The 139,403-nt window shown below is 42.5% G+C and overlaps 1 protein-coding gene across 1 annotated transcript; it reads left to right on the top strand.

Moving 5' to 3' along the window:
* The first annotated feature begins 34,380 nt into the window (after positions 1 to 34,380).
* LOC124775656 (4-coumarate--CoA ligase-like 1) lies at positions 34,381 to 137,936 on the top strand. The gene is made up of 11 exons (XM_047250484.1): positions 34,381 to 34,461; positions 56,563 to 56,770; positions 68,462 to 68,759; positions 83,444 to 83,627; positions 94,259 to 94,431; positions 96,962 to 97,035; positions 105,230 to 105,371; positions 112,155 to 112,254; positions 114,726 to 114,953; positions 125,356 to 125,521; positions 137,815 to 137,936. The coding sequence occupies exons 1-11, from the start codon at positions 34,381 to 34,383 to the stop codon at positions 137,934 to 137,936; spliced, it is 1,776 nt and encodes a 591-aa protein (XP_047106440.1).
* The last annotated feature ends 1,467 nt before the right edge of the window (positions 137,937 to 139,403 follow it).

Genomic DNA, 139,403 nt, shown 5'->3' with positions numbered 1-139,403 from the left:
TTCTTGGACCACTCACTGTTTCTATTTTACTTTTTTTCACAGTTCAGTACACCTTCTTTCTGTTTTCATGCTTGATGTGTGTTCAGTTTTTGACGGGAAATCCACTGGGTCATCGTACTATTAAATCTGAGGGGGTTCGGTGGGGAGGTTGCGTTGTGACCAAAACTGACTGTTGGTTGGGCTTGTTGTGCATGTGAACAGTGTCATGAAATAATACTTTAAACATAATGAAATTCAAACTTTGAATGAAAGAAAACGAATGTAATTAAATGTCAAAGAAAGCTAATTGTGTGCTCGATGAACACTATAGTATTAAAACGCAGTAACAAAGTGCATTATGAATGTTGCGCGCCGGCCGGTGTGGCCGTGCGGTTAAAGGCGCTTCAGTCTGGAACCGCGTGACCGCTACGGTCGCAGGTTCGAATCCTGCCTCGGGCATGGATGTGTGTGATGTCCTTAGGTTAGTTAGGTTTAAGTAGTTCTAAGTTCTAGGGGACTGATGACCACAGAAGTTAAGTCCCATAGTGCTCAGAGCCATTTGAATGTTGCGCGATATGCAGTGCCATGTTAGACTTGGAAAACGCACAAAAGAAAGATACTGCTCTACTCGGAAGAAAATGACTATTTGAAACTACCAATACTGTTCACTGAAAATTAATTTGATCACTAGTACAATACCTGACAAACTGGACTACACATCGTTTGCTCAAGAATGCAAGATGACGTCCTCCCTGAAATAAACGTGACTTACCTCATGCTTAGCATGCTGATTTTGTGTCTGGAGTACCAATGTTCTCGAAAGCAAATACAAATCAGCAGCTAAAGAAAAATAACCTACTCTATTTGTTTTTTATTGTCAGAAATAAACTTTAGCTGTGTGTGTGGCATGAGTTCAAAGAACACACGGCAATGATTTAAAACTTCACTTTGAGTCATGGAGGTGGGTGTTACTCTAAAGAAAATCGTACATGAGAAGTCAGACTCCGATTATCGACAAAAAAAAAAAAAAAAAAAAAAAACTGGACCATAGAAGAAGACTGATAAATACAAAATTCTCTCATTACAAAGAAATTACAAACATACTTTTAAAATTCCTCTAAAATCTTCACAATCAGTATAAAAAGTAAGAAAGTATTATATGTAAGTTAATAAAGTAATATCATAAAACTTGTAGTGTTAGTTTTAATTGTAACTTATTGTATACATTTCTTTCTAATTTTTTTGTATAGGTTACAAAATGAAATAAAAAAGAAAAGTCCTGCTTTGAGTTTTACATGTGAATATCGTCTTTCTACAGTTAGGAAGCGCACACAGTCTTCGTTGAGTTCTGTAGAATGTAGATTGTAGGTAAATGTTGCATCACCGAAAAACATCGAAAATTTGTTTTAAAGTTTCATATCATTAATCTTCAGCTTGTATGTGACTACAATTGAAGGTAAAATGTTGCATCACTTAGTACAAACGAAGATACTGATAATGTCTCTTGTTATTAATCATGTGACTAAGAAAAGGAATGCAACTAGCACAGTTTTGACACATTTCTTGAAGCACAGTCGCCGATGAGGTCGCTAATGAAAGTAAAAACTGTTTCAGGTTTGAGGGTAGCAAATAAGGCAATTGAATGTCCATCACCGACTACACTCTGGAGGTTGGCAGTAAATGTAGAATCAAATATGAACAGACTCAGGGAAGTAGTTTTCCACTGGCAGCCGGCCGAAGTGGTCGTGCGGTTAAAGGCGCTGCAGTCTGGAACCGCAAGGCCGCTACGGTCACAGGTTCGAATCCTGCCTCGGGCATGGATGTTTGTGATGTCCTTAGGTTAGTTAGGTTTAACTAGTTCTAAGTTCTAGGGGACTAATGACCTCAGCAGTTGAGTCCCATAGTGCTCAGAGCCATTTGAACCATTTTTCCACTGGCAACTCATACGTCCAGTTGAAATCTCGTGTATAACTTTACTCTCAGTACTACTATTTCCTTTAAGTGCGTGCAAAACTCAGTTAAATCTCTGACGACTTCCTCGAATAACTGGTTTTCACAATACATTACAAAAATCTGAACTGAACATGCAGTAATGTCTTTCTAAGAAATAACCTTATTCCTAGTAAATATGTGAAATGGTACGCCGAGCATTGCATGGAAATGCAAGACCAGCTTTACGTTCAACACATGAATATTTCTAGATTGTAGTAATCATTGTGATCAGTAAACATCATATACGATATTCTGTGCCAGATAGAAATCAGAGTTCACAAGAGAAGCAGCTGACAAAACATCATTATCTAATGGTGACAAATGGCCAACAATATGTACAAGAAAATCTAGCATGCACACAATAATAGATATTATGTTACAGAAAATGTTTACTTACTCAGAAATAACACCTAACACGTATATCGTAGTAACAGTGGTAGTAAAAATACATACATCAAAGAACATTAACACAGCTTAAGTGAAGGAGGTACATAGATCAGAAATAAATGACAAACAAATAAATGTATCACGGATCATGTAAAGGAAAACCAAAGGGAATTAAGTTCATTTTAAAGTCAAAGTCTGACAGTCTGTGTGAAATTTTATCCTAGTGTGACGTACTACTCTAGTGCACTGATCAGATTTCTGACTGCTGTACTGTATACATACTATACTTTCTCTCAGATATCAGACTTTTCTTGTAATAGCCTTTATCTCAATGTACTTGCCAAAAACATAATATTCGTCTAATAATACTTCTCATGTCAGTTTACCTGCGAAAAACACCATGTCAGTTTGCCTGTATTTCATTATTACATCATCATAACCAAATATTTTAGCTATTATTGAGTCTGCCTATATTCATTTACATTTCCACATTGTGTAATTCCTAATCACTTATTTATTATTTCCAGTTCTCTGTACTCATTGCTTTCTTACTTCTGGGTGTACCTGTTATATTCTCGATTTACTGTTTTCCTACACCCATTTTTCATAATTCTGTTGTCATTTACATCATTTACAGCACCTGACAGTATATGCTTATACCAAATGAGCTCTGATAAAACACGTGGACGCTGCGATGTACATACATCCAAAAATAGTTCATCAGAAAAACAATGCAGCCGAATTCATTATCAAACGGGGGTGTAAAAAAAAATCGGAATAATATTGCCATGGGCGGAGCTTGTGTAGTACACATTCTGCCACTATGCATGTATACCGCAACTCATTGCCAGTTCAGTGCCGCCTGTGTTGTCAAAAAAAAAAAAAAAAAAAAAAAAAAAAAATGGTTCAAATGGCTCTGAGCACTATGGGACTTAACATCTTAGGTCATCAGTCCCCTAGAACTTAGACCTACTTAAACCTAACTAACCTAAGGACATCACACACATCCATGCCCGAGGCAGGATTCGAACCTGCGACCGTAGCAGTCCCGCGGTTCCGGACTGCAGCGCCTAGAACCGCAAGACCACCGCGGCCGGCGCCTGTGTTGTCGACCTGGATTTTTCTGTTCAGATGAAGTGTTTGTTTTTGCTAGCGCTGTTTTGTTCTTGTTTCGTTTTTTATGACGGCAAGGTTATGTGAACGACGAGTAGTTGTAAAATTTTGTTTTCTGCTAGGGAAAAATGCTGCTGAAACTGTTTTAATGTTGAAAACAGCTTACCAAGTGGGTTATCTGGGAGCTCGGTTCAGCGATTTTTAACGGAAGATTTGAGAGTGAAAAGAGTTATTGCCAAGTTTGTTTCTCGGGTTCTGACTGATAGTCAAAAGGAACGTTGAGTTGAAACATGTTGTGCTTTGAAACAACTGCCCGAAACTGATCCAGATTTTCTGTCATATATCGTTACTGATTATGAGTCATGGTGCTGTGGTTTCTACCCAGAAACAAAGCAACAGTCAAGGCAGCGGAAGACGTCTCCATCACCCCGTCCAAAAAGTGTCGTCAAGTCAGATGAAAATCAAAACAATGATGATTTGCTTTTTTAATGCCAATGGCGTAGTTCATTCAGACTTTGTTCCCCCAGGTCAGACCGTCAAACAAACCTTTTATATAGAAGTTTTCAGAAGACAGCGCAACATTGTTCGTCAGAAAACATCAGATTTGTGGCAAACAGGAGACTGGTTTTTTCCACCACGACAATGCACCTACACACACAGCCATCTCTGTTAGACAGTTTTTGGCTAAAAATGACATGATTCAACGGACCCACCCACCTTACTCGCCTGACTTGGTTCCTTGCGACTTGTTCTTATATCCACGCATGAAAAGAGGTATGAAGGGACGCTGATTTGACAACGTTGATGAAGTAAAGGAAAAAAAAACAAGGGAGGAGCTGTCAGCCCGGGTATAAAGATGATTACAAAAAATGTTTCGAACAGTGGAAGCACCGGTGGGACAAATGTATTAGTTGTAATGGAGAGTATTTTGAAGGGGATAAGGTTGTTTTGTAAACAATGTCAATAGTTACAACTTTTAAAAACGATTCCGGTTTATTTTGCATACCCCCTCGTACGGTGGGGCGGCGTGTAAATATTCAAACAGCCGATACTTCACAATTAAAATACTCTTAAATTTTCCGTGCGTGCGTTATAACTACCTTCGCGGTTTACAAGACCTGAGAACTGCTTTTGTAATCAGCCAGAAAGCGATGGAGAACAAGCTGACCATAATTTCCAGTCTGCATGTCTACATTATTCCTTGTGCTCACTGAAAGAAAAGAAAATGTTCCTACTTGCTATTTACTCAGCGGGATCAAGAACTGTGATTATAAATACAAGTTTAGAGTTTCAACCAATACAAGTATTCTGTAAAAATTCACGCACACAAAATATAATAACATCCATAATGTTAATGTTGTTGTTGTGGTCTTCAGTCCTGAGACTGGTTTGATGCAGGTCTCCAGGCTACTCTATCCTGTGCAAGCTTCTTCATCTCCCAGTACCTACTGCAACCTACATCCTTCTGAATTTGCTTGGTGTATTCATCTCTTCGTCTTCCTCTACGATTTTTACCCTTCACGCTGCCCTCCAATGCTAAATTGGTGACCCCGTGATGCCTCAGAACATGTCCTACCAATCGATCTCTTCTTGTAGTCAAGTTCTGCCACAAACTTCTCTTCTCCCCAATCCTATTCAACACCACATTAGTTATGTTATCTACCCATCTAATCTTCAGCGTTCTTCTGTAGCACCACATTTCGAAAGCTTCTATTCTCTTCTTGTCCAAACTATTTATCGTCCATGTTTCACTTCCATACATGGCTACACTCCATACAAACACTTTCAGAAATGACTTCCTGACACTTAAATCTATACTCGATGTTAACAGATTTCTCTTCTTCAGAAACGCTTTCCTTGCCATTGCCAGTCTACATTTTATATCCTCTCTACTTCGACCATCATCAGTTATTTTGCCCCTCAAATAGCATAACTCCTTCACTACTTCGAGTGTCTCATCTCCTAATCTAATTCCCTCAGCATCACCCGACTTAATTCGACTACATTCCATTATCCTGGTTTTGCTTTTGTTGATGTTCATCTTATATCCTCCTTTCAAGATGCAATTCATTCCGTTCAACTGCTCTTCCAAGTCCTTTGCTGTCTCTGACAGAATTACAATGTCATCAGCGAACCTCAAAGTTTTTATTTCTTCTCCATGGATACCTACTCCGAATTTTTCTTTTGTTTCCTTCACTGCTTGCTCAATATACAGATTGAATAACATCGGGGAGAGGTTACAACCCTGTCTCACTCCCTTCCCAACCACTGCTTCCCTTTCATGCCCCTCAATTCTTATAACTGCCATTTAGCTTCTGTACAAATTGTAAATAGCCTTTCGTTCCCTGTATTTTACCCCTGCCACCTTCAGAATTTGAAAGAGAGTATTTCAGTCAACACTGTCAAAAGCTTTCTCTAAGTCTACAAATGCTAGAAACGTAGGTTTGCCTTTCCTTAATCTAGCTTCCAAGGTAAGTCGTAGGGTCAGTATTGCCTCACGTGTTCCAATATTTCTACGAAATCCAAACTGATCTTCCCCGAGGTCAGCTTCTACCAGTTTTTCCATTCGTCTGTAGAGAATACGCGTTAGTATTTTGCATCTGTGACTTATTAAACTGATTGGTCGGTAATTTTCACATCTGTCAACACCTGCTTTCTTTGGGATTGGAATTATTATATTCTTCGTGAAGTCTGAGGGTATTTCGCCTGTCTCATATATCTTGCTCACCAGATGGTAGAGTTTTGTCAGGACTGGCTCTACTAAGGCTGGCAGTAGTTCTAATGGAATGTTATCTACTCCCGGGGCCTTGTTTCGACTCAGGTCTTTCAGTGCTCTGTCAAACTCTTCACGCAGTATCATATCTCCCATTTCATCTTCATCTACATCCTCGTCCATTTCCATAATATTGTCCTCAAATACATCGCCCTTGTATAGACCCTCTATATACTCCTTCCACCTTTCTGCTTTCCCTTCTTTGCTTAGAACTGGGTTTCCATCTGAGCTCTTGACATTCATACAAATGGTTCTCTTTTCTCCAAAGGCCTCTTTAATTTTCCTGTAGGCAGTATCTATCTTATCCCTAGTGAGATAAGCCTCTACATCGTTACATTGGTCCTCTAGCCATCCCTGCTTAGCCATTTTGCACTTCCTGTCGATCTCGTTTTTGAGACGTTTGTATTCCTTTTTGCCTGCTTCATTTACTGCATTTTTATATTTTCTCCTTTCATCAGTTAAATTCAGTATTTCTTCTGTTACCCAAGGATTTCTACTAGCCCTCGTCTTTTTACCTACCTGATCCTCTGCTGCCTTCACTACTTCATCCCTCAAAGCTACCCATTCTTCTTCTACTGTATTTATTTCCCCCATCCCTGTCAATTGTTCCCTTATGCTCTCCCTGAAACTCTGTACAACCTCTGGTTCTTTCAGTTTATCCAGGTCCCATTTCCTTAAATTCCCACCTTTTTGCAGTTTCTTCAGTTTTAAGGTACAGTTCATAACCAACAGATTGTGGTCAGAGTCCACATCTGCCCCTGGAAATGTCTTACAATTTAAAACCTGGTTCCTAAATCTCTGTCTTACCATTATATAATCTATCTGAAACCTGTCAGTATCTCCCGGCTTCTTCCATGTATACAACCTTCTTTTATGATTCTTGAACCAAGTGTTAGCTATGATTAAGTTGTGCTCTGTGCAAAATTCTACCAGGGCGGCTTCCTCTTTCATTTCTTACCCCCAATCCATATTCACCTACTACGTTTCCTTCTCTCCCTTTTCCTACTACTGAATTCCAGTCACCCATGACTATTAAATTTTCGTCTCCCTTCACTATCTGAATAATTTCTTTTATTTCTTCATACACATCTTCAATTTCTTCGTCATCTGCAGAGCTAGTTGGCATATAAACTTGTACTACTGTAGTAGGCGTGGGCTTCGTGTCTATCTTGGTCACAATAATGCGTTCACTATGCTGTTTGTAGTAGCTTACCCGCACTCGTATTTTTTATTCATTATTAAACCTACTCCTGCATTACCCCTATTTGACTTTGTATTTATAACCCCGTATTCGCCTGACCAAAAGTCTTGTTCCTCCTGCCACCGAACTTCACCAATTTCCACTATATCTAACTTCAATCTGTCCATTTCCCTTTTAATATTTTCTAACCTGCCTGCCCGATTAAGGGATCTGACATTCCACGCTCCGATCCGTAGAACGCCAGTTTTATTTCTCCTGATAACGACGTCCTCCTGACAAGGGAACCTCCCCATCGCACCCCCCTCAGATTTAGTTATAAGTTGGCACATTGGATAGGCCTTGAAAAACTGAACATTGATCAACTGAGAAAACAGGAAGAAGTTGTGTTGAACTATGAAAAAAATAAGCAAAATATACAAACTTAGTAGTCCATGCGCAAGATAGGCAACATCAAGGAGAGCGTAAGCTCAGGAGCGGCGTGGTCCGGTGCTTAGCGTGAGCAGCTGCGGAATGGGAGGTCCTTGGTTCAAGTCTTCCCCCGAGTGAAAAGTTTACTTTCTTTATTTTCGCAAAGTTATGATCTGTCCGTTCTTTCATTGACGTCTCTGTTCACTATAATAAGTTTAGTGTCTGTGTTTTGCGACCGCACCGAAAAACCGTGCGATTAGTAGACGAAAGGACGTGCCTCTCCAATGGGAACCGAAAACATTTGATCGCAAGGTCATAGGTCATCCCATTCCTCCACAGGAAAACACGTCTGATATAATCTATACGACACTGGTGACGGCATGTGCGTCACATGACAGGAATATGTTGTCGACCAACCTAACTTGTACACTTGGCGAATGGGTAAAAAGCTTTTCTTGTGGAGGTGATAACCACTCCCAAAAAACTGTGTTTCAATGTTTGTTTAGGTGTAGCGTCCCCATACTACGGTGCAGTTATCTCGCATCGGGCAGACGGACGGACAGATAATAATTGTCTGAAAATGAAAAATTAAATTTTTCACTCGAGGGAAGACTTGAACCAAGGACCTCTGGTTCCGTAGCTGCTCACGCTAATCACGGGACCACGGCGCTGCTGAGCTCAGAAGGTCGTTGATATTACCTATGTTGCACATAGACTACTCAGTTTGTATATTTTGCTTATTTTTTTCATAGTTCCACACAACTTCTTCCTGTTTTCTCGATTGATCTGTGTTCAGTTTTTCAAGGCCTATCCACTGTGCCAACTTATAACTAAATCTGAGGGGGGTGCGATGGGGAGGTTCCCTTGTGAGTAGTCCCCGCCCGGAGATCCGAATGGGGGACTATTTTACCTCCGGAATATTTTACCCAAGAGGAAGCCATCATCATTAACCATACAGTAGAGCTGCATGCCCTCGGGAAAACCGTAGTTTCCCCTTGCTTTCAACCGTTCGCAGTACCAGCACAGCAAGGCCGTTTTGGTTAGTGTTACAAGGCCAGATCAGTCAATCATCTAAACTGTTGCCCCTGCAACTACTGAAAAGGCTGCTGCCCCACTTCAGGAACCACACGTTTGTCTGGCCTCTCAACAGATACCCCTCCGTTGTGGTTGCACCTACGGTACGGCTGTCTGTATCTCTGAGGCACGCAAGCCTCCCCACCAACGGCAAGGTCCATGGTTCATGGGGTGGGGGGGCATCCATAATAATAATAATAATAATTATAGTAACGGGAAGTTCCAAGTGAAATAGGTTATCGCCCTACCTCCTAATCACAAAAGTTAATTACACGCCTTAAAAGTGCCACACGGTTTCTTCACCATTGCAGTGGATATAGAGTCAGTGACATCCATGAAAACTGAGGGATCCAGGAGGGTGTAAAAAAAAAAAAAAAAAAAAAAAAAAAAAAAAAAAGGTTCAAATGGCTCTGAGCACTATGCGACTTAACTTCTGAGGTCGCCTAGAACTAATTACACCTAACTAACCTAAGGACATCCCACACATCCATGCCCGAGGCAGGATTCGAACATGCGACCGTACGACGGTGTACAGTCCTCGCTTGTTCACTATCTACTTTTACCGGAAACTCATTCAACTCTGCTCAGCCCTGACGTCATCCGAGGCACAACGCACACTGACTGGCGCGAACAGTCTGATATCTCGGTGCGAAGTATTTCTGCGCAACTATCTCTCTTGCTGCATTTGTATATGGGCACAGCGGACCGCCAAGCGGAACATCTGCTATCAACCGCCCTAGGCACAGGTAGCAGTATCTAAATGGTTTCTTCCTGGGATGCGTATTAAATAATAGCTTTCTCGTTTGACAACTGACAATCTTCTTAATTTGTTTTTAACGGAGTGAAGTTTGCTTTTGTTACTGAAGAAAACTCGACTGCATTTAAACTTTGCCAACTATAATTTCTAGAACGAAACTGACATTAGAACATGATCCTTAAAATGTCTCTTTAAGATTACTTGTAGTCATTGTTATGTACAATAGTCTTGAAACTTAGTACAGCTATATTATTGCCTGAATGTAATAGAGTGCCGTAATTAGAACTTCCTATTACAAATACAAATGATACTTAATCTACCATGATTAAGAACATTTTAGTTCAAAATTTGGTTTTTAGTAAATAACTTGAAAACTAATTGAGGTTACTTATTGGTGTCACATATTTATGTTTTTACATGTAACTGAAGTTACATACGAATTTCTGAGTCTAATATTTAGCAGCTTTAATTTTTCATAAAGATGCCGATTTTATCGAAAACATTGCTCTGAGCATTTTGAAACTTGTAACTTTTAATTGCTACATACATTTGCATATTCTGAATAACTTTTAGTTTTGTGGTTTTGTTATTCAGGGGACATTAATGATCTTCTCGTTGGTGGTTTCCAACTGTGCCTAGCGTCGTAATAAAAACGTGTTCAACGATGTATTCTACGTGCAACTACAGCTCATAAATCTGGAATATATACGTAATAGCCAAATTTGTATATGTCTGTCATAATCAGACTTGCAGACAGAAAGGTGTGTAGTTAGTTCAGCGGGGTAATGCTCTCGTAGGCCAGATGCAGCAAATAAAAAAAAAATGATCTCAAAAGGTAGACCATAAATATGTTAGAAATTTATGCCATACCAGTTGTACCTGGTGACAAAAAAGCTTCATGTAAAAAATAATTGTGTTCTCTTTTATAGGTGTTACTTGCTAATTCAGATCTCTGTTGTGTTACTAACCACATATCTGTTCATCGCCTTCCTTTTATTACATGCAAACTAATGAAATATATCACTGAAAAGAAAAATCAACTTCACCGAAAACAGGATCTCTAGTATATGCCCTAGCCATACCTATACATTCCTCATTTACATCATAATTCCTAACCACTGAATCTTCCTATCATATTATCATCAAAATCCTCATAATTCTCATCATCTGTAATCACTAATACCTTCACGATATTTATCTCTACTGTACCGTCATCATAATAATAACCTCATATTTCATAATATCCTCATACATCGTAAATAATCAGAAGTAAATATACCTGCTTTGTTTATTTAATCAGTCCTTCCACGAGGAATGCTCCAAAGTCACACTTCATAAATAACGCTATTGGGCAAACGAATCTTCATTACCGCACTGCTGACTATGAGAAGAAAATCTCGACAGAAGTACAGGTTACCAAGGACACTCATAATTTCTTCTGGACAACACAACATTATCTTTATCAACATGTAATTATTCCTTGAACTGGTAGAAACCCTTCATATACCTAAATTCATCAATACCACCACTACTTGCAAATTGACTTTCCATTTGGACAACATAATTAAAATCTCAATTATCTTTTATCTCAACACAATTGGTACCAAGTCTTTCATTTTCTTACTCGTGACTGCTGCTGCTATATGAAAAAAAGACGGTATTGAAAGTTGTGTATTGGTTTCGCCAATATCTGGTGCATATCCACAAATTTCGTGTTAGAAAACATTTACTGACAGCACATTTCCTATTTCTGTTTTTTGTGCTGGACTGTTGAACGTCGTACCTGGGACGAGCTGTAAGATATATTTAGCAGAGTTAAGTTTTGTTAGTCACTAAATGCGTGTAATAGAAGTTTTCAGTTTTGTCAGAAGCAAAATTTACTTTGACGGCAATATGAAACATTTTCAATCATAGCTCAAAAGTCATTAGAATTACTTTCAACATATTTGTATTACGATATTAGAAGAAAAATCCTTGTACTTATCGACTAGAAAGGATAGTAGGAGAAGACGAGTGTACCAAGAAACGGCAAAATAGTTAACTTTCATCTCGGGGAGGCATCGTTTCTAATCGATGTATCAAAAAAAGTATAACGGATCCTCTGCTTACATTTGAACTTAGTAAATTGCACGGAATTCAGATTGTCACTTCCTTCGCAATTCTTTTGCTCCAATGCGCGGACTGTTCACTGTCTTTTGTGTAAATACGTTTTTTTTTCCAAGAAAATAATCATGTAAGTTGACTGTATGAAAATGTTTGTAATTGTAACTGGAAGCGTTCTGTATCCACAAAACGTTTCTGGTAAGCTGCCAAGGCTGTTCACTGTTTCGACTGGAAGTGAAATTGTGTTCTCTCGAAAGGTCACCTGAATGGCACGAATACATACAAAAACGGAAACGGCCAAAATATGAACAAGAGTAGCCAAAATCATCGCACTTGCATTTTCTTTCAGTAAGTGTAAGCTGTTATTCTATTGTTCTGACATAATCGTCTTTATGCTGCATCAAAGCTTTGCGTTTCTTTGTATGTGAAGAACAAGCTAGTAAAATGTTATCTGAGTTTCTGCTTAGTGTTACTCGAAATAATAGTAGTTTGTTCGTGTTCTTCACAGATCGGGTTAGAAAGAGGTTGGAGTTATTGTTCTTTCTAAGCCCTAACGGTACAGGAGTTGGTTTGTTTGGATAATTGTTCTACTTTGCCACTGCGCGGATTTGTTTCATTGTTTAAACTAATGTCGGCTAGATTTGTGCTCTCATTTAACGTACAAAGTTGTTCATTTCGTTCGACAGAGTTCAATTTTAATGCGTCTGACTGTTTGTTAATTGTTTCAACAGTGACGTTAAGGTGGTCGTAATGTTCTGTGGATTGTGAGACAACCGTGCTCGGTGCAGTGGTATTTATTTTTGCAAGTAGCTCTTCTTTGTCGTTCTGTCGCATAATTTTCAAATTAAGTCGTTGAGTTTCAAGGCTGCATAGCCTTGCTCAAGCCTCGTAATAATAAGTGGTACGTCATCTCCAACCTATCGTCGGATTTCTGCAGAAACGTTTTGCTATTTTTCTTCAAGTTTACCAATGTGTAATGTGAGATCATTTATCGTACTTTTGATGTCTTTTCACATTTCTTCTTATGATTTCGTGTTTTATTAAATTTTGTCTGTCTTTAGTACCAACTCTAACAAAGTTGGATTATTACGTTCCGTATGGATGTCTACTGGATTTGCAACGGCTGAGTGCATATTGTCAGTAATTGATGTTGGCACGAGTATTGTTTGATTAAAAGAAATGGAAACAAAACCCAAATCGACTGTCTGAGTAAGTGGTTGTTGAGAAATTTCGCATAGCTGAGGTGACTTGCCGCCTGCCGATTCGGCTTTTGAAATTTCTTGTTTACTGTTGGATACATGTTCTATTGTATTTCCAGGTAAAGAACTCATCTGTGTTGGACACTCATTGCGTTCTCTGAAATCGCAAATAAATTATTTTTGTGTAACGACTGTTGTGCTTTTTCTGCTCTATTAATAATGCATCATTACTCTGTGCCGTAGTTTGTGGTCTAGTGGCACGACGAAATACTGTGTTGCGAGCCATAATGTTGTAGTGTAAAAACTGAATTAAAAAATCTGTTTCCAGTTAAATAACCTAAAGTAATAAATTCTTTCACGCAACAGAAATATCTGCAAAACATCTATGTAACACTGGAATGTTTAACATAGTTTGTACTGCTGTCTGCCTATGCAACAAAGATTTTCACACTCATTGTCAATATTATTTCGCAGAAGGAGAAATAAAGAATTCACACAAAATCACACACAAATATGTCAATGGATTTACAATAGCTGAAAGATAAAATACAAATATTAGTACACTTATGCGTAGCGCTAATTTGCTTTCGAGAACCTGTGGTGCAATCCCACTACGTAATCAGCTTCATATAAAATTTATTGTCTGCACGCGAGTCAACTGAACATATTGATTTAATAAAACTTTCTCCATATGTAACGTGTACTTCAGCTACCGTATTCAATTGCTCAGCGAAACTGAATGTTGGCTGGCCCTGTGTTGCAAATGTGAACAGTGTAGTGAAATAAAACTGTAAACTTCATGAAATGCGAAATTTGAAATAAAGAAAATGAATGTAATTAAATGCCAAATGAAACTAATTGTGTGTAACGAACATGAGAAGACTCAAGCAAGTGAACCATGTAGCTATGTAAGTCTCTGGTTTTTATCTGAACCAGGATTCTGATGATGGCTAATGCCAAAACGCGTAAAAATAGATTAATAAATTAACGAATACTGGTTTCTAGTTTTCTCTGCGTTTTCAGCATCTGAGACCAATCCAGCAAATTGCAGACTACACAAATTATTCACCATGGTCATCTCTCTTCTAGGTGCCTTTATTTATGATCCGGCTCTCCTGCCTAACGATGTTCAAAGCTCGCTGATCGTCCAGGTACGACATAATATCTGCTTCTCTTTCTCTACAGTTGCAGAAGATACGGTTGTTAGTGTATAGAGCACTCTCAAATGAATTTTTTCCCTTTGAACTTCTGAAGGGTAACGGGCAACGGGTTTTCATATCAGATCGTATGACATAATATCAATGCTTTCGCCTTCATCATTAAAATTCCCGACTCTTTGTCTTGAAACAGTGTTGTGATCTATTTTCTACCTTGGTCTACGTTACCTGCAAGATGATGCTGAACTCAATTTGTGTTCTTGATGTTGATACGTAGGTAAAAAACAAACCAACACCGTCCAAAGAGGCCTTGAAGGCCCAACGGTACAGACCTGCTGCTGTGTCATCCGCAGCCCTTAGGGGCCACTGGATGCGGATACGGAGGGCCATGTGGTCAGCACACCGCTCTCCCGGTCGTTGTCAGTTTTCGTGACCAGATTCGTAGGTAAACGATTAAATGAAATAATAGATCTACAGCGATTCCCTTTCAGTTATAACTTAATATTTCCGATGTTTTACTACAGAAACTGTTAACATGCAATATTACCATCGACTGCATCGCATTATTTCGCTTTGTTCACCACTTTACTAAAATAAAAGTTGTTCGATAATTTTCTTATTCAATAGTCACGTCCACCTTGTGTCCTTAGTATTCCGTCTGAAGTAGTTACCTCATTATTTCTACAGCACCTTCAAATCATTTGCCATCGTTCACTTTTAACATTCGCCACAATCAGCAACCTATGCCTGTGTTTGTGACGGTTCCTTGGCACACCCTCCAATGGTTTAGCGTCCGTGCATCGCACAGTATGCTTTTCACCGATTGCAGCCCATGGCTTCACATGATTTTCCGATGAGTACAATGTTCTTTCAAACAATTTCCTTTTCTAACTGTTTCTTTTTCTTATCTCACAGTTGCATAAAATGGACCTGAATTCAGGTTGAATTTAAATACAGATTCATCTGTGCAAAAGATCAATTTATTTTTCAATTAATAAAATGTGAGTCGACATCGAAGGTTCCCCAAGATATGATCAAATTACTAGTGACACCTGAAAAAAAAATTCTGTAAAGAACGGTGCCTCCTACGCCTTCCATCTGTATTCTTCTTTCAGGTGTCTTGCCTGAAAATTGCTTCACCGCCTTAGCGGCTCTGTAACATAAGTCCAGACCAAGAAAGGAAACAAATATTTACTAAACATGTAAACAGATTTTGTTGCATTTGCGATGACCCGGTCCACTACACTCTCTAATACGTTTGAAAATGATTAAAAGAAATTGAAGACAGGAATATACAAAAGATTGCTCGGCCCGACCAATTTAGAGTCCAAGAACAGCATTGTGCATTCCCAAGTTCTGAAGTGCCAGGGTTCATAACTCTAGTGGTCTGTGGAGCTTGAGCTTGGTATTCACACCGTGAAAGATAACGACGGGACCTAATTCCATGGTCCTTTAATCTTCTGAGAGTAGTTCTCGACGAGGCCGGGAAATGTGAAGCTTTCCTTAGTTTCAAAGTGAGTGATGGAGCATTCTAAGACCCTCTGACCAATTCTTCATATTGTCTCCGTGTAGAGACTCTTGGTCTTCCTGGCACTGGACTTCTCGCTACCTCTCTAGATCCTCTAATCTGTCTTCTTGCTGTGGAAGCATCAACACCATAACGATGTCCTGCCTCAGATGCACTTAACACCGCTTTCAAACACAGCAATTATTAGACAGCAGTTATTCGTTCGCGAACATTTAATCAGCCATTTTGAAGCACACCTATGACGTATGCCAAGCAGCCAAAATCAGGTGGTGGTCGAAGTAATTACAAATAAATACATCCATGGAATCTTTTGAAGGAATATGGAACCTAGAAAAGACTGCAACAGCACATTTTGTAGCAAATTAAGATTTAAAATGTTACCCGCACAACTCTAAGTAAAAGTGACACTATCATTTTTAGTTATGGAATAGGTTAATAAAAATACAAGAAGACAGGAGAAGAAAATTTCTGTTTCACAACTATCCAGAAGAAGGCTATTTTGGTTCCACTTTAAAAAAAAGTGGTTATGGTGCTGGACTGACAAGCGAGCGAGTTGTCTTCAAACCTCCCTCTTGCCATTTTTTTTTTTTTCGCTGTTCGCTGTATTCAAATTTGTGTCTGTGTCGCGGTGTGACATCTGTTTCCAAAAGTGAGGTGTAAGGAAAGGACCTAAAATGAAAATTGATTCTGCACAAGTACTCTATTACCAGCCGAAAGGAAATGGCTTTCGAATGAGAACCGGAAATGTCTGATGACAAGGCGACAAGTCAACCGGATTCTCCACGGGAAAACACGTCTGGTGTGTCACACACGGCATTGATGATAATATGTGTGTCATATGATAGGAATCTCTTATTGAAGCACCTAATTTGTACGCATGGTGAGTGAGTGCAATTTTCCTCGTTGCCCGGTTTAGATGTTCACATGAATGTGAATATCATCACTCCCAAGGAAATGATGAAAACATAATAGTTTTCACAGAAGCTGCATCAGATGAACGCTAAAGTTTCTCAAACACACCGTTTTCCCTGTACTCTGCCAAAACATATGTTTTCAACTTTTTTAAGGTTTCGTATCGTTTTTGAAGTTACGACTAACGAATTCCTTTTGTTTTAACGTAGTTCATACCCTTTTATGTGTTGTTTTCATTTCTGTGCGACGTATGTGTGATATATCACCTGCTCTCACTATTCATCACATTTACTTGCGACGTTAATGTCTTCTTACCACATGACTCATGTTCTGTAACCACTGTATAGTATGACAACTGCCAAGAATATAGAAAGAGATCAACATGTCAATGACCGGACGTACAGTTTATAATTTTGTGAAAAAAAATTAAAATTGTCACGAGAAAACTTTGGACACAGCTCGTCCGCGTTACAGTCCAAGGCCATATCGTAGCTCTTCCACGGCGTTCGATGTTGCACTTGTTAACCTTGGACCGTTCACTGTTTATGTTTTGCTTTTTTTTCTTGCTTCAGTACATCTTCTTCCTGTTTTTATGCTTGATCTGTGTTCAGTTTTTGACGGGCTAACCTCTGGGCCATCCTACAACTAAAGCTGAGGGGAGTGCGATGGGGAGTTTCCCTTGCGAGGATAGCGATCTCATCAGCGAGTCTTATCATTGGTATCCTTTCACCTTGAATTTTAATCCCACTTGTGAACCTTTCTTTTATTTTCATCACTGCTTCTGCGATGTCGAGATTGAACAGTGGGAGCGAAAGACTACATTCCTGTCTTACACCCTTTCTAATCCGAACACTTCGTTCTTGGTCTTCCACTCTTACTGTTCACTAGGACTTTAAAGTATCTAAACAAGAAGATGCAACTTTCAACAGTGCTTGAGAAAATCGAGTTTGAAACTAATATTCGAGAGTTTGCTGTACGTTTTTTAGGGCCGTTCGTCTTCACGGAATCGGCGACTAAGCACTTAGTTTCATAACCGGTAGGTCTGTGGATCGAGTCTCACTGCCGGTAGTTTATTTTTCAATCCCAAGTAATCCAACAATAGATTTATTACGATCGTGAAAAGTATCAATATCTAATAATACATTTACTTTTTTCTTAATATGTAACATGAAAAAGGAGAAAAAGTTTTATTTTTTTTAAATTTCTGTGTAGTTAATTTATTTACAGTATTGCATCTACATTTGTGACATGCAGCACTGCAAGACTCAGGGTGATACGGATCGTAGAAACATGTAAAACAATAATTATCATGATCTACAACATATTGCAAGGAACGCTGAATTCTTGCATGTCAATGATTTTTTGTTTTCAATGTGTCTATTACAAAACAAACTTCGTTTACATTCATAATCGGTTCTCGGCCGCGTCACAATTTCGCAGAGTGCCACGCTTATCGAAGCATAGCGGCGAATGCTAACCAAAGGAAGCAGCTCCAAGAGCGAAAATGAAGTCAGTGACCTCTCGCTTATGAAACTAAATGGTTACTCGCTCGGCTGCGAGCTTGTTCCGCTTTGCTGACCATACAAAGTTTATAACGACAACTAAAATTTTCAAACTTGTTTTTCTCGAAAATGGTTGAGAAATGCGATTTTCTAATTACAAGTGTTGAAATTCTAGTCGTGCCCTACACACCCAGTCAATTCGTAGCAAATCGGTGACGGTAAGTTCTTACGGTCCCCTTGTCAACGTGGCTTCTCTTGGTCTGCCAACGCGCTGTACAAAACACCGCTGAACATTCATTTGTTAGCTCGAAAACTGCCTGCTCTGTTCATTCTTGTAGTACCTATAGTCCTAGAGAACTTCAAATGCATCTCTTCATTCCTCCGTACTTCAGTATGTCGCATCTCTTCATACCGATTCTTCCAAACGAGTCTCTTAAACTTCAGTCTAAACTAATTTCATTACCAAATTATAAACTGAGTCTATTTCTGATCCTGGGCACGCCTTAAAATACAGTGTCTGATTTCAAAGTCTCTGCCTGGCCATGATGCAATCCAGATGGAATGTTCCCATATCTCCAGGCCATTTCCAAGTCTAATTCTCCTTCTTGAATTTTTGAACCGTGTATTAGCTGTCACTAGCTGACCTTTTCTGCAGAACTCAGTCTTTCTCCTCACTCATTCGTATAATAAAACCCATATTCTCCCATAACTGTCTTTCCATTTACGTACTAAAGTACTTGTTCAGTATTCTCATACATTTTCTCTGTTCTCCATCTCCTGCTTGTGACGTCGGCGTGTGCAGCTGAACTATTTTTGCTGGCGTTGATTTGCTGTCGATTCTGTTGAGAACAACTGTATCGCAGTAACTCACTCTCTGCCCTACATTCCTATTCATGATGACCCTGCTCCCACTATACCATTTTCTGCTGATTTTGGTATTAACCTACAATTGTTTCACCAGAAATAGTTAACGTGCTGATTTTTATTCACTTGACATCTTGGTGTGAGGTTCACTTAAAATGAAGTTCTTCCATAGCAAAAATATTTCTTAGACCTGAAGACGACAGCAAAGTCTGTTGAAACCGGTTGCCTTAAATAAATGTTTTACGCGGTATTGGCTGTTGAAAGGCTTTCGGCCCTACTGCATTTAGATTGAGCTCTTGCACCTCCATTTCTAGATTGTATAGCTTCTCCACCTCCTTCAGACTTCTAGCTTTCCACACACCTCCTTGTAGAATGTTGCCCACTCGTTGGTTATTCAGTCTTTCTATCACAGTCACCTCCCCTCAGCAGTCCCCTTCCGAAGATCCGACTGGGGAATTAATATGGAATCTTTAGCCACTAAAGAGACCGCGACACTTCTTGTAGTACAGGCCACAAGTCCTTTAGGTACTCACTATGTTTCTTTAATGCAGTTGTTTCCATTGCCCTCTGCATCCGCATACTGTTAATCATTGCTGATTCTTCGCCTTTTAAGGCAATTTTCAGCACTTAGTGGGTGAAAAGGTGCCCCTGACATGTGTTCACGTCTTTGACCTTGTAAGTAGGCTGTTTAGGTTTTTTTATTGGTAACGCCACCTCTGTATAAACATCACTGGCTGTGCTGTGTGCAATCTGTGTCTAGTTTGCATTGTTGTCTGCCATTGTAGTGTTGGGCAGCGGCAGCTGGATGTGAACAGCGCGTAGCGTTGCGCAGTTGGAGGTGAGCCGCCAGCAGTGGTGGATGTGGGGAGAGAGATGGCGGAGTTTTGAAATTTGTCATGAACTGCTATATATATATATTATGACTATTGAGGTAAATACATTGGTTGTTCTCTATCAAAATCTCTCATTTGCTAACTATGCCTATCAGTAGTTAGTGCCTTCAGTACTTTGAATCTTTTATTTAGCTGGCAGTAGTGGCGCTCGCTGTATTGCAGTAGCTTGAGTAGCGAAGATTTTTGTGAGGTAAGTGATTTGTGAAAGGTATAGTTTAATGTTAGTCAGGGCCCATTCTTTTGTAGGGATTATTGAAAGTCAGATTGCGTTGCGCTAACAAAATATTGTGTGTCAGTTTAAGGACAGTCCTGTATAATTGTTCAAAGTGGACGTTTCATATGTCGACCCTTAGCCGAGGATACCTCACTGGAATCTTCTGATTTTTTCTTGTAGTTTGTGTAATTAGTGTAGCTTTTGTTTATTGCTAGCACATAATTGTAGAGAAAATCTCCTTTGTAGTTGCAGTTTTTCATTGTTGTACAGTAAAACAGTTGTGGCATGCATGTAGATTTGCACCAAGTATTTCGCAGCTGCGCTTGCAATTAACTACATATTATTTTCAGTGCTATGTTAATGTGTTCTATTATTTTTGCTCTCAAATTGTGCTTTTCTGTGTTATCGTGTGAAATATTGTGACAATAATGGCGTGTGAAAAACGTAATACTAGACTCCAAAGTAAACTGAGAAATGACAGTGAAGACGAAAGCAGTGTGTTAGCGCCGCAGAGTAATGAATTAACTAATGTTCAAAGTAGTAATTTGGTAATTGTGCATAGGGAAATGGAGCGGGCGGCAAATAATGGTGTAGACAGTGAAACAAGTAGTGAACAGGGAAGCATTATCGATCGATCGGTCGGCAACAGCTCGCCTCAGGAATACGAAATGACAGGACACAATCTTGTAAATACTGTAGATTCAGGTTTTGGGTCCTCACCGTTTTCTCAAATAAGTCAAGACACATTTTCTGCTTGTCAAAATGTGAATGTTGCCGGTGCAAATTCACTGCCGAAAAGCATAGAGGAACGGATTCCAGACACTAATACATTATTATTGCAATTAATGCTACAAATGAAACAAAATCAGAGTCAAACAAAGCAAAAGCTACAAAAGTTAGACAGAATGGAACAAAATCTTCAAAAGTTAGACACAATGGAACAAAATCTTAAAAAGTTAGACACAATGGAACAAAATCTTCAAAAGTTAGACACCACGCTTGAACAAACACGTGAAGATTTAACTACTGAGTTACATAACATCGAATCGAAATGTCAAAAAGTCTGTAATGACGTAAAAACACAAATTTGTGAGCATTTCCAACCTATTTTTTCGCGTCATGAAAATGCATTACAGAATCACGAAGCAGCCATAAAAGAACTGCAAACTATTGTTCATGAAAATCACGACACCTTGCAAGCTAAAATTGACTCAGTTGCATCTACCGATTCGGTTACGCAACTTGCAAAAACTCAAGAAAACTTAAAGGACACAGTAGATACGATTTCAACACAAATGGACACTATGAAACTTGGTTCAGAAAAACACACTGAGGAAATAAGGACACTATCGGAGAAAGTAGCCGAACTTTCGGATCAGTTCACTAACTTATCTACGAAGGTAGACGATAATCTGAATGACACAAAACCGGTAGTCTTTAATGACACAGAAGAGAGCGAACAAATTAGGAAACTGAAACAAAATCTGAATCAAATTAATACGCAACACCAAAGAGAAATCTGGGAAGTACAAGATCAGCTGACACAGGTAATACAAGAATTACGTATTTCAGAGGACACTCGCGCTCCAACACGGGAAGAGGGACTTAGAAATACGGAAAAGCCGCAAAATAATAACACAGGGCATTTCGGAAATTATGAAAGAAATTGGCAAGGTGCACCGAATTTTGAGATGGAACCGCCGAAACGACGTAACAATGACCGATATGCGACTCGCCGACATGATGACTTTGACTATAAGCTGTTCATTACTACACGTAAATTCAAAACATTTAAGAATTCTGGCAACGACATTCATCCACAAGCATGGCTCCATCAATTTTCTCATTGTTTTCCTCCCAACTGGTCATTGAAGCACAGGTTAGAATTTATGTGTGGCTACTTAGAGAATGAACCAGCTGTAAGAATGCGAACGGTCATTCACGATTGTCACAGTGAAGGAGAATTTTACCATGCCTTCCTCTCAGCATATTGGTCTCAAGCTACACAAGACCGAGTAAAACATAGCATCATGATGATGAAACACTTTGAACAATCTGAACCAGTCTTGTCAAATATTTTGAAGACATGTTGTATAAGAATCAGTATCTTTCAAACCCATACAGCCCCCTCAGAACTCATCTGCATTTGCTTACTCAAATTGCCTGAACATTTACGACATATTATTTTAGCAGGACGTTGCAAAGACGACATTGAAGCTTTTCAGGGACTGTTACAAGAACTGGAAATTGACACTGACAATCATGGAATGCGAAAACAGGAGTACAACAATTACAGGTCACATCTGTCACAATTCCGCGATGAGAGAAATAAATGGACACGACAAGGCTATTCTTACAACGTAAATCGTGACCAAAACAGACACCACCCGTATGACAACCGTTGGCAGAGTAGTAATCATTACAGGGAAAGATCACCTCTCCGCAGTAATGACTATCACAGAGACAATCAGAGAAACAGACAATACGGGAACCAAAATAATTATTATCAAGGGAGACAGAATAAGTTTAGACGCAATGGTCCAGCGCACAGTTACGACTGAGGGAGAAATTCTCCACCACGTGACCGACAAGAAAGAAACTATGGAATCTACCGACATGACGACAGACGGTATGATCGTAACGACAGACCTGAATTGCATCAGAACTGGCGGGATTCAAACAGAGCAGGGCCCTCTCGAGGAGGTGAATTTGTAGAAGTTAGGTCTCCAAATCCCAATAACGACGCGCGCCAACAAAGAGACAATAGGCAATGACTCACACCACTGGCAGCCATGAAACGTACGTATGAAACTGACGACGCAGCTGCCGTAGCTAGTATTTACGTCAAAATGGAAGACATTAGGGACATCTTACTCCAGGAACACGACGTAAAACATAACAACATTGCATATCCTGTGATTCACATTACAGTAAATGATGAAAAATTTACGGCAGTACTTGACTCTGGCAGTCCCATTTCAGTAATTAGTGAAACAGCCTTTAGCAAATGCAACAAATCGAACGATTGTCCCACACTTCCGTTACGTAAGATTAAATTACAAGGTGCAATCTTTGGAAAAAGTGTAGATGTACGCCAACAAACCAACTTAGAATTCTTTTGTCAAAGCCACAGCTTCTCTATGAGCTTTCTTATTGTTCCATTATTGTCGACGGAAATTATATTGGGAGTAGACTTTTTGAATGAATACAAAGCAATCTTAAACTTTCACGATGCTGAAATAAGTTTAGAGAAAGAAGGTAAGTCAATAGCTTTGAAATTTGAAGATTGGCTCTCAAACCATGACGAGGAAATGAATCGGCTTTACCTTCTGTTAGACTACAGATCGGAGTTTTCTACGACACTAGACACTAACAATCACTCTGCAAGTACTGACAGGGATGATATTTAATACATATTTAATACTAATGAGTTAATTCAGAATAAAATTCGAACAATTGAGAATTGTAATGACACTGATAGGCAAGACCTTTTTGAGATTTTACAAGCACGTTCCACAGTTTTTACTCACAAAACTGGAACAATCAAGGGATTTCAATACCAATTTCGTGTTCGTGGGCATACTAAATTTTGTGTTAGACCATATGTAATTCCAGCACATTATAGGGACCGTGTTAGAACAGAAATACAATGTATGCTTAATGAGGGCCTTATTGAGCCTGCAGTAAGCTCATACAACAATCCATTACATGTTGTTGAGAAGAAAAATGGATCGATCAGACTTGTCTTAGATTCGAGACAAATCAATACTATCATCATTCCTGAAACAGGCAGGCCGCAAACGATGGAAGAACTTCTTCAAAATTTTAATGGCGTAAAAGTGTTGTCTTCCATTGATCTCAGATCCAGCTTTTATCAGATCGAACTTCATCCAGAATGTAGAAAATACACAGCTTTCCTTTGTTTCGGCATTTGTTATCAGTTTCGGAAACTTCCTTTTGGTTTGAACATTTCTTCAGCAGCATTCATTCGCGGGCTAAATTCCATATTACCTGAGTTCTTAAAGCGTCACATCACCTTATATGTGGACGATATTCTAATAGCAGAAGCTTCATGGGAACAACACAATCGCATCCTCAACAGTTTGTTACGTATTTTTGCAGAATCTGGAATTACAGTTAACTTGGAAAAGTCTGAATTCGGTAGGTCAAAGGCGAGGTTTTTGGGACATATTATTTCTTCTGAAGGCATTCAGCCGGATCCTGAAAAGTTAGAAGCAATCAGAGCCATTCCAGTTCCATCCACAAAAAAAACAAGTCTGCAGTTTTCTAGGTCTCGTAAATTTTTACCGTCGTTTTCTGAGTATGCAAATTCTTGTCACATCAAAACTTTGTTCTCTCACTGGAAAAAATACTATTTGGAACTGGGACGAACAAGCACAGTTGGAATTCAATTCTTTGAAAGAATCGCTACTTAACGCACCAATACTAGCTCATCCAGATCTGTCACAAGATTTCTGCCTTAGCACGGATTCTTCTAAAGTCGGTCTTGGTGCCCATTTATTTCAAGAAACCACAGAAAATGACACTACTGTTCAGAAAACCATTGCTTTTGCTAGCCGAGTGCTAACAAAATCTGAAAAAAATTATTCCGTTACTGAATTAGAAGCTTTAGCTATCGTTTGGGCATTTAACAAATTCCGTTTCTTTCTTTCTGGTAAGCACGTAAAAGTATACAGTGATCATCGTGCATTACAATTTCTTATGTCTTCAAAATCAAATCATGACAGGTTAAAACGTTGGGCATTGTTTCTGCAAGAATTCCGCTTTACAATAATCTACATTCCCGGCAAGAAGAACATTGTTGCGGACGCGCTGTCACGCGCACCGGCTGGGCTTGAGAAAAGTAACACAGAAGGCAACATTGAGAAAAATTTCAGTATTCTTTACATTCAGAAAGTCGCCTTTGAAAACTTCATCACCACATCTTTAAAGGACATTGCTCATGAACAAGATAAAGATCCGATTTGGAAAGACATCAAAAGTAAATGGCATGAAAAGACACACACTCAGATTCGGCATTATTACCTGGTTAGAAACAACATACTGTTCAAACGCTACACTGTTGATGACAAGCTATGGGTACTTTGCATTCCAGACGATTTTGTTAGTAAGCTCATTTGGTACATTCATTTCAGCTACGCACATTTTGGCCCACGAAAATGTTATCATATTCTTCGAACGACTTGTTATTTTAACAATATGGAAAAGCGAATTCGAAGAGTCTTGTCTATTTGTAAACTTTGTCAAAAGGCGAAACCATCTACTATCTCACATCGTGCTCCGTTGTTTCCCATTATTTCTTCTAAATTAAAAGAATTTGCTGCTGTTGATCTCTTGGGACCCCTTGTCAGAACATCGAATGGATTTTCGTACGTTCTAGTCGCTGTTGAACTTACTTCAAAATTTGTTTCTTTCACACCGTTACATAAAGCCACTGGACGGTCTGTATCCAACGCCTTTGTTAAAAATTTCTTACGTGAAGTTGGACACGTTAGTAAAGTCATTTCAGATAACGGACCGCAATTCAGATCTGCTGTTTGGTCACGCATGCTTCGCAACCATAAAATCAAACCTGTTTTTATTTCATTGTACTCACCACATTGTAATCCCTCCGAACGGATTATGAAAGAAATCAATAAGCTTTGCAGACTTTATTGTCACAGAAAGCATCAGCATTGGGACAGATATTTACACTTATTTCAAAATGTGCTGAATGAAATGCCTCATGATTCCACTGCTTTACCACCTACTCTTGTACTGAAGAATGAAGAACCACCGAACAGAATCAGAGAGCTTGTACCTTTCCCGAATACACGTAAACTTCGACACAAAGACATAATTGATTTGGCTCTTAAAAATATAAAATCTGCAGCAGACAAAAGGAGAAAACTACACGGTAAAGCAAATGCAAAGAAATTGTATATTGGTCAGAAAGTTCTCATTAAAGCTCATTCATTATCACATAAGAAGAAACACTTGAGTCACAAATTCTTTCTAGTTTACAATGGACTTTACAGAATCCGACGTATACCACATGATAATTGCGTTGAAGTTGAAACTCTGCGTACTAGGAAGAGTAAAGGTTTACACCACATTTCACATGTAAAACCGTTAATTGAAAGATAATCTGCTTTTTAACTTTGTCTTTGCCATATAACTTTTCACTTTACATTACTAGTATGCATTGTCAGACTTAGAAACTGTTACCATGCAACAATGTTTGAAGTTAAATATCCAATCAAGAACCAAGAGAACTTATTTAAACAGAAATTATGAATGCATTGTTATTGTGAACAGACGACACAGTGTTATTGTGTGTGTACATTCTTGCTTGTTAGTTGCTCAATTACATAACGACTATAAGGCTTACATACTTAGAACATGTACTGCTAATGAGATTCTAATGCAACATTTTGGTTTACTTGAAAATACATTCTGGATTTAAAGTACTTTCTGTGAGATACCAGATGAGACAGTGGTTCGTTTATGTGACAGCTACACGATTTTATCACAATGCTACTAATGAGTGACAATTTACAATGTTGCTTTTGGGGTGTATCTGTTTTATATCTGCACAGTTTTTCTGTATTATTCTGGAAAGTAAAACATGTTTTAGTAGTAACTTTTGTGGTATAGCTACAATGAGACAGCCTTTTCCGTAGTACAACAATATGTTACAACACAGTAATTTCTTCATCACAACAATAAGCGTAATAACTAAGATATCTATAAGCAAAGCATTTCACTTTTGTGTATCATGAGGTAAGTACATTGACTTCTGCAGAACTTAGCTTTCGGAGGACGATAACTACGACACTTCCACAGAGATTATGTTGCAACAAGACGCACATTTAGCGCTACAGGACACGTATTTGAGTGATTAATTTTGTACTTAAAATATTTATTTTTAAAAATATTTGGAGTACAATGATACAAAGGTTTTCCGTGATACATTTCATTCCATTGCTGTAATCTGTAACACCTGAGGGTATAATTACATTAATCCTCAGGGGGGTACACGCCTACTTTGTGTACCATGTGTTTGGCAAGCACAAGGAGCCCTAGCTAATATGGTATTTGCTTATACAACTTTACACGTTGGTACCATATTTCTCTAGCACAGAATTACACAGCTATCTGATTATTTGACAGAGAAACAAACATTCTTTTTACTACGTCAGTGACAGATGTTTACGCAATTACACAGTTGGATAACTTCACACTTATGAAACTGTATTTTGTCTGTACTTTAACTGTTCATATTTTTTCGGAACCATTGTGATACTATGAGAGCTTTGAATGATGTATTTGGTATGGGATCATGATTTTTAAAGTGCGTTTGAGGCGGATGACACTTTTGACATGAGCAGAGAATTTTTTTAGGTTTTGAAATTATTGGAGGAAGCTACGACGATTTTGAGAGTGGACTGAGGTGTTATGATGTTATTATTACAATGACTGTGTGTATTATGCTGTTGCGGTATGTTTATGATCAGTAAGCTGATGCCATATGAGTTATTTGATTATGCTACATATCCGTTATGATGAAATATTGAAGCAGTGTCGACGAATAAGGTAAGGAATAATGAGTAGTGGTTAGGGACTCTGGTTTGTGAAAAAGGTTGTTGGAAACCAAGAATCGTATGTTAAGAGTTATGAAATGTGTGTAAATGCGTGAATGTATCACAATGGCAGCGAAAATTTTTTGGACACTGTTATATTCATAAGATTTTGTATCTACACATTTGCAACACAAATTCTCGACCTCTGAAATTTTTTATATGAGACTGCCACTGTAGCGGAAACTGCTGTCGTAAATATTTCCGTAAGAAAGTTAAGTGACCACCTGCACATAATGTGTCGTGGGCACCCAGCTGTGTCAGATGCCTGGAGAAAAAGCCATTAGTGTGTGTGCCATTTCAGAGGCACAGGTAGAAAAGACAAAAAAAAGGGAGGCCATTATCCTCGCTATTGACATTCCTTTGTAGAAAGCACCGCAAATACGACACGCTCATTACTTGGAAAGATACTTACATCTTCACACCTGATTATGACAAGCGTCTTTCTCGAGAATCGAGAGAATTTTTACTGCCTTATGAAATGCCATATGGCTAATGAATGATGTTTCATGCCTTGCTTTGTACATATTTTCATTTTTTTAATATCTAGTTTCTAGCTGCACTGCAGCATTGGTTAAAATAAAATTTTATAGATGTACTAATATAAACATTTTCTGTCTACAGATCGAGTAAATAATAATTTTTTCAAAAAAATGAGGGAGCACAAAAAGACATTTACCTTCACAGGAACTGCATTCATAATTTTCTTTTCAAGTACTTGGTAACTTTTTTGGTAGAGTAACTTCTTGTGGTGCACCACTTTAATTACATAGACATTAAGATGCAATTATACATTACCTTTATCTGCATTGTTGTTTTTAGTGTAATGTTTTTTCTGCTTGAGCTTTGTCATGTTTAGATGCTGCTGTTTGCCAGGCGTAGTGCTAGTAAATTTCACTTTGCATTACTCTGTTAAGCCAGTTTACTACTGATTTATTTTTCTTGTTTGCTGCTCATTGCCTTATATTAGTTGTAATTTATGCTGCTTGCTTTGCAAATCTGCATTTTTTGTCATTCCTGTTTGTGTTAATTGTTTTGTCCTGATGCATTGCCTCGTCCCTTAGTTTAGCATCTGAGCTCAGTAGATTTAAGTTAGCTTAAGAGGGGGTAGACTATATAAGAGAATGAGTTGCGATGAATTGGAAGAAAGGTATTGAGAAGTTATACGAAAAAAGTACAGAAAGCAGGTATAGATAGGACCTTTTGGTAATAATGAAGAACGAAGGGAGATCTCCGAGAAGTAAAGAAAGTGTTTGTGGACACTTGTGTATTTATATTCTTCCTGTCTTAACATGTTCATCTGATAAGACTTATGTTGTAGAATGTTTCTAATACTCAGCTACATGAACTATGATGAGGAATACTGTTATCCTCAAATATAATTTGCATTAATAATATGTTATTTACTTTGTAAAGATGTTAGACATTATTAATTCTGTTCTGTTTTAATGCTCATGTGTGAAGTTGATGTTTTAAAAGTTATTCTGATCTTTTATGTATTTACTTATGTCATAATTCTTGTAACACCGATGTACATGTTTATTTCTATTCTTTTGTAAAGCCCCTATTACTACAAATGTTATCTGTATTATTATGTTTTTAATGATGTATTTTGTACCTTTCTTATTGTATTCTTATGTTATAAAATTGTAATTGACATCAGTTCATCAAATTAAGTACCTTGTGAGTTACATTTCACTGCACACGTTTCTGTTGGTCATGGTATATGGACAATTTGTGATAAGTAGGGACTGTTAGTGTTTGCACGTGTGTTAATAATTCAGCAAGGGACTGGATAACAGCATTGCTGGTTCTAAGGACAATTCCAAAAACTTTGTGAGTGCATAAGTGGTGGTTATGGACTTGCTATATTATCTGCAAGACTCTTCATTGGTGATTGTGCACCTGCACAGTCAGAACAGATGGCTGCTGGCCATCTCTACAAGGACTACAGTGGGTCTACACCTTTGATGACTCGCCAATACCATTATTTCTACAAGGACTACAGTGTGTCTGCACCTCTGGTGGCCCACCAATACCGTACTCTCTACCTGGACTACAGTGCGTCTACTCTGTGATGACCTACCTACCAATAGTCTTCAAAACTTCGACTGACTCTGCTGTGGGTTTGCTCTGTTGTGCCCCATTACCTGTCTGCATGTCAAGAATCAGCACTGTCTTTCCATTGGAAGGACAACACTACTTCTTCAAGACAGCATGGAAATCCACTACTTCTGTGTGCAATTTCTTTTACTAATGAGACTTTGTGAAAAAAAACTGTAATTACTATTATGATGAATGATCAGGACTATCTTTAGGGACTGAGAGAAAATTTTAGCTTTTGACCAGCATTGTATCAATAAGTGTGTACAATTGATATCTTTGTTATTGTAATTATAAAAAAAATTTTATCAAATCATTATTGGCCACTGTCCAAAACAATTTGTAAATTTTTTTGTGGGGAGCATGGGGGCTATGTAAGTAGGCTGTTTAGGTTTTTTTATTGGTAACGCCACCTCTGTATAAAAATCACTGGCTGTGCTGTGTGCAATCTGTGTCTAGTTTGCATTGTTGTCTGCCATTGTAGTGTTGGGCAGCGGCAGCTGGATGTGAACAGCGCGTAGCGTTGCGCAGTTGGAGGTGAGCTGCCAGCAGTGGTGGATTTGGGGAGAGAGATGGCGGAGTTTTGAAATTTGTCATGAACTGCTATATATATATTATGACTATTGAGGTAAATACATTGGTTGTTCTCTATCAAAATCTCTCATTTGCTAACTATGCCTATCAGTAGTTAGTGCCTTCAGTACTTTGAATCTTTTATTTAGCTGGCAGTAGCGGCGCTCGCTGTATTGCAGTAGCTTGAGTAGCGAAGATTTTTGTGAGGTAAGTGATTTGTGAAAGGTATAGTTTAATTGTAGTCAGGGCCCATTCTTTTGTAGGGATTATTGAAAGTCAGATTGCGTTGCGCTAACAAAATACACTCCTGGAAATGGAAAAAAGAACACATTGACACCGGTGTGTCAGACCCACCATACTTGCTCCGGACACTGCGAGAGGGCTGTACAAGCAATGATCACACGCACGGCACAGCGGACACACCAGGAACCGCGGTGTTGGCCGTCGAATGGCGCTAGCTGCGCAGCATTTGTGCACCGCCGCCGTCAGTGTCAGCCAGTTTGCCGTGGCATACGGAGCTCCATCGCAGTCTTTAACACTGGTAGCATGCCGCGACAGCGTGGACGTGAACCGTATGTGCAGTTGACGGACTTTGAGCGAGGGCGTATAGTGGGCATGCGGGAGGCCAGGTGGAGGTACCGCCGAATTGCTCAACACGTGGGGCGTGAGGTCTCCACAGTACATCGATGTTGTCGCCAGTGGTCGGCGGAAGGTGCACGTGCCCGTCGACCTGGGACCGGACCGCAGCGACGCACGGATGCACGCCAAGACTGTAGGATCCTACGCAGAGCCGTAGGGGACCGCACCGCCACTTCCCAGCAAATTAGGGACACTGTTGCTCCTGGGGTATCGGCGAGGACCATTCGCAACCGTCTCCATGAAGCTGGGCTACGGTCCTGCACACCGTTAGGCCGTCTTCCGCTCACGCCCCAACATCGTGCAGCCCGCCTCCAGTGGTGTCGCGACAGGCGTGAATGGAGGGACGAATGTAGACGTGTCGTCTTCAGCGATGAGAGTCGCTTCTGCCTTGGTGCCAATGATGGTCGTATGCGTGTTTGGCGCCGTGCAGGTGAGCGTCACAATCAGGACTGCATACGACCGAGGCACACAGGGCCAACACCCGGCATCATGGTGTGGGGAGCAATCTCCTACACTGGCCGTACACCACTGGTGATCGTTGTGGGGACACTGAATAGTGCACGGTACATCCAAACCGTCATCGAACCCATCGTTCTACCATTCCTAGACCGGCAAGGGAACTTGCTGTTCCAACAGGACAATGACGTCCGCATGTATCCCGTGCCACCCAACGTGCTCTAGAAGGTGTAAGTCAACTACCCTGGCCAGCAAGATCTCCGGATCTGTCCCCCATTGAGCATGTTTGGGACTGGATGAAGCGTCGTCTCACGCGGTCTGCACGTCCAGCACGAACGCTGGTCCAACTGAGGCGCTAGGTGGAAATGGCATGGCAAGCCGTTCCACAGGACTACATCCAGCATCTCTACGATCGTCTCCATGGGAGAATAGCAGCCTGCATTGCTGCGAAAGGTGGATATACACTGTACTAGTGCCGACATTGTGCATGCTCTGTTGCCTGTGTCTATGTGCCTGTGGTTCTGTCAGTGTGATCATGTGATGTATCTGACCCCAGGAATGTGTCAATAAAGTTTCCCCTTCGTGGGACAATGAATTCACGGTGTTCTTATTTCAATTTCCAGGAGTGTATTGTGTGTCAGTTTAAGGACAGTCCTGTATAATTGTTCAAAGGGGACGTTTCAACCTCTGTAAAAAGTCGCTAGAAGAACAGCGGTCACTTCTCATAGGGGACGTGGTTTTCGATCAACACTTCAGCTGTATACAGTTCCGCGCACCTTACGGTTATTCACAGAGAGCAGACGCATATAAACAGACTGAAAGAGGTTTTGCACTGACCTGTCACGTTTCACCATCGAAACTGAATGGCACGCACATTTCTTTTTTAATTGTTACTGCTGTAAATTGCAGATCATCCTTTGTTCTCTGTCTAGGATCTCCTCCTACATCTACATCTATACTCCTAAAGCCACCTTACTGTGTACGGTAGAGAGTACTTTGTATACCGATGTCACTTCCCCCTTTTCCTGTAACAGCAGCGTATGGCTCGCGGGAAGAACGATTGCTGGTAAGCCTCGGTGTGGGCTCGAACCTCTCCAATTTTACCTTCGTCATCTTTTCGCGAGATATACGTATAAGGAAGCAATATCTTGGCTGACTCTTATAGGAACGAACCCTCTCGGAAGTTCAAAAGTACACCATAACGTGATCCAGAACGCCTCTCTTGCATCCTCTGCCACTGAATTTGGCTGATCTACTTGACGCTTTATTTTATTATATTTATTTTTTGATTATTTAATTATTTGATATAAATAATTTTGTTGGATTTTGTCTTAGTATATTTTATAGAATTGATTTTTTAAATTATAGTTTACTGGTAATGTAAATATTTTATGAAATATTATTTTAAATTTTTTAAAGCTTGTAGGAAAACGCGCTGCTCTTCTTTCGATCTTCTCCAGTTTCTCTATCAGTCTTACGTGCTACGGATTCCGTACTGCTGAGCAATATTCAAGTACTGCTCGAACGAGTGTTTTGTAACCTACTTCCATTGTTGGTGAACTACATTTCCTGAGGATCCTTCCAGTGAATCTCATTCTGGCATCTGCGGTACTCCCGATTGGTTTCATGTGGTCATTTCACTTCAAATCGGTCCTTAAGCGTACTCGTACATATTTAGTGGAAGAATTGACTGTTCTGCAGTTTTGTAGTCATCTCCCTGCGTAGTCAAAATACGTTACATTCGTTTATGTTGTGGGTCATTTTCCACTTCCTCCACCAAGTGCCCATCTTCTGCAGGTGTTCCTGCATTTCGCTACAATTCTGTAGCGTCGTGACTTCTCTGTACATCATAGTATCATCTGCGAAAAGCCTCATGAAACTTTCCACATTATCTATTAGGTCACCTATAAATATTGTGAAGCCTCATGGAACTTTCGACATTATCTATTAGGTCACCTATAAATATTGTGAAGCCTCATGAAACTTTCGACATTATCTTTTAGGTCACCTATAAATATTGTGAAGAGTACCGGTCCTACAACACTCCCCTTGATGGTAAAAATGAGTAACATACACTCGGACTGGGGGTGGTGAGAATTCAACTACGTCGAAACTCTTTTTCAGGAAAGCTCCGAATAAGTATCTTTGGTAATATGGCTAACATCCTTGTGATACATGTTACAATGTCGTTCCCAATTACAGAACGGTATGTAAGTATTACGCGTGTGCTGAATTTGTATTGTGGTACCCGAAAATTAAACACTGGAAAGCAGCGAAATTAGGAGTCAGAAAGCAACAGATTTCTTCCGAAATGGACTATATAATTCAGAAGCCTGATGGATATTTATCGTCAACATAATCTTGTTAAAGATCGAAGAACTGGTTTATGTATTAAGGTGTATGCAACACATTTTATTCAGTCAGCATCATCGACCATTATGGAGTCACTCGAGATGAGGGTGATAAGTAAGCTGTACACTTTTTAGTTTGATGTTGTGGAGCAACATTCATACGTTATCAGACTTACATCTGTGGCAGGTGAGTAAGCCATTATGCTCCAAGGTTCGAGTACTTATCTTCCTGTGCTTCAAAGCGAGTAAATGACGTGAGTTGTAGGTGGGAAGGGACCACATAAATTAGCGTCTTAGTCATGTTACGCCACAGCTGTTCAGCAGTCGTTGTTTTATTCGTGATCGCTCATGATTTTCCTCTTAAGCTCTCTTAGACTCGGAGCAGGGCTCGCACGTAGTTCCAAGTGATTTCTTGCCGACAGAGAGGCAGCCGTTCGGTTCTGGAACGGCTTTGTAAGCCGTAAATTCACCCACACTGTGAGTGGGTGTGGTGTTGCTCAGTACCAACATCGCACCAATAGACATGATGGAATCACAGGACAAAATCCTGCGTGGCCCTAGGATGGACCTGCCGCTGCCAGATGTCTCTCTGGGAAAATACGTTTTCAGCAACATGTTGAAACTTGGGGACAAGACCGCACAGGTAAGTGATTGGCAATTCTCATTGTTTAACGACATAATTGTTCACGTCTAGTGCTGGGTATAGCCATCATGGTGGATACATTCCTGGTGTCTCTTCACTTGCCTTTCCCAATTATTATGCGAACTGTGGCTGCCTGCAGGTAGAAGAAACAGAGGAAGTCCTCAGCCGACTATTGCTTGATGTGTGTCACTCCAGGAATCTGGTGCCCATGTACTAGCTGATGACACTCATGCGTTCGCACCTTGACCCATTCTTACTGTGCAATAAGCTCTCGCCGGTATCTCAGAGGGTGGGACGTGTCGGCAAAGTGCGGTTTTAGGCACCCTGTATCAGTCTGGTAGTCTCGTTAGGGAGATGTCCAGCTATAGATACGTACTACACAGAGATTGTGCACTGCCCTTCCAAATAACACAGGGCAAGCGTAAATGTCCTCAGTGTAAGTGGTTAAGCACACTAATGAGCGTTCTTTAGCCTTCTGATGATGCTGATATTAGTCAGTTTCTTATTCATACAATATCGGTTGAAATTCGGCTTACGGACCAAAGTTACTGCCGGACACTGTGGTGCGTAATAATGCTCCTGGTTGGTGACATTCCGTTTTACTAGTGACGTTCTTTCAGTTTCCTGGTTTCACAAATGGTGACCACAAATTTGTGTTGTCTGATAGTAAAGATTTAGTTTGTTCTTCTTTTACAGGGTGTTTCAAAAATACTTTTACAAACTTTGGGGACAGGTTTTTCTCACCAAAACAAGAAAAAAATTCATATATACATATGCCCGTAATCTTTCGTTTTCGAGTTGTTGTTGAAAGCTGACGTTCAAAGGCTTTCCAGGTACAACCAAGCAACTTCACTTATCTATACGACTCATTGTATACTAGAAGGTGTTATGTTGCCATACGGACTGATTTACATTTGCCATTCGTCTGTCTCCAACGTGCCCATTGTATATACGTACTATAGTGAGTTAACTGAGAATGCTCACTTCAAACATGGTAGATATTCATGTCGTGACCTGGTAGACATGAATAACTACCACCTTTGAATGGAGCACTCTCAGTTAACTCACAACCTGTAGTATATGTTTACAATGGGCACGTTGATGACAGATGAATGGCGAATGTAAACAAGTCTGCCTTGCAACACAATGGAGCCCACGCTGGACGGCTTTATCAGATGGCGTCTCCAGACCAAAGACAACCGAGTCATCCAGCCTTTGGTGACGTGTATCGTCGCATTGCCGACACGGAATACGTAGCTCCACAGACTATAGAGATCACGTGTTGCTCGTACCACGTTCTGCGAGCTGGCGAAGAAGAGCCAGGTATCAGTGCAAGACAAGTGGCCGTGGCACGTGGTACATCTTCAAGTTTAACACGGAGGATACTTCACGAACAACTTACAGAACCGTATCATCTTCAACGTGCGCAGGGCCCTACGCCTGCTGATCACCCACCACGAGAGAACTTCTGCCGATAGTTTATTGCAGAAACCCTGCCAAACCGTTGTTTGCATTTTCAGCTTTGTTTACAGACGAGGCAACGTTTGGGAGACGCAGAATAACGAATTTCCACAACCAACACATATGGAACGATCGCAGTCCTCATGTTACAGTGCAGGCCAGACATTAGCATCAGTTTAAGATTAATGTGTGGGCTGGAGTTGTGGGTGACTGTCTGGTAGAGCCATACCTTCTCCCATCACATCTTAGAGCTGCAGTCTACAGGTATTTTATGTAGAATACCCTCCAAAACCCAGTAGGAGAAAACTGTGATTTATGCATGATGGAGCTCCAGCACATTTCGGTCTCAGTGTTCGAAATGCAAGGACTGGTATCTACCATGACAGACGGATATGTAAGAAGGACGAGTTTCGTGGCCTGCACGTTTCGCTAACCGCAGTCGTTTAGCTTGTTATGTATGGGGCCACCTTTAACAACTGGTCTATGCGGATCGTTACGCAGATGCAGAAAATCTTCGTCGAAGTGTCATGGATGCCCGTGAAACCTCTAGAAACTGTCAGGGGTACTTGAAAAGCTGCGACAATCCGTGATTCGACGAGTGCATGCGTGTTTGGAAGCAAGAGAAGAGAATTTAGAGCAATTATTATGAGTTTACGTTTTCATGAGCTACTGGAAATTGAAATAAGAACACCGTGAATTCATTGTCCCAGGAAGGGGAAACTTTATTGACACATTCCTGGGGTCAGATACATCACATGATCACACTGACAGAACCACAGGCACATTGACACAGGCAACAGAGCATGCACAATGTCGGCACTAGTACAGTGTATATCCACCTTTCGCAGCAATGCAGGCTGCTATTCTCCCATGGAGACGATCGTAGAGATGCTGGATGTAGTCCTGTGGAACGGCTTGCCATGCCATTTCCACCTAGCGCCTCAGTTGGACCAGCGTTCGTGCTGGACGTGCAGACCGCGTGAGACGACGCTTCATCCAGTCCCAAACATGCTCCATGGGGGACAGATCCGGAGATCTTGCTGGCCAGGGTAGTTGACTTACACCTTCTAGAGCACGTTGGGTGGCACGGGATACATGCGGACGTGCATTGTCCTGTTGGAACAGCAAGTTCCCTTGCTGGTCTAGGAATGGTAGAACGATGGGTTCGATGACGGTTTGGATGTACCGTGCACTATTCAGTGTCCCCTCGACGATCACCAGTGGTGTACGGCCAGTGTAGGAGATCGCTCCGCACACCATGATGCCGGGTGTTGGCCCTGTGTGCCTCGGTCGTATGCAGTCCTGATTGTGGCGCTCACCTGCACGGCGCCAAGCACGCATACGACCATCATTGGCACCAAGGCAGAAGCGACTCTCATCGCTGAAGACGACACGTCTCCATTCGTCCCTCCATTCACGCCTGTCGCGACACCACTGGAGGCGGGCTGCACGATGTTGGGGCGTGAGCGGAAGACGGCCTAACGGTGTGCGGGACCGCAGCCCAGCTTCATGGAGACGGTTGCGAATGGTCCTCGCCGATACCCCAGGAGCAACAGTGTCCCTAATTTGCTGGGAAGTGGCGGTGCGGTCCCCTACGGCACTGCGTAGGATCCTACGGTCTTGGCGTGCATCCGTGCGTCGCTGCGGTCCGGTCCCAGGTCGACGGACACGTGCACCTTCCGCCGACCACTGGCGACAACATCGATGTACTGTGGAGACCTCACGCCCCACGTGTTGAGCAATTCGGCGGTACGTCCACCCGGCCTCCCGCATGCCCACTATACGCCCTCGCTCAAAGTCCGTCAACTGCACATACGGTTCACGTCCACGCTGTCGCGGCATGCTACCAGTGTTAAAGACTGCGATGGAGCTCCGTATGCCACGGCAAACTGGCTGACACTGACGGCGGCGGTGCACAAATGCTGCGCAGCTAGCGCCATTCGACGGCCAACACCGCGGTTCCTGGTGTGTCCGCTGTGCCGTGCGTGTGATCATTGCTTGTACAGCCCTCTCGCAGTGTCCGGAGCAAGTATGGTGGGTCTGACACACCGGGGTCAATGTGTTCTTTTTTCCATTTCCAGGAGTGTAACTCAGAAACGAAGGATTTTGGGGCATATGTTTACACGAACGTTTGTACTTGTTTTCGTGTAAGAAACCTGTCTTCAAAGATTGTAAAAGAATTTTTGAGCGCGATGTACAATAAATGAGATCCTACGCATTTGTCAGGCTTCTCTCAATGGAACAGAGGACATATAGTTGCGTTGCAGTTACCAGATTGTCACCATAAGAAAACTTGTAGTAGTATTAAACAGATGATGATCTGTGCTATTTACTTTGAAAGAGTGAAAGACGACAAACTGTCCTATGAAAGACCCTTTCTGTGTTGCCATTGGTCCTTTGGGACTTTAAAATCAACAAAATATCTCCGGTCTCTCCGCACTGGAGACATCAGCAAATGATTGTAGTCTTCGAGCAAACCTTCCGTATGGTGACTGTCGAACCATTGATAGAGTAGCAGTTCCTTGATTACATTCTCATTTTCTGGTGTCAATCGACTGGTTGAACGTAGTATACAGGGTGTTACAAAAAGGTACGGCCAAACTTTCAGGAAACATTCCTCACACACAAAGAAAGATAATATGTTATGTGGACATTGTCCGGAAACGCTTACTTTCCATGTTAGAGCTCATTCTATTATTTCTCTTCAAATCACATTAATCACAAAATGGAAACACACAGCAATAGAACGTACCAGCGTGACTTCAAACACTTTGTTACAGGAAATGTTCAAAATGTCCTCCGTTAGCGAGGATACATGCATCCACCCTCCGTCGCATGGAATCGCTGATGCGGCCCTGGAGAATGGCGTATTGTATCACAGCCGTCCACAATACGAGCACAAAGAGTCTCTACATTTGGTACCGGGGTTGCGTAGACAAGAGCTTTCAAATGCCCTCATAAATGAAAGTCAAGAGGGTTGAGTTCAGGAGAGCGTGGAGGCCATTGAATTGTTCCGCCTCTACCAATCCATCGGTCACCGAATCTGTTGTTGAGAAGCGTACGAACACTTCGACTGAAATGTGCAGGAGCTCAATCGTGCATGAACCACATGTTGTGTCGTACTTGTAAAGGCATGTGTTCTAGCAAATGGTTCAAATGGCTCTGAGCACTATGGGACTCAACTGCTGAGGTCATTAGTCCCCTAGAACTTAGAACTAGTTAAACCTAACTAACCTAAGGACATCACAAACATCCATGCCCGAGGCAGGATTCGAACCTGCGACTGTAGCGGTCTTGCGGTTCCAGACTGCAGCGCCTTTAACCGCACGGCCACTTCCGCCGGCCCGTGTTCTAGCAGCACAGGTAGAGTATCCCGTATGAAATCATGATAACGTGCTCCATTTAGCGTAGGTGGAAGAACATGGTGCCCAATCAAGACATCACCAACAATGCCTGCCCAAACGTTCACAGAAAATCTGTGTTGATGACGTGATTGCACAATTGCATGCGGATTCTCGTCAGCCCACACATGTTGATTGTGAAAATTTACAATTTTATCACGTTGGAATGAAGCCTAATCTGTAAAGAGAACTTTTGCACTGAAATGAGGATTGACACATTGTTGGATGAACCATTCGCAGAAGTGTACCCGTGGAGGTCAATCAGCTGCTGATAGTGCCTGCACACGCTGTACATGGTACGGAAACAACTGGTTCTCCCGTAGCACTCTCCATACAGTGACGTGGTCAACGTTATGTTTCGTTGACTGGTTCTCACGCTGACAAAACATTGCACTGACTGCGAAACCACGTTCGTGATGAACACTAACCTGTTGATGCTACGTACTGATGTGCTTGATGATAGTACTGTAGAGCAATGAGTAGCATGTCAACACAAGCACCGAAGTCTACATTACCTTCCTTCAATTGGGCCAACTGGCGGTGAATCGAGGAAGTACAGTACATACTGACGAAACTAAAATGAGCTCTAACATGGAAATTAAGCGTTTCCGGACACATGTCCACATAACATCTTTTCTTTATTTGTGTGTGAGGAATGTTTCCTGAAAGTCTGGCCGTACCTTTTTGTAACACCCTGTATACTCTTCAAGAAATTTTGTAGAAGATATATACGGTCACTTTCTAAATACGGTTTAGGTCGTTGTAGACTTTCATTTGACGATGGTTTGTTTCGACAAATAAACTTCAGATCTGTTTATATCAGGTCTACAAGTAAAAATTCACTAACATTACCATTAATTATAGAGTGTCAAATCAAGGACTCAAAACCAACATTGATCCGACATAGCACGATTTGATGAGTTCTTCATGTCTTTCTCCGTAGACGACAGCCTAATTACGTATAAAGGTACTGATAACAGTCTGTCTCTCGACTTTACTTCCTGTTGTTTTCATGCTCTTTATACTGATAAGAGTGTGCATTTTGAGATTAAATTCTACGTTTACTTGGCACGTGGCGAGACATCACTCACCGAAGATCTAATTACATCATATTGTTGCTTGTGCACAACAATCCAAATGAGAAACTTCCTGGCAGATTTAAACTGTATGCCAGACCGTGACACGAATCTGCGACTTTTGCCTTTTACTAAAGTGCGCGTCATTTCTGACGGCAGCCGAGTTTAGGTTCGTTCTGCGCATCTGACGTCACAAAACACAGTCAGCCAATGAACAGAGAACGACGTTGGCAGAGCTCGACTGCAGTGCAGATTTAACAAGATAATAATAAGTTGTCTCTTCCTCTATGAATAGATGATGAATGCAGCTAGCCGCTAACTTTGTGTAATGTCTTGTCTGTATAGACGTGTATCTGTTGTCTTTAAGACCCTTTCACCTTCACACATAAATCTATACAGTAATGTAAGGGCCTCCCGTGTCTTGGCTGATCCGTGATAAGACAGGCGAAAAGTTACACTAATGGAGGATTATTAGTATTATCTCTATTTTCATTCGCTCTCTCTCTTTCTCTCCTTTATCTATGTACAGTTTTTATTATAATATTTCATTAGGTGAAATCAGCCAAATAGGATCTTTGGTGGAGTCCTTCGTCTTGGTAATCAGCAGCTGGCTTGCTGTAAGAGATCTTTACATTTATTATTACTGTTAAACACTGTATTCAGTCGGGAGAATCAATCGTGTGGACAATTTGTTCCTTTTACGAAAAATTGCGAATTCCAGATGTGTACGAAGCCTTTTTGGACGATTTGACACAGACTCAGTGATTGCAGGCTCTCTTCGACACAGCTAAAACTTCCCCACTAATTACAGGGGCAACGTGATCATCAAATGGTTCAGAAAAAAAACTCATTCGTTCATTCACTCCGGAACAAAAAGCCACAAACCTTACTTATGAAGGAAATTGTGTATTAAATCCATCTCCATTACATGTCCAGATCTCCGGTGATTCCACGTCTTAAGTATTTTCCGTTTACACTCTCTTTCTATTCAAACAAACCGCTAGTGGCACAAAAGTTAATTCGCTCGATTTAGCGAGAAGAAAATCAGAATATGCATCTCTCAGAAATACGTCAATCCCTCAATCCCTACTCCAGAAACTGTCCTAGTTACCACTCTAACAACCATGGAGAATGCATATATGCATCTCTGTTATTTCAAAGAATAAACGCGCTAGAAAATACTTTGGCGTCGTCTAGCTGTTGCCACATATGTTACGAGAAAATCAGATCACATACTTTTCCACAGTGAATGAATGTGGATGGTTTGATTGACAATGATTAATTGGTGCGTGGTAGAGGGTATTTTCTGTGGGGACGTTACACAGAGCACGGACGAGTGTCTTCAGTTTTAGAAATGTTCAGTCATAAATAAAATAATTGAACAAAAGGAATGTCTTGATAGCAGACTTTCTCTTATAGAAAGTTTGGAAAAAGCATTCTTTATACCAGTTGCTTCATATTCTATTAATTAATTACACCAAACAAGCAATGAGCCTCCTAATAGCGATAGCAAGGAAAGGTGTTTGTATCATCTCACTAACCGCTTTTTCGCAATAAAGAACAGCGGTAATTGTTTGTTTCCTATTTTACTTCGACGAAACGTGAGTAATTCATAGTCATACCAACAGTGTTTGTCGGTGTTTTGCGTGATGGTTTAAAGTCCTCCGGAAGATATACTGAACGACAAGCTGCGTTAGCGTAATGGTTAAAGTGTATAGCTACTTAGCGAAAGATTCTGAGTTCAAAGCTTGTTCGATGCTTAATATTTTCTTTATTTAAAAACAATAACGAAGTGTCTTACTTCATGAATTTTATTCGTTTGAATGTAATTTTTTGAAATTTGTAGTGGCAGCTAAAATCGACCATACGGAAAGTATACGCTATGGACTTTTACCTCTGCAAACTCTTCAAAATTTCGTGCAATGGTTTACTACATCTAATGCTGCACAATAACTGCGTTGAACATCGAAACAAAATTAAGTCATTTATAGGGGCAAGGTATCAGTCAAGACGATGGGTAAAAATCAAATTTTTGGGCCAAATAGTTTTTGTGAAATCGAATGATAAAGTGTGTCAAAGCAGTCGAAACACCATGTGTCTGCACAGGCGAGCAGTTCAATGATGACAAAATCAGGCACATCGCGGAATGCAGCGAAAGGATTAATGCGGTCGTGGTGGCTTTACTTCATAAACTGCGCGCTTTCCCCGAAACGAAAGTCTGCGAACTATACTATGGCGCTGCTTCTCTTGGCGCGTACAACTGGCAACGCAGCAATCTCCCGCGTCTGGGCGGGCATGTGCGAACCGCCAAGATAAAAGAATTGAACTATAGGAAGTTTTCTACAGACATACATTTTTTCTCTTTTTCTCTACTGTATTTCGCTCGCTATTGTTCTCATCCTTTGGTGTGGGTGGGACATCACACAGCACACCCTCAAGTTGATCGTTGAATAATTCACTTAGCTATTTTTTATTTTTTATTTATTTTTTGTTACAAAGGTCAGTCGGCGCTCTGACCGACTGAGATACCGAAGCTTGCCTCACTACCCGCCCTTACGGCTCAACTTTCGGCAGTAGCTCGTCTCCTACCTTCCAAACGTCACAGAATTTCTGCTGCATACCTCGCTGGACTAGCACCGCTGGAAGAAAGGATACTGCAGAGACGTGGCTTAGGGGATTCACAGCTCTCGCGCTACAATAATCAGCGTCATAGCCGACGCAAAATGACAGTAGTAGTATGACGATATAAAAGTGTTTTCTAGCCGTCCTTACAGCTGGTGATAAGGAGGAGCTCGATGACCAGAGACAGAGGTCAACAAACTCATGAAACGCAATAAGTTGTCTCGTTTGCTCCTCCATCTGTGACGCATAAGTCACCCATAGAGTATATGGTAGGTCGCACATGGGGTACTGTGACCATTCTACCCTCTTCGAATACAATATCGGATGATGCACAGAATGTACAGTCATCATGTAACCTAGAACGTAGTTAATTTTGCCGTAACGATCCATGAGCCGCATACAAAAAAAGAGTTTTACGTTTCTTGATTCATTATGAAATTTTAAAAGTAAGCTTTTACATTGTGCACAACGTCCCTCCTCCAGTGTCTCCCACCAGAGATATTTGAGCATTTCTCAGATCCTCGTTCTCTGACCTGTCACAGCCGTGACGAATCACCCAGCTCTTTGTTGAATTCTCTGTCTCGTCCGCTATCCAAATTGCAGGACGTCTGAAGCCGTCCTCGCATGGGGCGAGACATCTAACGTTGACGTAGAAGCGGATGGGAAATACGAACTCACGTGAGACAGCTCCGCGTCACGTGGGACCATTTGAAACTGTAGCGGCTGTATCTCGTTCGCAAACTCGCGAAAAATTCTTATGTCAGTTCTATTACAACGTGATCTTCCTCCTCTGTCCATGTGCTGTCCATGTTTCGTGTCTGTAGTACACAGCCACGCGGGGTAGCCTTGCGGTCTGAGGCGTCTTGCCGCGGCTCGCGCGGCTCTCACTGTCGGAGGTTCGAGTCCTCCTTCTGGCATAGTTGTGTGTGTTATCCTTAGCATAAGTTAGTTTCAGTTAGATTAAGTTGTGGTTAAGAATAGGGACCGATGACCTCAGCAGTTTGGTCCCGTACTCCTTACCACAAATATTCAAAGTTATAGTACACATAAATAAAAACTTTAGTATCCTTGAACGTGTTATAACACAAAAAGGAAAGTTCCATCTAGGCAGTATGAACATCAGCCCATAAAACCTGACGAAACCGGACAACTCACTCCTAAGAGAGAACGCACTTATATTTACATAACACAGAATATGGCAGAAAGTCCCAGAAACTTTTTAGATAACGTGATGATTAAAAAAAATTAGTATACAGCAAAACGCGAAGCCACACACACTGTTTGGTAATTCAGGGCCTCTACAAGCAGTGCTGCGCTGAATTCCGACAACAGAGAACTTTGTATTTTATGCAATGATATTCCGAAGGCTTTAATCGTCGTTATATTATGAACTGGGATTTAATTATAATAAATTATATGAAGAACGACTAGTCTTCAATATGCAGTCTCCTTGAAATGGCGTACTTAGATAATACACGAGCTATAATATGAAAATAACTAAATAACACAGGGTGTCCCACTCGAAAGAGGCTCCCCAAACATGTGTAGCAATTCCGCTGATATTTCACCATGTAATCTGTGACATTTGATGCGGCAACACTGCACTCTGCAACATCGTTTACGCAACAGTGTGTTTCCGCGCTTCGCTGTGGCTGGAGCTCAGTGTTTAGTGTTCAAGTGACAATGTATCGCTACTCCGTTGGAGAGCTCGTGTTTCTGGTGAAACAATATTCGATTACTAGTTTCATTAAGATATGTCAGCGAATGTGTTCTGAGCGGTTTGGTGGCCAGCATATACCGCCTAAATGCCGTATACAGAAATTAAAGAAAAAGTTGGAGAGAAGTGGAACGGCGCTGGAGTTTCACGGCGGGGCAGTCGCCAATATCGGAAGAAAGTGACTGACGTGAAACAACGATTGTTGACTTCTACTGCAAAGTCTGTTCGACGTTTAACTCAGGAATGTGGACTCTCACGGAGAACATATCGCGGAATTGCGAAGAAAGCAGACATGTATCCACACAGGTTTACAGTTGTTCAGGAAGTGAACGCCAATGACAAAGACAAATGCATTGCATTTTGTCATCGGTTTCAGAAGTTTATTGCTCAGAGACTGTGAATATTGCAGTACACGTGGTTCAGTGATGAGGCGTGGTTCCACCACTCCCGCTATGTAAACTCTCAGAATACACGTCTGTAGTGTCATGAAAATTCACATGCACTGGCCGAGCAACCCCTGCATTCACAGGAGATTGGCTTGTTCTGTGCAGTATCATATCGTCGCATCATCGGACCAATTTTTTGCGAGTCTACTGTCTCAAGTTCAGGTAACATCGAATGTTTCGGGAATTTCGTGATCTAGTTGGACGATGAAGAACTTACACTCAGCTGGTACCAACATGATGACACAACATACCACACGTCTCGAGTGACCTAACAGCCAAGATCTACAGGAACAAACCAGAAAACTTGAAAGGATTTACGCGAGATCATCATCAGTGAAATCCAGGCAGTGACACATGAGCTTCTGTCAGCAAAATTGGAGAATCTGCCGCGTCGTGTGCAAGTGTGTTTACAAGTCGAGGGCGGTCACTCCCCAAATCTTTCGTGACTCACCTTTATTTCCCCATGAACAAGTTATGAAATGTTCAATTTTTTCATGTTCTGATTGTTATGCAAAGTCTTGATGTGTAATTTAAGCAAATGTTTGTTTGTGGGGTCTCTCTCGAGTGGGACATCCTGTATGTGTAATATATTACGAAAATACAAGACATCCTATGTATAACGACGCAGTTTTGAAAGGTCCTCAATGTACTGATGCTTAGAGACAGTATATATTCTTAGGATGTAAGTTAATATGAAACACACCAAATATGGGCTTCAGCTGAAAACGGCAAATACAATACTGAATACCATAAGTTCTATTTCTGGCGTATCGAGTGATCTTGCCTCTTACTGGTTTAATATTTGGTAACACATTGCCGAAATATCGCAGAACTTATTTTGTGTTTTAAACGAGGCAATGGCTCCTCAGTGTGAAATAACAGGAACTGTCATCACAAAAATCGTAAGGCTCCATGTCGTTAGCTGACTCGTCCCACTTGAGGACGGCGCGTAGAACTACATACTGACTCGTCTGTAATAAGCAGAGATCGTGTGGGAAACAAGAATTTCAGTGTTCCAGGAACAATGAGATAAATGACCAAATATAAGCAGCTTACCCCAGAAATAATTTGTTAGACCGCGAGCCGTTTAGTTATTTTTCATATTCTCGATTATTTTAGAAGGATATGATGACAGCATGTTTCAGCTTGACAGCTTAGCCGATAACAAGAATGAGCACTGGGACCCACAAAATAATCGCAAAGAAATAAAATAATAAAAAATGTAGCTGTAAAACTGTTATTGAAACACGTTTGCTTTTATCCTGGTATTATTTGCTTTTCGCTTTAGCGTCAGCACCTTATGCCATATTTCGGACAGTGGAGTTGTCATTTGTTTTTACACTGGCAGTCTGCCTTTCTTCACTACGCAGTCACCCCTTTATTATCGTGAGAGCCATCTGTCTGCAAATCGTGTAAAGATCGTCCTACATTTTTTCATGTTGTGTTTTTAAAGCGGAGATACGAAATAACCGCGACCTTCATGTACGATGGTGTGCGACTCACGTGATCACTACACCAAGGCCAAAGAGCAGGTGTTGATAAGACACATACAAGATACTGAATAAGAATAAGTCAAAACAAGTATGATACCTGTAACTGGGGATCCATTATTCTATAGCGTACTAAGAAGATTGCAGTTTTGTGTGTAGCCTCAAGGCAATTTTTGACAGCTTTGGTGTGGATGGCGGGTTACTTTCTGTAATTTTGTCTTACGAATAAACAAACATTAACATTACGAGGATATAAATGACACATATGCTTCCGTCTTTTTTGGTTTCTATGCAGAACTAACAGTAACTGACGAATGAGGGAATTAACTGTAGCATAGTCTGAAAAGTATACAGTGACTGTCGCTGTAAAATGGCAGCGATTGTAGTAATAGATCTGTGCGAGCATCGGGAACCGAGGGAGGTGGAGTGGTGTTTAAAATTCTTAACTCGAATTCGACAGAAGCTGTTTCAGGTGTCCTGATTTAAGCTGTCTTTGGTTTACCCAAATACTTGAAGGGATGGCGCATTAATCAGCCAGTGGTAGCCTCCTCACCTACACTTTTCCAACTGAGCTACCCTCCAAAGCTAATCATCTTGACGTCGCAGAAACGCTAATCTCCAACCTAGCTTAACAGATGGCAGATTCAAGGAAATTTATGAAAAATCTATGCTGAGAGACCTTCGAAGAAAGATTCCAACAATATCTAGATAAGATACTTGTAAAAATAAAAGAAAAAACGGAAAATTTCTTGTTCCTATTAGACTGTTCCCTTAAAAGAATTCAAGCAGGCACTCTTTCGACGCTGCATCCATAAACAGAACGGAAAGAGAGCCAAGTACGTGGCAACAGGAATGTGTTACCTGCTACACTTTCTGCAGCGACTAAAATTGTGTCGATGAAGAGCAATGACCAAAAGTTCAACGTGCTATGGAAAAGAGAAAGTTGAACGGGTGAATGATGAGCTAACTGCACAGGAAAGAATTACTTCCTGTTTCGAATAAGTATGTGAGGCAAAGACAACGAAGAAAAATTCACTGGACAGACAATGAACCACGTCCCCCAATTGGTACGAACAGAATGTAGTCTCTCGGCGGTTCACGGCACAACGATGTTATTTATACCCTGTTTAGCGAGGCAGAATTCCCGGACAATGGAAGCACTGTCTGAACCGCGATTTAACATACCAATGTTTTTTACGGAAGTTTTGTGTTACATGAAATGTTGTTCTAGGCCTAAAACAAAACACCATCGACTAAGTGGAATCACTCGGGAACCGGATCGATATATAGACCCAGTTGCGCAGGAAATATAATGGTTCATACAAGACAATTGTCTGCAGTAATGGCGGATGCCACTAGAGAAGTTGTTTCCAGGGGACACAGGAAAAGTTGTTTTCACGCGCGGCGTCCAGCAGGGTACATTCCATGCACGGCAGTGCGTAAGTTGTTCCGTTTATCGATGAGTCATTTACATCGAGGCTAGGTTTTGAAAGAATAGAGGGACCCCTTTTTACTTTGCAGAACGGTTCCCGTTGCACGTTCCCCTGGGTGAAATGTGTTAGCAAGCACAATCAAAGGAACGCCAAAAAATAATGTCCTGGTGTGGAGAAACATCATGCTGGATGGCCGAACAAAACTTTACGTTTCCGTTGATGTTAGAATACCATTGGTCCCCACAAGTAAAGAGTTGAGGTACACGTTTGACTTTTTGTGCATCCTAGTTGCTCCAAACTTCCCCTACACGAAAAATAGTTGCTGCCGGATTCTAGTTGCTCTGATACATCAGTTTTATGTAATGTGATGTGTGTAAATAGACCAAGGGTCAGATAGAGTTTTACTGCACAGCTATTCGACCAGTTCCTGCGCATTTTTCATCGCTCTTAGGCCTTTTCCATGTTGGATAACGAAACAGAAAATGGATTTGTTTAGTCCGCATGAGAGAGTCACTGAAAAGGTCAACCAACGGCAGTAAGGCACCTTCGAAGTAAGGCACTGCATCGCGGATAGGATTATTCACTAAATTACAGGTGTCTTGCTCCAAAATTTTTCCAACATATATCTCGCCTAAGAGAAAGCATCGTTTATATGAAGACAGCGACCACCTTTCTTCCTCAGTAGCCTTCGGTAACTGAACAAGGAAGAGGGAAGGGAATGATAGCTGTACAGTAAGTACGCTCCTCACTTAGTGACTTCCTTCATACACCATCGGGTGCCTTTTAGAGTACAGGCGTATGTATGAATCTCAGTCTCGTTATGGCTTTTCAAATGACAGCGTCGATGTCATAGCACCATATAAACCGTGGACAGCACCACAGTTAGAAATAATATTTTTTCCAGCGTAAATCAGTTCTGCATTAACGCATTGACATATCTACCAAGTTTCGTTGCCGTATGATAATTACAGCCCGAAATGGACGTCCGTGAGTAGCTGCACTTTAATTATAATCACCAGGTGCCCAAAACAGTATTTAATTTGAGAAACAAATTCAAAAAATTACGTCCATTTGCTCATCACTGTATGGAAGTGAATCATGGACAACAGGAAAGATAATCTAAGCATTCAGATGTAGTTCTACGGAAGTATGCCGAAAAATGGATCGATAAGATAAGAAATGAAGAACATCTCCCCAGAATAGGCGAGGAACGGTTGATGTGGAAAACACTGACGAGAAGGAGGTACAGGATGGCAGGAAGTGTGTTATAACATTCGGGAATAACTACCATGGTACTGGAAGCAGCCGTAGTGCAACATTCCTTTCGTCTGTTATTCACAGCTTCTGTGGTGAAATCATACTCGCTGCTGTGGTCGCATCCACGCACAGGGGCATTATGCGACTTAACTGCTGCCTACGTGCAATCATTGGCGGACTCGGATTAACACTCAGCAGTACTATCCTACTATATCAATTTAAATAAGGGCCACATTCCTTACTTTATGACGCGAAACGGGGATAATCTTCTCACTACTCCAAAGTAAATAATTAAAACCCCTGCAGCAGTGCAACTACCCACCTCCATAGAAGAGTTCGCTAACGTACACCTGTGCAGTGGAGCTCAACAAGGAGATAAGCTGGGTCGAATCTTGGGGTGGAAAATTTTCAGAAATTATATTTGGCTATCAAGCGGAGTCTGTGCATTGGTATACGATTTCCAATGATCAGCCTTATCGCCAATATCCTGGATTAAATTCCAAACTTCCTGTGCCACATTTGATGGTGGTCTGTCTGTCAGATGGGGACCTTAAGCTCAGTTGCCCTCTTGGTGCTGTTCGAGAGGAGGAGGAGGCTACATACAAGCGTTACCGGTTTTCACCATCTCCCTTCCCTTCATCCATAATGTTGAGTGGTAATTAAGATAGGTAAATAAATTAGTGAAATCAATGTGAAGTGAAGTAGAAATTAGAAAATAAATGAAAAACTTAGTTTAGTGAGAATAGTTACAAAACTGGCAAACAGCGGGCAGAGCAGCAGTGGCAACGGCCGGCACTTGCAAGTCAGCACTTTCAGGAGAAGCCATCGCCCTTCCCACATAAGCAGAAGCTGTCGATTCAGCCATCAGGACATCGCCCGACCGGCTCACGTGTTTCTCAATTGTCACACGTGATCAAAGGCCATCGCCTACATTCCAAGACCCAATGACTGACATTAAGAAGATTCTTCGAGAAGCTTTTCAACGTGACAGAAGAGGCAATGACCGTGAAGTCGTTCACCTCTAGTGAAGTGAAGTAATTAAATACGTGAGACGCACTGGGTCCGACAGTAGTTTTCAGTTCAGTTTCAGTTCGAGTTCAGTACAGTTCAGTCGGTGCTGAAGACTGTCATATAGGAAGAGACTACATCGTACACAGAAGCACCAAGTCCATCGCTGTGATGGAGTAGCAAGCAGCAGCCTCGCCGCCAGAAGACAGAAGTTAGAAGGTATTTGAAGACTGATTTTACGTACATGGGTGACTCGTGAGGATGGGAAGGAGACGGCCTCACATCAGCAGTCACCTGTGAGATGGTGATGAAGATATGACAGCCGAAGACTATCAAGCTGGAGTCCGTTGTTCGAGTCCGGGACACTGGCCTTCCCACGCCGCACCGCTCCGCTGGCCGACGCACAACACTGACACACACCGGCCACATAGAGACGAGAAACACGGGACGCCACATCCAAGGTATCACCATCCGATTCACGACTTCGTTCTCAATAATTAAACAAGCCACCTCACGATGCACGTCTCCAGTCAACTGGGCGAAACAGCGACACGAGATACACTCCGCCTGGCGTAATCAGACTCCGCCGCTCACACGCCGAAGGCTTCACAAACGACACAGCTGCCACTCTCCCAGCCAGAACTATCCAGTAAGGAAACCTTTGCACAAATCTTTCAATAAAAATTATCTTATGTAAAAATGCTGCTTCATTCTATCTCATACCCGAGAGCCAAGGAAGAACCCACCCTGCCCACATGTTGTTAAGAGAGAAAAAGTAATTTATTTAGTGTTTTTCACCCTGACATAATGCTTTAGAATCAAATGCCCTTTGCAGTAACGCTCATGCTGACAACTGACTAGCATCAAAAGAGGTTACCCAGTTACACTAACACAGAACCAGCACTGCACTATATAAGTAAAAACCAGAGTCATTTATACGAGATAGATACACACTAGAGCCCTCATAACACCTGACACCTCAAACCATCCCCAGTAGGACGCTGTCCAGGCAGGACATTGATGCAGGATTCCTGCCCTGCCCCCCAAAATTCATTCCTGATTATGAGACTCCGTTTTATGTTGACCACTTTCAGAAATATTCCGGAATCCAACCATTGGACTATTTTACAGACCGCTTCCAGCTGGAAGCAGACAAGCTGCAAGCGGGGAAGCATTTGACTCCGAGATGACGAAAATAGCTTATCACAAAACGCAGGAGTGTAGAAGTTGTGCAGAGAGCATGAGAAATGGATAATGGAAAACGGGCCTCGTAATGTGTTGATTATGGAGAGGATGGAAAGAATGGGGAAGAGGAAGCTGAAAGGAAGAGGAGCAGGCTTGAGCATAAATTACATGTTCCTGTAAAACGTCCCACTACCGTTGATGGCCAAGCGGGATTACCCGAGCGGTCTTAGGCGCTGCAGTCATGGACTGTAGGGCTGGTCCCAGCGTAGGTTCGAGTCCTCCTTCAGGTATGGGTGTGTGTGTTTGTCCTTAGGATAATTAAGGTTAAGTAGTGTGTAAGCTTAGGGACTGATGACCTTGGCAGTTAAGTCCCATAAGATTTCACAGACATTTGAACATTTTTGAACTACCGTTGATGTAGTTGAACCTGTCGATTCTGTGAAGAGTAGGACACATTTTTCCAGTTGCTTAGACGATTTTTTTAGTGAAATGTATATGATATCATAATACACGTTCCTGAGAATGTATGTGATGCACAGAGTAATGACATTGCTAGAGTTAAGGAATCTAATGTAGAAGTACCATCTCCAATATCCAATAGCATTGTCGAGTCTGGGTGTGGGCAGTACCGGAGTGACAGCAACATGGATGATGTAAGTGCAGTAGTATTTGCCCCATTGGGTGATGACGTTAATGGGGGAGACCCTGCGCCAGACGCACAGGGAGGTACATATACTGGTGATTTTTGCGTCGTGCGGAGTGGAACTGCAGATAGTTTTGTTGTTTTAGATACTAAGGGGAATGCACAAAATGTTGCTGATGGTTATGTTGCAGCTATTGTGGCGTAAATGGTAAGGGCACATATATTTTCCACAACCAGGATGAACAGAGGAAAACAAAGAGGAGACGAGTTCGTAAAGCGGGTGATCACGTCGACAGGGCTGAATCTGTACTAGAAGGGGAGAGTAACAGTAGCAGGAAACTAGGCTACAGTGAGGGGCCGAGTCTTCTCCGTGCAGGAGGCAGTGCAGCGTTGCTATGCAGTCAACGAGAAAAAGTAAGAAGTCTTTTGAAAACGTAAAAGAAGTAGTGAAACAGTCAACATAGTGCGTTGCATTACCATCTGCAGTGGGTCATGATAGCAGGCATGCAAAGGGATTGCGAGACGAGGATACACGAGCACAGAAGTGACTGCACCGCGCAGTAGGTTGATATCATCACACCAGCGGAAGTCTCTTGTTATGGATGACGTGACTAGGTACTGGGTTTTAGAGAAACAAATGTGGGCCAGAGGCATGTAAATGAATCTTGAGGTAGAGGCACTTCTCGTCACTGGAGACCAGCAGCACCACTACGACGCCGAAGTTAGCTCTGGACAACAAGACGACTGGACACTGCCAGTAGCAGGCTAGGGTTCGAGACCAGGCTGCAGCTGCCACCAGCACTAAGTCCTTCACGGGACTTGGTGCCCCAGCTCCGAAGACCTGCCGTCTGTGGCTGCTACCACTGATGCTGAGACTCGCACCTCTGCAGAAGCCGCCGTCCGATTTTTGCCAGAGGGCAGTCAGTTGAACCCAGCGCACAGCCACGTGCTGCCGTGGAGACGAGTGTAGAGTGAAGGATCATCAGGGCTTCACGCGGCCAAGGGAAGTAGCGCCACTGACGTGAACGGCTGTGGCACCGAAAGGTCGCCGGCCTACGTTCAGCACAGGAGGGCGCCGCCTCAGCATCCAGGGTGGACACCGCCGTTCGTGCGTGACCCCGGCCAAGAAGAACAGACGGAGGCGTGCTTGTCTCGCTGAGCCACAACACGTCATGTATTGAAGTTAAATGAAATCAGTCTTTACTGTCAACGGTGTTTCTATTGGGCCCTCCAGACAACCAGTACCACCTCACACCAGTCTCACTCTTCAACACATATATCGATTTTCTCTTAACATACTTCTATACCTCCCGCCATCTCTCCACATTCAGATGTCTTCTTGTGCATTTAACCTGTTATTAAGTTATTTTACATTAATGGCAATTTACATTAATATCACACAAAAGTAGAACAAGAACTACAATTCCATTATAAGTAAACCGGCCAGAGTGGCCGAGCGGTTCTAGGCGTTACAGTCTGGAACCGCGTGACCTCTACGTTCGCAGGTTCGAATCCTGCCTCGGGCATGAATGTGTGTGATGTCCTTAGGTTAGTTAGGTTTAAGTAGTTCTAAGTTCTAGGCGACTGATGACCTCAGCAGTTAAGTCCCATAGTGCTAACAATTAAATACCCTCCCTCATGCGGTTATAGTTGGTGGGGACTTCAACCTTCCCTCGATATGTTGGCAAAAATACTTGTTCAAAACCGGTGGTAGGCAGAAAACATCTCCCGAGATTGTCCTAAATGCTTTCTCCGAAAATTATCTCGAGCAGTTAGTCCACGAACCCACGCGAACTGTAAATGGTTGCGAAAACACACTTGACCTCTTAGCCACAAAATATCCAGAGCTAACAGAGAGCATCATGACTGATACAGGGATTAGTGATCACAAGGTCGTTGTAGCTAGGCCCAATACCGTTTCTTCCAAATCCACCAGAAACAAACGCAAAATAATTTTATTTAAAAAAGCGGATAAAGTGTCAGTAGAAGCCTTCCTAAGAGACAGTCTCCATTCCTTCCGAACTGACTATGCAAATGTAGACGAGATGTGGCTTAAATTCAAAGATATAGTAGCAACAGCAATTGAGAGATTCATACCTCATAAATTGGTAAGAGATGGAACTGATCCCCCATGGTACACAAAACAGGTCCGAACGCTGTTGCAGAGGCAACGGATAAAGCATGCGAAGTTCAGAAGAACGCGAAATCCCGAAGATTGGCTAAAATTCACAGACGCGCGAAATTTGGCACCGACTTCAATGCGAGATGCCTTTAATAGGTTCCACCACGAAACATTGTCTCGAAATTTGGTAGAAAATCCGAAGAAATTCTGGTCGTATGTAAAGTACACAAGCGGCAAGACGCAGTCAATACCTTCGCTGCGCAGTGCCGATGGTACTGTTACCGACGACTGTGCCGCAAAAGCGGAGTTATTGAACGCAGTTTTCAGAAATTCCTTCACCAGGGAAGACGAATGGAATATTCCAGAATTTGAAACACGAACAGCTGCTAGAATGAGTTTCTTAGAAGTAGATACCTTAGGGGTTGCGAAACAACTCAAATCGCTTGATACGGGCAAGTCTTCAGGTCCAGATTGTATACCGATTACGTTCCTTTCAGATTACGCTGATACAATAGCTCCCTACTTAGCAGTCATATACAACCGCTTGCTCACCGATAGATCTGTACCTACTGATTGGAAAATTGCGCAGGTTGCACCAGTGTTTAAGAAGGGTAGTAGGAGTAATCCATCGAACTACAGACCTATATCACTGACGTCGGTTTGCAGTAGGGTTTTGGAGCATATACTGTATTCAAACATTATGAATCATCTCCAAGGGAACGATCTATTGATACGTAATCAGCATGGTTTCAGAAAACATCGTTCTTGTGCAACGCAGCTAGCTCTTTATTCGCACGAAGTAATGGTCGCGATCGACAGGGGATCACAAGTTGATTCCGTATTTCTAGATTTCCGTAAACTTTTGACACCGTTCCTCATAAGCGACTTCTAATCAAGCTGCGGGCCAGTGGGGTATCGTCTCAGTTGTGCGACTGGATTCGTGATTTCTGTCAGGAACGTCGCAGTTCGTAGTAATAGACGGCAAATCATCGAGTAAAACTGAAGTGCTGTCAGGTGTTCCCCAGGGAGGCGTCCTGGGACCTCTTCTGTTCCTGATCTATATAAATGACCAGGGTGACAATCTGAGCTGTTCTCTTAGGTTGTTCGCAGATGATGCTGTAATTTACCGTCTAGTAAGATGATCCGAAGACCAGTATGAGTTGCAAAGCGATTTAGAAAAGATTGCTGTATAGTGGGCCAGGTGGCAGTTGACGCTAAATAACGAAAAGTGTGAGGTGATCCACACGAGTTCCAAAAGAAATCCGTTGGAATTCGATTACTCGATAAATAGTACAATTCTCAAGGCTGTCAATTCAACTAAGTACCTGGGTGTTAAAATTACGAACAACTTCAGTTGGAAAGACCACATAGATAATATTGTGGGGAAGGCGAGCCAAAGGTTGTGTTTCATTGGCAGGACACTTAGAAGATGCAACAAGTCCAATAAAGAGACAGCTTACACTAAACTCGTTCGTCCTCTGTTAGAATACTGCTGCGCGGTGTGGGATACTTACCAGGGTTGATTGACGGAGGACATAGAAAGGGTGCAAAAAAGGGCAGCTCGTTTTGTATTATCACGTAATAGGGGAGAGAGTGTGGCAGAGTCACCAACTTTCTCTTCTGAATGCGAAAATATTTTTTTGAGCCCAACCTACATAGGTAGGAATTATCAAAATAAAATAAGAGGAATCAAAGCTCGAACAGGAAGGTTTAGGTGTTCGTTTTTCCCGCGCGCTGTTCGGGAGTGGAATGGTAGAGAGATAGTATGATTGTGGTTCGATGAACCCTCTGCCAAGCACTTAAATGTGAATTGCAGAGTAATCATGTAGATGTAGATGTAGATGCTCATAGCCATTTGAACCATTATAAGTACGTACATTCAAATATCCTTATTAAATTTTAGCATTTGTGTTTAAAGAACCAGTAAAAGTGTGAATCGACTCAAAATTAAAAGCGTATATTATGAACAGAGCCAATGGTACTATTGAACCGATGTTAATTATGTGTACCGAAAAAATTTCCGTCACAGTTGCTTAAGGAATGAATCTCAACGCTTCTACATTTTGTAGCTCTATTGTAGGGCGAATGTAGTCATTGAATACTAGTGCTACATAGAATCACGTGAATTGGAGAAATGTTCAATTACTAAGTAAAAAAATGAGACTAAAATGAGAGTTGCGGTCGATTTTACAGGATGTGTGCTCTTGAACTTGAGTTTACCTGTACTTGCTTGTGTGCAGGTGTACCCCGGGGAACAGGATCTGCGGCTATCGTACAGGGAGTTGTCGAGGCGCGCGGCCTGCGTGGCCGAGGAGCTGCGCATGCGCGGCGTGGGCCCCGGGGACGTGGTGGCGCTCGGCTGCCGCGTCGTGTCGCAGTTTCCGCCGCTCCTCATAAGGCACCCTCCTAAGAAACGCCGTGCCGGCGCCCTTCAACCCAGACCTCGACGTGGGTACGTCTTCGCTCTCGTTACTGACAACAGCATTGCCTAAGTGGAAAGTACGGCCAGAGTTCTACTCTGGCGACTCAGCCGGTTAAACGGCTGGTCGACAGGTGGCACTCTCATATGATATTCGATTTATTGGTATCGATTGACAAGCGTGTCTTACTATAGCAGCATACCGTATTTTATCGCATAAGCTTCCCCCTTCCCTACGAGTTCTCATCATTAAAAGATTATTATATTGCCCATTATTCCCTCTCCTGGTTCGTTTCTGCTGGAGCGGCCTTCAAATGTCTTGACAATGGACAACAGTGGATGCAGTGGTACGTGGCATTAAACATTTCCATTGTCACAACAGACCATAAATTTGAAAAGTGAACTTACAGACACATTTCTAGGTCAGTTTGTTGCAATTCATCATAATGTCGAAATATCAAACTACACGGCAAAATTTATCTTACGCTGATACAAATAAAGGAAGACATTTTAATTCAATACGGTATGGCAGAGAAAAAGACAAATTCATGGCTGGACGACAAGCTACAAATTTTTCCGTGAACCTGAAATGGGGAAATATCTCGAAACTGATAATGGTGTAATTGCTAATGTCAATGAACTTCGGAATGGTGGTTGTGCTGTCTCTTATGAAATGATTGCGAACAAAGTCTGCGAGATAGCTGTCACGCTCAACATTGACATAAAGCATTTTAAAGCAAGCATTGGTTGGGTGGTTCGTTTTATGAGACGACAAAATCTGTCTACGGAGGAGAACATCTTTGTGCCTTCACCTCGAGAATGCACGAAATAATAGAGTTCCATCGTTACGTAATATGTACAAGTGCGACAGCAATATGACTATTTGCTCTCCCAGGTTGGAAAGGCTGACTAGACACCAGTGTTTTCTGATATGCCGCATAACACTCCCGTTGTTCTAACTGGCTCAAAAAGTGTCTTGTGAAGCCGGCTCGAGCGAAGAAACTAAGAATACGAGGATGTGCGAGTCGATAATTCGTGTAAGAAAGAATTAGTGTCGATATTGTTAAGAGTTTAAAAAAGAAACTGGAATTTATTGTGCCACTGACGGTTCCGAGCACGACATGTTGTGGAATAGGAGGCACGTGAGCATAAAAGTTGGATTTTTCACTTCCAGCTTAAAAACCTTGACCATATAAATGTACAATATAGTACTTTACAAGGTGAAAGACAACTAGATAAAAGGCCGGTAAACATAGTATATTTATTATGAGTTTGTAATAAAAGAAAAATGTAGGCGCAACTGTTTCTCGTGCTTGGTTAATTATCAGTCGGAAACTATCAACACACTAAACGTTTATCTAGTCAGAAGGTAAGCATGAAAATAAAAAAGGTGCACTAGAACCGTCCGAAAAATGAGCAAAATCTGTGACCGTTGGTCCCATGCTTTCTTGCCAACTCTTGCTCATCGTGTGTCAGTTGCGTAGCCGTGGTAACGTCAGTGGTGTTACGAAGATGTGATTTTCGCGTTATGCATTATGCGAACAGAACAAATTAGAACTAACGTTTCAAGCGCTCAGTGTAAGTTGCGGGACTGGGGAGCTGTGTGCGAGGAGATGGGCTACCTGTATGGGTTAGGCTTCTTCTTAAACCTCCGCACCATAAAGGGCGTACTGAAAAAAGCCAAAGGAGTGATGGTTAGAGCACAGTTGTGATTAGTTTTGGCAAAACTGTATATATTGCTGACAAGTACCCAGTCTCAGGTAGTTAAAACCGAATAAAAATGATTTTAAAAAATTGTCATCGCTCAGCGTCATATACTGGTATCTGACAAACTCTCCATTTGTGTGCAATAGATGTCTAATGACCTCGCCGTCGACGGACCTTAATTCCTAACTTCTTTTTTCAAAACTGGTTGCTTTGTCAGTGAGGAATGATCCAGATCCTTATTTATGGAAAATACACTCATTTTTCTGACTGTTTTATTATGTCCTGCTAACCAGTAAACAGAGTTACATAAATACAGCCAGTTAAACTGTCATATATAGGGGAGACTGTTGTACCTTGGATATTTTAACAGATTTTCGTTCCTACCCGCCAAGTAATATGGTTCAAATGGCTCTGAGCACTATGGGACTTAACATCTGTGGTCATCAGTCCCCTAGAACGTAGAACTACTTAAACCTAACTAACCTAAGGACAGCACACAACACCCAGTCATCACGAGGCAGAGAAAATCCCTGACCCCGCCCGGAATCGAACACGGGAACCCGGGCGTGGGAAGCGAGAACGCTACCGCACGACCACGAGCTGCGGACACCAAGTAATAGAAGTTTAATATATTTTCTTGTTAAATGATGGTATTCACTGGAATGAATTTTCACTCTGCACCGGAGTGTGCGATCATATGAAGCTTCCTGGTTGATTAAAACGGTTTTAATAAACCAGGAAGTTTTATGGCATTTACTTTTTGCGTGCTGCAGTCGTTTCATGAAATTACGAAAATTACCCCGGAAAAGCAAGGTTTTTCTGAAACGTGAAGAAATATTCCAAAGTACAGCATGGTGTTGTATCTAGAAACAAATATTCTACTGCAATTTAACTGAGTTGCAATCGAGAAAATCTCGTCAATACTCTATTTAATTGTCTTTCTGTTACCTTATTCAATACACACTAACAATGAATAAGGGTCGTCAAATTAAGTAAAAGTATTATCAGAAACTAGTTAAAAGTTAAATACATTTTGAAACTGAAGTGTTAGGAAACCAACACATTTTTCATTTACAAGGCATATAAAACTGTTAAGAGGTTAAAGAAACTCAGATCATTTGCAAATATTAGATATTACTCCGTTGCAAAGTAAAAAAATTGTGAATCGTTAACACGGTATGCAATTAGTTTGAAAATATGTAGAAAATTCCGCAACTGAAGAATTAATATTACGTTCTAAATAGCTTTAATGTATTATACAGCACTTAAACGTGTAATACTCAAAATATTTACAAATGCTGCACAAAGCACGACCTCGTGTCGTTGTCTTCCCCTCTCGCCCCCTAAAAAGTAGAAAATGTCTGAATCTGCTTATGGCAGCCTAACACTTATTGCTTCATTTGAATCAAAACTCGGTCCCTAGATTCAACACGTCGACCAAGAAACATCATGTGTTCCTTGGTACACTATCGTCCATGTACAATACTCTGCCTCACACATGTACGACAATGCCTGAAACCCATAACTGGGAGATAGCAAAACAGTGATCGACAAACTGAAAATAAGTGTATATAATAATCTTACTTCCTTCCGATGGTCACTCTTCTAGCAGCTTTCTTTCACGATACCCCAATTAGACCTTGGAATGGAGAGCTATACAATATAACTGCAACGAATGCAGGGAAGTAGTAAACAGAAACCCACAGGTGCCTTCGCAGCACACCTGCCGAGGTTTTATTTGTAATTTTCGGGCTATTTCCGTTGGATATCTTTGTACGTTACAGGGCAGCGTTTGTTGCTGCTTGAACAACATGATTGACTAAACGAGATCACATATCTATAAAGGATGCCTACTAGCCTGAAGATTAGATGAATGGCAATGGGACTGGGACACTTGAAACATTGCAGAGGGCGTATGCAACATATCCCCAAGCTTTAGTAACAAGCTCAGTACTCGCAACACTGGCCCTACTCGAGGCGTGGTTCAAATACTAATTGGTCATGGCCCACAACCCAAACAATTTCTTGGATGGTATTAGTTTGTCGCAATTACTGTTACTGTTAGGATTTTACCAACCTTTTACGCTGCATTGTTCATTACTAAGCTCAGGAAAGTCGTAGGGTACCTCCTAATATCGCGTCGAACATTCTTTTGACTGGCGTAGAGCAGCAATTCGACGTGGTAGGGACTGAACAAGTCGTTGGAAGTCCCCTGCAGAAATATGGAGCCACGCTGCCTCTACAGCCGCCATTAATTGAGAAGCTGTTACCGGTGCAGAATCTGGTGTACGACCTGATCTCTCTATTACGTCCCATAAATGTTCGATGGGGTTCATCTCGGACGATCTGGTTGGCCAAACCATTCGCTCGATCTGACCAGAATAATCTCCAAACCAATCTCTAACAACTGTGGCCCGATGACATGGCGCACTGTCATCCATAAAAATCCCGCAACTTCAGCATGCTGAGTATAGGGGAACAGCAATTCATTTCTTAGAAACAGCCAGAGTTGCAACTAAAATGAAAGTTTATTTAGTTGGTGACCGGTTTCGGGCTACGCCCACTCTCAAACTAACCAATGTTCGGCAAGTAAAATGGCCGTCCAATCCGTTATTTACCTAGCAAACATTGGTTGGTTCGAGTATGGGCGTTGTGCGAAACTGGTCACCGACCAAATAAACATCTGTTTTAGTTGCAGCTCTATCCGTCTCTTTTTGAATCACAACATAAAAATTCCAACGCAAATGGCTGCAATTGATCTCCAAGTAGCCTAATATAACCATTTCCAGTCAATTATGGGCTCAATTAGATCAGAGGACCCAGTCTATTCCACTTAAAAACAGCCCACACCTTTATGCAGCCATTACCAGCTTGCACGGTGCCTTGTTGACAACCTGGGTTCATGGCTTCATGGGGTCTGCGGTACATTCGAACCTTAACATCAACTATTACCGACTGAAATCAGGACTGATGTGACCAGACCAAGGTTTTCCAGTCGTCTAGGGTCTTACCGATATTGTCAGGAGACCAGGATAGGGGGGAGGGGGGCGATGCCGTGCTTTAAGCAAAGGCACTTGCGTTGGTCGTCTGCTGCCACAGCCTATTAAAGCCAGATTTCGCCGCACTGTCCTAACGGATACGTTTCCGTACGTCTCGTGTTGATACCTGCGGTTATTTCACGCAGTGGTGTTTGCCTGTTAGCACCGACAACACACTACGAAAACGCTGCTGCTCTCGGTCGTGAAGTGAAGGCCGTCGGCCACTGTGTCGTTCGTGATGAGAGATAATGCCTGAAATCTGATATTGTCGGCACACTGTTGACACTTTGGATTTCGGAATAACGATTTTCGAGATGGAATGACCCATCTAGCTCCAACTACGATTCCACGTTTACGGTCTGCAAATTCCTGCCTTGGGTGCATAATTACTTCGGAAACTCTTTCACGTGAATCACTTAAGTACAAATGACAGGTCCGTCATTGCACAGCCCTTTTATAACTTGAGTGCAATACGACCACCTTCTCCACATGTGCATTTCGCTAGTCCATGACTTTTGCCACCTCAGTGTATTGTTTCGTCTCCATAACCATTCTGAATTGTAAAACCTAACCCTTTAAACAATCAGTGGACTTGTTTGTGTCACAATATTTTAGGAGCCGCGTGAGGTTGGCCGAACCTTAGAGTTATAGGCATAACAGCAGGTTTTACCGAAAATCTGAGTGCATATAGAAATACATGCAGGAAATGGCCCTGAGTTTAATGCCCCTTGTGTCGATGAATATTGATCTATGCAAGTGCAATTGTAACGCTATCTGACTTTATTTCATGAATAAGTTATCACAGGAAGAACTCAGAGAACCTGTTAAATACGGAGCAAAGAATGCCTAAATCCACATTAATGATCAAGTTTTCTTACCAAAAGAGCTATTATTTGTACTCTGAAATGTTTAAAAACCTCCATATTACAAGTAATTATGTACAGTAAGGATGCTTGGGTCGTAATTGTAATTTAAACACTTGTCTACAAAATAATTTAAAATGTTTAATAATACACCTCTCGAAAGAATTATGGGAACTTCACTTTGTGTGTCTACCATAATCCATTTAGTAATAACTGAGGAGTGGGTGTGTTACCAAATTATACCTTTTCGCTTCACAAAATAAGCACACAACAAAACATTACACCCTCGTTCATTTACATAACAATAACTTAAATCTCCGACAGGTGTCGAAAGCAAAGTGGAAACAGTCACTCATCGCGTCATCCTGGATGCTTTTCTTTATAATTTGAGAGCTTCACTAAAGTGTGTACACTCTGTGAGCGTTTAACACCACCTATACGTACGTCACATGCTCTGTATGTCTGTGGAGGTCACCCTGTGGCATCCGCTCCTATTCTTCGATGAGAGCCTTTGAGAGTTCTTGGAGAGTCTTTGGTGGAACAGGATGAACACGAACACGTCTGTCAGACACGTCCCACATATACGCAATGGGGTTTAGGCCGGAACCACCGCTGTCCTTTCCGTTATTTCAATGTCGAAATACGCCCACCACATGGGCTCTGGCAAAATCGTGCATGAGAACGAGTTCAGGACGACCACCGTATGCAGCAGCCACCAGATGGTCAAACAGGATATGTTCGGCGTACTGTCTGGGGTGAGGCGACCATCAACGACATCTGTACGGCTGTCCACATTGATGCCCCCTCATACCATCACTGAACCTTGGTGGAATCTGCGCTTTCCTGGACAGCATTCTGCAGGTACCGCTGACCATGGCCTCTCCACAGACTAACACGGCCATCACCTTGCCCCATAGAAAATCTGGCTGCTGTATGGATAATACGTTTCGCCAGTGACGAAGTTGCCAGTAGACATTGGAACAGCAGAGGTGAAGGCGAGCTGCGAGATCTTCTAGTGTCAAGTAATCGAACGGGACGTCTGGGCCATAGGGTCGCTTCTCGTAACCTGTTCCTTACAATCTGATCGGACACAGCGACTCCAGTGCCCTTCTGTGATCGTCTGGCAGTGCTCTGACGATAGCCGTAAGACGGCTGAACGCAGAGATTGACAGATATCGGTGTTCATGTGGGGCCGTAATGTGTCATTGCTCTTGTCCAGCTCGCACTGTGTACTGACGTGTGTCCCTGTTGTGTTTCCACAACCTGTGGATGACAGAGTGAGTGATACTGGCATTTGCTGCAACACGACGGAAAGTCCATCTTTTTTGGATCAAACAGGTTGACAATGAAACTTTCACTGCATTTAGATGTCGTATTTCACGTGCTTGGTTGAAAACATTAGCCACAAATAACAACGGCCAGCTGTGTACCTCATTAGAGAACACTGGGACTCCAGTACTCACTTCCTTCTCAGCGGTCACGTCATACTGTAACGCGTAACACAGCCGATAGATGGCCAATTACTTTAGTTGTGGCATGCATTGAAGCCGAAGGTCCGAAGCTATTCAATAATAGCCCAGCTACCGCCTGGATCCCAACAGGTTTAATTTACAGGACGTTGACACACATGTTCCCCTAAATCTTTTAAGGAGTATAGAAGAAAACTGTGTGGAATAGGACACAGCATCTACTGCTCTGTAGACCTCGCAGAAAATTTCATTCTGTCACCTGTAAGAATCGTACGAAAAATAGTGCTACCACTCTTATGCTGACTAAATAAGTGCAACATGTGGAAAACAATTCTCACTAGATTCTCTTACTGAAGGCAAATGATCTCAGTTGGATAGTCACTGCTGAAAAATATTTAAGTCCATGACCAGGTGACTTTGTGAAAAGAAACGCTGTATAATTATTTACTTTCATTTTAATGATGGGAACCTGTGTGAATGAATATAGGAAGATTTGTTAACACGATTGATTATTGCAACCCAAAGATAAATTCATTTAGATGAAGGTCGTAGTTAAAGTTACATGAACCACGTGGGATCTGTATCATAGCTTGAAACAACTTCGCTCAGGAAAGATTCGTGAAACCAATGAAAATGCAAGTAATCATTAAATGAATCAAGAACAGCTTTACACAGTTCACTGAGGAAACAATTGCCTAGCATTCATAAGACAAATTCTGGCCAATACTAATCGAAACTGGTTGTCCCACAATATCATTCACAATGACTCAGTACAGACGTGAATAGCTTGCATCAATACGGCACACCAAACAACCTCACATCTCTTCATTTGTACACAGGGAAATGCAGGTCGCAATTCTTGATATATATTTTCACATACAAACCCTGGTTGTAATCACCAACCAATCTCTTTCTCACTAGATATATCTGTGAGGAGGCGCGGTTCCTCCTTACAAGCAACATACTATACGACCACAGAACAGGACAGACCGTACTACCAGCACTGGTCTCCTCGAATTCCTATTGGCCGACCAACCGCTCATCTGAAGAAAGGCATTAAGGCAAACCATCACGGCTGATCCAGGATTGACTACAGCAACGATATCGATTAGTGGGCACAGACTGTCGTAGCAAAACTGCTTGCGAGTTAGCAGACGCATAAAACATGAAAAATCGATGTCGACGAATATAACAGGCAGCTTTAAATTTCACCGATAACTGTTATCAATCAAGCTGAAAGTTAGTCCCTTATGACTTTAACTGCATTCCTTCTATTTCAATTGGTTTTATTTGATTATATTTTAAACATTCCATAGCGGTCCTTCACTGCACAGGGTGATAGGGGCTCATGTACAGATGTTGTGATAATTGGTACTCACTTCAATGTGTTAATTGCGTTTTTTCTGCTTCTATCAGTCTTCCCACAAACACATCACATATTTTGTACTTGATGATTTCTGAGTGATCGTAGCAGCGCCATGAAGTGTGAACTGTCAGTATGGACTATCCGTATTGCAGCTAGGTGACTACGCTTCAATACTTTTCCTGATGGACAGGGGAAAATAAACATCATGGGCTTGCTTGTACGATGTGTGCTTGGAGGTACTAACCATACTATTCCTAATAGCTATAATTATGGATCTGTACATGAAGTAAATACTTACGTAATATTGCTCTGCACTTATACCCCCAACACCCTCTGTATTAACAACAGTTTCTATTACCATTCCTTACCACTATGTACGCAACATAAAGTATTGCACGTTATGATTACTGGGCATTTAAGACCTATGTAACAGTTTGCAGACCACAGATCCAAAATTTATGAAAACAGATAAAGTACAAAAGTTGAGGTGTGACAGTACAGCATCAAAGTTTACATTCATTACTGTCTGCCGACGATCAGTTACTTATGGCTCTGAAGAAAAGTGATGCCATGTGTCAAATGAGAAAGTTAATCGATATTTGACTAACAGTCAACATGGATAAAACAGAATATCTTGTTGTTGAAAGAGGAAAAGATGAGGATTTGGATTTTGAGTTTGATACGGTAAGAAATGTGGAAATATTCCAATATCTCGGTCCACTAATCGATAAGACTGTAGTGTGTGACGACGACATAAGCCGTAGCATAAGTCGAGCGAAGGTGCCTACTAGCTCATTAAATGATCTGTTTTGTAGCCGGCACATTTCCGTACGAACAAAGAAAGTGGGGCTCTGCGCTGTGGTTGAAAGCATTCTGATATACGGCTCAGTGTGTCTGACATTGAACGAGAGACAAAGAGGGAAGAATTAATGCTGCAAAAATGAATGTGTTACTACGGAGCAGAAAGCAACCCACTTCGATCGAATAAGGAATAAATATATAAGAATGGAGGTGGATGCCATGCAACCAGTCACAGATAGGACCGATGCTCGATAACTGACAAGGAACCCCTTGAGTGCAAGGCCAATGATACTACGAAGCTGCAATATTGGCTGATAATGGCAACAAGCGGCAGGACTGGAGATACCCCATGGTGAACACGGCATGAGGCTGCGGAGTGTAGCTGAACTGCTTAGCCAACGAGTAACTCACGACAGTGCTGTAGTGCTGGTGGTGCTCATACAAAGGAGAGCAATGGCAACGATAAACAAAGCAATCGTTGTACTATATCTACAACAACACTAGCCATAGTTGACATTTCGTCAGATAGGAACCCAAGGAATTTCGCAGTGTGAGAGAGGAGTGACAGATGAGATAGTAGCGTTTCTGCAAGATGAGGCAGTTGAATGCGTAGTGTAGTATAGGATCGACTGTGCGGACAATGTATATGATGGGTACAATGGTGACGATAAGTGCTTGTCGGACAGCGAGCGACAAATCTCTTTCCAGTGAAACTAAGTAACGGACAATCGTTGTCAAAGGAACGGATACTGAACATAATTATGTGCTCGGAAGATCAGCCGCAGTATAATAAAAAAACAATTTTGAAGCGATTTCGAATAAGTCCTCAGCAATATGATCGTGTAGCGCATAACAAAAGCTACACATACTTAGGGAGGACAAGGCGCTATTGTTACAGAACATGGTGCTTGCATAGATTTCAAGGATGCTGGATGCTATTTGCAGGATTTGCATGATAGTGAGCTACTGTGCTATGCACATCAAAGTGCGCATGACATAGATTATAGTGATTTAAAGGGAAGAAGTGGATGGTTGCATAATTTCAAACAATGCTACGGAATTCGAAGACGTAAGACGACGAAATTTCAAACAAAGTGTCAACTTGACGATGCACAGCAAACTGCGGCATTGGCCCGAACATTTTTAAATGAAATAAACAAACTTATCCCATCGTTCAGTAAGGAATTTGTTTTCAACTCAGACCAATCGGGATTTTAAGAGGAAATACATATTCAAGAAGACCTGGAAATATGAGGTACCAAGAAAGTCGTATCAAGATCAGCTTTCATCAATGCCTTAACGTATTCGTATACATGCCTACTGACAATCTGGATGGTAAATCGGCTGGAAAGTTATTTACTGTGCTGCTAGAAGTTGGAGGTGCTCTCCTCCCGATGTTTCTTTGTCGTGTGAATGATCTTGCAATGGAAGTAGGGAATATTTACGTCACAGGAAGCAACAGTGGGGAAATGGGTGTAAGAGATCTGCAGGTATGGTATGAGCACTGCTTGTGGCTAATTTGTGGTAAAAATAACTTGTTTTGCTTGATTCCTGGTCTGTGTTTAGAGCAAACTATCTCTCCTGAAAAGTGTTTGACATTGCAATTCATACCACCAGCAACCACTGGACAAAGTTAGCCTCTGAATGTTTGTTTTTTCCGTGTCTATAAAACATATTATCGCACTATCTGCAGCTACGACGTAAAGGTTAGCCAGTTTCACGAACATCTGCACTAGAGACTGTTTGGCATTGGGTTGCATGCCATCACATTGCATCGGTTCTCATCACACTGCACGGTTTGTAACTCGGAAGGGGTTCGCCTTCGATCTTGATTGTGCCGACGTATGTGATCACTGTGGCGCTCCATTTTTCATTCGATGTTGATGGCGCCTGTTAATGGTTTGTTTTGAACATTTCTTGAATGTTGACGATGTCCATTCTGTTAAGTGTAATACGTACATCCCAAAGAAGGTTGAGCTCTGCACTTCCCTGACACTCATTTTCTGTTGTCCTCCTGATTGATGTGATGAGCCATTAGCAGTTAATATTTTTGCTGTCATAAATGTTAACAGCAGAGTTTCAAATGAGCCTTACTAAAGATTGAACTTGCGACCTCACCCTCAAGGGTTCCCATGTGATATGTTATGGGGAGGAACAACGATGGTCGCAGTGTTAGCTCAATTGGTGTCCGCCAGAGAGAAGATGCCGAGAGAGGCCGTGGACAACATGGAGAGGAACTGTAGCCAAAGCTGTGGAAATGAGATGTCCATCGGAAGAAGGTTGGCGGGATAGAAATTTATGGCATCTGAGAACAGGCATCTACTCATAAGAGGAAACACCTGCTAAAGTAAAATAAATAAACTGAATTGAATCGAAACATATTAGTTGCATAAGTCAGCAAAACAACGCACACTGTCTAATAAATGAAAAATCGAACAAGTGTGCCCATAAGTGGAATACAATGGCATTGTTGCAGAGGAATTAAAGGTGGTGGTGCAGCAGACCCTGAAGCCTAAGCTGTTGGTGAGCCAGGAGCCGGCGCTGTCGGCAGTCGGGGAGGCGGCTGGGTGCGCCGCGCTGCCGCTGTCCGAGGTGGACAGCTGGCTGCAGCGAGACGCAGACCCGGAGCGGGCGCTGCAGGCGCTGTCCCCGCCAGACGCGGCCGGCTGGCTGGACTCGTGCGCCGCCATCCTCTGCTCCTCCGGCACCACGGGGCCGCCCAAGGGCATCATGCTCTCACACCGGGGGCTGCTCACCTTGACTGTCGCCTTCGGGTGCGTTCATTCTCTCTCCACGTATCCGTCTTCTTTGATAAATCTGTCTTAAAATAGGTATCGAATAGATGCTCTACACTTTTCTCTGTCAAGTGTCTCTTCGTTCATGTGCTCCTAACTTCGTCTATTTTGTATATCATACAGCATTCCACTAAGTCTTCTACTTCCCTCCCTCTCTTTCCTCCAATGCTTCCTTCAATGTCAGTCTCTTCATTGCGGGCAACTTCTTCATACTATCTTTGCTAATCAAAATGTTGTCAGTATGTGGTTGTTATATTGACGAGTTGCACAACAGATTGATCTGACAAGTACACTTTGGCTCCTGCAAGCAGCAGTTTCCACCCCATACTACTACAGAAGTCAGGCAGACGCTCCTAAGGTACCAAAATTGCCTGAAAACTTTCAGCAATAAATATCTTCTGGAGCCGTCTGCTGTAAGGAATAGATACAAAAATATTCTATTTTCTTACGTAACTAGTGGGATACTTGGGTACTGGAGTATTGCTAGTTAGTGTGAGAAAAACATTAAACGAACGGAAAATATTATTTATTGCAAAATCTGAAAAAAATCAAGTGAAACTTTTATGTATAAAATGATACACAAATTTCCGGGGTCTTTTCGGAATAGGAGGTTACCTCTGACGGATAGGAATCCTGTTAATGAAATTTATATACAAAGTGTGGGAAAGCTCTTTTATCTCTTTTCTTTAAGAACGTTATTTACTCGGCAGAATGGCTGAGAGCCGTGCCTACTCAACTTGAATAATTATCCGATTGAATTTTTCTAAGTACGGTCAAGGCTCTCGCGCGAGACTGTAATGGAGTGACGTGCATGAAGCATGTTATTTCTAATGGAGGAAAGGTGGGGCTCGCGTATGCTGTAGCGCATAATACCGTGAGCTGCGATGACTGCTGCCTGCATCGTTCGCTGCTGAAAAATAACAAAACTATCTCTTTCTATCTGGATTGACCTTCGCCAATCGAACTCTCACTACGCCTTGACGAAGTCAAGGACTCCTATCTGCCCCTAGTCTAACTATTGGCGTGGTACGCTGGTCAGATAATCAGTCCACCGCGATGCCACTCAATGTTCGCTCGCAGGCACTAACTAATACTCTGTCTGTGATCACACCGCACACTGTCGGAGGAGGATAATGCACGACCGCATGTTGCAGGTCCTGTATGGGCCTTTCTGGATACAGAAAATGTTCGACTGCTGCCCTGGCCAGCACTTTCTCCAGATCTCTCACCAATTGAAAACGTCTGGTCAATTGTGGCTGAGCAACTGGTTCGTTACAATACGCCAGTCACTACTCTTGATGAACTGTGGTATCGTGTTGAAGCTGTGTGGGCAGCTGTACCTGTACACGCCATCAAAGCTCTGTTTGACTCAATGCCCAGGCGAATCAAAGCCGTTATTACGGCCAGACGTGGTTGTTCTGGGTACTGATTTCTCAGGATCTATGCATCCAGATTGCGTGAAAATGTAATCACATGTCAGTTCTAGTATAATATATTTGTCCAATGAATACCCGTTTATCATCTGCATTTCTTCTTGGTGTAGCAATTTTATTGGCCAGTAGTGTATTACTAATAGACAGACTGAGTAGCGATGGACTGCAAACTATGTCCTGTGCTGGCTAATATATTTTTGGAGGCTGTAAAGAAGAAGCCCTGAAGTCGATATTCTGCAAGCCGTCTTTTTTTTCTATATGTATACATTCATCATCTGTCTACATGAACATCACCTACAAGACTTTCTGCAACACTTAAATTCGCTCCACCAGAACATCAAATTTACGAAGGAGAAAGAAGAAAACCATCAACTTCCGAACCTGGATGTACTCGTCCAGCAGTGTCCAGATGCCACACTAGCGCCTCAGACTGCCATGCCCCTTCACAACGAGGTGTCCTAAGCACACAAGCGCGCAGAGCACCTAAAATCCCAGACCACGACTGTCTAGTAGATGAACTGCAACACGTACAGGCCGTATTCTGTAACGGTTACAGCACCCGCCCAATACGGCGTACCTTAAAATCCAAGAAGCAAGACCAAAGCAAGCTGAAGGCGAAGATAAAAGCGATTGCGATGGCGATCATTCCATACTTGGGAACACATCAAAATCGGAGGAATACTCCGGAACCAGAATGTCAGATGTGCCTCCCGCCTGCCAGCCAAGACGAAAACCTTATTAGGATCAGTCAAGGATGTCCTAGGACTCCGGAAACTGGGAGTCTATCGCATTTCTTACCAGTGCGAAAAAATGTATGTAGGAAGGACAATTTGGACAGTGCAGGAGACACACGCTGGGTTTAAAACGCCACACTAGCAACGTTTGGCCGACCCCTACGTCGACAAGTGAAACATATGGCTGGCATAGCCTTCGGGTACAGCAACATGTACCCAGAAGGGCTATGAAATGTACACCTGACTCGTGCCAAAGGCAATTCGTGACAACTGCCCTTGATTCCAGAAAGGTTAGGAGGTCACATCATTACCCCGAGAATAAAATGAACGTCCCTATGATCCAACGAGGTCAATGAAAACGGCCAATTTCAAGGTACACAAAATGCTTCTCACTCAACGCCCTGTAGTGTGTGAAGCAGTGACTGCATAAAAAAGGGGATATGTCTGATGTCAACAACTACCGCCCAATCTGTCTTCTGACTTCCTTATCCAAAATTCTTGAAAAAGTAATGTATTGTAGAGTAGCTTCACACCTTTGTAAAAATAAAGTTTTAACAAAATGTCAGTTTGGTTACCAGAAGGGTTTTTCAACGGAAAATGATATATATACTTTCACTAATGAAATATTAAATGCTCTGAGTAACCGGAAGTCACCCGTTGGGATTTTTTGTGATATATCAAAGGCTTTTGATTGTGTAAATCATGGAATACTTCTAGATAAGCTCAAGTACTGTGGTATGAAAGGGACAGCGCTCAAATGGTTTAATTCATACCTAACTGGAAGAGTGCAGAAAGTTGAAATAAGCAGTTCACATAATATGCACAAAAAAAAAACTGGTTATTTCTCAAACTGGGGAACAATCAAGAATGGGGTGCTGCAAGGTTCGGTCTTGGGTCCTCTGCTGTTCTTAATATATGTCAATGACTTGCCATTCTATATTCACGGAGATGCAAAGCTGGTACATTTTGCCGATGATACAAGTACAGCTATCACACCCAACAAACAAGAATTAACCCGTGAAATTGTAAACGATGTTTTTCTGAAAATCATTAAGTGGTTCTCTGCAAATGGGCTCTCATTCAACTTTCACAAAACACAGTGTATACAGTTCCACACAGAAAATGGAATGACACCATTAATAAATAAAGACTTCGATCAGAAATCGGTAGCTAAGGTAGAATATTCAAATTTCTAGGTGTATGCATTGATGAGGGGTTGAACTGGAAAAAACACACTGAGGATCTGCTGAAACGTTTGAGTTCAGCTACTTATACTATTAGGGTCATTGCAAATTTTGGTGATATACATCTGAGTAAATTAGCTTACCACGTCTATTTTCATTCTCTGCTTTCGTATGGCATCGTATTCTGGGGTAACTCATCATTGAGTAAAAGAATGTTCATTGCACAAAAGCGTGAAATCGGAATAATTGCTAAAGCTCATCCAAGAACTTCCTGCACACACTTATTTAAAGAGCTAGAGCTCTTCACTGTAGCCTCACAATATATATATATTCACTTATGAAATTTGTTATTAAGAATCCTAACGAATTCAAAACTAATAGCAGTGTACATGGCTACAACACTAAGAGAAAGGATAATCTTCGCTATTCAAGGTTAAATCTAACTTTGGCTCAGAAGGGGGTAAATTATGCTGCCACAAAAGTCTTTGGTCACTTACCTAATAGAATCGAAAGTCTGACAGATAGCCATATAGCATTTAAAAGGAAATTAAAAGAATTTCTTAACAAGTACTAATCTAATATAATCTAATCTAATCCAGATGAGCGAAAATGCTGTGGTGACAACGACCACATCGGAAACTGCTTCCAGTCGCAAATGCATAAGCGTCAGGACGGCTTTTGATCACCATTTGCAGCAAGTGGCCAGTCATTTCCGATGCCAGTTGTAGCGGTCAACCCTCGGATCAGGATTTTCAGTGGGTGTAGAGGCTGACCAGGTGAGGTGGTGGCGCTACAGGTGCAGGAGGCTGGGCGTTGAAGCTGCTGAGAGCGTCAGTTGAAGAGCGCTGTCTGGAAACGTGTTTATTACTCGTGGATTTACAACGTGCGTTGTCTTCTCCGGCGAGGTGAAGGCATGCTGAATCCCACACTCGAGCGCTACAAGGAATGTGTAGCCTATGTAACACCCTGGCGTGGCACAGGTCAAGACCCAACAACGAAGTCGTGCAGGTAGGCTGATCAGAGTCTGCAGGCGCAAGCCTACAGTGACTCACTCACCTAGTACAGCCCACTTCAGTGCTCTCAAAGACGAACATCTGCTTATGTGTGTGTACCATGAGCGAAAATGCTGTGGTGACAACGACTACATCGGAAACTGCTTCCAGTCGCAAAGGCATCAGCGTCAGGACAGTGAAGTTGGAGAAGCCCATAGGTGTCAACAGCCTCGTCAGCTCTGTGGTATCTCAACCATTTCAGTTTTCCTCGCCTTTGTACTTCCCATCCATGATAGGACGCCGTGGAGCGGCTAATTTTGGATGTTACACGTCATTAGTCCGTATTGAAGGGTTCACAGAATGACATTTTTGTTGCTGTCATACTACACCACTACACTCATTGATTGCAGCTCATTATCTGTAGAGTTAGGCGGCCTGGAGATCTGAATGGGAGACTTTTATGTCCGGAATATATTTAAATCTATTTAAACAAGCTGATAAAAATACGCTTGAGGCCATCCTAAGAGACAGTCTTCACTCCTTCCAATCTGAATATGTAAGTGTAGACCATACGTGATTTACACTACTGGCCATTAAAACTGCTACACCAAGAAGAAATGCAGATGATAAACGGGTATTCAGAACTAGAGCTGACATGTGATTACATTTTCACGCAAATCGGGTGCATAGATCCTGAGAAATCAGTACCCAGAACAACCACCTCTGGCCGTAATAACGGCCTTGAGACGCCTGGGGATTGAGTCAAACAGAGCTTGAATGGCTTGCACAGGTACAGCTGCCCATGCAGTTTCAATACGATACCACAGTTCATCAAGAGCAGTGACTGGCGTATTGTGACGAGCCAGTTGCTGGGTCACCATTGACCAGACGTTTTCAGTTGGTGAGAGATCTGGAGAATGTGCTGACCAGGGCAGAAGTCGAACATTTTCCGTATCCAGAAAGGCCCATACAGGACCTGCAACATGCGGTCGTGCATTATCCTGCTGAAATGTAGGGTTTCACAGGGATCGAATGAAGGGTAGAGCCACGGGCCGTAACACATCTGAAATGTAACGTCCACTGTTCAAAGTGCCGTCAATATGACCAAGAGGTGACAGAGACGTGTAACCAATGCCACCCCATACCATCACGCCGGGTGATACGGCAGTATGGCGATGACGAATAAATGCGTTCAATGTGCGTTCACCGCGATGTCGCTAAACACGGATGCGACCATCATGATGCTGGAAACAGAACCTGGATTCATCCAAAAAAATGGCGTTTTGCCATTGGTGCACCCAGGTTCGTCGTTGAGTACACCATCGCAGGCGCTCCTGTCTCTGATGCAGCGTCAAGGGTAACCGCAGCCATGACGTTTTGCCATTCGTGCACCCAGGTTCGTTGTTGAGTACACCATCGCAGGCGCTCCTGTCTGTGATGCAGCGTCAAGGGTAACCGCAGCCATGGCTTCCGAACTGATAGTCCATCCTGCTGCAAACTTCGTCGAACTGTTATTGCAGATGGTTGTTGTCTTGCAAATGTCCCCCTCTGTTGACTCAAAGATCGAGACGTGGCTGCACGATCCGTTACAGCCATGTGGATAAGATGCCTGTCATCTCGACTGCTAGTGATACGAGGCTGTTGGGATCCAGCACGGCGTTCCGTATTATCCTCCTGAACCCACCGATTCCATATTCTGCTAACAGTCATTGGATCTCGACCAACTAGAGCAGCAATGTCGCGATACGATAAACCGCAATCGCGATAGGCTACAATCCGACCTTTATCAAAGTCGGAAACGTGATGGTACGCATTTCTCCTTCTTACACGAGGAATCACAACAACGTTCCACCAGGCAACGCCGATCAACTGCTGTTTGTGTATGAGAAATCGGTTGGGAACTTTCCTCATGTCAGCACGTTGTAGGTGTCGCCACCGGCGCCCACCTTGTGTGAATGCTCTGAAAAGCTAATCATTTGCATATCCTGTTGGTTAAATTTCCGCGTCTGTAGCACGTCATCTTCATGGTGTAGCAGTTTTAATGGCCAGTAGTGTAAATTCAAAGAATCAATATCGACGGCTATTGCTATATACCCGATAAATTGATAAAAGATGATACTGGTCCTCCATGGTACACTAAAAAGGTCAGAACACTGTCGCAGACGCAACGAAAAAAACATGGCAAATTTAATAGAATGCAAAACCCTACAGATTGGCCGTTTTTACAAAGCTCTAAATGTAGCACGAACTACAATGCGAGATGCGTTTAATACTTTCCGCAACGAAACTGTCTCTGTCCACAAAATCCAAGGAGATTCTGGTCATATTTAACATACACAAGAGCAAAGACGCAATCAATACCTTATCTACGCGATAGCAATGGTGATGTTACTGATGACAGTACCACATAAGCAGAGTTATTAAATTTGGCTTTCCAAAATTCCTTCACCAAACAATATGAAGTAATTATTCAAGAATTCGAAACAAAACAACAACAAAAAACTGCTGCCAAGAGAAACAAAAGTAGATATCCTCGGTGTATCAAAGCAGTTTAAAACAAGAAAGTCAAGGCTTCTGGCCCAGATTCTACACCACTCAGGCTCGTTTCAGAGTATGCTGATAATGTAGCTCCACACTTAGCAATCATATACAACCACTCACTCGTAGGAAGATCCATACCAAAGACCGGAAAGTAGCGCAAGTCACACCATTACACAAGAAAGGAAACAGGAGTAATCCACTGAATTACAGGCCCATATCGCTGACGTCGATTTGCTGTAGGGTTCTGGAACATATACCGTATTCGAACATTATGAATTATCTCGAAGAAGACGATAAGCAAACGATTTATGACAAACAGCGAACACTGATTCAGAAAATATCTTTCTTGTGAAAAACTAGCCTTTCATTCTCGCGAAGTAATGAGTGCTATTGACGGGGGATGTCAAATTGATTCCATATTTTTAGATTTCCAGAAGGCTTTTGACAACATATCTCACAAGTGACTTCTAATCAAATCGCGTGCCTATGGACTATCGTCTCAGCTGTGCGACTGGACTCGTGGTTTCCTGCCAGGAAGGTCGCAGTTCCCAGTAACTGTCGGGAAGTCATCGACTATAAGAGAAGTAATATCTGGTGTTCCCCAAGGAAGTGCTATAGGCGTTCTGCTGTTCCTGATGTACATGAACTATTTAGGAGGCAATCTGAGTAGCACTCTTATACTGTTTGCAGATGATGTTGGCATTTACCGTCATATGAAGTCATCAGACGATCAAAACCAATTGCAAAACGATTTAGACAAGATGTCTATATGGTGTGAAAAGTAGCATTTGCCTCTAAATACTAAAATGTGCGAAATCATCCACATGTGTACCAAAAGGAATCTGCTAATTTTCAGTTACACAATAAATCACACAAATCCGAGGGCTGTAAATTCAGCTAAATACTTAGGAATTACAGTTACGAATAACTTAAGTCGGAGCGATCACATGGATAATGTTGCGGATAAAGCAGAACAAGGTCTACGACTTTTTGGCAGCACACTGAGAAAATACAACAGGTCTTCTAAAGACATTGCTTACACTACGCTTGCACATCCTCCTCTGGAGTACCGCCGTGCGGCGTGGGATCCGCATGAGACAGGATCGACAGAGAACATCGAAAAAGTTCAAAGAAGGGCAGCTCGATTTGCATTATCACGAAATAGGGGAGAGACTGCCATGGATATGATACGTGAATGGGGGTGTCAATCATTAAAACAAGGGCGTTTGTCGTTGCGACAGGACTTTTTCCTGGAGTTTCAATCACCAGCTTTCTCCTTGGAGTGTGAAAATACTTTGTTGCCGCCCACGTTCATAGGGAGGAATGATCAGCATAATAAAATGAGAGAAATCAGAGCTCGCACAGAAGGCTTTGAGTGTTCGTTTTTTGGGCTCGCTGTTTGAGAGCGGAAGGGTAGAGAAAGAGCTTCAAGGTGGTTCAATGAACTCTCTGCCAAGTACTTAATTGTGAATTGCAGAGTAATGATGTAGATGTACATATGCCATCATCGTTAAACCACACGGTAGAGCTACAGGCCCTCAGAAAAAAAAGCTTTCAGTTACTCATAGTAGGAAAATCCTACTACCCCTCGTCAGGGTTCTATCAGTTTGATTTCTCCATAGATAACATTCCGTTATGGCCTCACCTAAGGTGCGACTATCCTTAATGATGTGGCACGCAAGCGACCACACCTCGATAATTTCTGTGGTTGATCGGTGGATGTGAGGTATCCAAAGCGCTCTCAACACTTCAACAAGATGTACTCGAATGTTATAATGAGCCTAGTGTTTTTAAAACCATCCAAGCTTAGGGTGGAAAGTATGTGTGGGTGACTAATATACAAATTCTTATTACTGCTATAAATTTTTAAATCTATGCAATGGTCACCCACACCATCAGCTCATTTTTTCATCATTTTATTATTATTTTAAGTAAACAGATGATGGGGAAAATTAGATTCAAGGAAAGTAAAGTGTTTAAACTTCCATGTTTATTTTAAAATTCATCAGTGTTCAATAAAATGGATAACACATGCTAAGCCCGTCTCAAAGTTGGTGCCTTATTTACTATTGTAAATTAAGAAAACTGTTACTCAGAGGGGGTTCAATAACATCAAACGTGATTATCTAAGAATAGGAACAAAAAATTAGGCAACAGGATGGGATCCACATTCAAACAAGCGCACGAAGATTGTTCAAGTGTACACAAAAAAGGAACTGAACCATCAACAATCTATTCTATTTAGGCAAAGAAATTCCTCTCCTCGCGCAGTCCTGTTGCCAATGGATAACCACAGGCTGGTATTGGAAGTTTAGACAAAGATTACGTGGTTCGATGTAAACACAATCTTACCAAAATGCTCTATAAAAATGTTTCTAGAAATCGTGAAGCAGGAAAAACTGTTCGCGATAGCGATGAATTAAGTTTGAATACGCGAAATATTATGCAAAAGAGTAGCTGAGGGCTAGTTTCGTTACTACACCACATGTTCCACGTGCACACGAACGCCGACCGCGGTGGTCAGCGGTTCTAGGCGCTCAGTCCGGAACCGCGCGACTGCTAAGGTCGCAGGTTCGAATCCTGCCTCGGGATCGGATGTGTGTGATGTCCTTAGGTTAGTTAGGTTTAAGTAGTTCTAAGTTCTAGGGGACTGATGACCACAGATGTTAAGTTCCATAGTGCTCAGAGCCATTTGAACCATTTTTTGCACACGAACATTTACAGAAAATATGTAATTCCACAACGATTTTAATGAAGAAATCAAATCCAAACACATTAGTTACTAAAGAAACTTCCGAACTGCGTTAATAACGGCAGGTTATGTAGCAACAGTAAGTTGATGGAGGAGCAGGAGCGTAAGATCTGTGCCCTTCAGGTGCAGTTGAAAAACGCACAGGAGGAGCTAGATAGGATGAGGAGGGAGAAGGGGGTTGGGGAATGGGAGCTGGCTGTTGGCAAGAGATCTGCTAGGAGAAGAAGATTTTCAGATAGTTTTACTATTAGTGTTTACAATAGATATGACCAACTGTCAGAGTCTAGTGGAGAGGAATCTCTAGTAGCTGTAGATGTAGGAAGTATGCAGCAGACCTCAGCCGTTACGGTGGCTAGGACAGTTGCAAAGTCTAAGAGAAAGAAGAAGGTTCTGCTGTTAGGTAGTTCTCATGGTAGAGGTGTAGGCCAGCAGTTGCAGGAAGTGTTGGGGAGTGAGTACCAGGTCACCAGCATTGTGAAGCCTAATGCAGGATTGGCTCAGGTGACTGTTAACATAGGGGGGCGGGGGGGGTTATGTAGGGATTTTACTAAAGAGGATCAGCTCGTGATTGTGGGTGGGGCTGGTAATAGTATTGATAGGGATGGGGAGTATGACATAGATGGTGACCTGGAAGAGATAGCCACTCAGACTGGCAACACGAATGTGCATTTCGTGGAACTGTTTCAGCGTCACGATCGGCCTCATCTCAATACAGCCGTCAAGTGTAATAACATGAGACTTGGCGGTGCGCTGATGACAGAAGGCATGAGTCACATTTCAGTGGTGTCGGTGGAGTCTATCAGCAGGACGGGTTTCACTAGACATAGCCTGCACCTCAACAAGTATGGAAAGGGGAGGTTGGCAAAGCTTATAGGTGACAGCATAGGTGGGGGTGGTGGGATCACTCATGGGAAAATTCCTGTACTAGTGGGTGTTAGAGCTGCACCTTTTTTAGACTGAAGTCAGCTGATAGGTATTCCTGCTTAAGGGAAGTCTCTCTAACAAAGAAACCACTTTCGACAAAGCTTAGGTATCCGAGTAATGAGGGAATTAGTATATTTCATCAAAATATACAAGGTATTAGAGATAAAGTTAGTGAAATGCTTATAGATGTTGACTCTGAAATTATTGGTATAACTGAACACTTCTTAAATAAGGAGATAATTCAGAGGCATCCTTTACCAGGACACAGGTTGGCTGGCAACTTTTCTAGGAGCTCTTTGCGGTGTGGGGGAGTAGCAATGTATGTGAGAAACGGTATTCCATTTGAATCAATCGATGTTTCAAAGTACTGCACTGAAAAGGTGTCTGAATGTTGTGCAGGTGTGGTTAAATTTAGTGGAGTTAAACGTCTAACTGTTGTTATTTATAGATCCCCAGACTCCGATTTCACAACATTTTTGCTAAAGCTAGAGGAGGTACTTGGTTCACTTTACATGAAATACAAAAAGTTATTATATGTGATGACTTCAATATTAATTGTATAAGTGATTGTGCAAGGAAAAGGATGCTGGTAGACGTCTTTAATTCATATAATCTTATGCAAACCGTATTCTTTCCAACTAGAGTGCAAGGAAACAGTAGAACAACCATAGACAACATTTTTGTTCATTCCTCATTACTAGAAGGGCATTCTGTTAGCAAAAAAGTGAATGGCCTTTCAGATCATGATGCACAAGTTTTAACTCTAAAAAATTTTTGTGCTGCAACACATGTTAAATATAGTTATCCTAAGGAAAGCTGACCCAGTTGCTGTAGAGACCTTTGTAAAACTTATCAAGGAACAAGAGTGGCAAGATGTTTATAGTGCTGATACAGTAGACGATAAATATAATGCTTCCCTCAAGACTTTTCTCGTGCTCTTTGAAAGTTGCTTTCCGTTAGAACGTTCAAAGCAGGGTACTAGCACAAACAGGCAGCCTGGGTGGCTGACTAAAGGGATAAGAATATCCTGTAGAACAAAGTGGCAATTATATAAAAACGTTAGAAACAGTCAAAATCTAAATGCAGCAGCCCATTACAAACAGTATTGTAAGGTGCTTAAAAAAGTAATTAGGAAGGCAAAAAGTATGTGGTATGCAGATAGAATAGCTGTCTCAGGATAAAATTAAAACCATATGGTCAATCGTAAAGGAAGTGGCTGGTCTGCAGAGACAGGTCGTGGATATAGAATCAGTGCATAGTGGGAATGTCCGTGTTACTGATAAGTCGCATATATGTACAGTATTTAATAATCACTTTCCGAATATAGCAGGTGAACTAAATAGAAACCTAGTCCCAACAGGGAATCATATAGCGCTTGTAGAAAAAAGTGTTCTGAGACTGTTTCCTGAAATTCTCCTCCACAATACTGACAAGAGGGAGATTGAGTTAATAATCAAATCACTAAAGACCAAGAACTCTCATGGATATGATGGGGTATCTAGCAGAATACTGAAGTATTGTTCTATGTATGTTAGCCCAGTACTTAGCCATATCTGTAACTTTTCCTTTAGGAGTGGTCGATTTCCTTACTGATTAAAGTACTCGGTAGTGAAGCCACTTTATAAAAAGGGAGACAGGGATAATGTTGACAATTATAGACCTGTTTCTATGCCATGTGTTTGCTAAAGTTATCGAGAAGGTTGTATATACAAGGTTACTGGAGCATTTAAATTCACATAATTTGCTGTCAAATGTACAGTTTGGTTTTAGAAATGGTTTATCAACTGAAAATGCTATATTCTCTTTTCTCTGTGAGGTTTTGGACGGATTAAATAAAAGGTTGCGAACGCTAGGTGTTTTCTTTTATTTAACGAAGGCTTTTGACTGTGTTGACCACAAAATATTACTGCAGAAGTTGGACCATTATGGAGTAAGGGGAGTAGCTTACAATTGGTTCGCCTCTTACTTTAAGAACAGAAAGCAGAAGGTAATTCCCCGCAATATTGAGAGTGGTAATGATGTTCAGTTTCAGTGGGGCACTGTTAAGTGGGGTGTTCCCCAAGGGTCGGTGCTGGGGCCACTGCTGTTTATTATTTATATAAATGATGTGCCTTCTAGTATTGCAGGTGATTCAAAAATATTTCTGTTTTCTGATGACATCAGCTTGGTAGTGAAGGATCTTATGTGTAATATTCAAACATTATCAAATAATATAGTTCATGAAATAAGTTCGTGGCTTGTGGAAAATAATTTGATGCTAAATCACAGAAAGACTCAGTTTTTACATTTTCTAACTCACAATTCAACAAGAACTGATATTTTGATCAGACAGAATGGGCATATTATAAGCGAGACGGAACAGTTCAAGTTCCTATGCGTTCAGATAGATAGTAAGCTGTTGTGGAAAGCCCATGTTCAGGATCTTGTTCAGAAACTAAATGCTGCTTTATTTACCATTAGAACAGTATGTGAAATAAGTGACAGTTCAACACGAAAATTAGTATACTTCGCATATTTTCATACGCTTATGTCATATGGTATTATTTTTTGGGGTAATTCTTTTGATTCAAAAAGGGTATTTTTGGCTCAAAAACGGGCTGTTCGAGCTATATGTGGTGTAAGTTCGAGAACCTCTTGTCGACCCCTATTCAATAGTCTGGGAATTCTGACATTGCCCTCACAGTATACAGTTTCTTTAATGTCGTTTGTTGTTAGTAATATTAGCTTATTCCCAAGAGATAGCAGCTTTCACTCAGTTAATAGTAGGCAGAAATCAAATCTGCATGTGGAATGCACTTCCTTGACTCTTGTGCAGAAAGGAGTGCACTATTCTGCTGCATCCATTTTCAATAAGCTACCACAAGAACTCAAAAATCTTAGCAGTAGCTCAAACCCTTCTAAGTATAAACTGAAGAGTTTCCTCATGGCTCACTCCTTCTATTCTGTCGAGGAGCTCCTGGAAGAGCTGAAAATTAAGTAAATTCCAGTGTTACGTTGTTGATTTTCTTTATTTAAACTTACGAATTGTCGCCTGAATACGTTTCTTGTATTTCATTTTATCTGTTTCTACTATCGTGTTATAATTTCATGTATTGACTCGTTCCATGACCATGGAGACTTCTCCTTAATTTCGTCCCACGGAACAATAAATAAATAAATAAGTATTGACCTGATGCCTCAGTTTTACGAGCACGTGGTACTGCTACTACAAAGCACACACCACGTGGGTTGAACACAAAGAGAAATTATTAATTTCAAGAATTTCAGCGAGAGAAGACACTTCTACGCACATTCACACTAAACAGTGATGATTTTTATCAGAATTACGCCTCCTGACAACGTGCTTCCACTTTCCTTTATTGGAGTGGAAACAAAGCAACTACCGCAATACACTCGAAACCAACACTGAAATCACACTGAATCCAGATATATATACAATATTTTCGATGTAGATCTGTAAGAAAAGTAATTAATATTTCAGTTAGACTTAAGAATTTCATTGTCTTTCGGACTCACCAAACACGCGCTTACCCGGAGATGTTACCACTTTTGAAACTGCCCGCCGACTGACCAGCGTGGGCCCCGTCCGAGGGCATCCCACAGATACAATAGGAAATGACCAGAGAGGTAGCTCCCTTTACCAACCTGACAAGGGGCGGGAGAACCACATCAAGGAGACAACCTCTTTGCCTTAGAAATCGTATCTACCAACTCAGACGTTGACCCTACTGTTCTCTAGCAGACAGAACTCTGCTACCACCGAGCATGCAACTACAAATACTCTCACTCATTCATCCTTTCACGCCAGAAGGGAAGGAGATGACAGTATCTTAAGACATCATACGTACTACGTAAAGAAGGCGGATGTGGGTTTCATAGGAAACTGTATGATAAGAATTACATACAAAAATGTGTTTGAAAATGTTTTGTGACAAGTTGTTCGTGTTTATGTGTCAATATAACGTATTTCACTGCTCAGTCTCCTTCCAGACAAATTTAGAAATACCACAGTATATTTAGAGGTGCAAATGTATGACGTAAACAACAATAAATCGGGGAAAATAGGATGAATGGAACCTTTCAATGTTCCTATGTTGTTGCAGGAAAATGTCAGCACAGTTTGCCACATCGAGTGACCGACGTCCAGAGGCCGTAATAGCGACGTCGCCGATTTTCTGGGTGTCTGGGCTTATAACGCCATTGTATGCCCTTCACCTTGGGAAGACGGCCTGCATACTTCCCAGCTTCGACGAGGATACGGTAGCACGCGTCTTTTGCGAGTACAACGTGAGTAATGCTGAACACTACAGTCTTGAATAGCAATCTACGGCGCCCAAGCGCCGAACTACGTTTTTTTCGGTTAGATTTCAGTCGATGGTACACTTCATTTCCGTTTGTACACCTGTGTATTACCAAGTAACTGTACAAAAGGCAGTTCGTCACCTGAAATTGTTTCATATCTACCATACATTCGTTTTAAGATACGCTAGGTGCATCGCAAGTCTGAACAGGAAGAGTGATTAGTGTTGTGAACATTGCAGTAGTGATTTGGAAGACTGGCCTTCGCTGCTACCCGTCCAATAATTATTGTCGCGGAGTCTATAGTACATCAAAACATTTCGTCAGTTCGTGTCAACCGATGAAAGTAAGTCATGGCCCAACTAGGACGGCAGGAAGCAAGGCCATTGTTACATCCGAGATAGCATCAGCTTCTAACTTACGAGTCGGTATTCTAACAAGACGAGAGCTATTATACACCAGTGTCGTAGTAATACGGAATTGGTTAATGTCTATGTCACGAAAGTTGTAGATGTGTCCCACCCTGAGGCATCGAAGATTCGCCTATTTGGTAATCATGATAAGTTTGAGGAGGGAGAGTGTGGAAGGAATTCTAGAGGAAGACCAAGGCTCGAATACTTAGTTCGAATGGATTTAAGCTGCAGGATTTATCTAGAGCTGAATACGATTGCACAAAATAGACAAGCATGGAGAACTGCATCAAACAAATCTTTGGGCGGAGGACCACGATGGCAACAATAAAATTCATGTGCAGTGCCTTTCTTAAAAAAGTTATTATAAGAATGAAGTGGTTTCCTGCCATCCCACCAATCGATCCCTTCTTTTAGGCAACTGTTTTTTTTTTGTGGTTTTAGGGCGCACAACTACAATGGTCATTAGCGCCCAGACTAAGTTAGGAATGCACTGCGAGGCACAAGGTTAAAACAGCAACTAAAAGGGACAACGCTATAAAAGACAGATTAACAGGCAAAAGATTAAAAAAAAACCGGCATAATCAAATGTCCTTAGACAGGTTTGTCAAGTGTATAAAACGAAGAACGCGAGCAGCTGCTCCTGGGTCATCCGCTAAAATGGCATCCAGAGTACATGGCAGGCCAAGATCAACACGCAGTGTATTAAAATTCGGACAGGACGTTAAAATGTGGCGTACCGTCAGCAATTGCCCACATGGGCAAAACGTCGTTGGCGCAGCCGCCAACAGATGGCGATGGCTGAACCGGCAGTGTCCAATTCGTAACCGGGCCAAAACGACCTCCTCCCGCCGAGAAGGGCGTGAAGAGGTCGTCCAAGCCGTGGGAAGAGGTTTCAAGGCCCGAAGCTTGTTGTTCGTAAGTGTAGCCCAATCGGCATGCCACAGCGATAAAATGCGCTGACAAATGACCCTGCTACAATCTGATGAAGGGACACAACAAGAAGCTGTCCGAGACAGGAGGACCGCAGCCTTGGCCGCGGCATCTGCAGCTTCGTTCCCAGGGATACCGACATGGCCAGGAACCCACATAAAGGTAACTGGAGAATCGTCGTCCGCCAGCTGCTGAAGAGAGCGTTGGATCCGGTGCACGAAAGGGTGAACCGGATACGGATCACTGAGGCTCTGGATGGTGCTCAGGGAATCGGAGCAGATGATATAAGCAGAATGTCGGTGGCGGCAGATGTAAAGAACAGCCTGGTAGAGAGCAAATAGCTCAGCTGTGAAGACCGAACAATGGACATGGAGCCGGTATTTGAAACTGTGTGCCGCGACAATAAAAGAACACCCGACACCGTCATTGGTCTTAGAGCCATCTGTATAAATGAAGATCATATTAATGAATTTCGAACGAAGTTCGACAAAACGGGAGCGGTAGACCAAAGCTCGAGTAACCTCCTTCGGGAGCGAGCTGAGGTCAAGGTGAACGCGAACCTGAGCCTGGAGCCAAGGTGGCGTTTGGCTCTCGCCCACTCGAAAGGTTGCAGGGAGTGAAAAATCAAGGTGCTGAAGGAGGCGACGAAAGCGAACTCCAGGGGGTTGCAGGGCAGAGACATACAACCCGTATTGACGGTAGAGAGAGTCGTCAAAAAAGGAACGATAAGACGGGTGGTCGGGCATTGACAATAGCCGACAGGCATACCGAAAAAGCAGTATATCGCGCCGGTAGGTTAGTTGCAATTCACCGGTTTCAGCATGAAGACTCTCAACGGGACTAGTATAGAACGATCCGATCGCAAGACGTAAACCCCGTTGTTGTATAGAGTTGAGGCGGCGTAAGATGGACGGCTGTGCAGAGGAGTATACGAAGCTACCATAATCCAGCTTTGAGCGGACGATCGACCGATATAGGCGAAGTAGGATGGTTCGATCCACTCCCCATGACATACCGCTGAGAACACGGTTGACATTTAGAGAACGGATACAACGGGCGGCCAAATATGACACATGTGGAGACCAGCTAAATTTCCTGTCAAATGTAAGACCTAAAAATTTTGTTGTCTCCACGAATGGGAGAGCAACGGGACCGAGCCGTAAGGACGGTGGGAGAAACTCTTTGTAGCGCCAGAAGTTAATACAGACCGTCTTCTCGGCAGAAAAACGGAAGCCATTGGCGACACTCCAGGAGTAAAGACGGTCAAGACAACGCTGAAGACAGCGCTCCAGGAAACATGTACGCTGCGCGCTGCAATAGATGGTAAAATCGTCCACGAAAAGGGAGCCTGATACATCAGCTGGGAGGCAATCCATTATTGGATTGATCGCTATGGCGAAGAGAGCGACGCTCAAAACTGAGCCCTGTGGCACCCCATTCTCCTGGCGAAAGACGTCGGACAGGACAGAACCCACACGTACACTGAACTGTCGATCCATTAAAAAGGCACGAATAAAAAGAGGGAGGCGACCGCGAAGGCCCCATGTATGCATGGTGCGGAGAATGCCCGCCCTCCAAAAGGTGTCGTAAGCCTTCTCCAAATCGAAGAACACAGCCGCGGTCGGGCGCTTCCGCAAGAAGTTATTCATAATGAAGGTCGACAAGGTAACCAGATGGTCAACAGCAGAGCGGCGCCTACGAAATCCACATTGTACATTGGTAAGTAGGTGTCGAGATTCGAGCAGCCAAACCAAACGAGAGTTAACCATTCGCTCCATCACCTTACAGACACAGCTGGTAAGGGAGATGGGTCGATAACTGGAAGGCAAGTGCTTGTCCTTCCCCGGCTTAGGAATTGGGACAACAATAGACTCGCTCTAGCATGTAGGAACATGACCCTCAATCCAGATACGATTATAAGTACGAAGAAGAAAACCTTTACCCGCAGGAGAAAGGTTCTTCAGCATCTGAATATGAATAGAATCAGGCCCTGGAGCGGAGGACCGTACTGGGCAAGTGCATTTTCGAGTTCCCGCATGGTGAATGGGGCATTGTAACTTTCACGATTCGAGGAGCGGAAGTTAGGTGGCCTTGCCTCCTCTGCCTGTTTTCGGGGGAGGAAGGTAGGGTGGTAATGAGCGGAGCTCGAAACTTCTGCGGAAAAGCGGCCGAAGGCATTGGAGACATCCTCAGGGCCACAAGGACGTCATTCGCGACCGTCAAGCCAGAAACTGGTGAGTGGACCTTAGTGCCAGATAGCCGGCGCAGGCTACCCCAGACAACAGAAGAAGGGGTAAAACAGTTGAAGTTGCTTCTGAAAGCAACCCAGCTGGCTTCCTTGCTTTCTTTAATAACACGACGATACTGCGCACGTAATCGTTTATAATTAATACAATTCGCCATCGCAGGGTGGCGTTTAAAGGTGCGTAAAGCACGTCGACGAGCACGTAAAGCGTCTCTACATGCTGCGGTCCACCAGGGGACCGGTACGCGACGTGGAGAAGAAGTAGTGTGAGGGATGGAATATTCAGCAGCAGTGGGAATGACTTCCGTGAGGTGTGCGACCTGACTATCGCAGCTTGCGAAGTTTTGATCCTGAAAAGTCGCTCTAGAGGGGAAGAGCCCCCAGTCTGCTTTGGAGATGTTCCAACTAGTTGAGCACGGAGATGGGGTATGATGCTGGAGATGGATAACAAGGGAAGTGGTCGCTCGAATACGTATCAGAAGGAGCGTATCACTCAAACCGGCTTGCAGGTTGGGCAATACATATAGAGAGATCTAAATGGGAGTAGGTGTGAGTTGTGTCCGAAAGAAAAGTTGGGGCAGACAAGATTGAGGTGGTTGAAAAGGTCTGCTAACAGGGAGCCTCTCGGGCAGGATACTGGAGAGCCCCAAAGGGGATGGTGGGCATTGAAGTCTCCAGATAACAAAAATGGTACGGGTAGCTGAGCAATAATTTGCATCATGTCTGCCCTGGTAACGGCAGACGACGATGGAGGGTAAACGGTACAAATGGAAAATGCAAAAGTGGGGAGAGTAATTCGGACGGCAACTGCCTGCAAGCCGGTGTGCAACGTGATGGGATCGTAGTAAATATCATCCCGGACCAGCAACATAACCCATCCATGAGCCGGAATACCTGCCACAGGGGGTAGGTCAAAACGCACAGAGGCATAGTGTGCCAAGTCGATTTGATCGCATGGGCGTAGTTTCGTTTCCTGGAGAGCTACGATGAGCGGACAGTGCAAGCGTAGCAGCAACTTTAAGTCCTCTCGGTTGGAGCGAATGCCTCGAATATTCCAGTGAAGAAGTGCCATCGTGAGAAGAAAAAGAAAAAGGAGAAGCAAGGTCACCTCGAAGGCCGCTGAGGGCTTGGCTCCGATCGAGCACTGCCGCTGCTATCAATAGGCGGACAGTCATCGTCCGTTGGTTCAATAGGTTCGTCGGCCATCTTGTTAAGATGGCCGGGAGGGGGAGCTTGTTCCGCCGGTGAACGACCAGATGTTCGGCTACCAGCGGTGCGGCAAGGCGAAACGGATGACGGCCTGAGGCGGCAACCGCTGGGTGGCGCAGGAGAAGAAACGCGCCGTGGCGGAGAAGGAGAACTTTGCTTCCTATGAGCCTTCTTGGAAGGTCGTTTAGTGGAAGTACTGGTCGATGGCTGGGAGCTCGAGGTACGTAGGAAGTCTGACCGTAGTGCTAAAGGTCAGGTCGCATGTCTGCGTCGCCACATCCCTGGTAGTCCGAGGAGAGGCGAGGACAGTACTATATTTCCCCGCTGGGAGCAGCGTGGGCTTCCTACTAGCAAATAGCTTGCGAGCAGCAGAGGTGGACACTTTCTCTTTGACCCGAATTTCCTGTATACAGCGTTCATCCTTGTAGATGGGACAATCGCGGGAGGACGCTGCATGGTGACCCTGACAGTTCACGCAGACTGTCTCATGGGCGTTCCTGCCACAAGTGACACATTTAGCCGCATTAGAACAAGACTGGCGAGTGTGATTAAAACGCTGACACTGAGGTGTAAACATTCACCTAAGGCGGGAGTGCCCTCTGAGAGGGTCCCCACAAGGAAGGAGCGCACCATCGGAGACGCTGGCAATCATGGGGTATTCCTCCACAATAGATTTCTCTTCTTCTTCTCTCTCGACTTCTGCCCAAAACCGGAAACTTGACCGGCCACCAGTGACAAAAGTACTACCGCTGGCCCCAAAGTTCCTCGTAGTTTCTCTAACTGAGGATCGAAAGGATTTTTTCATCTGTCAACCCTTTCGTTATCCAGAAGGGCGTAGATGCCATAGCCGGATCTGTCAAGTCTTGTACCAGGATGCGTAACGGTACCTTGTTGCTAGAAACTGAGAGCACCTTTCAGGCATGGTCCGAAGGTGTCAGCTCAGGCAATCACCCCTCCCTGGGCCTGGCCTTTACCAGGGGGTACGTGCGTGCCTTACTTGTTTACCCGGGGCGGGGAATTACGCGTTACCCCGTCACCGGATACGCGTGCGAACGCGTGGGTCGGCCTTCAGGCACGCACAGGGAGGAAAGAAGAAGAGGAAAAAAAAGGAAGAGAGGGAGAGAAAGGACAGACTATCTCAAACGCCGAGGCGGAGACCAGAGGGTGGACAAGAAGGCTAGGAAAGAAAGGCTAGGAGAAGAAGGCAAGGAGAAGAAGGCAAGGAGAAGAAGGCAAGGTAAAAAGTAAGGAAGACAGTGAGAGGGAGAAGGACAAAGAAAGGAACCAAACAAAGGAAGGAAGAAACCAGAATAAGTGAAAAACCGAAATGACCACAAATATAAGTCGTGGAACCGTCCGTCTCCGGACACCGGTGCAAACTACCCCCTTGAAGGGGTTGGGCAACTGTGCCATTAATTCCCTTCATCCCATTTCGAATCTGTACCTAGTTATTGTTCTACCTACCTATTCTTCACCATTCTTCAGCACAATATTTGAAAAGCCTTTATTATATTCTTGACTGTTCAGGTTCACGTTTCAAAACTACACGCCAGAAAGCAACCTTCAGAAAAGACTAACATGTTAACAAATTTTTGTTTTTCAGAAATGCCCTTCCATTAAGCCATAAATTCTCCACATGAATTTTCCTCTGTCAACCATAATCTCTTCAGTTCGGAGCAACTATTTTGTTTGGGGAAGCCAAGGTATTTCTCGAGCTTGTTAGTACCAAAAATGGTGTAGGTATTGGCAGATTTCCTTGTAACGAAACCATTTGTCCACCTTTCACTTAAAAGGTGCTCGATGGTGTTTCAGAAGTCACTCATCGTTTTCTGCCAAATATCATATTTTGTCTGGGCACCTGCCAGACATGTTCAAGGCAGACAACTACAACCGATTGCAGTCCAGAAGCGTCATCGAGTGTTCAATACTCCGGGAAATATCAAGATTTACTTTCAAGATGTCACCGATTCGCGTGCACGATACGACACAGCCTGGCTGGTACACCGGGTATCATCCAACACCAAGCAGAGCAGTGCAGTGACACAGGAAAGGCAACCACCCTATCTTTTAAGATACTTCAAAACGCTTATCGGGATTTCGACCGTTTTCTTAATGTAGTCACGAATTTATCAATTTACTGAACACGTCGAGTGCATTTTGATCGCCGAAGATAACTTGTGAAAAATATTAATTTCCTCAGCCACAGCGCCCTCAGAAGTATTATTAACATCTAAATTATAGTGAGAGGGCATTACTTTTCGTTCTGCAGATAGTAGTTCCTTGTCCTCATATTATCCATACATTATAAAGATTTTTAAACGTGTTGGTTTTCCGTTGACACTTTACACAGTCGCAATCCAACACTCATAATCTTGGTTATTTTGGTCGCAAACTGCATCTGAAGTCTAATTATGTTCTTCGTGAATGTTCATAAATTACCTCCGATGTCAGTTGCCTAACGGATCTCATTAATACAGTCACCAAGTATAAAAAAGCTTTCTGAGAATCAGTTGCTTTTATTATCCAATACTCACACTTTTCGGCAGCATACTGCCATAATCAGGTGACTAAATGTTGTATATACATCAGTTATTAATTGCTGATGCATGTGAACCAACGAGAAGATTTTTTCGGTGATTGTTCCAGTGAGGTTCCGAATACTATAGCCCTCGTCCATTGAAATTACTTTATTGTAATGCGCAAAGCATGTTGTGTATTAAGATAACCTGACTGTCATATTGTGAGAATAAGTCCCAATCTGGCATATTAAACGCAGGAACAAATACACCACCATCACATCACAAGGCCAGAGTCGTGCTAAGTGGTTTTAGGAGGAAAATAGTGAACTTCGTCTCGGCCATCATATTGCGTGACCGTTTCCACATGCCTACTAAGGACTTGTTCCACCCATGCCACACAGAATCGCCGCTGTATTGCGTTCCGCTATGGCCCCACAGACTTCCGATTGGGTTTAAATTCGGATAGTTGGTTGGCCAGGGGAACACGATAAACTCGTCCTGGTGCACTCTCACCGATCACGTACACTGTGACATGTTGCATTGTTCTGCTGGTAGATGCCATCGTGTCGAGGAGAAACAAACTGCATGTAGGGGTGGACGTGGTACCCATGGATAGATGCATACTTGTGTTGATCCAGTGTACTTTCCAGAATGATGTGATTACCCAGGGAATTCCACGAAAACATTTCACAGGCTATAACGCTCCGCGATTGTTTGGGGTGTTTGCTTTCAGACGTTTCACGCCGATGGAGCTTTAAACGTGGTTCAGTTGAAAAGGCCATCGGTGTCCACTCAGTGGTCGTCCAGCTACGGCACTGGCGTACAAATTCCACCCTTCGCCACCGATGAACTGCGGTCAGTATGGGTGACTGAACCAGGCGCCTGCTGCCGAGGCCCAGACACCGCTACACTCGCTGAACGGTTGTTGAGGAGACGTTGTTGGTAGACCCTGGCTTCATCTGGGCGATCAGTTGCTCGACAGTTACACGTCTAATCGCCTGTACGCATCTCCGCACCTGTTATTCACCCTAGTCATCTGTGGCCCGTGGAGCGTCGCAGTTGCCTACGCGAAGATATTGGATAGCGCCATTTTGCCATGTGTGCTTTAACCTCGGTGGCACACGAACTGTTTCCGACTTAAGCCGTTTCGGAAATTCTTCCGTTCTTGGCCCGAAAGCCAATGATTATGCCCTTCTGGACGTCAGATAAATCGCCCTGTTCCGCACTGTGACAACGAACGCACTGTTCTCCGTCTCCCACCGATACGCTTTATATACTCTCCACTGCTAGTGCTACCTTTTGACGTCTGTGAGTGGTTATAACATAACGTCGAACATAGGCGGTGGTCACATTGTGACTGGACCGTGTTCTCCAGAGTGGAACACGTGGCGCTTTTTACTTTTTGATAATTTTTCTTGGAATATCTCTGTTTGGTTCATCCCATGCGCAAATGAGCAGTGTGGCTGAGTGACATAAGAAGAATAGCCTTCTTTGCTATTTCAGAACCATAAAAAAACCAACAACGTCATAAAACAGTTTGACTGGCAAAATCACTCCTAACCTGATGTAAGCAAGCGTTTGCTTGAGACTCGTTAATTGAAAGCTTTCTCATTTCACATATTGCATTGGTTGTCTGTTGTGGAGAGTAAGGGTTCTCAGTTAACACACAAACGGAGCAGGACGAACCTAGCCCAGCTGTTGCCTTACATGACTTAACTCGGACCACACCAGTCGCCTTTCATTTTCGTAAGAAACTACCCACAACGCCTCCAGTTCACTTAAAGGTGAAAATTTATTTTCTGGGTTGCTATGCTCGTGAAATAAATGAAAATACCACCATCTTAAAGAAAACCATGAATGATTTATTGTTATAGTTTGTGGATGTCTCAATTGTCCGTCAAAATGCCATAACTGCTGCCTTTCTCGAAGCACCATCTCACGGATTATCCTACCATGTCCTGGCAATATTTCATCATGGAAGGTGAACGGAGAGCGCTATTTATTGCTTGAAAATATTTATATTCCATCGTAAATGTGGCTTATCACTGTTAAAAATTCATTTTGTAAATATTTGTATTGCCTTTGACAGACTGCATGTCAACAGAGGTTCTATGCTCTTTCTACATCCTAAGCATTTGGATCTGGATTTTAGCATTCTTTCAAAACTTTATAAACGTTAGATTAACGCTCGTAGTATCTATAACGTGGTTTTACAACAACTGAACAATTATTTATTGTCCTCTGTAGTACCTTTACACGTAACTTACTGATAACAGATTGCGAAGTATACGTTTGAGGAAACGGAAATAGGAAGGCGAGCCGGAAGAAGCGGTAATATACAGCGCGAATTGCAAGTTGATACAGAGGTGGAGACCAGACAGATGTAAGCTCTACACTACGTGTCAGTGTGATTGGTTCTTGTTACTGTTACAGAAGGCACATCCACCTAAGGTAGATACGCTTCCAGTTACGGAGATAATTAGCTTGACATCAGTCTTAACGATAATTTTGTAGTATTTATAGGAATGCAACTGGCTAGACAGTGCTGACAGTGAAAGTGGTAAGAGCGACTGGTGCTCTTTCAAATTAACTTGTTTGAGGTTCCATGTACGCACAGTTGTTGGGCACAGAAAAGTAAAAGCTGGGTGCTTCGGTCAGTTAAACTAGTAAGAGTCGAGTAGATGTAATAATTAGGATTTGGCAAGTAATCTCTAATAATGGATGTAAAAAATATCTTTTACTATGACACGGAACGACAACCTTCATTGTCAACCATCAATCAGACTTCTGTATAGAATACTCATTCCTCTAATTTCCTATGAGAAAACATTGGTAAAGACTTGTTGAAGATGTCCCAAATACTGTATGACTGCACTAAGTTTTCGATACGGAATGATTGGAGCTGATGCCCAAAAACGATAGATCCTTCACAGTGGAAACTTGAATGCAACTGCAATGCTCAGAAAGAAAAAAATGGTTCAAATGACTCTGAGCACTATGGGACTTACTTCTGAGGTCATCAGTCCCCTAGAACTTAGAACTACATAAACCTAACCAACCTAAGGACACCACACACATCCATGCCCGAGGCAGGATTCGAACCTGCGACCGTAGCGATCGCGCGGTTCCAGACTGTAGCGCCTAGAACCGCTCGGCCACCCCGGCCGGCTGCTCAGAAAGAAAAATAATGTTTATTAGGAGCTTTATTTATATTAATTTGGATAGTTATAGAGCCATGTTTATAAGTAAATGCGTGTCACAACAGTTTTGTGGCTCCTGATGCATCTTATTCTTTCTTTCCAGGTTTCGAGCTTGTTCATGCCTCCAAACTTGGCAGTGACTATTGCCAAGAACGCCCAAAGTCCCGTCCGAAAGATGCTGCACCACATCAAAATCTTATCAGTCGGAGGGGCTGTAATGGACGCAGAGACTCAGCTATTCGTTGAAAAGGAGCTTGGTAAGCGGGTCAGCCAGGGGTGAGTGCAACAACAGACTAAGTCAGATATGGAGGTAAAATAACATAGTTCGTAATTTAACCCCTCGAAACTAACATACAGCTTCGGAATTGATAACAATTTTCTAGTCTAAGACAATCGAGGGTGCGAAAATACACAGTGTATTTCCATCAGCAATGGAAGGTAAGTATTTGACACACTCGTGCAGGCAAAACGTCAGGAAAATCGTTAAACATAAATCGGCCGAAGATTCCGAAAAGGAACCCACAGAAAATACATCAACTGAAGATTTATTAGTACTCTAATGCAAAAACACTACGAACGTTTTTACAGGCAACTCAATGAGAGTTAGTTCAGAAATAACATTACTTTCCCCCCCTCCACACACACACACACACACACACACACACACACACAAACAAACAAACAAACACTACTTTCCACTCCTCCAGCTTCGATAAACACAAGTATTAGTTGCGAACAAAGTTTTGATATATGACAATATTTCTGCAGGCGCTGAACTGATCCTACGTAACACAAAGGTTATTAAAAATGCGGGTTACTAGAGTTTAACGTGATAAGAGATTGATCTGGAACATCCTTCGACCTCTTCGTGATTAAAATATTTTTTCTAATCAGTGTTTCGAGCCAAACTAATAAATGACTTGAAATTAGTGTCACATTTCATTACAGCCAAACTGTGTGCGTACGTAAAATAAGCTGTACGGAAAAGAAGTAAAGTTAGTAGCTTTAGACATGTTAAATATACACGTTTTATTAAAGCTGAAATATTTTGTTGTATTTTTTGGCGTACAAACCCATTCAATTAGCATCATATTACGTTAATATTAAATATGATGATAAAAGGAAATTTACGTTAGCACGTGCAGTTTGAGAACGTTCGCGACTTACCTATATGTATTCTCTATATTCTGTCTATATCTACACTAACAATTCAACTGTAAAACTATTGTTTGTTTACCTCATTTCAGCAAAATTGGATCACAGATAAAAAAGAAAACATAATTTAAAGTTTTGCGTAAAATTCGTCTGTCTGTTCGAACACGTTAAACTCCAAAATTACTAGAAGAAATTTCGTGTGGTTTCCGCAGGTACAGTGTTTTAAAGTTTTATCTAGAATCGTCAGCTCAGCTTAGTAGTTCATATGTTTAGTCATCACATCATAGTTCATCAAAGAACCAGTAGATAGCATCGTTAGTTTAGTAGTACACCAAAGAACCAACAGACGGCCTTGTTAATTTTCTTTAACACAGTGATGCATTTTGGGAAGTTCACATCAGTTACAAAATTAAGCACCGTAATCTTATCATTACGAACACAGACTAACAGCGAGTTTACTTAATTGATTTCGCTTTGTGTATTAAAAACTGAACGATATTGTTTTATTTCTTTCGATACGTTTTATTGATATTCTTTTCTAGGAAAAACAAATTTAGTAAAGTTGCGTCGTGATTTACGTGGCTATGCATTAAATTTTGTTTTCGATTTGTTTATGAAGAAAATAGCCTAGAAAACGGTCGAGACTTTCTGAATACATCAGAATAGCTAAACGACTGAGCAATATTGGGCTTCAAGAATCCAGTGAAGATGTTGAAGCGAGAATTGCTCCTGCTCGCTAACATGAAGCTTTAGCCCACCGTTTGGGAAGTTCTTTCGAAAACAGGGCGTGACATAATTCTGATCGAGAGCGTCCTGCATTATCTCACACCCCTTAAACAAAGACACTTAAAGTTACTTCTCTCCAACGTAGCAACACAGAAGAAAAAAATTTGACGGAAAGCGTCGCTAGGGAGTAAAATTGTGTACCTCGAATCCCACTTATTTCTAACAATTTACCATTTCGCCTTAACATGTCAACTCCTAGTGAGCTTATGTTATTTTATTACCACAAACAAAGCATAAAGCCAGACGTTGCATGTGGCAGGCGTGGACCTTAGGGTCAATTACTTTTCGCCTTTCTGTGGCTCTATATCTGTGTGTGTGTTACTGAAGCAAACAAGGTCTTCGTTCAGGTCCCCAACCCCCAATGATACTACTTCAAATGATGTATACAAAGGAGGTTTATAAATAAAAAAAATTCCACATGTATGATGTTCTTGTGAACAGGTATCCAAGTAACGCTGGGTTTCTCAGCTAGTGGATGAATAAGACTTAGATATTAGATAAGTGAGACCATGTGTTTGATTGGGGTGAAATTATGGGAGTAGGAAGACAATGAGAGTTTTGGGCAGAAAATCCTGAAATTGACCACATCAGCATCAGGCTTCCCGGAACTACTGATACCAGTATCTGGCACTCAATGACAACAGTATCGGCATTTCCAGAATTTCCTCCTCCTCCCCCACCCCCTCTCTCTGCGGCCAATGGTGCTATGTCTGTGCATTAACATCATAATGCTCTCTGCCAGTTGCATCAGGATTTCGAAGCACCAATGGTGTGCAAGTACAGCCCCCCACCCTTCAAGCAGTTTTAATTTTTATGATTTGATTGTGTGAACACCAATTTCTTCGCTGTCTGTACATATGTCCAGTATGAAGCACCACCACCACCACCACCAGCAGCAGCAGCAGCAGCTAGCAGCTAACAAGAAGAAGAAGACTATCAGTAAGCATTATTGTTGTTGTTGTTGTTGGCGTTGGCACGTGTTTCGCTACACTTCACCAATATGTAATTTGACTGGATATGCATCTGAACGTATGGATGTAGGCCTAGCACCTCACAGTGTTTTTGATGCGGTCACTGGGACAGAGAAAGTTCAATGGTTGGTACTAGGGTAGAGAATATGTGGTCCAATTGGGACAATCAGTGTAGCCTGATAGAGTTCATAGAGATAGAGATGACAAGTGAATACAACTCACAGCATACTCCAATCAGCATTAGCGTGTTAAAGGGTGCGGAGTTAATTGTCAGAATGTATGGAGAGAGGGCAGAGCAGCGGACAGAAATTCAGGGCCCTTTCTTGTCCTTGAGTTGGGAAACTGCGCCCAAAAGCGGAAGAATCAGCAATGATCCACGGCATGAGGATGCAGAAGGCAATGTATTAAAGACACATAACATGTATCCACAGGACATGTGGCCTGTAATTGAAAAAAGTATCATAATGATTTCTCCATTGGTAAAAGATTCTGGAATAGCTCCCATTCGGATCTTCTCATTCGGATCTTCAAGAGGGGACTGCCAAGGGATAGGCGACCATGAGAAAAAGATTAATTAACCAACGAAAGGATAACGATCTACGAGTCGGGGCATGGAATGTCAGAAGCTTGATTGTAGTAGGGAATGTAGAAAATCTGAAAAGGGAAATGCAAAGGCTCAATCTAGATGTAGTGGGGGGTCAGTGAAGTGAAATGGAAAGAAGATTTCTGGTCAGATGAATATAGGGAAATATCAACAGCAGCAGGAAATGGTATAACGGGATTAGGATTCGTTATGAATAGAAAGGTAGGGCAAAGAGTGTGTTACAGCGAGTAGTTCAGTGATAGGGTTGTTCCTGTCAGAATCGACAGCAAACCAACCTCGACAACGATAGTTCATGTGTACATGCCGATGTTGCAAGCTGAAGATGAAGAGATAGAGAAATTATATGACGATATTGAAAGGGTAACACAATACGCGAAGGGAGATGAAACTCTAATAATCAACGGCGACTGGAATGCAGTGGAAGAAAATGTTACGTTAGAATATGGGCTTGGGACAAGGAATGAGACGGGACAACGACTAATTGAGTTCTGTAATAAATTTTAACTAGTAATAGCGAATACTCTGTTCAAGAATCACAGTAGGAGGAGGTACGCTTGGAAAAGACTGGGTGATACGGGAAGATTTCAGTTAGATTGCATCATGGTCATATAGAGATTTCGAAATCAGATACTGGATTGTAAGGCATAGCCAGAAGCAGATGTAGACTCAGTTCACAATTTAGTAGTGTGGAAGAGTACTCTAAAGTTCAAGAGAATAGTCAGGGAGAATGAACGCGCAAAGAATAGGGACCCGAAAGTACTAAGGAATGAAGAGATATGCTTCAAGTTTTTCAGGGCTGTAGACAATGTACCAGCAAATAGCTCAGTAGGCTGTTCAGTTGATGAGGAATGGACATCTCTACAAAGGGCAGTCACAGAAGTTGGAAAGAAAAACAGAGGTACAAAGAAGGTAGCTGCAAAGAAACCACTCGTAACAGAAGAAATACTTCAGATGATCGATGAAAGATGGAAATGCAAAAATGTTCAGGGAAATTCAGGAATAGAGAAATACAAGTCACTTAAGAATGAAATAAGTAGCAGGTGCAGGGAAACCAAGGCGAAATCGCTGCATGGAAAACGTGAAGAAATCGGAAAAGAAATGATTGTCGGAATAACTGACATAGAACATAGAAAAGTTAAAACAACTTCAATTAAATTAAAAGCAAAGATGGTAACAGTAAGAGTGCAATGGGAATTCCATTGTTGAATCCAGAGGAGAGAATGGGTAGTTGGAAGGACTACAGTGATTTTATTTATAAATGGGAGGAATAGTCTGATGACAGAAGAAGGAGTAGGAGTGGATATAGAAGAGATAGGGGATCGATTATTGAAATCAGAAATTAAGAGAGCTTTGGAAGACTGAAAATCGAATAAAGCAGAGTTGTAGATAACACTCCATCAGAGTTTTCAAAATCATTCGGCCAAGTGCCAACGAAACGACTATTTACGCTGGTGTGTAAAATGTAGAGTCCGGTGACATACCATCTGACTTTCGGAAAAATATCTTGTACACAATTCCGAAGATTGCAAGGGCTGACATGTGTGAGAATTATCGCACAATCAGCTCAGCAGCTTATTCATCCAAATTAATGACAAGAATAATACACTGAAGGATGGAAAAGAAAATTGTGGTTGTGTTGGATGACGATGTGTTTGGCTTTACGAAAGGTAAAGACACCAAAGAGGCAGTTCTGCCGATGTTCTTGATAATGGAAGCAAGCCTAAAGAAAAATCAAGACATATTAATAGGATTTGTAGACGTGGAAAAAGCGTGCAACAGCGTCAGATGGTACTTGACATTTGAAATTCTAAGAAAAACAGGGTAAGGTATAGGGAAAGGCGGAGAATATACAATGTGTACAAGAGCCAGGAGGGAACAACGAGAGTGGAAGAGCAGATGCGACATGATCAGATTAAAAAGGGTGTAAGACAGATACACTCCTGGAAATTCAAATAAGAACACCGTGAATTCATTGTCCCAGGAAGGGGAAACTTTATTGACACATTCCTGGGGTCAGATACATCACATGATCACACTGACAGAACCACAGGCACATAGACACAGGCAACAGAGCATGCACAATGTCGGCACTAGTACAGTGTATATCCACCTTTCGCAGCAATGCAGGCTGCTATTCTCCCATGGAGATGATCGTAGAGATGCTGGATGAAGTCCTGTGGAACGGCTTGCCATGCCATTTCCACCTGGCGCCTCAGTTGGGCCAGCGTTCGTGCTGGACGTGCAGACCGCGTGAGACGACGCTTCATCCAGTCCCAAACATGCTCAATGGGGGACAGATCCGGAGATCTTGCTGGCCAGGGTAGTTGACTTACACCTTCTAGAGCACGTTGGGTGGCACGGGATACATGCGGACGTGCATTGTCCTGTTGGAACAGCAAGTTCCCTTGCCGGTCTAGGAATGGTAGAACGATGGGTTCGATGACGGTTTGGATGTACCGTGCACTATTCAGTGTCCCCTCGACGATCACCAGTGGTGTACGGCCAGTGTAAGAGATCGCTCCCCACACCATGATGCCGGGTGTTGGCCCTGTGTGCCTCGGTCGTATGCAGTCCTGATCGTGGCGCTCACCTGCACGGCGCCAAACACGCATACGACCATCATTGGCACCAAGGCAGAAGCAACTCTCATCGCTGAAGACGACACGTCTCCATTCGTCCCTCCATTCACGCCTGTCGCGACACCACTGGAGGCGGGCTGCACGATGTTGGGGCGTGAGCGGAAGACGGCCTAACGGTGTGCGGGACCGTAGCCCAGCTTCATGGAGACGGTTGCGAATGGTCTTCACCGATACCCCAGGAGCAACAGTGTCCCTAATTTGCTGGGAAGTGGCGGTGCGGTCCCCTACGGCACTGCGTAGGATCCTACGGTCTTGGCGTGCATCCGTGCGTCGCTGCGGTCCGGTCCCAGGTCGACGGGCACGTGCACCTTCCGCCGACTACTGGCGACAACATCGATGTACTGTGGAGACCTCACGCCCCACGTGTTGAGCAATTCAGCGGTACGTCCACCCGGCCTCCCGCATGCCCACTATACGCCCTCGCTCAAAGTCCGTCAACTGCACATACGGTTCACGTCCACGCTGTCGCGGCATGCTACCAGTGTTAAAGACTGCGATGGAGCTCCGTATGCCACGGCAAACTGGCTGACACTGACGGCGGCGGTGCACAAATGCTGCGCAGCTAGCGCCATTCGACGGCCAACACCGCGGTTCCTGGTGTGTCCGCTGTGCCGTGCGTGTGATCATTGCTTGTACAGCCCTCTCGCAGTGTCCGGAGCAAGTATGGTGGGTCTGACACACCGGTGTCAATGTGTCCTTTTTTCCATTTCCAGGAGTGTAGATGTTACAGGGATGTAGTCTTTCTCCCCTACTGTTCAAACTATACATTGAAGAACGAATAATGGAAATAAATCAAAGGTTCAAAAGTGGAATTAAAATTCAAGACGAAAGGATATCAACGATAAAATTCGCTGATGACATTGCTATCTTCAGCGAAAGTGAAGAAGAATTACGTGGTGTGCTCAATGGAATAATCGGTCTACTGTGTAAAGAATATGTTTTAATAGTAAACTGAAGAAAGATGAAATTAAAGTAGCAAAAATGAAAATAGCGAGAAACTTAACATCTGGCTTGGTGATTACGAATTAGTTGAAATTAATTCTGCTACCTAGGCAGCAAAATGTCCCGTGATGTATGGAGCATGGAGGACATAAAAAGCACCGGCGAAAACGGCATTCCTGGCCGAGAGAAGTCTATTAGTATCAAAAAAAGGCCTTAATTTGAGGAAATTTCTGAGAATGTATGTTTGGAGCACAGCATTGTATGGTAGTGAATCATGGACTGTGGGAAACCGGAATAGTAGAGAATCGAACCATTTGAGATGTGCTCCTACAAAAGAATGTTGAAAATTAGGTGGATTCATCAGGTAAGGAGTATAGAGATTCTCTGTAGAATCGGTGAGGAATGGAATATATGGAAAACAACAACAAAGACAAGAGGCAGGATTGTGTAACATCTGCGGCATCAGGGACTAACTTGCATGGCACTAGAGGGAGCTGTAGATGGCAAAAACTGTAGATGAAGACAGAGATTGGAATAGATCCAGCAAATAATTCAGCATACAGGTTGCAAGCGCTACTCTGAGATGAAGAGATTCGCACAGGAGAAAAAGTCGCATCAGACTAGTCGGAAGACTTCTGGATAAAAAAAAACCTGTCGAATTCCTCAGGATTGTGCCTAATTACTTCATGTGAGTCACAGCCTTTTACCCAGTAGATGAAACTGTCTGCATCAATATAAAGTATCTTACGGTGAGTGAACTTTGGTTTTGAAAAATCGAGGTAGAATCGGTGCGTGTGGAATTTGGAGAGGTCTAGAATACATACATCGATGCAGACATGTTTTGTGGACTACACTGAGAGAGTAGCCATCACCGCAGCGACTAGTCCTTGATTGAAGGTTGTCGCCAACTTAAACCTTGGCCTGGCAATGTAATTTCTTGTCCCATAACGCCCATTCAAACCTAAACTAAATAAACTTGACGATTTCTCACACTCTCCATGATGCAGCCGAAAACTGAATTATTCACTAAATTATAAAAATTCATGAGATCCCCTTTCCAGTATTAACATAAATGTAGTTCTTCAACCAGGGATGCTGCTTGAAGATGCTGTGGGTAATTCTAACAACTTTCATCCTCAACCTGAAACATTGTTGGAGGTTTATATAGTGTAGAATGTATCTCCGCTTATCTCCCAGCGTTGTCACCAGCTTGAGTACAGAACCATTTCGTCGGACTAGGGGCTCCAGACACATGGGCAAGTCGCTGTACGTGTCGTGTAGATTGGTCTGGCTTTAGGAAATATCTCTCATCAGCAACTAAAGTCACATATTGGACCTCATCCTTCAATATGAGCATTTCATCTTTGGACAGGTATCGGTACCCTCGAAAGAGATGAGTTTATTGCATGGCATGCCCGTGGAGATAGTTACACACAAGTAAAAGATGTAACTCATATCGTGAAATGGCTGCTCTCCTCCTGCTAATTCGTGTGTTATTCACCTTGGCGTACCTGCGCATGCAATTGGGGCGTCCCCAGTGAATCCCGCGTTCGAAAAAAAGCAACATATTAACATTGGTCAACAGTTCGATGATAATATGTCTTTTTCAACACTGCGTCCCACAGAAGCTCTGATGCTGTGTAATAGAAGGTAGGATCCAGAGTTTACGTGCCCAGGCCTACAATCTGGAATTTCTCAAAAATGCCTGCGAGGTAATGCACATCTGTCTCCATCTACAATTTAACATATCCGTCTAAATCAGAGATCCTGTAGTCCTGCCCAACAATCACCGTGTGCTGATACTCCGCATCTGTTACAGCAGCCTGTGGCTTTGCTGGTGAATGCTGTTATGTCGTGATTTCACAGAGTCACTTCATAAAATCCAGTTAATCATATGGAAAGACTCCCTCCTTCGTCACAAGCAGAAACTTTACATCATCCCCCTAGTGATATGAACATCCTTCTGATGCATTGTCACAGCAAGTTTTTGAAGCTGTGCGTGTATGAATTATAATAAATCCAGGAAGTGTAGCGCTATTCTTTATGTGATTCGCTTGGTGAATGAAATATTTTCTACATTGTCAGATACGACACCGACGTTATCATTCTTCAACGTGACATCATCCAAGTGGTCAACAACCAAGTGAGCATAATACCCACTCAAATTATGGAAGAAGGTGGATATACGGTATGTCGTGGAAGTTAGTATTTCAACTTTCATACATTGTGCGCTGCAATGCAGAACTTTCCCATTAGACGACAGTGATCTCTGCCTGGATTTTCTGCTTTTCTATCCAATGGCAGCTCACAAATATTATATTCGCCTGCTCATATAAGGCATCTTTCCCTTGCGGTTTGGTCATTGTATTCTTTACCATAACCGACAACAACACTCAAAGCAAGTTTTTCAAGCACGGTGAGAAATCATCTTTCAGATTTATTCACGAGGTATGATTTGAATATGTTAAAAGTGCAACCGTAAGAGCATAAAACACGATATAGTGTTGCATAATGTACATATCGATCTGTAAAAGTGCTGTGACAGGCTCTGGGATCAACATAACGTGTCACAAGAATAAGTAAGCACCGAAATTCAGTGTATACAACGAAAGGATAGCATTCCGGGTAGTGGGCATTCTTAAACTTTAAGAACGTTTTACCTTCAGTGCGAATTTCCAGATGTACTGGTTTCTGGCTGGAACAATGAATCAAATGTGTTTATAAATGATCACTCATAGGGAGGGAATTGAGACATCTATGGCAAAAATACATTATCTCCTTATTTTTACTTAGTTTTTGAGATAAGTAGCCAGGACATGTTCTTGACCCAGACTCAGCGATGCTTCTCACCTTTGAAGAATAACAGTAGATCCATATATTTGGGACGCTGAACCACTACTTTGGAAAAGTGTAGTCCAACTATTTTATGCTTCAAATATTTTGACTTTCTTTTTTTTACTTATGACCAGATCATAAATTTGAACTGAATACTGGCAGGTCTGGGATTGTGATGGGAAATGAGAGACCTTCAAAGTAATATGCTCATGGACTTTAGCTGTCTTGTACGTATCTGTATGATACGCAAGTTTTGGGTAGTTCCTTTCACATGCCAGAAGCGACCCTGCGAAGCAATATTTATCACCCTTCTCCAGATTCTAGATGTTAAACATGCCTTTTTAGGGGAAATGTCTTCTGGAAGATGGATGAAACTCGACCCTTCCATTAACTGGATCAAACACAAGGGAGTTCATGTCATGCTGGAGTACACTGCTGACTGCCTTTCCAGGCCCTCTTTTTTGCATATCGGAAGAACAGCTTAGTATGAAGTTCTCGTTAAAAGTTGAATATCACTCAACAATTGACTTGCCCCATGATATAGCGCCATCCGTCACCATAATTTCAGCAATGCTTTTCTCTGAAGCAGCCCTCATTGGAAGGGTGACATCAGCTCACTGCCCAGAACTGGTTTTCACGTGATGTTGGGATACGGCTGGCTGTTGACGATTTCAGGAAGTTCCAACTCTGCTTGGCAAATATACAAAAAGATTGCCAGATCTCTGTACATCGTATTAGTGTTATCAATGTGGCATTGCAAGATTATCATCCCTGAAAATAACAGTAATCACAGAGTAGTCTAATGGAGCTGTGTGATTCACCTGGCGTTCATTATCAAGACGGGCTCGGTGACTTCTACTACGGCTAGACCCAGGACAGTGCGTGATGATCAGTCGAAAAGTGAGCATGGCAAATCTCACGCCCCAGGACGGATTGACAGAGTCCCACGTGATGGAGGCCGTGGCAGACGTGCCAAAGTTGATAATCCATGTGGTTTGATGATTCATTCTGAGGTGACAGGCCTGCCGCATACAGTGTTGGCGACTGAAGTCACAAAGTCACAAGAGCTGACCACAGGAAGCGTGATGACTGTAGCCACGGCAAAGAGGCTACTGCACGTGGTAAACAGTGTGATTTTCCAGCCTGGGGTGATGATGTGCACATCATCGGCCTGTGCTGGTACAATGGGACTACCGCATATGGTGTTTTCAGCAGCCAGTTCATTAAGATTGGTGGTGTGGCGAGTCCACCTCCAGATGACTTCAGCACTTCTGGGAAGGAACGGTGAGGTTTCAATAACAATTATAATTTCTGGTACTTACGTTGGGGTTGCTAATGCTAACAAGTGATATAAGCTACTCATCATTTCCGTCATTCAGGATATATTACATATATTTAGACATTTTATTGTTCAATGAGACATTCACATTCATAGCTATACTACCTTCAGTTGCCTCAACAAATAAGAAAAAAACGTGCACCCATCATAAGCTCTCCATGAAAGTGTAAATCATTATACTTGGTAGAATGAGAGATATTGAATTTAATTGATGACAGGAGAAAATACAAAAATGCAGTAAATGAAGCAGGCAAAAAGGAATACAAACGTCTCAAAAATGAGATCGACAGGAAGTGCAAAATGGCTAAGCAGGGATGGCTAGAGGGCCAATGTAAGGATGTAGAGACTTATCTCACTAGGCGTAAGATAGATACCGCCTGCAGGAAAATTAAAGAGACCTTTGGAGAGAAGAGAACCACTTGCACGAATATCAAGAGCTCAGATGGAAAACCAGTTCTAAGCAAAGACGGGAAAGCAAAAAGGTGGAAGGAGTATATAGAGGGTCTATACGAGGGCGATGTACTTGAGGGCAACATTATGGAAATGGAAGAGAGATGAAGATGAAGTGGAAGATATGATACTGGGAGAAGAATTTGACAGGTAACTGAAAGACCCAAGTCGAAACAAGGCCCCAGGAGTAGATATCATTCCATTAGAGCTACTGATATCCTTGGTACACCCACCTTGACAAAACTCTACCATCATGGAAAAAACTGGTAGAAGTCGACCTCGGGGAAGTTCATTTTGGATTCAGTATAAATGTTGGAACACTTGAGGCAATACTGACCCTACGAACTATCTTAGAAGATAGATTAAGAAAAGACAAACGTACGTTTACAGCTTTTGTAGACTCAGAGAAAGCTTTTGACAATGTTGACTGAAATACTGGAAGGGGTAAAATACAGGGAACGAAAGGGTTACAGTTTGTACAGAAACCAGGTTGCAGTGGCAGTTATGAGTCGAGGGGCATGAAAGGGAAGCAGTGGTTGGGTAGGGAGTGAGACAGGGTTGTAGCGTATCCCCGATGTTATTCAGTCTGTATAGTGAGCAAGCAGTAAAAGAAACAAAAGAAAAATTTGGGTTAGGAATTAAAATCCATGGAGAAGAATTAAAAACTTTGAGGTTTGCCGATAACATTGTAATTCTATGGGAGATAGCAAAGGACCTGGAAGATCAGTTGAACGTAGTGGACAGTGTCTTGAAAGGAGGATATAAGATGAACATAAACAAAAGCAAAACGAAGATAATGGAATGCAGTCAGATTAAATCAGGTGATGCTGAAGGAATTAAATTAGGAAATGAGACACTTAAAGTAGTAAACGTGTTTTACTATTTGGGAAGCAAAATAACTTATGATGGTCGAAGTAGAGAGGCTATAAAATGTAGACTGGCAATGGCAAGGAAAGCGTTTCTGAAGAAGAGAAATTTCTTAACATCGAGTGTAGATTTAAGTGTCCGGAAGTCTTTTCTGAAAGTGTTTGTATGGAGTGCAGCCATGTATGGAAGTGAAACATGAACGATAAATAGTTTAGACAAGAAGAGAACAGAAGCTTTCAAAATTTGGTGCTACAGAAAAATGCTGAAGATTAGATGGGTAAATGACATAAATAATGTATAGGTACTGAACAGAATTGGGGGGAACAGGAGTTTGTGTCGCAACTTGACTAGAAGAAGGGATCGGTTGCTAGGAGATGTTCTGAGGCATCAAGGGATCACCAATTTAGTATTAGAGGGCAGCGTGGAGGGTTAAAATCGTAGAGGAATACACTAAGCAGATTCAGAAGGAGGTAGGTTGCAGTAGTTACGTAGAGATGAAGAAGCTTGTACAGGATAGAGTAGCATGGAGAGCGGCATCAAACAGGCTCTGGACTGAAGAGCACAACAACAACAACAACAACAACAACAACTAGTCATACTGACTTATCCACTTGTCAACGACCGTTTTCGTCTCCGGCGGGTCCTGACTAGAAAATGGCGTTACGGCTTGTGCCAGCTCAAAGTCAGTTGCACCTACAGTAAAAATAGGAACACGTAAGCACTACACGGAAGGGTGGCTAAAAGCTGAGACAAACACATATAAATATGTATACCTTCATCTGATCTCCTGCAAACCACACCCTAGTTTCATTGCCGTGCTGTAGTGACGCCATGTTGCTGTCCTATTCACACATATGTGTGCCCCTCTTTCATATTGGTGCCAGTTAGTCCGTTGCAATTGATAATGAAAGTTTTAGGTGTATGTTCGTGTCACATGAAGTTAATTCTAGCGTTGCCTCTCCAAGCATCTCTACTACTGACACCTTACGACCAAGCACGTCAGTCGGAGTACAACATGTGACATATTCATCAATTATCTTCGTCTCTTTATATTCCATCACACTCCAGATATAGTCCCACTTGTACCATAAATACTGAACATTAGAGACAGAACACAAGCTCGGATTAGAGAAGGATGGAAAAGGAAATCGGCCGTGCCCTTTCACAGAAACCATCCCGGTATTTGCCTGTAGCGATTTAGGGAAATCACAGGACGGTCGGACGTGAGTTTGAACCGTAGTCCTCCCGAATGCGAGTCCAGTGTGCTAACCACTGCGCCAACTATCTCGGGGGTCGAAAAGACCTGCGGACCGTGATTGCTGCTGCGGCTCCTGCACTGGTTTAGGCAGGAACTTCCGTTTCTCTTCATAGCAAAGCCGCAACCAAGTATAGAGACAGAGCACAGCTCGGGTTAGGGAAGGCTCAAACCCACGTCCGACCATCCTGATTTAGGTTTTCTATGATTTCCCTAAATCGCTTCAGGCAAATACCGGGATGGTTCCTGTGAAAGGGTACGGCTGATTTCCTTCTCCTTCCTTCTCCACACACAATAATAATTATAAGAATAATAAGGGATGGATGAATACTTACTGGCAGTCTTCTGCTTCGTAGATGATCACTGCTGCTGTTGCTGGCGGCACTTCATACTGGACATACGTACGATAAGTAGGTAAATAAAGGTGTTCACGCAATCAAATGACAAAAATTGAAACTGCTGTGTTGCCATTTGTCAAAGGGAAGGAGGAGGGAGGAGGGGAAGGAGGTGTAAGGGTTGGGAAGGAAATTCCAGGAATGATGTCATCGTTTGAGTGGCGACTGCAGGCTCCAGTGATTTTAGGAAAGTCGACGCTGACGTCATCATGCTAATGCTGATATCACTGACTCTTGTGCCAGAACCTGCAGCGATCCTCTACTTACAGGTACTTGATCTGTAATCGAGTGTACTGAGGGATATGCACTCTGAGAAGTCGATGAACTGAAAATATCGTGTACTTGTCACTTAACTCGTGTGACTGCGACCATCTGAACGGGCTGTGCGAGGCACTATCATAATCAATCAGGCAGATATTCTAGAAATAACAAACATTAGTTGTTAGTTCTAACTGGCCGTTTTTTTTACAACCTGTATCATGTTGGGTTTTCTTCAGAGTATTAGGGGTTTGCCAGAACGATGACTGCAAAAAATATCTGTTTTACATCCTGTGAAAAAATAGTAAAGTACAGTACAGAATTACATTCTGATTAATAAGCGCTCTACAACCTCGGTGAGGAGGGTATGTACCTGTCCGGGAACCGACGTTCCTTCATTGTCCTACTAATAGAAAAAATAAAAATTACGAATGACAAGAGACATACAGAACAACGAAAAAAGAATACGATCGGATTAAAGATGAAGGTATCCCAAACAGGTTAATCACAAAAATCTGGGAAAGGATTATAGGTACAGCCAAACCACAAATAGAAGAGGGAATAACATAAACAGCCAACGGGAAGAAATGGAAAAATAACAGACGAAATTCTGGAATTATTTGAAAAAAGTAAGTATAGAAGCGAAACAATCCCGGAAAAATATATGGACACACAGAAAGTCATAAGAATGGAGATTAGAGCAGCAAAAAGTAACTGGCTGAAACAACTATGTGAAGAGTTGGAGCGACTGCAGCAAATACACGACGACTTCAGCTTGCATAAGACGGTAAAGAAAACGGATGGTAGATATCGTAAAAAAAGTTCAAATACAGTAAATGACTAAGGAGAAATAGCACAGGACGGTCAGGAAAAGAAAAGTATCTGGGAGGACTATATTAACAGTCTTTTTTGCAGATGAAAGACCAGAACTAGAAAATGAAGTTGACGGTGGTCAGTCGGGTCCTGCCATCACAAATGTCGGAATCAAACGAACAATAGTAACGGCAAAAGATAGGAAAGCAGTCTGTCTAGATCAGATACCAGTTGAAATGCTGGATCTATTAGATAATAACAGTACGTTAGTTCTCCAAAAAGTATTTAATTAGTTTTGTAATAAGGGTAAATTTCCTGATAAAGGGCTGATGCCACACATCATTCCTTTATTCAAGAAGAACAATGCAACAAAATGCGGAGATTACAGACTAATTAGCCTAATAAACCGTACTCTAAAGATAGTTCTTAAGCTCATTCAATATAGAATCACTGCGAAGTTTGAAAGAGATGTGGGATCTTCGCAATTTGGATATAGAGGGGGTTTTCGGTACGAGAGAAACATTGGTAGCAATTCATGTATTGGTTCAGATATGCTATGAAAAAGGATGTAATGCTGTTCTTCACAGATTACTATAAAGCGTTTGACAGAGTGCAACACCATAAACTTTTACAAATTTTAAGGAGACTTGACACATACGGAAAAGATACTCGCTGCATAGAAAATCTTTATTGGACTGAAACAGCTGTGGTTAAAATTGGAAGTCAAGTGACCGAAACACAAAGTATCTGTAAAGGAGTTGGACAAGGATGTGTGCTCTCACCACTCCTCTTTAATCCGTACTAAGATCGTATACTCCAGGAGTCGCTTGAAGACCGTGAGATTGGAATCAAAATAAATGGGATATAGATTAACAGCTTAAGATATGCGGGTGACAGTCTTAATCGCTGTTAAGATGAACTGCCTACAAGACCTTCTTACTGCAGTGGGATAACACAATAGGTATATGGGCCCCAGTATCAACACCAAAACACAAAATTTATAATAGTAACTCGCAGTTCAAACGAACATAAAAATATAGACCTAATGCATAACAATGAACTCTTAGAAAGGGAGAGTACATTCAACTACTTAGGGACGTGATTATGCAAAAATTGGTCGTCCGACATGGAAATCAGATGCAGAATAGAGGAGGCCCGCAATACATTTATGAAATTTAACAAATGTTTACAACTACTGACTTTGATCTTAATCTCAGAGATATGTGTGCTCAGTACTTTCGAATGACATAGAAATATGGACGCTGAAAGTAAACACTATGAACAAGGTAGAAGCATTCAAGATGTGGTTATATTGAGGTTTCCTTAAAGTTCCATGGACAACAAGGAAAACAAGTGAAGAGATCTAAAGAATAGTAAAAAGAGACCAAGAACTGCTAACCACAATCAGACGCAAGAAACAGTTTACTTAGGTCATGTGATACAAATTATAATCGAGGGGAAGACTGAAGGCAAACTGGTAGCAGGAGGCTGTCACTGCTCGGCAACGTCAGACAGTGGACAGGAATAAGAAATGCTGGGGACTTGATTCATACTGGAACAGTTAGAGAAGACTGAGCAGATGTGATCGGATACAGCATTAGTATATAAAGAAGAAGAAGAAAACTTGTCCCGAAATTTTATTCTCTGATTATCTGGGGTTCTAATAAAATTTTTTACTTAGATTCGTCATCGTTTTGTTATGTGACACTCGGGCAAGTGTTCACGCAATTAAATACTATCTACTGTCGAAACTTTACAATTCTTTGTTACTAATTGTAATTAGTTTTAGATATAGATTTTCGGCCTATCTGAATATTGAAGACTGGTCGCCATTCATATGGACGATAGCAATAATGATGTGTTCAGGTCTGCCACTAAATCACGGCGGCATTTCTCCATGTTTTGATGGTCCTTCCTCTGTGCCCGGATCTATGGGAGTAGAGGAACACGCCCTGTGTAGTGACTTCTATTCCCCTAGAAAGGCGATAGTTCTGTAGTAGTGTGATTGCACACCGGCTGTTGTTGTCGAGATTTTAACTGGCAGCTGATTTAATTCATTGTGGACGTCTGCACGCTGCTACAATCTGCGACAATTGACCGTGGCCTCAGACGTCAGCACATTTTTGCTTATGGCAGTTTACTCTGGCCGTGGCGGTTTTTCCGAATGGAGCCGTTTACCGTACATCTTTGACGCGGACGCACGTGGAAGTCCGGCGGGTGCACTTTTCTCGGACACACACCATCCAGCCTCGATGTCTGCACTGGACTGTCGTGGCGATGGCCTCTAGGAGGTCTCGCGACTCACGACCTCCTCTTTCCTCGGTAGCTTCGTCTCAGCAGAGGTATTAACCCTGAATAGCTCTCTGAAATAGCCACGAGGAAGTCTTCTGATTCATAGCTACGTTTTGTTTAGTGAATCACTTACAGAAATCTGCTACGCCTATATAACTTCATAAATGACTCATTCAATATCTATCTTCAGTTTGATGTGTAAGCTGATATCAAGAGCCGTTACATACCAACAATTGTAAAGGCTGTAAGTCGAAGCCGATAATATTATATATGTGTGATAATCAACCAAAAAATATTATTTTATTTTTCGGTAAAGGTTATATTAAGATAAAGATTCTGAAAGTTATTAATCTTGTACTCTATAAGAGCTTATCGCGACGTCAGTGTTTTCTTTGCAGGTATGGCATGACAGAGGCTGTTGTCGTCATGGGTGCTCAACCCGGTAGTGTTAGTCCACCAGGTTCCTCAGGGAAGCTGTTCTTCAACGTGGAAGCCAAGGTAATTCTTATGCTTCCGTTCATTTGTTTTACTTTGTACTTCGTCTGGAGAAGTCTAGTGAAGCTGTTATACCCTACAGAACTTTTTTTGATAGCTTCTAGTATGTTACCAACTCCTCTATTCACCAAAATTTCATTGTGTCTCGGGAATCGTGAATTGATAGATTTAGATCTAATATGTGTAGTCAGAGATAAAGTATGAAAGTACTGGACAGAAATTACTGTTAAATATTATAGTCAGAAGTATAGTTGATGTATACACTCCTTGTGTAGCTATATTGCATACTTTGCCATTTCTGTTTTCTATTATTTCACATTCTGAAAATCTGTTAGTGGAATGAGAAGAAATTGTTGAACTAATAACAAAATTTTACGATTTTTCAGGTGAAAAACTCATTCCAATGTTGCTTTTGCATTCTGCCTGGGTCTTTAACAGATACATTTAACAGGCTGATAGAGTTGCGCGTATCACAGTTTGTTCTGTTCATCACGAGAGAGTCATACTTGTGTCGGTCAGATCGTGGCCGACATGTCAGGAGACGGCGTGGCGAAAGGTCGCAGAAGACCGTGACTCTCGAGACACGTGCCTGCCTAACTCCTATAATTGTGCTCCGGAGAGCTATTACAGATCACAACAGCCTTTCGAAAATATTGAAAGGAGGCTGAATGCTCGTCAGTATGGAAAGAATGGTAAACCCAGTTGTCATAAGTTTCAAAACGAGGTATCAAATGGCAATTGCAGCAGAATAATGGAAGACCGTCACGACGAATGTACAGATTCTTGCTTGGTCTCCCCTTCCATCTGGGTTTTAACCCGTAGAGAACATCTGCCAAGTGGTGGGAAGACGTGTACTCGTGTACCAGCCTCCAGACAGAAATCTTAATGAACTTCTACAGGATGTGTTTCAGGCATGCCAAGAAATTGTTGACGATCTTCGGAGGCTGTTTGCTTTCGTGGTACAAAGAATGTGGGAGTGTATTTGTACCTGTTGGTGGTCACATCCCATAGTGATGATGATGGACATAAATTCCGAGTGGAAGGTGTATTTAGGCGTTAATACCCTTTATATGATGAATATCTGCACGAAATCCGAAAAAAGTCGAAATGCTGCTTTGTGGTGCAATAATTTCAATTTTCCTGAGTGTAGCTGAGGAACAAACGGAAATTATCTCAAAAGTAAAACAGAGTTTTGTAAGACTATTGCACTATGTATTGTATTCCTTTTTCACAGTTTCAACATTCTGTTGATTCGATACCAGCAACCATTTTTAGTATTTCATGAAGCGCTTATTAATAAATCTGTCACGACTGCATTACATTTCTTCGGCGACTAGTTTCGAACCAACTGGTTCATTATGAAGCCTCACTTACTGAAGTTGAACTTAAAGTTGCGTATCTCAATAAGGAACATCAAAACGGTAATTCGTGATCTAGCAAAGTAATCGCATAGGACTGTCAGTATCAACATGTAACTACATAGCAAAACAGAATCAAACTGACCTGCTAAGTGGACACATGTTGACTGTGACAATCATTTGCGATTACTTTGTAGATGAGTGTACTGCAATTTTGATGTTTGTTGTTAACGTAAGGTGCCTCATTAGTTTATGCTTGAGAGTGAATCAGTTGGTTAGAAACTAGTCGCCAAGCACATGAACTGCAACTGTGACCGATGAAACGCTTGATGAAATATTTTCTTTTTACTTCTTGTATTACATTTTTATTATTTTGTGTTACCTAAGTTCTGTACATGCAAAATAAATAACTATGTAACTGCATCTCGAGTGATAAGGAAAAAGCAACAAATAATATCCGTATTATGGAGAGTACTATCTTGTGGTCCTGTTGGAGGTATGCGTTTGCCTTCCTCTGAATTTAGAACTGACTTAACGAGACAGTAGTAGGGTCGGACCTACAGTCCAACATCGACTCAGAAACATGGTACAAGTCGGCATTTTTCACGCATACAAATTATTACCAGACGAGAAGAAGCGATAAGGAAGGAATATTAAGGTTTTACGGTCTGTCGACGATGATGTGATTAGAGGCGGAGCACAAACTCATATTAGGGGATTTACGGAGAGGAAAACAGAAAGTATAAGAAGCCATTTAGGGAAACCTATGACGTAGATTTAAACCGTTATTCTCCCAATGAATACGAGTCCAGTTTGCTAACCACAGCGTAACATTGCTTGGCAAGAATCGGTAAGTGACAGGAAATAAGTCCCACGACCAAATGGAGATACTGAAGCCCACATGTTTGGATTTGACGCCTGACACGTACACTGAGCTGTCGAGCTACTTATTTGACTAGGAACAACCAAAAACGAAAAATGTTAGCATTTTTTCATAAATAGGAGACCAGTGCATTTTCGTGAGTGACGTTAATAACACCCTCAGTTTTCCATGAAATTAGATCCCCTGACTAACGGTGGCTCGCACTTGAAAGACGCGTGCTGTTATTTCTCCAGGTGGTGGACCTGGAGACGCAGGAGCCGGTGGGTCCCGAGCAGGAGGGCGAGCTGTGGGTGAAGTCCCCCGCGGCGGCGCTGGGCTACTGGAACAACCCGGAGGCGACTGCCGCTGCCTGGGACAAAGAAGGCTGGTTCCACACGGGGGACGTCGTGCGCTACGACCGCGACGGCTACTTCTACGTCGTGGACCGCGTCAAGCAGCTCATCAAGTTCAGGGGACACCACGTGAGTACCGACGCACTCCTCACATGTTACGCCATAGCAATCTTCCTAACAGCGCATCAGACCAGGAGTCAAATGCCCATCCAAGCATTCACATTTAGGATTTGCTGGATTTCCACGCGATTCCGAAGATCACTCATTTTGTCATTCAACTTCTCCTGGCGTATTTCTTGCTCGAACGGTTCACGGATGTACTGCCGGTCCATAGCGTCCAACGGACACAATATTTCGGCGATCAGACATGTCGCCATCGTCAGGTGCGCTGACGAACTGAGCTCCTGAGGGCGGGCGGCCGTCCTAAATCCCCTTCCCCCCCGAGGCGTTCTCTCCACGGTCCGCACCCGCGACCGCGCGGCGTCGGCGGTCGTTGAGAGGCTGGCTTCGGCGTCTGTGGGGGCGTCGGTGTAACTGCCTCGTCCGCCCTCGAGCATCACTCATTTTGTTTCAGAAACTAATCAGGGCTGTTTGCTGAAGGTTTTGATCTAGCGAATCAACGGTCCGCAGAAGTACGTTACAGAGTAATTAATACACTCCACCTTTGTAAACGTAATGGACAGAGAATACTTACACAGGATACGTTTGTAACAAATACGCTTCAATCGACTCATGTTTCTCCATGCCGACCACACAGTGAAATATCCCCTTACCTTCTTGCCCTCAGATTTTACACTCCTGGAAATTGAAATAAGAACACCGTGAATTCATTGTCCCAGGAAGGGGAAACTTTATTGACACATTCCTGGGGTCAGATACATCACATGATCACACTGACAGAACCACAGGCACATAGACACAGGCAACAGAGCATGCACAATGTCGGCAATAGTACAGTGTATATCCACCTTTCGCAGCAATGCAGGCTGCTATTCTCCCATGGAGACGATCGTAGAGATGCTAGATGTAGTCCTGTGGAACGGCTTGCTATGCCATTTCCACCTGGCGCCTCAGTTGGACAAGCGTTCGTGCTGGACGTGCAGACCGCGTGAGACGACGCTTCATCCAGTCCCAAACATGTTCAATGGGGGACAGATCCGGAGATCTTGCTGGCCAGGGTAGTTGACTTACACCTTCTAGAGCACGTTGGGTGGCGCGGGATACATGCGGACGTACATTGTCCTGTTGGAACAGCAAGTTCCCTTGCCGGTCTAGGAATGGTAGAACGATGGGTTCGATGACGGTTTGGATGTACTGTGCACTATTCAGTGTCCCCTCGACGATCACCAGTGGTGTACGGCCAGTGTAGGAGATCGCTCCCCACACCATGACGCCGGGTGTTGGCCCTGTGTGCCTCGGTCGTATGCAGTCCTGATTGTGGCGCTCACCTGCACGGCGCCAAACACGCATACGACCATCATTGGCACCAAGGCAGAAGCGACTCTCATCGCTGAAGACGACACGTCTCCATTCGTCCCTCCACTCACGCCTGTCGCGACACCACTGGAGGCGGGCTGCACGATGTTGGGGCGTGAGCGGAAGACGGCCTAACGGTGTGCGGGACCGTAGCCCAGCTTCATGGAGACGGTTGCGAATGGTCCTCGCCGATACCCCAGGAGCAACAGTGTCCCTAATTTGCTGGGAAGTGGCGGTGCGGTCCCCTACGGCACTGCGTAGGATCCTACGGTCTTGGCGCGCATCCGTGTGTCGCTGCGCTCCGGTCCCAGGTCGACGGGCACGTGCACCTTCCGCCGACCACTGGCGACAACATCGATGTACTGTGGAGACCTCACGCCCCACGTGTTGAGCAATTCGGCGGTACGTCCACCGGGCCTCCTGCATGCCCACTATACGCCCTCGCTCAAAGTCCGTCAACTGCACATACGGTTCCCGTCCACGCTGTCGCGGCATGCTACCAGTGTTAAAGACTGCGATGGAGCTCCGTATGCCACGGCAAACTGGCTGACACTGACGGCGGCGGTGCACAAATGCTGCGCAGCTAGCGCCATTGGACGGCCAACACCGCGGTTCCTGGTGTGTCCGCTGTGCCGTGCGTGTGATCATTGCTTGTACAGCCCTCTCGCAGTGTCCGGAGCAAGTATGGTGGGTCTGACACACCGGTGTCAATGTGTTCTATTTTCCATTTCCAGGAGTGTATTTGTATACTGCTCAGTGCATCTTTGCCTGTCCGGTCTGTTGCACTGAATGTAGAGATAGACGCGTAGACGTTACCTTATTCGTGCGACACTTGCATCTACACAAGGATGATTCGATACGCGATGCGATAAGATACGCGATGCGACTCGCCATACGACAACGAACAAGAAAGCACGAATCACGTTTATGTTTCAATTGCAATCATGACCCCTTCTGAAAGGACGTTATTGTGCCTTATTATTACTTAAATGTCAGTAAACTGAAGAAGAATAGCAAATACTGGATGCACCCGTACAGTGCTATAAATATGAAATATGGTTCCGCTGTGGTTTCTCAAGAAGTCTCTCAACACGAAAAATTCCACAAATTCTACAGAATTCTATGAGTCAATTTCAACTTTTCAAATGGTTCAAATGGCTCTGAGCACTATGCGACTTAACTTCTGAGGTCATCAGTCGCCTAGAACTTAGAACTAATTAAACCTAACTAACCTAAGGACATCACACACATCCATGCCCGAGGCAGAATTCGAACCTGCGACCGTAGCGGTCGCTCGGTTCCAGACTGCAGCGCCTAGAACCGCACGGCCACTCCGGCCGGCTTTCAACTTTTGTTTCAATTCATATCAACTACTCTGACTAAGCAGAACGTAACTTCTGACTTGCTAAGTCTCCTGGTGAGGCGCTACTAATCACAATAAGATGGCGAAAGTGTGTGAATGCCTTTAAAATGTCACCATGGAAAGTCTATTTCATGGTTACAAATTAAATAACCTAGGATAGTGTTTCTAGAACTGTTCAGTTTAGCAAAGTAGTGTAAAATTCAGCTAAAGAGTACTCAGAAGAAACACGGCTGGATCTGAAGTGAGTTTGGACACCATAGATGGTGTAGGAGAGGATGGTGTACTCTGTGCTGGGGTAGATAACATATTTGAAGAAATGGAAGTAGCCCTTCTCGGCTTCCTCCTGCTACTCTTTCTGAAGTGACAGGAATTTAGCTGCCTGATTTCAATTATGCCTTCCACAAAGTTTCCTGAAGTAAGGGAACATAGGCTGAAAAACATGCACTCAGGATCATAGGCTGATGACGCCTGGTGTCTTTTAATTTTAGTGTGTTTCCATTTCCACTTCCAGCTCCAGCTTGTATCGGTAGCATATGGAAAAGAGAGACACGAGGCTGCTCCGCACTCCGCTTAACAGGCCATAGCTTGCAGCAGTACCCTCGCGTGGGGCGAGTAGGTGCTATTCGCTTCATAGCCAACTTTCAATATATCTCACGAATTTTCTCGAGAATGGAAAGAGGTATCGCTCTTCTTCTGCCGTTGCAAACAGTTTCGCTGTGTTAGTCATATCCCGTATGCAGCAATGTGTGCCTTAAAATAAACCAAACGGAAACTGGCCAGTGACTACATTCACCACTGCAGGCTCTTCAAAATATGCCTCGTGATTTATTTATTTGCAAAGTATCACAGTAATTATGGGCAATAACAAAAAGGAAATCAGTTCCTTATCAAACTGAGATATTAGACTATAAGGTGCGGAGAAATCGTTTTCACCGAATAGTTTCCATAAAATTGAATGAGAAAGACTGCATAGCGGAGAACACGCGCGAATCCCATAACAAAGGTTTCTAAGTTTTTCTGCGAAAAGGGAAAGTTTTACTGAGAAACTAATTACATAGACGGATGTAGCTTTGCTTCATTTACGTAAAACAGTTTTTTGGGACACACAGGATGATTTGAAATGTCCCTAGCTGTGTATCGTAGGACACAAGTAGCGTGGAGCGACGAACACTGCGCCGGCCTCACGACGTAGATACGTGTCGGTGTCGTATCGCTGTCGTCGCAGTGTGGACCAGTTAAAGCGCTTCAGCTACGTTTCTCTGCGCTCCGGCGGTGCACGTTGCTTATGCGTCACTGCGTCGCACCGCGAGTTGCATAGCGTATAGTATCGCATATCGTTATCTTCTCAGTATGAACCGCGCCTAATACAGAAAGAATAAGTTTACTTATGAGGGTTAGCGCAAATGGAGCTCGCGTTTCGGAGGCAATAGAATCTGTCCCTGATGTGGCTTCATCTCACCGTAGATTGCTGTACCTACCTAGATGCCTTCTAGAATCAAGACAGTTCTGTATTTGCATGGAAGAAATGTTAGGGTTCAATGTTCTGTCAACGATGGGATCATCAGAGACAGAAGACAAACACTGCTCGGAGAAAGATGGGGAAGCGAGTCGGCTGCGTCCATTCAAAGGAATCATCCTGGTATTCTCCTTGCATTATTTAGGAAAACTGTGGAAAGCTTATATCTTGATGATTATGCAGGGATTTGAGCGGCCGTATTTCCGAATACGAGTTGAATATATTATCACCGTGTCACCTGGCTGCTTACTAGCCGTGTTACACAAATTTGTACAGATGCGCAAATATTCCCAACTAAAATAACTGGAGTAAAGCACCAAAAGAATTAATCTGTATCGAGCCATTGGAGGGATAGTGTTCCTTACAGCAACAAATTCAACAAAGAATTGGAATTACGCAAATGCCTATATGATTGCTTCAGGAAGAGAACTTCCAATTCAGTCCATCATCCTTGTCCAGACTTAGGCTTTGCCTTGATTCTGACCACCTTGATGTCGACAGCGCTTATTTTTCGGGTAACACTGGGAGCACAATGCGCGAAGGTACCAAAGGCACCTCAAATGACGCGTAGAAAACGTTGATCTACACTAAGACCAAATACCAAACATTAAATTAAAGCATCTATTTCTGAACCAGTAAAACCAGTCATCTTTGATTAAGTACTTCCTCCTCGAGACTAATTAAATGGGAGTTCTGTGAACATTTCAGTGGAGGAGGTGGTATGTAACAATGTACAGTGGTTGGACAAGGTATAGGAACACCACACACCACATTATCATGCCTAGTACGGTGTAGGTAATCTGTTGCTACATGAAACGGCTTCCAGTCTTCTCGGAGTGGATAAATACAGGTCGTATATGGTTTTCGAGGGTATCTTATACCACTCTTCCTGCAAAATAGTAATAAGTTCAGGTAACGAAGATGGAGGCGGATAATGATCTCGTACCTTTCTCTCCAAAGTACACTGTAAGGTCTCAATAATATTGACACCCACTGACTGTGGTGGCCAGGGAAGAAGTGACAATATGGCTCTGAGCACTATGCGACTTAACTTCTGAGGTCATCAGTCGCCTACAACTTAGAACTAATTAAACCTAACTAAACTAAGGACATCACACACATCCATGCCCGAGGCAGGATTCGAACCTGCGACCGTAGCGGTCACGCGGTTGCAGACTGAAGCGCCTTTAACCGCACGGCCACACCAGCCGGCCGAAGTGACAATACATCTTCGTTTTCACATAGTAAGTCCTGGACGATGTGAGCTACGTGAACAGTAGCCCTGTCGTCTTGGAACACAACATCACCATTGGGGAACAAACATTGTACCATGGAATGGACATGATCAGCCAAAACGATCACTTAATCCCTGGAAGTAATGCGACCTTGCAGAATAACCTTGAAGCTCATGGAAGGCCACAGTACGGCTACCCAAATCGTCACGAAACTCCCGCCCTGATTCACTGTTGGGACGTAAATTCGGCCAGGAATTGGAAACAGTGTGAATCAAGACTCATTCGACGAAATTGCTTCATAATCCAGGTTTTGTGGCTTCGGCACCACTTTGTCCTTTTATGAATGTTTGCATCACAGATGAGGGGTTTTGGAATTCCAGCTCGCACTGCAGTTTCCTGCTTATGGAGCTTCCTTTGTGTAGTTCTGGATGATGATGATGATGATGTTTGGTTTGTGGGGCGCTCAACTGCGCGGTCATCAATTTTTTCCACACTTCAATTTTTACATAGTCTAATCTAGCCACTGTCACGAATGATGGCTAGGACAACACAAATACCCAGTCCCCTGTCAGAGAAAAATCCCAAACCCGGCGGGGAATCGAACCCGGGACCTTGTGATACAGCGACAGCAACCCTGTCCACTAGTCCACGAGCTGCGGACGTGCAGTTCTGGAGTGACAGGGTTCACGAGTGCGACAGCGACATTCAGTTCTGCAGTGACTTTTGCAGCTTTCGTCATTTTATTTTTCGTCGAAGTCCTCTTCAATGAGCGTCTGTCAGAGATCATACACCACACTTTCGAAACTTCCTGGCAGATTAAAACTGTGTGCCGGGCCGAGACTCGAACTCGGGACCTTTGCCTTTCGCGGACAAGTGCTCTGCCCGTCCTCACAGCTTCAGTTCTGCCGAGTTCGAGTCTCGGTCCGGTACAGAGTTTTAATCTACCAGGAAGTTTCATATCAGCGCAAAATCCGCTGCAGAGTGAAAATCTCATTCTGGGAACACACTTTCGTTTGCTTTATGATTTAGCGGATGATGGCTTTTCCTGTGTGCGGTATAAATTTTGGACGCGGTGCCTCTTGAAATACCAAATACTCCGGCCCCCTTGGTTACAAAATCACCGCCATACGAGAACCAATAATTTTCTCACATATGCATTCACGGAACTCCGCCATAATGCACTCAAAACTACACAGAACACTATTCTGACCACGACTCAGACTTCAAACTCATTGAGGACACTGCACAGGTGCCGTTCGTAGTCTCATACAACAGCGCAACCTGCAGATTTGCCTAGCATCTGCATTTATGTTGAAGTATCCGTTTCTCCATATTTTTATCAAGCCACTACAGGCCTACGTCGTAGTGAATGCAACAGAAACGTTCTTGCTGCATACAATGAGTCATGACCTCAGAGAATGCTTCGCACTCTGATAGCCAATATAAGACAAGAAGTGTCTGGCGCAGTTGTTAGGTCAGGTACCGCTACTGCAGTGACACGTTATCAAGATTTAAGTGAGTGGTGCTACAGTTGTCGCACGAGCGATGGGACACAGCATCTCCGAGGTAGCGATGAAGTGGGGATTTTCCCATATGACCATTTCACGAGTGTACCGTGAATATCAGGAATCGGTAAAAGATCAAATCTCCGACATCGTGGAGATCTGAAAAAGATCCTCCAAGAACGGGACCAACGATGACTGAAGAGAACCGTTCAAAGTGACAGAAGTGCAACCCTTCCACAAATTTGCTGCAGATTTAAATGCTGGTTCATCAAAAAGTGTCGGCGTGCGAACTATTGAACGAAACCATCGATATGGGGTTTCGGAGCCAAAGGCCCACTCGTGTAGCCTTGATGACTGCACGACACAAAGCTTTACGCTTCGCCTGGGCCCGTCAACACTGACATTGGACTGTTGATGACTGGAAACATGTTGTCTGATCGGACGAGTCTCGTTTCAAATTGTATTCTCACAAAACTAGTTATACCACTTGTGAAATCTCAAAAGCCTTGGCGATTTGGAGAACTTCCACTAGGGAGAGATGTGTATCGCGTAATGCGTATGAACGAACATCTTGGTCTCGTGCAAAATGTATCACAATGACTCTAACGATTCAGTTTGGTTTTGGTTTTGTTTTGATTTAGGGCTCAAAAAACAACTGGGGTCATACACGCCCAAGTCGAAGCTATAGAACAGGAACACAGAGAGAAGTTAAACGACTATACGTCAGTCCAAATGGACAGAATCGGAGACAGCTAAAAACAGGCACGTGGAAAAAGGGCTAAAAAAACATACAGAAATGGAGGTCCAAAACTAAAAATTAAATGGCCTTTGCCATATTGCTTTGGCGGATAAAAAGTAAAACGCGGTTACAGCTCGCGAGTCATTCGCTAAAACGGCTGATAAATCAGAAGGTAAACCCAAATTGGAACGTTAATTGTTAAGAAAAGGACATTACAGCAGGAAGTGGCGGACAGTTAAAATTTGGGCGCAATGTGTACAAAGTGGTGGGGTAGCGCCACTTGGAAAATGCCGATAGCTAAAAAAGGCAGTGCCCAGTACGCAGCCGAGTTAAAATAATCTCCTCCCGGCAGGAGGGCCGAGAGGAGGTCGTCCAAGGTGCCGGAAGAGGCTTCATAAGCCGAAGCTTATTCCCGCGAAGGGAGGGCCATTGGCGATGCCAAAGGAACACCACCTCCTGACAGATGGAAACGCAGACCATATCGGAGGGAATATAGGTACTCGCGGGCTGAGTTACGAGGACGGCAGCCTTGGCAGCAGCGTCAGCCGATTCAGTGAAATTACATTTACGGCTGAGTAAAATCATGAGGTGGTAGAATACTAATGCTGTCCAATGTGAACTGGATGCCACAGTCGACCTTTCCACGATTTGGTTCTGTACTGTTGTCTGTTGCAGCTATGGTTCCAGAAACTCATAAAAGGCTTCTACGCATTCCGAATGCAAGATCACTTGGTGTGGCTCATGTGATACTGTGCTAGTACACTGCGAAGGTTGAAATAGCGATACGGACGTCCGGCAGCTGAACTCCTCCGTCACCAGGGACCTCACGCTATGCAGCTCGCAGTGTGTCCGCCGGGCGTCGGACCTGTCTCGCAGATGGATAACGTATTAGCGACATCGATGTCTCGCAGGGTTACTAAAATTTACAGGCATGTTTTGTTTTATGCCAACATCCTGGAGATGCACACCATCTTATGAGGTGTATGCCATGGACGATGGGGAAATAAAAATTTTAAGTGCTTGATTAAGAAACTGGTATTTGTTTCTAAACAAATCGTTCGCTATTGCAACGAGTCGCAATGTTCAGCGTCGAGAATGGACAAGATAAATGTTGTAACCTAAAGCGATAAACAAACAATTACCATTGCAAACATTACTTGACATCCCATGTTAATACAACTAACATCGTCTGTAAGAACATAAAGGTAGTAGAAAGAATTGACAACTGAAGTTCCAGTAGTTCAGGTGACAGTCAGTGACAGTCGATAATAACGAGAGCAAGTCCAGATTGTTCCACCTGACATTTGACACGGTAGCACAGATATCCAGTGAATCTGTTTCAGAGTCTGTCACCTGTAGCTCAGAACTGCTGACAAAGTTTTATGGCAGCACAGCAGGACGAGACGAGGAATTCGGCAGAATCCGGTGTAACAGGGCCATGTCGTCAGACACAGTGCGTAGATGTGCTTGAGGAGGCTGTCCGAAGAGAAACTGACATTTGCTTGTTCAGTGACCGGTTATATCGTGCTCTTGGTAGTTCCCCAGACGTCCGACTTGCGTAGTCGCCGGTCCCCGGATGTAGTTAGCGATTAACTTACGCTGTCCATGATCTATGTCAGCGATTCGTCTTCGTCCATCGACAGCAAATAACAAATTTAAAAGAACAATTAATAAAATGTTCCGGGTTATTATGCCGTGGACTATTGGATTTCACATTAAAACCCACAACGGAAGCGAGGCACCATAAAAATGTTGGCTGACAGAGTAAGGAAAATGTGCGAACTAGAGCTACTTGCCGCAGAATTACATCTCACCAATACTTTGCTCAAGAATGCTTATCCTTTCGCTGACATGAAAACAGCGTTAAGACCACCGCTTAGAAATCATAGTGATACTCAAGCGCCGGTGACATCGAAAGTTTCCCTGTCCTCCAGTAAGGATTTTACTGACCGCATAGCAAAAACCTTGAAATAGCAGAACATCACCGTAATGTACAAACCCACCTGGAAGACACAAAATCACCTAAAATCGGCCAAGGATGCCCGCCAACCGCTGGAAGAAGCAAGAATTTATAGGATTCCATTTGGTTAAGAGGAGGCATGCGCCGGTACTAAAAAAAAAAAAAAAAAAAAAAAAAAAGAGAGAGAGAGAGAAAAGAAAAAAAGCTGCCATAAAACGTCTAGAAGAGAACAAGGGCAATTACAGAAGAGAAGAGATTGACTGAACATACTTTTCACACACTCGTTTTGATAGGATTAAAGTACTGCCAGCCACTAGCGGGCACCATGAAAGGTTATACGGAGGGTGATAGAGTTTGTGGAACACTCCAGGAATTTCAGTCGGAAGGAAGAGGGCCTGAAATTCAATGATTCCTGGATTCCGGTGCTGAAGCAGATATACCAGTCTTCGACTATGGTGTGATAGCAACAGAGAACGACGACAATCGACAACGGCCAATCACGTTGCGGAATTTTGCTGTGGTCGTGTGGAGCCAGGGTATGAATCGGACATTCAAAGAATGTATGATCCTCCCTGAAAAACATCCTCTGCAGATGGGGACGAAACGTTGGGTTTTAAGGTGAAATCTACTCGACCACGTCATAACAGTCCGGAACATTTTATTAATTGTGGCACTTCTGGCCGTGAAAGTTTACATTTTAGAAATTTAGAATCACATAATGTGTTGCACGTGAACAGGTGCTGTCGCCGCAGCTGGAGAACCTGCTGACGTCGCACCCCAGCGTGCAGCTGGCCGCCGTGGTGGGGAAGCCGCACCCCACCGACCAGGAGCACCCCACCGCCTTCGTCGTGCTGCGGCCCGGCGCCTCTGCCACCGCTGAGGAGTTGCAGCGGCTGGTAGACGGTAAGCCAGACTAGGGTGTTTCAAGGAGACAGTCGTGCTGCGAGAGCAGTACAAGGAAGGGTAGCTAATAGCTGTTGTATGATGGATGACCAGGACATTGTTGACGGAGGACAATAATGTGAAGCGAAAATAACGAAGTCAGTTTTACAAATGCACCATTGATACATGTGCCTCAGTTAGTCTAGGGAAACCACCGGAAATCCACATGTGGAAGGCTGGACGGAATGTGAACACGGCTCCTACCCAAGTGCGCCTCCTTACTGGGCGAAGGCGGCACAGGCGTGGGATGAGTAGCGAGGAGGCGCTCGCTAAGAAGGAAGGCGGCCTACTCTCTTGTAAGGCACCTATCCAGCTATATTTCTTTGAGAAGCAACTGTAGTAAGAAAGGTTCAGGATCGCTTTCGCTGAACTAGGCTGGAAACTTTAAAGCAAAGGAGACCCGGGAGAGACAAGAAAGGCCACTGTGCATCAAAGGGAAGGGAAAGATAGAACTGTAGTTAACAAAATCTGTAGGAGATAGCATAGAGTCAAAGAGAGAGTTGTGTGTAAGGACCACTTAGATTGCACATTCGCGCACAACACAGTATTAGGTCACTGTGCAACTGTGAATCGGCTGGTTTCGTTCCAAGGAATCGTACGTAAAGTTGTACATACACATGGAGCGCACTGGAAAATACATATGCCATTAACTTTTAAGAGAGGCAACCATATGGCCTTTTTAATAAGAGCTACATCATTCAGTCAGGCATGTCATATTAAATTGGTCATAACTAGATTGTTCACAGATAATGATAACACATAGCTTGTACCCTATACTTGGTTGAAACGTCTCTCTCCCTATAACTTTAGGTGAACAAACATCGATAACCAAGAAAGTCACCGAGCGAGGTGGCGCAGTGGTTAGCACACTGGACTCCCATTCGGGAGGACGACGGTTCAATCCCGTCTCCGGCTATCCTGATTTAGGTTTTCCGTGATTTCCCTAAATCGCTTCAGGCAAATGCCGGGATTGTTCCTTTGAAAGGGCACGGCCGATTTCCTTCCCTATCGTTCCCTCACCCGAGCTTGCGCTCCGTCTCTAATGACCTCGTTGTCGACGGGACGTTAAACACTAATCTCCTCCTCCTCCTCCAAGAATGTCTTCCGTGGTATAAAGCACACACACACACACACACACACACACACACACACTGGACATAGCTGTATATCAGGCTGTGATCGATGGCGGCATAGGTTCCCTCCACATGTCGAGCAAGTCGTCGATTTCACGCTGGATATTCATGAATAGCTTCCCCCCAAGAATCATGGACCTTGCCGTTGGTGGGGAGGCTTGCTTGCCTCAGCGATACAGATAGCCGTACCGTAGATGAGCAAGTACCCGTGGTCTAGGAGTAGCGTCTTTGATTCATAATCAAAATGTCTTCGGTCCTGGGTTCGTTCCCCGCCACTGCCTAAATTTTGATAAATAATCAGCATTGGCGGCCGAAGACTTCCGGCATAAGAAGTCAGCCTCATTCTGCCAACGGCCTTCTCAAAGAGGGCGGAGGAGCGGATAGAGGTTCAGGGCACTCTCTTGTCCTAGCGGTGGGAAATTGCCCCTAAAGGCGGAAGAATCAGCAGTGATCAACGACATGAGGATGCAGAAGGCAATGGAAACCACTGCATTAAAGACACCTAACGTGTATCCACAGGACATGTGGCCTGTAATTGAAGAAGTGTCATGATGATCTCTCCATTGGCAAAAGATTCCGGAATAGTCCCCCATTCGGATCTCCGGGAGGGGACTGCCAAGGGGGAGGATACCATGAGAAAAAGATTGAATAATCAACGAAAGGATAACGTTCTACGAGTCGGGGCGTGGAATGTCAGAAGCTTGAAGGTGGTAGGGAAACTAGAATACCTGAAAAGGGAAATGCAAAGGCTCAATCTAGATACAGTAGGGGTCAGTGAAGTGAAGTGGAAGGAAGACAAGGATTTCTGGTCAGATGAGTATCGGGTAATATTAACAGCAGCAGAAAATGGTATAAAAGGTGTAGGACTCGTTATGAATAGGAAGGTAGGGCAGAGGGCGTGTTACTGTGAACAGTTCAGTGACGGGTTGTTCTAATCAGAATCGACAGCAGACCAACACCGACAACGACTGTTCAGGTATACATGCCGACGTCGCAAGCTGAAGATGAACAGATAGAGAAAGTGTATGCGGATATTGAAAGGGTAATGCAGTATGTAAAGGGGGACGAAAATCTAATAGTCATGGGTGACTGAAATGCAGTTGTAGGGGAAGGAGTAGAAGAAAAGGTTACAAGAGAATATGGGCTTGTGACAAGGAATGAAAGAGGAGAAAGACTAATTGATTTCTGTAACAAGTTTCAGCTAGTAATAGCGAATAGCCTGTTCAAGAATCACAAGAGGAGGAGGTATACTTGGAAAAGGCCGGGAGATACGGGAAGATTTCAATTAGATTACATCATGGTCAGGCAGAGATTCCGAAATCAGATACTGGATTGTAAGGCGTACCCAGGAGCAGATACAGACTCAGATCACAATATAGTAGTGATGAACAGTAGGCTGAAATTCAAGACATTAGTCAGGAAGAATCAATACGCAAAGAAGTGGGATACGGAAGTACTAAGGAATGACGTGATACGTTTGAAGTTCTCTAACGCTATAGATACGGCAATAAGGAATAGCGCAGTAGGGAGTACAGTTGAAGAGAAATGGACATCTCTAAAAAGGGCCATCACAGAAGTTGGGAAGGAAAACATAGGTACAAAGAAGGTAGCTGCGAAGAAACCATGGGTAACAGAAAAAATACTTCAGTTGATTGATGAAAGGAGGAAGTACAAGTATGTTCCGGGAAAATCAGGACTACAGAAATACAAGTCGCTGAGGAATGAAATAAATAGGAAGTGCAGGGAAGCTAAGACGAAATGGCTGCAGGAAAAATGTGAAGACATCGAAAAATATATGATTGTCGGAAGGACAGACTCAGCATACAGGAAAGTCAAAACAACCTTTGGTGACATTAAAATCAACGGTGGTAACATTAAGAGTGCAACGGGAATTCCACTAATAAATGCAGAGGAGAGAGCAGATAGGTGACATTGCTATCCTGAGTGAAAGTGAAGAAGAATTAAATGATCTGCTGAACGGAATGAACAGTCTAATGAGTACTCAGTATGGTTTGAGAGTAAATCGGAGAAAGACGAAGGTAATGAGAAGTAGTAGAAATGAGAACAGCGAGAAACTTAACATCAGGATTGATGGTCACGAAGTCAATGAAGTTAAGGAATTCTGCTACCTAGGCAGTAAAATAACCAATGACGGACGGAGCAAGGAGGACATCAAAAGCAGACTCGCTATGGCTAAAAAGGCATTTCTGGCCAAGAGAAGTCTACTAATATCAAATACCGGCCTTAATCTGAGGAAGAAATTTCTGAGGATGTACGTCTGGAGTACAGCATTGTATGGTAGTGAAACATGGACTGTGGGAAAACCGGAACAGAAGAGAATCGAAGCATTTGAGATGTGGTGCTATAGACGAATGTTGAAAATTAGGTGGACTGATAAGGTAAGGAATGAGGAGGTTCTACGGAGAATCGGAGAGGAAAGGAATACGTGGAAAACACTGGTAAGGAGAAGAGACAGGATGATAGGACATCTGCTAAGACATGAGGGAATGACTTCCATCATGGTACTAGAGGGAGCTGTAGAGGGCAAAAACTGTAGAGGACGACGGAGATTGGAATACGTCAAGCAAATAATTGAGGACGTAGGTTGCAAGTGCTACTCTGAGATGAAGAGGTTAGCACAGGAAAGGAATTCGTGGCGGTCCGCATCAAACCAGTCAGTAGACTGATGACAAAAAAAAAAAAAAAAAAAAAAAAGGTGCAACCACAACGGAGGGGTATCTGTTGAGAGGCCAGACAAACGTGTGGTTCCTGAAGAGGGGCAGCAGCCTTTTCAGTACTTGCAGGGGCAACAGTCTGGATGATTGACTGATCTAGCCTTGTAACACTAACCAAAACGGCCTTGCTGTGCCGGTACTGCGAACGGCTGAAATCAAGGGGAAACTACGGCCGTAATTTTTCCCGAGGGCATGCAGCTTTACTGTATGATTAAATGATGATGGTGTCCTCTTGGGTAAAATATTCCGGAGGCAAAATAGTCCCCCGTTCGGATCTCCGGGCCGGGACTACACAGGAGGACGTCGTAATCAGGAGAAAGAAAACTGGCATTCTACGGATCGGAACGTGGAATGTCAGATCCCTTAATCGGGCAGGTAGGTTAGAAAATTTAAAAAGGGAAATGGATAGGTTAAAGTTAGATATAGTGGGAATTAGTGAAGTTCAGTGGCAGGAGGAACAAGACTTATGATCACGTGAATACAGGGCTATAAATACAAAATCAAATAGGGGTAATGCAGGAGTCGGTTAATAATGAGTAAAAAAATAGGAGTGCGAGTAAGCTACTACAAACAGCATAGCGAACGCATTATTGTGGCCAAGATAGACACAAAGCCCATGCCTACTACAGTAGAACAAGTTTATATGCCAAACAGCTCTGCAGATGACGAAGAAATTGAAGAAATGCATGATGAAATAAAAGAAATTATTCAGATAGTGAAGGGAGACGAAAATTTAATAGTCATGGGTCAGAGCACAACTTAATCATAGCCAACACTTGGTTCAGGAATTATGAAAGAAGTTTGTATACATGGAAGAAGCCTGGAGATACTGACAGGTTTCAGATAGATTACATAATGGTAAGACAGAGATGTAGGAACCAGGTTTTAAATTGGAAGACATTTCCAGGGACAGATGTGGACTCTGATCACAATCTATTGGTTAAAACTGAAGAAACTGCAAAAAGGTGGGAATTTAAGGAGATGGGCCCTGGATCAACTGAAAGAACCAGAGGTTGTACAGAGTTTCAGGGAGAGCATAAGGGAACAATTGACAGGAATGGGGAAAATAAATACAGTAGAAGAAGAATGGGTAGCTTTGAGAGATGAAGTAGTGAAGGCAGCAGAGGGCCTAGTAGGTAAAAAGGCGAGAGTTCGTAGAAATACTTGGGTAACAGAAGAAATACTGAATTTAATTGATGAAAGGAGAAAATACAAAAATGCAGTAAATGAAGCGGGCAAAAAGGAATACAAACGTCTCAAAAATGAGATCGACAGGAAGTGCAAAATGGCTAAGCAGGGATGGCTAGAGGACAAATGTAAGGATGTAGAGGGTTATCTCACTAGGGGTAAGATAAATACTCCCTACAGGAAAATTAAAGAGACCTTTGGAGAAAAGAGAACCACTTCCATGAATATCAAGAGCTCAGATGTAAACCCAGTTCTAAGCAAGGAGGGGAAAGCAGAAAGGTGGAAGGAATATATAGAGGGTCTATACAAGGGCAATGTACTTGAGGACAGTATTATGGAAATGGAAGAGGATGTAGATGAAGATGAAATGGGAGATACGATATTGCGTGAATAGTTTGACAGAGCACTGAAAGACCTGAGTCGAAACAAGGTCCCGGGAGTAGACAACATTCCATTAGAACTACTGACGGCCTTGGGAGAGCCAGTCCTCACAAAACTCTACCATCTGGTGAGCAAGATGTATGAGACAGGCGAAATACCCTTCGACTTCAAGAAGAATATAATAATTCCGATCCCAAAGAAAACAGGTGCTGACAGATGTGAAAATTACCGAACAATCAGTTTAATAAGTCACGGATGCAAAATACTAACGCGAATTCTCTACAGACTAATGGAAAAACTGGTAGAAGCTGACCTCGGGGAAGATCAGTTTGGATTCCTTTATTAATACTGGAACACATGAGGCAATACTGACCGTACGACTTATCTTAGAAGCTAGATTAAGGAAAGGCAAACCTACGTTTCTAGCTTTTGACAATGGTGACTGGAATACTCTCTTTCAAATTCTGAAGGTGGCAGGGGTAAAATACAGGAAGCGAAAGGCTATTTACAATTTGTGCAGAAACCAGATGGCAGTTATAAGAGTTGAGGGGCATGAAAGGGAAGCAGTGGTTGGGAAGGGAGTGAGACAGGGTTGTAGCCTCTCCCCAATGTTATTCAATCTGTATATTGAGCGAGCAGTGAAGAAAGAAAAGAATAATTTGGTGTTGGAATTTAAATCCATGGAGAAGAATTAAAAACTTTGAGGTTTGCCGATGACATCGTAATTCTATGGGAGACAGCAAAGGATCTGGAAGAGCAGTTGAACGGAATGGACAGTGTCATGAAAGGAGGGTATAAGATGAGCATCAACAAAAGCAAAACGAGGATAATGGAATGTAGTCGAATTAAGTCGGGTGATGCTGAGGGAATTAGATTAGGAAATGAGGCACTTAAAGTAGTAAAGGAGGTTTGCTATTTGGGAAGCAAAATAACTGATGATGGTCGAAGTAGAGAGGATATAAAATGTAGACTGGCAATGGCAAGGAAAGCATTTCTGAAGAAGAAAAATTTGTTAACATCGAGTATTGATTTAAGTGTCAGGAAGTCGTTTCTGAAAGTATTTGTATGGAGGGTAGCCATGTATGGAAGTGAAACATGGACGATAAATAGTTTGGACAAGAAGAGAATAGAAGCTTTCGAAATGTGGTGCTACAGAAGAATGCTGAAGATTAGATGGGTAGATCATATAACTAATGAGGAGGTATTGAATGGGATTGGGGAAAAGAGAAGTTTGTGGCACAACTTAACTAGAAGAAGGGATCGGTTGGTAGGACATGTCCTGAGGCATCAAGGGATCACTAATTTAGTATTGGAGGGCAGCGTGGAGGGTAAAAATCGTAGAGGGAGACCAAGAGATGAATACGCTAAACAGATTCAGAAGGATGTAGGTTGCAGTAGGTACTGGGAGATGAAGAAGCTTGCACAGGATAGAGTAGCATGGAGAGCTGCATCAAACCAGTCTCAGGACTGAAGACCACAACAACAACAATTCATGAACATTGCTACAAACTCAACATACGCTACGCTTTCATTTTTTTATGGGACATTCTTTTCAGAATTAAATTAAAAATAGTTTCCATTCTTTGATTCCGTTCAAGTTTGTAGGGAGATTTCCTTTGGTTACCAGGCAAATGGAAAAACTGGAAACCGCCTCCCAAATGTAGTCAGTTGGGTCCCCCTCGGTCTGGGTTTTAGCTGAAAAGTCTCTGAGTCTACACTAATCATTGCTTTAATATGCTTGGTCTACCTAGAGAATGAAATGAATAGTGATATACGTCAGGAACATTACACTTTCTCTCTCAAATATTTTTTATTAAGCTTGAGACGGTGGACAGGGAGATAGAGTCTCACTGAGGGTTTTTTGGAGATTTCCCTTGGTCATAAGGCAAATGCTGGAAATAATATTATTCCAAAAATTACTTTCTATCTCCTCTCACCCAATAGGGAAAAAAATAAAAAATAAATTAAAACGTTAATTATCAGTCACACACATACACATAGCTAGCGTACATATAGAGGCAAACTTTTTAAATTTTTGTTTCGAGCAATAGAGAACGTTGTCCTTACTACCTCCAGTTCGAGAAGTTACTTTTCCTTACCAGGTGAATTCCAGATTTGGAAATGAATCCGTCCATATTAAAAGGGCCTCTGCAGAGCTAAACGACTTTAAAGGCAAGTGAAAAAATAAGTTTAGTTCCCTTAGATTTTCTTTTAAATTAAAAAACTTATGCAGTATTATGGTCGGCAATGTGCTTAATATTATTACGTAACATAACTTCATATAAAACATTAGCATAATGTGGGTGATGAAATAAGGCCGATGGTCTGACGTCTTTCCCGCATGGTATATTTTGATGCAATTTGTTAATTCCTACCTATATTTCCACCAGAAGACGCAGAAAAAACACTGAGTTCGAGAAGTGGCCAAGCACGCACATTTGAACATTAGTAAGAAAAGAATTACAGTGCCGCGTGTTTTTACATATTTCGGTTAAATAGAGACTACGTCGTATAACATTAGCAGTAACTCCACCCAGTTATTTTCGTGATATTTAAATTTTCTAGTTACCGAAATTGTCAACTGCAATTTTGTGGAAAAACACCACTACCAAAGCGCAAAGTTTATTGTAAGATTGTTTATACTCTCCAGGCCTGTAGCTAAGCGGTTTTGCTACATCACTCAATATGGCAGATTTTACTGGGACACATCCTACTAGATATGCTAAACTGGTGGGTAGACTGGGAGCATTTCCTCCTGCTCCAGCTGCTCGGAAATTATGTTTGATCATACCATCTTTGGGAACAGTCCAAGTAAGAAACTTGGCGATGGCATATGGATGGAAAGCTTATAGAGGGTGTCCGGGAAGTAGGGATGAGTATTAAAGTGCTATAGAACATTCAAAATTAATTGAAAATGTAATGTTTTTTTGCGGACACATTGAGTAATTTCTCCCATTTATGTATGAAAAATAATATCCTCCATAGGACCACCCAAGGCCGCGCGGCAACGAGCAGTGCGTTCATTGACGTTCTCGATGACATTTTCATAAACATCGGGTGGGATGCCGATAATAGCCCTTTTAATTTCATCCTTCAATTGGTTTATTGTGTGTGGTTGGTTCACGTACAGTTTTGATTTCACAAATTCCCAGAAAAAAAGGCAAAATGCGTAAGATCGCAGGTCATTCCTGGTTGCCACGCAGAGGGAGAATTTTTTGAGAAAACTTTTCATTCAATAGAGAAATCGTTTCATGGGACGTGAAACAAGTTCTACCATCGTGTTGAAACCGAAAATAATTTTCATCAATAAGAGGGAAAAAACCAATCAGTAACATGTTTTGGTAACGGTCGCCGTTCTCAGTGACGGCAGCTTCCTTACCGTTTTCAAAAGTATACGTGCCGATCCCCCCTCCTGCCCAGAAACAACACGACGCAATCTTGCGTGGATGCATCTCATCTTCCACAGTCACATACGGATTTTCACTGCCCCAAATTCTGCACTTCTTCTTATTGGCGTACCCACTGAGGTGGAAGTGCGCCTCATCTCAGAAAATTATTCTTTTTGTGAAGTTCTCTGCTCGTCGAGTCAAGGCCCAGTGAGTAAATCGATGTCTCTTTCCATGATCTGCTCTTGTGTAAGCTGAATCTTGTACGAATGCATTTTTAGATTTTTGAAAGGATTTCACGCAGTGAACTTGGTGATAAATTCAATTGTTGACTTCGTTGGCGAGCAGATTTTCTGGAGCTTACGATCACATTGTAGCACTCGACAATAATGTTTTCTTGTGTTCGAACAGAAAGCAGTCATCCTGTTTTTTTAACGTTTGAAGCATAACGTGTGGTCTCAGGCTTCCGGGTCAACTTCCGAACTGATTCGGTTGCAGCAGCTTTACGTCAAGTGTGTCACATGTAATTCAGTAACGGTTGCCGTGGGGCTTTCACTGTTTCTGTAAAAACTTTGTATTACTTGGATACGTTGCTCCGTTGTCACTTGCTCCATTGCGAAAATAAACGTCAAATAACGATGCTCACTACTCAAAGGTATCAAGCTACTAATGGTAAGGATCGCAGATAACAAACATGAAAGAACCACGGCTGTCAACCGTTATGTGACAAAATGGCGCAAAATTCAAATTCGTCCTTACTTGTGGGACACCTGCTAGCTGCTAACGTTAAATTTTATTTTTTCGATCTCCAGAAACGCTTCTCTTAGCAGTTCCTTCTGAAAGAAAAGCGTTTTTTGGAACATTATCCAGAAAATTTTAAAATTAAAAGCATCTGATATCTGCACTTCGTTGGTTTTTGTCTGCAGTTTACAATAATCTCTGATATCTGATGAATACTATTGATTTGGTAACGATTCTGTACCTGTGTTTTATAAGACCAAGGACCCGGTCGCAGGAAAGGAAACAGCGTCCGCGACTACACAATAACGTCGTTATTCATACACGGTCGCTCTTCACTCTTGCGCGGTCTTTCTCAGTTGTCTTCCTGCGAGATGCAATTTATACTATTTTTGGACGTTATATCACTTTCTACCACTGGTAAGCAATAGTTTGTCACTTAACAACACACCACAAACAGAAAAAATACACATCCACTTTCTCGTTGCCTAAGAGATACGAAACAAGCGAGATAATTGTCTTCATTGTTGTCACCGGTAAACACATAAAAGGCAAACTGAGAGCCTTTCTTCGTGTCGTTATGAAATGCGTGTATCGATATCTTCGCTTTGTAAACATGAGACCGAAGGTTCTTTCGTCAAAACATTTTGGTGCCAGGAATTATAATTTTGGCAATAACTCATTTTCTCCAATACTATGTCTGGACCAATTCAAAGTGGCTCCAAACATTCGTATGGTGGAATCCTTTTATTCCACTTCAGGCTTGTTGGTGTATGTCTGAAAAGAACTGCGAGTTTAGAAATGACATGACTTGCCCATTTGTGTAGCAAACAAGACAGTGAAGATAAATATGAAAACCTTGATTATCACTCTGTACATGGCTATTGCGATGTCTGAGTTCAAATAGCTTTTCACGCAGAAATACCGTAAATATCATTTTATTAATAACTTGAAAGCAAAGTATTAATGGGCCACAATAATATGTATTTAATAGTTCGTTATCAACTGGCTTTCGGCTTCTTAAACCATCGTCAGATAACTTAATACTACTAAAGAGATAGTCCACACAACTTCAGAGAGAATCCATAGCTATACAAAGTTTGCTCTACAAAGATGTGTGACATTTTATGACTATAGCGATACAAAATACGAACATAATGCAATATCTAAAGAGACACTGAACAAATAAATCTAACATTATAGTATATTCAAATATTAAAATTATGTGAAAGCATAAGGCAAAAGTATTTTAAAATAGAGTAATAGATAACTAACAGAATAACAGATTAAATAAATTTCTTCAACAATGGAAGTCACAGTGGAATTTACAGTGGAGTTTGGAGGAGACTCTACCAACATTTTAGCTCCACCTTTGACATCTTTAAGCAATAGCATTAATTTAAGATATACAGCAAAGTAACCTCAACACACACAGTAATACCAGCCATTTCCCAGCATCTCGTTACATACAGACATGCTGCCTCCCACATCGTGGTGCACCGCTTAATACCTATACCACAAACAAACCAGATTTTGAAAATGAATTGAAAATAATTAAAGAAATAGCATGCATCAATGGTTATAACCTACTCTAAGTGACAACATACTCAGCAAAAAGGTTAGACCGAGGATAACAGCACTCTTTTATCCCCCTAAGACAGCACAAAACTACACTGGTAACAGATGAGCACCCATGCTATATTTGGGTGAAAGTTGACAGGTTCTTGCCAGGAAACTAAAATCCAGGAAATATACTCCAGCTTTTTACGCTAGGAATACTATCGCTCGCCTTCCGTTCAACAATGAAGATAAGATTTCTCCTTTAGAAAACAGTGGAATTTATAGAATTTCCTGTTATCCGTATGTCAAAATATGCCTCGGTCAATCAGGCAGGGCTATAACTACTAGACTGACTTAACATGAAAGGAGTTGGAGACCGAAAAAGAAAGATTCCACCTTATCTGAACATCCTCTGAATGATTGTCATTCATATGATGTGAAATGTGGTGTTCTCTGTATAGGAACTAAAGGCAGAAAACTAACATAACTCGAAATTCTGGCTGTTAATAAACATCAATCAAAGAATCTTGACCTGGTTCTCAGTGAACAAACACAATTACATTACTCACCCTTGATAAAGTAGCAGCCAGTTATTATTTATCTTACCATTACATTATAAGCTTGTTATATCGGTAATTCCGTAGTCTTCTTTGTCCTCCTCCCTTTATTCGGTGTGTTCGTCACATTCACCAATTTATCAATATGACATAGTAGCCAGTGCTATTATTCACCTGAACAACACCTTTGCCTTATTAATTCAGATAGTTTTAATACCTGAATATGCTGTAATATAAGATTCATTTGTTAAGAGTCTCTTCAGGAAATACATTATGCCTGTATTCTGTATGGATATAGTCATAAAATATCATGTATCTTTCAACGTTTGCTGAATTCTCGCTGAAGTTGCGTGGACTACCTGTTTACTATAACGCAATCTGACGATGGCCTAAACAGCTGAAGTCCGGTTCATAACGAACAATTAAATAAATATTATTGTGGAACATTAATACTTAATATTCAAGTTGTTAATATGTCTGTGTTCCTACAAGAACCCACTGGATGTTCTATAAATATAATTTTAAGTTGTGTATTCAGGTTCTGTTGCCTTGGCAATTGTGAACTTGTTTCTGCAGATAAGGTGGCGGACCACAAGAAGCTGCGAGGCGGGGTAAGGATCGTGGGGGAGCTGCCGCACACGGCCAGCGGCAAGGTGGCCAAGAGGGTCCTCAGGAGGTGGGCGGCGGGCGGCCAGTAGGAGCAGAGGCCACATGTGCGCTTGTTCAACCCTCAAAGGGCTCTCTAATGTCGAAGAAGCATCAACGAACCCAAAGCTCACTCTTAAAGTTAAATACTCCATTTCTCTTCTTCGTAGTTTCAGTTTTCGTGTTGAACTACTTTGATTCATTATATTTTTAATTCTTTACAGATTTTTTACTTTATTTTGTGTAGTATAGTTCGCTCAGCTAATAGCATGTACGTTCCTTACAAACTTCAATTATGATACAGTTTTATTCTTATCCTTTCAGTTCTGTTAAATTGACTAAGAAACACGAATCCTCTGCACTTACAGTCAGTGACGTTTCCTCTCAGTTTCCTGTGTTAGCACGCTCAAAGGAGTTATACAAGCCCAAAAAGCATGCAGACTTAAAAAAACTACAAAACAAATGGAGTTAGTGTTTTTATGAACGAGGCTGAAGTGTTTGACGTGTGAACTTCTAAGAATGTTTTTGATGTTTGTTATTTTGTACTCCTTCTTAAGACAAAAACAATACTAAATGTAAAATATTGTAATTAGTATACGTAGGCCACATGAATATCGCCACAAGTTCCTTTATGAAGTAAATCTAGCCACAAAACAGAGTTCGCTAGATCTTTTGCTTAGTTGACTTAGAGACAGGAAATGGGAATGTTAACAATAAATATGGTAGCAAAACAAAACCTCTAAGCATGCTGCACTTGACTATTGGTAAGAATGGTATTTCAGGGATAATACGTTGTGACAAGCTGCGTGTCAGGAAAGAGTCCACCATCGACCACTTGTCCGCAGACTGTGTTATTCGAAGCGAAACGTCGCAGCAGATTCCCCCACATTACCTCAACGCTCCAGATTACATAACAATGCTTCTTATCATTTATTCCATAGTCTACCGACGGTCTGCCACAAGTGCGTACATGCAGAGCCTAAGCAACGCACCTGGAACGCATTTGATGAGGTTAAGGCAAAAATAAAGTTTACAGTTGATATTAGAAACATTGTGAGTACTTACAATAACGTTGTAAGTAACGCTACAGAAACTTGTGGTACTCATCATTACAGATACATAGGACGTTTATAAATTCCTCATATAAACTCATACAACAGTACTATACAGTGTCTTGAATAGGAAACTGGTCGTAGAAGTACCGTTTCCATGCTACAAGACTAAGCTTTCCATAAATACTGTCTGTATGTGAGAAAAATATATTGATTTCAGAATCGCTCTCCTCACGTAACGTGTGCTTTAGGTATCGTATTAAATTGTTGACAACGGAAACTCCCCATCGCAGCTTCCCCCTCCCCCCTCAGATTTAGTGGTAAGAGGGACCAGTGAACATTCCGTCAAAAACTGAACACAGATCAAGCATCAAAACAGGAAGAAGGTGTAGTAAACTGTAAAAAAAAAGCAAAATAGGAACAGTGAACAGTCCAAGCTTAAGAAGTGCAACACTGAACAAAAAAGAG

Source organism: Schistocerca piceifrons, chromosome 2, assembly GCF_021461385.2.
Source record: "Schistocerca piceifrons isolate TAMUIC-IGC-003096 chromosome 2, iqSchPice1.1, whole genome shotgun sequence".
NCBI classification, from domain to species: Eukaryota; Metazoa; Arthropoda; class Insecta; order Orthoptera; family Acrididae; genus Schistocerca; species Schistocerca piceifrons.
This window is presented reverse-complemented; position numbering and strand designations above follow the sequence as displayed.

Bases quoted from the DNA above. Each gene is read 5' to 3' on its own strand.
- LOC124775656 (XM_047250484.1), top strand. From the start codon at position 34,381: ATGGACCTGCCGCTGCCAGATGTCTCTCTGGGAAAATACGTTTTCAGC. The intron at 68,760-83,443 runs GTGCGTTCATTC...ATGTTGTTGCAG, and splicing joins ACCTTGACTGTCGCCTTCGG to GAAAATGTCAGCACAGTTTG. The intron at 114,954-125,355 runs GTGAGTACCGAC...GCACGTGAACAG, and splicing joins TCAAGTTCAGGGGACACCAC to GTGCTGTCGCCGCAGCTGGA.